This window comes from Cornus florida, unplaced genomic scaffold (genome assembly GCF_030987335.1).
Source record: "Cornus florida cultivar Cherokee Brave unplaced genomic scaffold, ASM3098733v1 CherokeeBrave_3.0.0_Hap2_Chr04, whole genome shotgun sequence".
Lineage (NCBI taxonomy): Eukaryota > Viridiplantae > Streptophyta > Magnoliopsida > Cornales > Cornaceae > Cornus > Cornus florida.
Genome location: NW_026775574.1, coordinates 106,211,520 through 106,355,698, shown reverse-complemented (window position 1 = coordinate 106,355,698; position 144,179 = coordinate 106,211,520). Strand labels below are relative to the sequence as shown.

At 35.1% G+C, this 144,179-nt stretch overlaps 10 protein-coding genes across 13 annotated transcripts; 2 read left to right on the top strand and 8 right to left on the bottom strand.

Moving 5' to 3' along the window:
* Nucleotides 1–23,262: 23,262 nt before the first annotated feature.
* On the bottom strand, nt 23,263–24,989 carry LOC132305522 (premnaspirodiene oxygenase-like). The gene is made up of 2 exons (XM_059803156.1): nt 24,096–24,989; nt 23,263–23,883 (listed from the first exon to the last, which is right to left on the bottom strand). Exons 1-2 carry the CDS (start codon nt 24,987–24,989, stop codon nt 23,263–23,265), a joined length of 1,515 nt encoding a protein of 504 aa, XP_059659139.1.
* A 29,963-nt stretch (nt 24,990–54,952) lies between these two features.
* Nucleotides 54,953–70,276, bottom strand: LOC132304542 (small ribosomal subunit protein mS47). The gene is made up of 14 exons (XM_059802272.1): nt 69,891–70,276; nt 69,623–69,703; nt 69,442–69,510; nt 69,289–69,352; nt 67,851–67,930; nt 63,971–64,054; nt 62,225–62,309; nt 60,851–60,936; nt 60,640–60,761; nt 59,435–59,495; nt 55,736–55,825; nt 55,548–55,649; nt 55,422–55,463; nt 54,953–55,327 (listed from the first exon to the last, which is right to left on the bottom strand). Exons 1-14 carry the CDS (start codon nt 70,011–70,013, stop codon nt 55,208–55,210), a joined length of 1,209 nt encoding a protein of 402 aa, XP_059658255.1. The 5' UTR covers nt 70,014–70,276; the 3' UTR covers nt 54,953–55,207.
* A 1,281-nt stretch (nt 70,277–71,557) lies between these two features.
* LOC132304541 (uncharacterized) lies at nt 71,558–83,614 on the bottom strand. Its single transcript, XM_059802271.1, has 7 exons — nt 83,388–83,614; nt 82,075–82,279; nt 81,381–81,582; nt 78,991–79,184; nt 76,930–77,083; nt 76,191–76,355; nt 71,558–72,187 (listed from the first exon to the last, which is right to left on the bottom strand). The coding sequence occupies exons 1-7, from the start codon at nt 83,551–83,553 to the stop codon at nt 71,729–71,731; spliced, it is 1,545 nt and encodes a 514-aa protein (XP_059658254.1). The 5' UTR covers nt 83,554–83,614; the 3' UTR covers nt 71,558–71,728.
* A 3,124-nt stretch (nt 83,615–86,738) lies between these two features.
* Nucleotides 86,739–94,297, bottom strand: LOC132304540 (BTB/POZ domain-containing protein NPY1). The gene is made up of 4 exons (XM_059802270.1): nt 93,425–94,297; nt 90,172–90,241; nt 88,126–89,301; nt 86,739–87,695 (listed from the first exon to the last, which is right to left on the bottom strand). The coding sequence occupies exons 1-4, from the start codon at nt 93,484–93,486 to the stop codon at nt 87,150–87,152; spliced, it is 1,854 nt and encodes a 617-aa protein (XP_059658253.1). The 5' UTR covers nt 93,487–94,297; the 3' UTR covers nt 86,739–87,149.
* A 10,704-nt stretch (nt 94,298–105,001) lies between these two features.
* On the bottom strand, nt 105,002–105,553 carry LOC132302397 (uncharacterized). Its single transcript, XM_059799228.1, has one exon. The coding sequence runs from the start codon at nt 105,391–105,393 to the stop codon at nt 105,133–105,135; it is 261 nt and encodes an 86-aa protein (XP_059655211.1). The 5' UTR covers nt 105,394–105,553; the 3' UTR covers nt 105,002–105,132.
* A 1,375-nt stretch (nt 105,554–106,928) lies between these two features.
* On the top strand, nt 106,929–107,863 carry LOC132304538 (early nodulin-like protein 15). The gene is made up of 2 exons (XM_059802269.1): nt 106,929–107,193; nt 107,341–107,863. The coding sequence occupies exons 1-2, from the start codon at nt 107,007–107,009 to the stop codon at nt 107,703–107,705; spliced, it is 552 nt and encodes a 183-aa protein (XP_059658252.1). The 5' UTR covers nt 106,929–107,006; the 3' UTR covers nt 107,706–107,863.
* A 730-nt stretch (nt 107,864–108,593) lies between these two features.
* On the bottom strand, nt 108,594–116,117 carry LOC132304537 (uncharacterized). Its single transcript, XM_059802268.1, has 6 exons — nt 115,768–116,117; nt 115,629–115,684; nt 115,303–115,357; nt 114,792–114,872; nt 114,463–114,705; nt 108,594–108,871 (listed from the first exon to the last, which is right to left on the bottom strand). Exons 1-5 carry the CDS (start codon nt 115,976–115,978, stop codon nt 114,470–114,472), a joined length of 639 nt encoding a protein of 212 aa, XP_059658251.1. The 5' UTR covers nt 115,979–116,117; the 3' UTR covers nt 108,594–108,871; nt 114,463–114,469.
* A 1,547-nt stretch (nt 116,118–117,664) lies between these two features.
* On the top strand, nt 117,665–120,004 carry LOC132304536 (uncharacterized). Of its 2 annotated transcripts, none has more exons than XM_059802267.1 (4): nt 117,665–118,414; nt 118,709–118,779; nt 118,916–119,027; nt 119,584–120,004. In XM_059802267.1, the coding sequence occupies exons 1-4, from the start codon at nt 118,301–118,303 to the stop codon at nt 119,737–119,739; spliced, it is 453 nt and encodes a 150-aa protein (XP_059658250.1). In that variant the 5' UTR covers nt 117,665–118,300; the 3' UTR covers nt 119,740–120,004. The 2 variants fall into 2 exon arrangements, with proteins under 2 accessions (XP_059658250.1, XP_059658249.1); XM_059802266.1 differs by having other exon boundaries at nt 117,666–118,414; nt 118,916–119,099.
* An 8,670-nt stretch (nt 120,005–128,674) lies between these two features.
* On the bottom strand, nt 128,675–135,271 carry LOC132304535 (probable WRKY transcription factor 32). Of its 2 annotated transcripts, none has more exons than XM_059802264.1 (5): nt 134,817–135,271; nt 132,827–133,515; nt 132,623–132,748; nt 132,375–132,536; nt 128,675–129,369 (listed from the first exon to the last, which is right to left on the bottom strand). In XM_059802264.1, exons 1-5 carry the CDS (start codon nt 135,102–135,104, stop codon nt 129,012–129,014), a joined length of 1,623 nt encoding a protein of 540 aa, XP_059658247.1. In that variant the 5' UTR covers nt 135,105–135,271; the 3' UTR covers nt 128,675–129,011. The 2 variants fall into 2 exon arrangements, with proteins under 2 accessions (XP_059658247.1, XP_059658248.1); XM_059802265.1 differs by having other exon boundaries at nt 132,375–132,533.
* Nucleotides 135,272–137,274: 2,003 nt separating this feature from the next.
* Nucleotides 137,275–143,225, bottom strand: LOC132304534 (chorismate mutase 2). Of its 2 annotated transcripts, none has more exons than XM_059802263.1 (5): nt 142,807–143,225; nt 138,959–139,045; nt 138,721–138,864; nt 138,412–138,504; nt 137,275–137,652 (listed from the first exon to the last, which is right to left on the bottom strand). In XM_059802263.1, the coding sequence occupies exons 1-5, from the start codon at nt 143,044–143,046 to the stop codon at nt 137,410–137,412; spliced, it is 807 nt and encodes a 268-aa protein (XP_059658246.1). In that variant the 5' UTR covers nt 143,047–143,225; the 3' UTR covers nt 137,275–137,409. The 2 variants fall into 2 exon arrangements, with proteins under 2 accessions (XP_059658246.1, XP_059658245.1); XM_059802262.1 differs by lacking the exon at nt 142,807–143,225 and adding an exon at nt 140,977–141,403.
* Nucleotides 143,226–144,179: the final 954 nt, after the last annotated feature.

The following is a 144,179-nucleotide window of genomic DNA, read 5'->3' as shown; positions in this document are numbered from 1 at the left end:
ATTCTGAAACTTAGAGACAGCGGTGAAGGTTTCAAACCGGAATCTTAAGGCAAGTTTCAGTCTATTCCTCTCCTGTAAACTTGTGTTCTGTGCATCTTATATAGACTCCAGGAACTTAAATAAACTTTAAAAAAAACAGACTTTATTCATGCTTGATGTTTTCTGAAATCTGTTCTGCGTTTTAAAGTTTAAACTTATTCTTGCATAAACTGTGTGTGTAGTTTAAGTTTTGTTTGTCAATTGGTTCACATTGGGATAGGAGGAGTCTCTAGGGATTTAAAAGCATTAATGGAACCTTAAAAATCTTAAAAAGGTCTGGAATAGAACATTGGACTTCGCCGGAAGCATAGACGGCAACCGGACGAAGCAGAGACGAAGCAATGGAGCAGAGACGGCTCTCAGGGGAAGAGAGCCGGCTCCCTAAATGAGGGAGCCGGCTCCCAAGAAGGTACAGCCGGCTCTCCATGAGGGAGAGCCGGCTCTGGAAGATGAAAAGCCGGCTCCCATGGGGGGGAGCCGGCTCCTTTGAACAGAAACCCCTCCGGTGGTATTTCTGGTGATTTTTGATACTTCAGGGGCAAAAGGGTAATTTTAGAGTTTCATGGGGGTTCTTAAATGGTGTACAGAGGATGTTTAAGACCTAAGATGTATTGATTCAGGTTATGGGAATGGACAACATAAATTTTAAAATAAGAATGTTCAATACTGTCAAGAAGGAAGGAGAACTGGAATCGTTGGTTGGCTAGCAAATTAAATGAACTGCTATAAAGGTAAGTGTTAGGAATTTATACCAATGATATAAATGACATGTTTCAGTTCCAAAAGGGTTGTTTATGCTATAGTTAGGGTCGTCATGTAATTTTAATTGATAGGTTGCATGCCGACAGAAGTTGTAGGAGTTTTAGTTGCTAGCTTTATTTTAGCGAACTAAATGGACTTGTATGGGAATACTTTTGGGGTTTCATAAGATGTACTCCGGGTAGTTTTCTGAGTGTCGTTATATCAGACCCATGATCTATAGTGAGGATTAAAGAGACATCATGTAATTTAAGCATTACTTGGCATGCTGTCAAGGGTGATGTAGGTTGTGATTACTAGTTTTGTTTTAGCAAACGAACTGGACTAGTATGGAGGTATTTTTCGCAGTCTAGTATAATGTGCACAGTAATAACTCATTTGTCATTATATTGTGCTATGGATGTTAATTGATGAACTGTTAAAATTTATGTTCGATCAATTGTATGGAATTGGATAATTTAAGTTGTTCATCATTACTTTAACAATTTAAAGGAAGGATTTATGGTTTAATCATATACTGGATGCATGATAGGATCTTAATAATATCTGATTTCTATTATGCTAGTTTCTGGATATGTTTGATGTTCTAATGAATGTGCATCATTTGTGGATCATTTGCATTATATGTACCGGTATGGGACGGTGACATATCAGGGATGGATTAGATCAAAAAGCTAAGTCCTACCCCTTCATACATACAGAATGGATTAACTAAAATAGTTAACTCCTACATGGATACATGTCCTGTCAACTAAAACAGTTGAACGACATAACGGATGTTTGTTTTATCTTTCTGCATTATGAAGGAATTTATATATATATTTATGGTACCGTGATACGAGCTTGAGTCTCCTAATTACGGTTAGGGTGCGTATATTGCAAAGGTTGAGTAGCTAGATATAGCTAATGTTCCCTGGTAGGTCTAGGTACTTGGCCGCTGAAAAGCGTGTTTTATATGTCACCTTCTACCCAAGCTGAACTATGTTATAGGCTAGTGAGCATCCTATAGTGTGTGTGTGTATATATATATATATGGACTATTGTAGATATTGCCCAGCTATCTAGGATGTATCTACGTATCGGGTTTATGTACGGATTGTAGTAGATTGGAACTTGCATGTAGGCCTGACCCACTCCTATTTTTCAGGTATTCGCTAGTACCAAGCTTAGAGTTTGATCGTGTTGATGCAGATACAGACACTCACTCTTCCGATTACATAAGATTTCCTTTCTATTTTGGTTTTGGATTTTAATTCTGTAAATTTATTTAAAGTTTTGGAATTAGGGGTCCACTAGGTGGATTCCCGGGTTGTACAGATTTAAATTATATTAATTTATTATTTAAGGTTCGAGGATTTTCATTTTAGTTTTCTTTCAGTGCATTATTATCTTATTCTTAATTCAGTTTTATTCTTGCTTGTTTACATATTGATTGTTTGGTATCCCTCGGATCTGTGCTTGGACTTGATCACCCGTGGCTCTAGAAATGAGGGGTATCACAATTAGCGGTGTGGGGTGTAATGCCATTTTCAATTGCAAAAATAAGTCCCTTTTGCGGGGTACCACTTTTTTTCTAAAGGTACCACGCTTTTGAACTGAATGTACCACTTTTTGGAATAAAGGTACCACGTTATCTCTAAACACTTATTCATGGCGCTAATGGAGCTGTTTATGGATGTAATATGCAACTTAATTAGCGATGTGGGTTGTAATACCATTTTCAATTGCAAAAATAAGTCCCTTTTGCCAAGATACCACTTTTTTTCCAAAGGTACCACGTTTTTTAACTGAAGGTACTACTTTTTGGCATCAAGGTACCACGTTTTCTCTAAACACTTATTCATGGCGCTAATGGAGCTGTTTATGGATGTAATGTGCAACTTAATTAGCGATGTGGGGTGTAATACCATTTTCAATTGCAAAAATAAGTCCCTTTTGTAAAGGTACCACTTTTTTCAACAATGGCACCACGTTTTTGAACTGAAGGTACTTCTTTTTGGCGTCAAGGTACCACATTTTCTCTAAACACTTATTCATGGTGTTAATAGAGCTGTTTATGGATGTAATGTGCAACTTAATTAGCGGTGTGGGGTGTAATACCATTTTCAATTGCAAAAATAAGTCCCTTTTGCAAAGGTACCACTTTGTTTCCAAAGGTACCACGTTTTTGAACTGAAGGTACTAGTTTTTGGCATCAAGGTACCACGTTTTCTCTAAACACTTATTCATGGCGCTAATGGAGCTGTTTATGGATGTAATGTGCAACTTAATTAGTGGTGTGGGGTGTAATACCATTTTCAATTGTAAAAATAAGTCCCTTTTGCGGAGGTACCACTTTTTTTCCAAAGGTACCATGTTTTTGAACTTAAGGTACCACTTTTTGGAATAAAGGTACCACGTTTTCTCTAAACACTTATTCATGGCGCTAATGGAGCTGTTTATGGATGTAATGTGCAACTTAATTAGCGATGTGGGGTGTAATACCATTTTCAATTGCAAAAATAAGGCCCTTTTGTAAAGGTACCACTTTTTTCCCAAAGGGATCACGTTTTTGAACTAAAGGTACTTCTTTTTGGCGTCAAGGTACCATGTTTTTTCTAAACACTTATTCATGGCGCTAATGGAGCTGTTTATGGATGTAATGTGCAACTTAATTAGCGGTGTGGGGTGTAATATCATTTTCAATTGCAAAAATAAGTCCCTTTTGCAAAGGAAATAGTATTGAGATTAAATTATTAAGATAGTGTGCTATTTCTTTGACAACTATTGAGATTAAATTATCCATTTATCGACACCGTGGAACCAAGGAAGGTCCAAACCAATTTTTCATTCATTAAACTGCTTCAATTTTAAACTCCATCAAATTTGAAATTAGTACATTAATATAATAGTGAAAGAAAATTCATAAACACCCTAATATAATAAGCCATACAATATTAATTCCTGAAAACCCAAAAAAGCAACTTCATTTGATTTCATGTAAGGTAGATACCAGTATAATAAGCCATACAATAGTTGCAAAAACATACCAACCTAATCCACAATCAAAAGTTGCAAAGCTACTATTCTTTAAAACTTTAAAAATAGCTAACACTAACAAAGTGCAAAATACATGCAAAAAAAAAATGACACTATTCAACATTACAAATGTCCCATATCCCACATCATTTCAGGTACCACTTTTTAGAAAATTCAGCGATCCTCTTATCCCACTTCCTCTAGCTTCCAATTAGGCAAATACTGGTATGTATTTCCTTGTTATGTGGTAAACCAATTTGTTGCCCTTATCCTTTGTGTGGTCCTAGTGAGAGTCCTCTTGTTTGTGTATTTGATGGACATGCATTCTTTCTGTCTCTGTGTAGTTGGAACAAAATAACAACTCTGTCTCTGTGACTGTCACATGCAATAAAAATTAAAGTATTAAGGCATTGTATAATAATAATATGGAACAAAAGCAATATAAAAACAGACAATTCGAGACTTTGAATAATAATAATAATTTTAAAAAGAATCATCAAAATTAAAAAAGAATTTATAATTTGCCCAACACCTTGCAATTGACCTCATTATCCAACCAACTTAGCAGTACTGCTATTTAAAACATGTTTGAACAATTACATAATAATTTTGAGTTTACTTAAGAGGTTGAATATTTCCATTGGAGCTCTTGACAAATATATCACATGGAAAAGTGCAAATGAACATTGAGCTATAGTACTAACAACTAATTTATACTAATAAATTATTATACAGTAAAAAATTATATTAGAAGTCGAGGAAATTACATCTTATACGCCTTGATGGATTAAGATGGAGATAGTGAGGTTCCTTGAGGTAAATAGTACCTTGTTGGCTGATGGAGGTGATGTTAGAATCATAAAAATAAAAAAAAAATAAAAAAATTACTAACCACAAGTAAGCTAATGGAAGCTTACTTGAAATCAACATGTTTGACCAAATGGATAAAGTGCTTTGTTCTTTACAAAATTCTTCATTTTGTTATTGTCATCTGAAAGCAAATTTGAAGCAATAATTGCACGTAATTTGTCAACGTCCACCTGCACATTAAACCAGGTAAAGACAAATCATGAATATAGGATAGGGAAATGGACTTCATGCGTGAATACATATAAGTGTAAATAGATAGGAATCTAGTGTTGCAGAAACTATATATTTGATAAAGAAAACTTTTTCACCACTGTTGAATTTGAAATTAGACAAAATCTCGATGATACTAAACTTTTATATGTGAAATATTGCATAAACAGGTAGCTTCATCCTTGGGAAATATGTTAGCAATTTGGTCAGATCAGTACAGAGACAGAACATAAACAAAACCACAACAAATTTAATAATACGAAAGATCTCCCTGTCCCAAAATAGTTGTCCCTTTTTACTGATTCCAAACACTCAATGGCACTCACCTTTTTTCTGACATTCCAAAAGTAATCTTAAAGTCATTTATTATTTTAAAATTTTTTAATCATTCATTTCAATATGTCGTAGTTTCAGTATCTTTTGTGTTCGATTCTTTTTTAATGAGCACCACTAGGTACAGTCAAGTGACCATAAAACCTGTAATATGTTCATTTAAAATGATAGGAGTCCAGTATTTGCCTATCTAATTGGTTAGGTGATGTAGGAAAAACAAGGTTGACTGCTGATTTAAGCTACTGATCTTAATCAAATTCTTTGACAATGAAAAACTGTCTGAAAATATTTAAGAGTATGCTATTCATTTTAACCTCATCTAGCAAAGCTGGTTTCTGACACATTCATCTACTCGATCGGACCCATTATACAGTGGATGTCAAACATTTTCTATATCATTCGTTACATGGTTCATTTTATTGCTTACTTCATGTTAGATCTGTACTCACTAGAGCTGGATGCTTTCTCTTTCCTAAAAATGGCACACATTAAGGGTATACTGCATTAGGGGGTTCTAAGGTTGAAAATTTTGTTGGCTAAGGGGGGTGCTTACCGCTCTCTTTGTTTCAACATGTGCCATAGTCCCCTGGTCTTCCCGCTACTGAGACTACGACATTGCAGCCTAGCGGAAAGAGATCGGAATGCGAAGTACTTGCACATAAACATGGGTTCAAAAGTTGCAAAAAGAAAAAATAAAGGTATAAGCTGGAAAACGTGTAAAAATAGAATGGGGAGTGCAGTGAAGAGGAAGGAAAACGTTATAGTGGATGCATTTTGTGGTTACATTAATTTTTAAAATTATGTTTGCATGTATTGGAATTGAAAACCCTCCAGTTTCAACCCTTGAACAAAAGTGTGTAGGAATGTGGATCAGTTTTACAAATATATTTCTTGAAACCTTTAAAGGTAAGACCCATTTCTTCCTTTGAAGACTAATCATCAGTGATTGCTCAGATTAACATTGCACCAATGGTTTAGAAGAAAGCAGAGAATTAAATGATTAACGAAGAGTATCGGGGAGATTGTGTGATTTAGTAATTCGGTATTTTCTTCATTCGGGAAAAAAATAAATAAGACCCATGTAAAAAATAGAATTGGGCTTCACCTTCTCTTTTGGGTGACTAAGTGAACCATCCCATTTCTCCATGAAGTCCAACATGAAAGCACCACAACTATCACTAAATAAAAGATTGTTTAGGTATCTGTCAATTAGAATTGTGAACATAATCAGTACACCAAACTAGGAACATTAAGTGATAAAATTACCTATCGGGCTGTTGAGGTACGTTGGGCACATTGTATATGAAGTTTTGTAGATCTCTTCCGGTGAATATCTCAACCAACATTACCTACAAATGCACAATATATAAATGATTAGAGTAAAAAATTCAGTACCACGTTCTTCAACTTGTATACTTTACCATCCTAATTTAACAGTAAATGAATACATAATCAAAAAAATGAGCTCATATGTAATAAGCGTTTACCAAATCTTTTGACATCTTGTCTGGAGTACGCTTATCATGCAAACATTGCTTCATTGAATCCAACACATCCATACGACTATCGCAAATGTTAAAGACATACAAGCACCAATGTTTCTCATTTACAAATGTGGGAAAGAAAAGCTGCATATTTAACAATGTAAAAATTTAATTACTTTTAGAATCATATTTTTTTGATAAAAAGATAACAATTATTTATGTTTCCAAGCGATAAATATTACCATATTGAATTGACGAACTTTGTTATCATTGACATTCCTTATCCTTTTATACTTGTTCCAAACTGCTTGTATTTTACCCTTCCTATCAACCACTTTTGAAGGTATCTTGGAAAGTTCAATCTGAAAATGCACACAATTGATAACCTAATATGTGTCAAACAAACACTCATTATAGATAGAAGAATTTGTTACCGCAATCGAAGGCGGAAAGAAAAATTTGGTTCCTCTACGCTTTTGTTTTAGTTGGAGCATTTGGCAATAGACTTCAACTACCTACAATGATCACATTTAAACCATTAATGCATACGTGTGATTGGTTTGAAAAATCAATGAACTTTATGTGAACATACCATATTTGATATCCAATGATTGTAAGAGATTGTTCTCATCTCTTTTCTTGTGAGGAAAATATCATTTATGTTCATCAGCATTTCACTATAATTAAACAATAACATATTAAGTGTTTGAGCATAGAAAGTAAGTAAATATAGAGCAAATAAAAAATTATTTATATAATTTCTCACTCATCATTTTTGCTCTCATCCATGGCATATGAGATGACTGCCTTTGAGTCTGGACGAAGGACACGCAATCGGTTGACCTTTATTTCAACCCAAGGTGATCCCTTATGGCGCCCAGGCTTTATAACACGTAATAAGGGGATCACTGCTTCCTGCACATCACCCTCCTCTTCCATTGCTGTGGAGGTTCCCACTTCCTCCTCCATTGGTGCGGGGATTTCTCCTTCCTCCTCCATGGGATCGTGTTTTGTAAGAGATTGCCAAGGTGAGTTTGCTTGTCTTGTGGAGGTTTCGAATTCCTCCTCCACTGGTATGTGGGATTCATCTTCCTCCTCCATCGGATGGTGTTGTGCAAACAATTGCGAAGGTGGGTTAGGTTGTCGTGTGGATGAACTGGGTTCTGAGGATCTCGACCCCTTGCCTTGGCCTACATTGTGCCGTTGCTTCCATTTCTTAACAACTGTAATAATTTCATATGCCAACTCCTAACAATTTTAAACAAGTTTAATAAATATATATATATCAGTTAATATATAAATGTAACCGTAGAGTTCCAAGTAATTATGAATATGCAAATATAACCGTATATTTAGAACCAATTATAAAAAGCCATAATTGACGTGATTACCTTATCGGCATCTTCAGATGTATCAGTTGTAAACTTTACCTCATCGAAGCCGAAACCATTATATTTACGTTTTTCCAAATTCAACCTCTCGCCTATTAATTTGTTGGTCCATCCACGTAGGCATGACATCTCAGGCTTCGGTTTTGGTCCATTGACATCCACACGGTGTAGGTAGAAAAGCTACAATATATAAGCCATTATGATAATGACATTATAGCTATTTAAAATAAAATGATAGACACATTACAAATATTATATCTTAGAACATACCATGAGAAAGGACAAGCATCCATGTATGTATCTATAACATTCTCTTCCTTCCTTTCCTTTATAGGACGCAATTCCTTTTTTCAACCAATCTAAAACAAACTTCCCCCAATTGTACGATTTAATAGCATCCACATTGTCAACCGCTGCCAATAACCTTTTGCTTGTCTCATTTTTCGATATGGGTGCTAGAAGTGATCCGCAAGCGAAAAGGACAAAAGCCCTCTTGAAGTCATCCCCAACAAGAAGAACGTCTAATTGATGCACTAAGTTTGGCACTTCTATTGCACCGTCCTTTAAAAAAATGCCATTTTCTAACCAATGCACATTTTGTACAATATAATTTGGCACATCTTCTCCTCTTCCCGAGGGTAGGCCAAGTACCTCTTCAACGTCACTTGGCATAACATGGATCCGAGCACCAGATTCAAGGGTGAGATAGGATGTTCTAGGGTTAAAGTGTTCTACCAACCATAAGCACAGGTTGCACTTCAAAATGGTACACTCGATGTCTAAAAGGGACCCAAACCCAATCTCTTATACGGCAACCTTTTTGTCTTCACTTAAATTGCAAACCGTTTCCTTGAATTTATTTGGAGAACACCAGGTATTCAACATCTACAAATAAATTACCAACACAGGCACATTAGATACAAAAAGGAAGGATAGAGCACATATATTGACATAATTCAAGTAAATAGAACAAGGTTACATTGCCTTTTATATTGCTAGTGATGAAACAAGCTCAAATATCACGAGCGTAGGGTGACTCCTTCTGGTGAATTCAACATTAAGAAAAAAGGAGTCAAACAGAGAGTCTTCAAAATCAATTAAGTTAATCCATCACATAACAGTCCAACTTAAATTTACCAATTTGCACTTCTACACATTACATGTTGAAAAGATTCAATCTCAAATCTGCTAGCATACAAAGGCACTTGGGAGTACTCATATATTCCTAATTCATTAATTCAATACACATTCTTCAGAATTAATCCAACTAAGCACGTTAATGATAGGTAAAACACACTATAAGAAGCATATATAAAGCATCACTTAACCCAATCGAACAGATAAAAGGAAAAAAAAAAAACACTTACAGTTTTTATTTTTATTTCTTTTATTGAAATTGTTCTAAAGTTCTTTTCCTTGGATGTTAATGGTCGTAGGGTTTACCTAATAAGGGAAGGAGGAAGGATCCAATGTCCTCATACCATTTGTTATGGGAATGAAGGTTCTACCTCGTATTTTGAATTAGAGAATAACTCTAGGGGGTTTCGATTACCATTGGAAATGCTCAGCTCAGAGGATAAGTAATGGACCTTTTTGTTGATGATCTTATGTTAATCGCAGCTGGGATGTTGAATCTATTAAAATACTGACAGAATCAATAGCTCAATTTAGTTTTAACTTCTATTTCTAGTTTGATTCCAAATAATGTAAAGAGGTGTCATATTCTGATCTGGTATAGAAACTGCTACTCAAAACCTAATTCTCAGAAAGCTTAATTTCTCTATTAGGACCCTCCCAATTAGATATTTGGGAGTTTCATTATTGTCTAATAGACTGAATAAGCAGCACTGTGATCCTTTAATTGAGGAGTTTTGGACTACCAACTACTCATTTTATGCTGGAAGGTTACAACTTATAAAGTATATGCCATTCTCAGTGCAAGTTTATTTGGCTTCCACCTTTGAATCTAGGACATTCAAAATTCAAACACACAATCAATTACCAATTAAGTGCCCAAATTGGCCCACAAATATTAATAACAATAGTTTCTCGAGTCAAATAAATAAGTTAAGAATTATCCTTTTTCAAATAAAGTTTTATGACAACACCATGATAATGATGATTTTTATTTTTGGGAAGCACTAGAAGTGTTTTTGTTGCTTCTACAACTAAATAACTACACAAATCTTCCAACCTTCAAACACAAAAACACACACACAAAAGAAAATAAAAAATAAAAAAATGAAAATTTTGTTGTTTATATATTAATAAATTTTGTTACTTTATATTGTACTTTGTTTCATATACAATTGGGTGCCTGTCTTAATTGACAGATTTATGCTTCATGCGGTTAACATCCAATTTATTATTAGCATGAAAAAAACTAGAATAAAAAATATATATATATTTAAATAATTGAAGATATGACTTACCAGTATGAAGTGATGAAAGCACTCTAAAATATGGTAAGACCGTAAGGTGCTGTAATTGTAAAAATTATAATCCACAATAAGGGCCTTCAGCTTGTTCAAGACTAAAGTTCAACCCAAATTTACCAATTAGTCTTTCAAATCCTGCAAAGGGAGATCCTGTTTCAGTCATTATCTTCACAAATATTTATAAACAAAATTCATAAAAAAAAAATAATAATAACAAGTATATAAAAAAGATCATAAAAATTTTCACCAATTAGGATTTAGTTTGTAAAACAAGAATTACAGGTACAAATCCCAGAACAAGATAACCATAAACATGAGAAGCTAGAATGAACACGAACAGTCGTCTTAAGACATATACACCAACTTATTAACTATAAATAGAAAATCGAACATGACACAGATATTCAAATTTATATGTCCAGTCTTCATTTAACCTGAGTCTTATGCAGTAGTTATGCTACAAAATAGGAACTACATGCTTTAGCTATTATGTTACTATAATTATAAATTAAGGAAAGCTATTCTAAGTGTAAAGAAATAAGAAAGTGTGCATCAGAAACAAAGAAATAAAGAAAGAATTAAAGAAAGAAAATAGAGTTAGCATGCTTAGGAATGTAAGGCTCTCTTCAAACTGGCAACTGTATACTAAACTAAAAATTACTTCAACCCTTGTTTTCTTTGGATATACTCTTGTTGAAACTCAGAATTTGTAATTTGGTGGTTTGACAAATCTCACACATACATGTTACTTTCACAAAAATAAGTGTACATGAGTCCAGTTAACTGATGGGAGATATTCTGATGACATTTTGTTGAGTCTCCGTTCAAGTTTCAAGCTTAAATAATTTATCCTATCATGAATTTATAAATAAGGTCACATCAAATCTAACTTCTAAATATTAATTTTTTTTGTCTTTCTTAATGGGCAATAAGAAAATTGAAGACCCAATCAGGGTCATATCTGCTTTCTGCATTTCGATCAGCAAAAGGAGAAAAGGTTCTGGAAGTGGAAGGGACAATCACCAGCCAGCCGGTTCTTCAACACGTGGGAATTTCTACATGGCCTGGTATATTTTTGTGATAGTTCAACTCTTTAGTATTCAAAATGCTACTTTATATATATATATATATATATAATTTGATGAAAAAAAGGGGTCAGGTGACATGGTGAAAGCTTAAACTGGCCACTATAAGGAGACATTTTTAAGTATGAGATCAGCCATTTCGTAGGCTGTAAACAAGCTGAGTCAAGCCAACTTTATAGAGCTTATGCTCAGCTTGGCTGGTTAGAAGCAGTGTCTGAGCTTAGTTTGAGCTTGGTTAATTTTTGAACAGTTGTGATCAGACTTGACTCACTCAAATAAACCAATTACTCAGCTCGGTTCGCATAAATCAATTGAGTTCTTAAGAAGTTCTGGAGGATGGGAAATTTCGAGCCTTGTTATCATAATTGTTGATCAAAATAAAATACACGCGTCATGCTTTGCAACTTCTCACTTTTGGAGCAAAAGATAGAGAAAGTGTGTATATGTGACTGTAGATTCTTAGTTTTAATTGTTGATTAAATTTGGACGATTGACTTCTTTTTCTGTAAACAAATGAATATCAAATCTAAAAGATAGGTGAAACGCATGAAAAACTTAAATTAATAGGATAATCTGCCAAGGAATGCTCTATGATGTCTCTAAATGCTAGTTCAAAGTTTCAAATTATGTATCCACATAAGGTATGAAGGAAAAAAAAATCATGAGACTTGCTACATCAACAATATTCAAACATATATACAATAATAACAACGAAATAGTAAAAAAGGTTCAATAATTGCTGTACTACTTTCACAAGTGATTGAAATTTGCAATAAACTGTACATTATGCATAAAAAGGCTTCCTAATAGCTGTTGAAAAATCTGAAAATTTGGATACAAGTCCATTCAACCAATCTTTTCCTAAGTCCTTATACTTTATCCTATGTTTGGTTGCCAAGAAATTGGGAAAACAAGAAGAAATTAGGAAACATGGAATCTTGTAACAATTCTACTCCTTTATAGAAACAAAAACCTTGAAGTTTTTCTTCTTTCCTTATTTTCTCTGCTACCAAATAATGGACAGGTCAAAATTGTTGTGTTCTAGCCTAATTTAAGCTACATCTTAACTTAAAAAGTCTCTGCAATGACTTAAACTTTTATAAAAGATTGGGATGATCAATACCAAAGTCCATGCCTTCTAGCAAACAAATTTAATGACATAGCTAGCCATTTGTCCTACATTGTTAATTCTCAACATACACAAAGAAACATCATCCACATATGCTACAAAATGAAATTTTGCATATATACCATTATTAGTAAGATAAATCCAACAAAATGAGATTAATTAATGAACAATAATCTACTTATTCTAAATTATTTTTTCAGTCAACTTGTTCATTCTATAGAGAAAAGAGTATCACCCAGTGGCCTAATTGATAGAGTGGCCAGCTTCCTATGTTCAAGTCCTTTCGTCTTCTAGTTTGCCAAGGAAAAAAAAATAGAGAAAAAATACCATTTTCATGGCTGGGAATAACATGCACTTTTACTATTACGTTATTAGAAATAATTGTACTTTAGCTTGATGGAATGTCTGGAACAAAATTTTAGCAACTTGGGGTATAAAATCTACAAAAGAAGTACATTATTCGCTTGGAATTCAACATTTTACTAGAAAGAAATCTTTAGTATGCATATGTTTCTGGTAAAGGGAGAAAATTGTGACATTTGAGTAATCAAATAGGCATAATAGGGAATCTAATCCCTAATAATTGAGAAGTAAAGTCATAAGATCAAAGATGCAAAACTAAAACAAATATGAAATAATTAACACATTTATTGTATAAGATAACTGCAATTGTTGGTAGAATATATCAACTACTTATTCCTATATAAGAGATTATACCTAGTTGATACTTCCAAAATCATTATCTTCACCTTCTCACCAAAATTAAAGCACATATGTAAAAAGCATGCTATTAACCACCATTAAACTTAACTAGAAAACTTAAAAATAATATTTTTTGAGTAATTATCTAAAAAACAAAAGTGACTAAACAAGATTCTTGAAATTGTACCAAATAATTGAAGAAATATAATGTTAGTATCATTATTGGAGGTAGTGCATACTATGTCCCAGGAGGTAGTTAGTAGCCAATACATATATACTCCATATCTTGTAGTCCTTATTTTGTAGCCGTGTTCCTTATTTTGTAGCAGATTAAGGTGCTACTTCTTTCCGATATTCCCTATGGCAACCACTTAGTTGTCGCATATGTGTCTAACTTCTGGCTATAAAATAGCACTTTTAACTACACAGTCAGACATAGCATAGGTTCGTAGTCTTTTCTATACATACCAATATTGAAGAGCTTCTTCCTTACATAACTACTAGTATATTAGGAACTACTTGACTGCCTTACCCATTATACATGGATTTGTGCTCTATGGTAGATTGAGTTTATAAATTTGTATATAACCTCTCATCACATGGTACTAGTCACAGTTGTGTAGTCCTTGGAGAGAGTTCAGGCTTATGCGTTTTTGGTGAAGTAGCTCTGATTGTCTTTTTGGGTTAATATAATTTATAGTGATTTCGATTACATTCTTAAGAGGATTATAGAAACTAACCTTCTAAAGTTCACAAGAACAGGAATGACATCAGTTTAAAAAATCTTAATAACAACTTCCACTTTATCTTCACTAGCTGAGAACTTATCCTATCGTTATCTACAAAAAATTGAAGTCAGTGAAGGTTTCCTGTCTCGAAACAACAAAAATTTGAGATTTACCACAACTTTACGAAATTCTGCAAGATTAGTTGCAAGTGTTTCCCAATGAGAACTCATTACCATCACAGTTCTTTTTCCCTTAACTTTTGGATTTGACTTATTTACTTCCTTGCATAATATATAACCAATAATTGTATTGCCATCATACCTACCATGAACAGACCTACCATGAATAGAGGAGTTATCAATAGTAATCATAGTCATATTTACAATGAGACTACAAAGAAATTACCAGTATTACTGGTATGCAGTTATTTTGAAAAATCCTCTAATCTTTTTTTTTTTTTTTTTTTTTTTTTTATAAGTAAAAAAAATCCTCTAATCTTATCTTTGGAGAAACAAGAAAGTTTAGTTCCACTTTTTATTGCAAATTAGTATGCACCCAATTAGAGCAGTAGCACAACCAAAACCAAAAAGGATAAAACTGAATCATTCTTCTATAAAAAAAAAATAAATAAATAAAAGAAAATAAAAAAAACCAGCAACTTCATAAGACAGAAAAACACAGCTTACAGCATATGAGTCCTCAAATCTAGTGAATATGTAAACAACGCATGAATTGAAATCATGTCACCAGAAAGTAACAACAACTTAATTGATTGAAATTATCACCACATAGTAACATTTACAGAGAGACTCTACAACTTTCTAGGGGAAGGCAAAGATGAAAGAGGAAATTGGAAAATAGTACCCGGGTTAGAGAGGGTTAGGGCTTATCCCTATGCTTGAAGAAATAACTTCTGCGATTGAAGAAAAAATTAGAAAATTGATGAGAGTTCAGAGAAGGAAGAAAGTAGAATAATAAAGATCAATGAAAGTTTAGAAAAGGAAGAAAGGAGAACATGGCCGGTACCTGGGCGATTTTCCTCTGAAGGTGAAACTTGCTGATAAGTGCTTAAATGTTGCACATTTCAGCACCTAAGTTAGGGTATTTCAGTCTTTGCATCTATCTTAAGTTTATGTTTTAGTCCTAATTTATGTTTATGTGTATTTCAGGGTAATAAAGTTAAAATGAGCTAAGAACGGTCCAATTAAGCCTTTTTGGAGTTAAGCAAAGATTTTCAGAAAATGGCACAAAGCGGTCAATCTCGGGCCTTTGATGATGTTCCCAAAGATGGAGAAGCAAACCAAATAGCCCAGGGCAAAAATGGAGCTGAATAAGGCTTAAAGGAATTTTCCAACTCTGGGGGATCGATCCCCCAGGGTGGGGGATCAATCCCCCAGGACTTGGCAACATTGCATATTTTTATTTTAATGTTTGGGCTTATTTTGTAACCTAGTGGGCTTTAATAGGTTTATTACTTAAGCCCAGTGAGGCCCATTGTTTTTAGGGTTAGTATTTATTAGTTTAGTGATTTATTATTTGGGGAATAAAGTTTTGATTATTTTTTTAACAACAATTCAGAGAGAACCCTCGCTTTTTTTTCTTCCTTTCGTTTTCTTCCAGAGAGAACGATATCACGATACAGATTCAAAAAAAAAATAATCAAAACTTTATTCCCCAAATAATAAATCACTAAACTAATAAATACTAACCCTAAAAATAATGGGCCTCACTGGGCTTAAGTAATAAACCTATTAAAGCCCACTAGGTTACAAAATAAGCCCAAACATTAAAATAAAAATATGCAATGTTGCCAAGTCCTGGGGGATTGATCCCCCACCCTGGGGGATCGATCCCCCAGAGTTGGAAAATTCCTTTAAGCCTTATTCAGCTCCATTTTTGCCCTGGGCTATTTGGTTTGCTTCTCCATCTTTGGGAACATCATCAAAGGCCCGAGATTGACCGCTTTGTGCCATTTTCTGAAAATCTTTGCTTAACTCCAAAAAGGCTTAATTGGACCGTTCTTAGCTCATTTTAACTTTATTACCCTGAAATACACATAAACATAAATTAGGACTAAAACATAAACTTAAAATAGATGCAAAGACTGAAATACCCTAACTTAGGTGCTGAAATGTGCAACATTTAAGCACTTATCACTTGCGAAAGACAAAGCTTCAAACAATCATCCTTTGTGATTGAGGCAAAGTTATGTTTGTGCTTAGAAAGGGTTAGGGTTTCATTGATAGATTCAATAGAGTGAGGGCTAGGTCTCATTTGAGAATGGGAGAGAGAGGGGTCTGCACAAATAGAAATATGAAAGAGCATTAGGGCTCTAATTAGGTCAAAGTATTAAAATATGGAGAAAGGGTATTTTAGGGAATACAGAAAATAGGGAGAAGGGCATTTTAGTCAACAGAAACTTTAAACAGTAAAAATTCATGTGCCACCTCAGCAATTTAGTCAAACACATTTTTTTGAAACTATGGTGCTTTGACTCAATGGATCTGCAAATATGGGCCACTAAATATTACATAAAATTACTGAATAAAATTAGTACAGGTTCATACATTTCATAAAAATACTGCATAAAATGAAACTCAACTACTGAGTTTTTTTAAGTTTTTTTGAGCAATAACGGGGAGGTGGAATTACAAAGTCATTATCCCCTGACCACAAGCCGACTCCAGATTTGTAATTTTCCCCTTTTTGCAATTTCAAAACCCTACAACATATATTTGCATAAAAAAAACTAGGGTGAGGATCATTAAACCGAAGTGGGTTATATGAATTCAAATCGAAGATGGGGGTTCTCTGAAAATCGAAGAAAGAGGCATAATCCCTAAAATTTTGAAAAAATAAAAAAATTATTGTACCTGAAGAGTAAGAGTCAATGTTGGAACGATTGGATCAATTAGCCTGTGCTGCTGGAAGAGAGTGGAAGAGCCTCAATATTCTTGTTGAGTTTGCTGAAATCCATGTGCCACCTCAGCTTTTGGGTCAAACTCATTTTTGGCAAACTATGGGACTTTGACTCAGTCTCTTAGTAAATATGGTGCCCTAACCCCATTTATATGTAATAATCCATATCATATTTTACTTTAGAGATTCCAAAGACTTTTGCTTTCCCTTCCTAAAAAGCCTGTCAATTCAGTTTTCGAAACATATGTTTTTTTTTTAGTTTAGGATTTTGATTGCTTTTGATGAATTTGCATCAAGTATTCTTGTACTTGATCTTTCCCTTTTTATCTTTTTTGGTATATCAGGAAATGGATATATATTGTTTCTTGTTTCTGTTTGTTGCTTCTATAATGGAAATTTACTCTTTTGGTTTGGTTCTTAAGAGACGTTTGGACTCGTAAACAAAAAAAATCTGCTAAAGTGTATCTGGTCTTAAACTAAGGAGATGACATTTGTGTAAATGACTTGAGTAGTTATATGGAACTCACTTTTCCAGTTGGTAAAATTGACAAGAACATTTTTCAGAATTATAAAAATAAATTTCCTATACTTTTTTGACATCCATAACAAAGAATATATCTTGGTTGATTTATTCAAGTGTTTATTACGATTTATGTTTTACAATTGAAGTAGTAAATCATACTTGTACTGCTCATAGATGTTCATTGGGAATGGAGCAAAAATTGTTCGTGATGCTTTTCAGCTTGCGAAGGAGAAATCTCCTTGTATTATTTTTATAGATGAAATTGATGCTATAGGCACAAAGCGGTTTGCCAGGTATGCCATATCTCTATTTTATGTGTAATTTTCTAATCTGCCTTCGCAATTTTCTGAATCTTGGTGTAATGGATTTTAGATTGAATACTTAAGAAGTTATGTCATAATGTGACTAATTGATTGTAAATTCTTTCTTTCAATGCAGTGAAATCAGTAGGGATAAACTAACTTGGTTCTATGGTGGATTAAATGGATAACAATTTGTATTTTTAACAAACAAAAATTTATAACAATTTTGTGATGTTTAAATGTTAAGTATTGAATTGTATTCTATGAATTTCTCAAACAATCAGATCAATTAGGAGAGAGATTCTCTTGGCAACATTTGAAGTCTATCAAAAGGATGTTAGTGGTGTCTTTTATGAATTTTAACAAGTTCATGTCTTCCAATACTTTCTGTGAACTTGATGAGTTTTGATGAGCTTCATAGAAAATACTTTGTTTCAAAATGGCTATTTAGGTTTCCTTTCATATAATAAAACCTAATACTATTTGAAAATATTGAAAGAAGGGTTTTAACTATCGTAACGTTGATTATTAGAAAATATATATTTTGTAGGAATTTTTAAATTTTGGGTTAGATTTAGCTTATGACCTCGAGCCTTTTATCTCTTATATTAGAAAGCTTGCATCACACTTTTCTCATATTTAATTGGGTTGCCACTTCAAGTACTTAAGTCATTTATAATTAGTATATTATTCAGAAATTTGCTACCAATTAAAGTTGGATTACACTTATGAATTTTGAAGAAAATATATGAGAGAATGATGGAGTAAATCTTAAGAAACAGGAAGTTAAGAAGGATGGCTTGGAACTATAATAGTAATGCTTACTCGTTTTTTTTTCTTTTTCTTTTTTTACTTGAAACTATCTTTAAATTTAATGGGAGGGGGGAAATCCTTGCACGTTTTATATATACTTAAAGATATGACAATTCATATTCGGTTGTGGCATTTTGGAAGATCATTAAATTATTGGAAAGTACCATAACATGTGATTGTTCAGCAAAAGTGTTTCTGATTAAGCTTTGTGTCAATATCCTACATGTTCAAGAAAAATATTGTATACCATATGTTAATTGACATGTGCTTATGTGTAAAGTACTGTTGATGGATGAAATTTAGGGAGAGAATGTGAAATATTAATGTGGCGGAGTGCACTGTAATCGAAAGGATTCTAAATAAGTTGGACGAAAAGCAAAAAAAGTGATCAATGGTTATGGAAGTGATAGCCCTTGAAGGAAGAGGACAGGACTCAAGTCATACCTTAGGGTGACCAGTTATGGAATCTGTGCCTGACCTTCCTTATAGGGGACAATGTATTAAAACGCTCAACAAGTTATAGATTGGTGGTTAGACTTGAAATTCCCCTAGTAATTGTTGTGTGATACACTCCAAACAAACATGTGGGTGATAATGCCTACCATGACAAAAGCTCTATAAATTTTGAGAAAAGATCAAATCATTGCCAAGCCCAAATAGAAATCTACAAAATAATCTATGGTGTAAGAACATGGGGTATTCCGATTACAAATCTTCAGATGGGTCTAAGAAACTAGATATCAATTGCATTCTTGCTCAAGTTTAAATATTTAAGAGCAATCATCTAACCTCAAATATAACTTGAGTCTACTTCTATATTGATTTTTAAATTCCAGATATATCTTTTACAAATTTTGTGTAATGTTATAAATATTGCACTTATTAAGTTTTAATTTTTCCAATCTCCTAAAGGTGAGGTCCCTGAGATGCCCTTTGCTGCCACTCTTGCAAGTGCCTATGTCTATATATTATAAACAGATGCTTGATTATACTTGTTTTGTGAATGTATATCTGGAGACTCCAGCCTCTAATTGTAAGGTCACTTGGATGCTGTCTCGATGCTATCAAAGTAGTAGTTTAAAAATATTTGTGTACGTAATTTAGACCAATTTTGTTCAAGTTTGGTCATAGAAATCTAATTTTTTCCCCCAAAAAAAAAAATTGTTAGTCACTTCCAGACATTATGCAGGCCATCATCTTATCATTATATGGATTTAAGAATTGTAATGGCATCCAGATTCATTATTGCTTTATACTTCTGGGTTTGATCTAGCTTGTTCTTATTTGCTTTCCCTGCACTATTTTCTAAAGAAAGAAGTGCACAAAATTTCTATAATTGTGAGTCCGGGTACGATATACCCTTGTATAATTGAAAAAAAAAAAAAGATTTTTATTGTGTGTCCTACATCCATGACTGAAAAACACCACCTAAAATAAAAAGTGAAATAAGATGTAAAGAATCACTTGACCAACAACTCTAATCATAGTTCGAAGCTCTCCTCCCAATGTTTGATAATTTAATAAACAATATGATAATTCATACTATAATATATCTAATGAGAGTTGGCAATGTCAATTGCTAGCTCAAGGTGTTAAATTATTAGTAAAGTACCACCTAGATTGAAATATTAGTTAACAAACAAAGGTAAACATAAGAAGTAAATAAACATAAACTAAACACAATCAAAAAGTAAAAAAAACTTGTGTAAAGTATATATTCGTGTAGATATATATAATTATACATATACACACAAGTATATACAAGTAAGTACTCTATATTTTACAGTAGCAGAGGCGGTGGTTAATCATCAAGCGCTCTAGTTTTGATGTAGGCGTGGGTATAAATGCAGTACCTTTGTCATTACTCTATATTTTTATTTATTTTTTGGAAGTTAATTACTCTTCCTTTTTTCACTTCCTTCAAATGCCGATTTCCTTTCCTCTCTCTCTAGAATACTGTCCTGTTTCTCTCTCTACCGTGCTCCTGATCTGCTACTGTTTCTCTCTCTCTAAAGGTCTGTTTTAAAGAGGGTTTCTCTGGGAGCATGAAACATTGCACACTGTAAATGTCAGTTTGGCTGATGAACTAAAAGCCAGGAGGGTTGTAACAGAGAGCCACCAAATTCAGTTAATACCCTTTGAGTGGAAATTTTCAAAATGCAGGTCAGAGTACCAAAAGTAGCCCATAATTTGAAATCAATTTTTTTCTCCTCCCACTTTTAGTTGGTTCTCTCCTCTCTCTCTCTCTCTCTCTCTCTCCAACTGAGAATTACTGTGTCAAACACTAGCTGAATCTATACTGGATTTCACCCATACTATATAATGCAAAATAAGAAGTGAGTGACACTTTTTTTTATTATTATTTTATACTTTCTTCACTACTTAAGTCTCTACAACAAGGATAGGATATTTAGATATAACAAGATTCACCTTCTATGTGTATGGTGCTGTGTGTTTAGCACCTTGTGTTCATGTCAACTATAATATATATCTGGTCTACAAAAATAAATATGTTAAACTAGTAACAAAATTGATCCCAAAAAAATAAAATAATTAACTTACAAAATAGCACAAAACATAGAATAGTTATTTTTCAAACCAAATATCATGAAAAAAAAAAAAAAAAAAAATTTGAGATTACCGTATAAATTTAATCTTGCATCAATATTTCAAATTTTAATTGAGATTAACAATAAAAATAAATAAAAAACACAACCACAAAAGAACCAAAACATAACTCAATAATGTTAAATACGAACTTAAATAGCATACATAAAACATTAACAGTGACCAGATTCAATTGCACAAATTATCGAGGGAGATCCACCCAAAACGGGTGTGTGTGTGTGTGTGTGTGTGTGTGTGAGAGAGAGAGAGAGAGAGAGAAATTACCTCAAACCCTAGATTCGTCCTTGAATTAAATTGTGAAGGAGAGAGAGATATAACCTAGGTTTGGCTTCACTTCACACCAAATAGAATCGGTCATCAGAGAGAAACAAAGTGGAGAAGACCTCCATGTTCGCTGATGTTGTGTGCCGAGATGTGTGGCCTGCCTTGACCTGTTACAGAGAGGGGGAGAGAGAGAGAGCGCACTTGAGCTTCATGAAGTGAGGGTTAGGGCAGAGAGAGAGAACACTTGAGCTTCACGAGGCCGGCATGAATGGAATGTAAAAAGAGGCGTTAGGGCTTGAAAATAGATAGAGGGGTTTGTTGATCGCTGCTGTTTACAGAGAAGGGGGGAGAGATAGGCCGGCATGAATGGAATGTGACGAGGAATTAGGGCTTGAAAATAGGCAAGTGTACAAAAGGGTATTTTAGGCAACACATAAAATAGGAAGAAGGGTATATTAGGCTACAGAAATATGAAACAGTATTTTTCCATGTGCCATCTCAGCTTTTGGGTCAAACACATTTTAGAGAAACTTTGGAACTTTGACTCAGCCTCTAAATAAATATGGTGCTCTAACCCCATTTATATATAATAATCCTAATTTATAAGTTGCTAGAGTAACAAAAATACTGATGACATTAATTGTGAAGAGTCAACCATGTGGAATAGTCTCCGATAAAAAGATATATATATATACACACACACATATACATATAATTGGTGTTGTGATATCTTTAAGAAATCATAATGGAATATATCTATCTATATATATATATATATATTAACCTATGTAAATTCCTTTGTACCAAATTATATTAAATATTGTGTTTGTGTGTGATTGTTTGATTGACTACGTCAGTTGATTCATCTTCTTCCATTAATTATTGATGTAGAACACTGTACATGAACCCACCTCAACGAATGAAAGAAACAAAAGAAGAAAAAAATAAATAAAACAGAGCAATAGAAAGAGAAAAGTCAATAAGAAAACGGTTAGTATAATATTACCTCGGCTCGGTTGTTGTGACTCACAACAAAAACAAGGACGGAAGGAGTAATGGGAAAGATTTGTTTGTTTGGCAAACTGTCGTAAGTCAACCTCAGCTTATCAATCGGTGTCCGGTTTGAAAATCAGGAGGGAGAAAATTTTTTGGGGGTTGCAACTCATGACTGTAAAAATGTTAAGTCTGATTGAAGAGTAAGAACACAATGAGTTGAAATAAGAAAAATAATAACTTACTCCCTACTTTTCTTAGTTTGAAGCTTTGGCTTAACCATTGTAAATTTTTTTAAGCTTTTGCTCAACCTTTCGTCAATTATCCAATATTCAAAGCCAGAACCAGCTCTCATTAGAAAGAAAAAAAGGCAAATTGCAATGCATTAATAGAAGGAAGTTATCTGAAATGGCAGTACGTAGATCAGCTATATGTTATACAATCTTTAAAAGGCCAACATCATCGATCAACTGAATTACATTCCAGATGTTCTGTTGAAATTAAAATCCTTGCTTTAATTTCTATACTTAATTATTTTCTTCATATATATGGACTGCCACTTACATTCTTGTCTCCAACAACATGCACTAGTGATATTTAATTCATACATAATACTAGTAATAATGTTTTCTGATCAAGCAATGGAGGACATGGGATTAATGGCAATCAACTCCAAATCATATTTCCTCCTTGAACTTATTCCAAATGTCTCAGTCATGTCGAGTTCTTCTGGCTTGCTTCCATTTGGGACTTTCCAGTCGAAATGATAGAGAAGGTGAGCAAGTGCAAGTTCAATGACTGCACTAGCAAATGAAATGCCTGGACATATCCTCCTACCTGCTCCAAATGGCAGAAATTCAAAATTAGTTCCCTTAAAACTCGCGGATGAATCAACAAACCTCTCTGGTCTAAAGCAATCTCCGTCACCCCAGTATTTTGGATCTGTGCTCATTTCCCACACGTTGATCAACATTTTGGTTTTTGCCGGTATCTCATATCCGTTAATTTCACATCTTTCGATTGATTCTCTTGGTAACAAAGGGCCCGGAGGATGTAATCTCAGAGTTTCTTTGACGATAGATTTCAAGTAATTTAGTTCATGAACTACTTTCTCATCAATATTCTTGCTCCTTCCTTTGAGTGCCTCCCGAACTTCAGCTTGTGCCTTCTTCATTATTCTCGGGTTCTTTACTATCTCTGACATTGCCCATACCATGGTTGCTGCAGAGGTCTCACTCCCTGCTCCAAAAATGTCCTGAAATTTTTTTTAAAAAAAAGATGTCATCAGGGGCGGAGCCAAAAATTAAGTTCAGGTGAGGCACAGTGGTAAAAAAATCAATAATCACGACAATAAATATAGATTCTATAAATCAAGATAATTTAAGAAAGATAAATAGTTCACATTATATATATATATAGTACGAGTAAAAACTAATTAAATTCTAAATGAATTGTGTAGAACTTTACCAAAATGACACCTTTTATGTTGTCAGTGGTAAGGGAGAAGTTATCACCACCGGTACCCTCCTCCATGTTGAGGAGCACATCAACCAAATGTTCCTCCTCCACAACTACTACGTCATTTATGTGTTTCTTTTTGGCTCTGCGCTCATTCATAATGGTGTTTAGAATTTTGTCCATTTTCCTTTGCAACCTCTTCATGACAGGCTTCGTTCCGGAAATGTAATGAAGGATTTTAACTGAAGGGAACAGATCATGCAAACCAAAACCTCCTCCCAAGCTTATAATTTCGTCAAGCGTTTCTATGAACAAGCCTTGATCTGCACATGCCTTGCCAAACGCGGCGCGTGAAATTATGCTGTTTGACAGTGAGAATATCTTCTGACTCATATTGATGGGAAGGCCCCGGGAAGATGAAATACATTGTATGAGATTCTGCACTTCTTCTTCTCTGACGGATTTGAATGAGTCTACGCGTTTAGCGCTTAGGAGCTCAGTGACACATATCTTCCGCACATGTCTCCAATAGTCATTATAGGGCGCGAAGACAATGCTTGAGCCATTATAAGACATGACCTCCGCAACAAGAACTCGAGGCCTTTGCGCGTACTTGAGTTCGTGCTGCTTCAACACCTCTTGGGCTATTTCCGGTGAGGAAATGACTACAGCCGAGATCTCACCGAGTTGGAGATGCATTAAGGGTCCATGTTTCTTGGCTAAGGCCTTCAAGGCATGTTGTGGAAGAGAGCCTGCGCTGCCTACCAATTGGTGCAAGTTACCAATAATGGGTAGCTTCCATGGCCCTGGTGGTAGCTTCTTTGAGCTTTTAGATGTCTTCTTCCAATGTTTCACAGTCAATAACAAACAAAGAAGAAAAGTTAGGAAAAGCTGGAGCATCATACTTGGTTGCTCAACTGCAAAAGCTAGTTGTTTAGGGTTTAGGTTTAGGCCTTGTTTGGGTTTAGGGTTTAGGCCTTGTTTGACAACTTTAAGCAAACAAAACTGGTCTATGCCTTGTTTGGGTTGAGTGCTTATAAAACTTCGTCAGATATGCATGCTTTTATAGTAGGAGTGAATTAAGATGAGTGGTGCCTGATATTCAAGGGAAACACAAAATAAAATCAAACCTTGATTTCCATTTGTCTATAAAAATTAAGAAGTAAAACAAATCCGTTTACTTTACGTATAATATATGATAAATTCCATGTGGAATTAAAATGTACATGTTAAATTCCATGTGGAATGCCAGATGTCTGGAATGGACGTCGACATTAAGAGCACAACTAGCTTTTTTAAATTTTACTTATTGGACAAAGGATCAAATAAAAATTAATGTTTGGAATGATTTGTCATATCTTATTACATTATTGACCGTTCAAAATCATTTAACAATTAACTTTCGAAAAAAAAAAATCATTTAACAATTTCTTCATTTTTCACGCCTCAACTGTAAAATCACATCACTTTCAAAGTGGTTCAAAATTATCTTTACAAAGTCAATGATCGATTTTCTTTGCATTAAAGTAGTCACGTTAAACATGATTCAATTAAATTATGAGTTTTTAAAAATATATTTTTATTATTATATATATATATATATATATATATATATATATATACTTTGAATTTGCCACATTTCTTACGGTGGGGAAAGTCTACACTAACAACAAAATGAGATCGTAGGATTAAGAAAGAAAAAAATTGGGCTCTTTTTTTTTTTTTTTGTGAAAAGTAAGATGAGAATATATTAATTGGAGAAGTGATACAAGATTGACAAGTTAGCCCAGTGTCACGCCCCGCCTATGGAGGTTGTGCCATGCAGGCGACACGCAGACGCTGAAAAGGACGCTGCATGGCAACTGCATGGCAAGTGGAGTTTCTAGAGTCTTCCGGAATAGTCTAGAGTTATGTGGAAGATTCTAGATATATGTAGAAATGTGTAGAAGTGTGTGGAAGGTTCTAGAGTTCTCCAGAGTTGTGTGGAGTAGTATGGAGAATTCTAGAATGTTGTAGATACTAGTAGATAAGTATGGAAGTGTGAAGAAGGTGGGAGAAGATTCTAGATAATCAATCTCCACCGTTGGTTAGAATGCATCCTAGCCGTCCATTAGGGATGGGGATGCCTATAAATAGAGGTAGGACTTCATTTTGTAGGAAACAAGTCCTAGAGTAAGTCTTGAGAGCCTTGTAGAGAGCTTGAGTGCTAGCCTTGTACAAAGCATTCTTTGAAGTAATAGAAGTGTTCTTTCCTTGCCAACTTAAGTGCCTTAGTGTGTGTGAGTGTGCAAGCCAAGTAAGGAGAGGGCGAGGGCAACTACAACACTAGTAAGCGCACGAGGGGAGTGTGTTGGCTAAGGTGTGCACGGGAGTTAGGCTGACCAAGTACTTGCGAGAGTGAAAGCAACGTCTTGGTGCCGCACGGGAGCAGCTAGAGTGGTGCTGAAACTCTAAGCCCGTGACACCAGGCTAACCCAAAGCAAATACAAGGCCCAAGGGAATAAGCCACAAGGCCCAAAGCAAAACTACAAGGACCAACCCAGCCTAAAGGCAACAAAGTATCCATTGTAATCAAACACATTCATACAAAGATGATAGCAATGGAGAAACTTCTCCTTGTCAAAGGTCTCAATCTGGAGGCTCTGGTGGTGGTCTTAGAACGCATAATGGTAGGTCCTAATCCACAATAAGTCGTCTGGTGTGGATTGATTCAAAGAATGTTAAGGACATGAGTTTCAATCGAACATGTTATAATGTCATATGAAGTAGGGAGTTAGCTGATAATCTTTTCTTCTTGAAAAGCCTCCTATTTCGTTCATTCCACACATTATAAACCAGAGAAGAAAGAGCTAATTTGGATATAGAATTACACTGAGCTTGATTGTTGCCTCGCCAGTGATGAGCAGTCCAATGTATCAATTCAGACCAATTTAAGGGCAGTATGTAGAACCCACAACGTGCTTGCAGAATGTTCCATAAGGGTTTAACATAGGGACAGCTGAAGAAAAGATGGTTGTGTGATTCCAAGTCATTGTTGCATAGGAGGCAAGTGGTGGTGTTGAGGTAAGCTGCACATCTTCTATTGAGGGTTGGCAAACGATTCTGTATTGCAACCCAAAGTGTGAATGAATGCTTTGGAATTGAGAGCTTGGACCAAATCAGATAAGACCAGGGCTGAGAAGGTATATCCTGATTGATGAGTTTAAGTGTAGACGCAATTGTGAATGTTCCATTTGATGGAGGAATCCAAATGAATCTGTCTTTCCTTTGTGGGACTGGTGTGGGAAGTAATGCTGAAGGTAGTAGTTGAGGTAGGATATCAGTGATGGAGGAAGAAAATGACCAATTGGAGCCAGAAATGAATGAACGCAGCTTAGTTTTTGTATCAAAGCTTGATTGTTTGAGCTGCTGTTGAGTAATAAGTAAATGTAAAGGACCAAAGGAACTCCAATTGTCAAACCAGAAATTGGACAAGCTTCTATCTCTAATTTCCACCTTGACAAAAGATAGACAGAAGACCTAAGTTAAAGAAGCTTCCTCCAGCTCCAGGAACACTGCCCTATGATTTTTACATCCCAAACACTTCTACCTTTGAGCAGGTAAGTGCTGATCCATTGAACCCATAACATTTCCTTGGAATTGATAACATGCCAAAGGTGCTTCATCATAGCAACTCTATTCCAATGATAGAGATTAGGAAGACCAAGGCCTCTAGCCCTTTTAGGAAGGCAGCAAGCTTCCCAATTCACCTTAGAACCAGCTTTTTTAAGTGATGGACTAAACCAAAGAAAAGATCTGAATGTTGCATCAAACTCAGAAATAATACTCATTGGGAGGATGAATTTAGAGCTCCAATACATCTGAGTAGAGAAAAGGATTGCTCTTATGAGTTGAAGTCTGCCAGCAAAGAAAAGTGATCTACTTGTCCAATGAACAATTCTTGAAGTTATCTTGTTAATGAGCCCCCTGCAGTCAGTAGCCTTAAGCATTATAGTGACAAGTGGTACACCAAGATACTTCACAGGGAAGGATCCTTTCTCAAATCCAAGAGTGGATAAAATAGTAGTTACAAATTATCACCAGAGAGGAAGACTTAACTTTTGCTATGATTTATCCTGAGGCCAGAGAGATATGAGAAAGTCTCCAATGCTGGTTTGAGAGTTTGGACTGAAGCAATGCTGCCATGGGAGAAAAGCATAAGATCATCAGCAAAAATTAAATGGGTAAGGGACATAGCTTTACATCTCCAGTGGTGCTTAAATGGCTTCTCCAATGTGAATTTGTTGACAATTGAGGAGAATACCTGCATAATTATAACAAACAAGAAAGGTGACAAGGGATCTCCTTGTCTCAGACCTTTGATACTCCTGAAATGACCATTAAATTCACCATTAATAAGAATGGTGAATGAAGGAGAAGTGACACATGCTTGGATCCAGGCAATGAATAGAGCAGGAAAGCCATAGAGCTGAAGAGAATCAAACAAGAATTCCAAAGATACAGAATCAAATGCCTGCTGTAAGTCCACTTTAATTGTACACCTTGGTGAGTGACCCTGCCTATGATAACCATTGAGGAGCTTCTGTGCAAGCAAAATGCTGTCATCAATCAGTCTTCCTTGAACAGAGGTAGATTGTGAGGGCCCAATGATGTGAGGAAGTATGTGCTTGAGTTTATTGGCTAACAATTTAGAGACGCATTTGTAGATAGTTGAGCAACAGAAGATTGGCCTAAAGTCATTGAGTGATGAAGGATTAGATAATTTAGGCACCAAAGATATGTAGGTTGAGTTAACCGCCTTGAGCAGCCTCCCAGCGAGGAAAAAATCCTTAATTACTATTGTAACATCATGCCCAATTATAAACCAAGTATTCTTGAAAAAGAATGCATTGTATCCATCAGGTCCTGCTGCTTTGTCACTATTTAGTGAGAACATGCACTCTTTGATCTCTGCTTCAGTAGGTATGGCACACAGCATTGTAAAAAATTGTGAGGGAATTGTTGGTTGGATGAAGGGTTCAAATGATGCTGATCCAGGATAAGGATGGAGGTTCATTCCTAGAGCATTCTGGAAATGTGAGACAACTTCCTGCTTGATAACTTTTTCATCATCAAAGACCTCACCATTGGCAGTGGTAATAGAGGAAATTTTGTTTCTGTTAAATCTGGAGGCAATTAAGTTATAGAAAAATGAAGTGTTTGAGTCTGTGATGACCCGAATTTTTAAGATTTTAATTTAATTATTTTATGATTTCTAGATTGTCTAAATTAATTAATTATTTATTAAAGTTAGTGGATTTTAAAATTTTGATTTAGTTTTGTTATATAATATATATATATTTATATATGTATTGTATTTGCAATGGAGGTTAGAAATGGAATGAAGCAGGTGGTCTAGCCGAGTTTAGTGGGAAGAGAGGCAAGAAAATTGGAAATGGTGATATGTAACTCGCGGGTCTCATTTTGTTTAGTTACTTTATATATATATGTGTGTGTGTATTTATTTGTGTCCTGTATGCTTAAGAGTGAAGGAGTGGGTGGCTAAAATTTGAAAATAAAGGAAAAGTTGGTGGGTGGCAGGTCTCACAAGGATTTTTGTTTGACAAAATCTCTGTTGATTTGATTTTCTTCACGTGGGCTATTGTTTACTTGGGTATATTTTGTATTGAAATGATGGATGTAAAGATGAGATAAGAAATGGGTTTGAATTGATTTGCCTTTATATATGATATATACATATATGAAAAAAAAAAAAAAAAAAAAAAAAAAAAAAAAAGGAAGTTGGTGTGATGTAGTCGCGGGGCCACAGAAGATTTGTTGAACCAAATTTCTTGGCTTTGAATTGTTCATGTGGTCCTGGTTTTTTTTGTGGCTGATGTAGTTGTTAGGTGTTATGTTTGGAAAATGAAGGTAAGAGATGAGAAGATAAGGAAGAAGAAAAGGTGGGTAGCGGGGGCCACTGAAGTAATGATTATGTTTTGATATTTTGATTTTTGCAATGGTGAGTTGTCGTAAGTTGGAAGATGGTGGAGGTCATTATAAATTGTAGGAGTTGTACACTGAGTGAATACAAAGAACAGAGAGAAATATAGAGTGAGCAAAGTGAGAGACAGAGAGAGTTTTGAGGAAAGACAGAGAGAGTTGAGAGCCGAGGTTGCAGGGGAGGCCGGGAGCTTAAGGCCTTGAATTTTTTTTCAGTGTAGGGTTCTCAATACCTTGAATGGCTTGGAGTGGTTTTGTTTGCAATAGTTTTAATTAAATGTTTTGATTAAATTTTTTAATTAAATGCATATCTATTTTGCTTATATACTCACATGACTATGGATATTTTGTGAAGCTGTTTTGTTAAACCTCCATGAAATTCTTGTTATGGTTTTTCCTACTGGGACTTTCAGTCTCACCACGCTCCAGTTTCAGGTACCAGAGATGAACGGGGATTGCTAGATTCGGACTTAGGCTAAAGAGTCGGCATTGCAGGATTTATTTTATTTATTTATTTAGAGAGTTTTATGTATTTTTGAGGAAATTAACTTTGTATAAAAGAGGGCATTTATTTGTGATCCTGAGTGTATTTTGATGTATTTTGAGTAGAATAAATTGAGGATTTTATTGGAATTTTTGTGTCGTGACAGAGTCCCCCTCCTTGAGCCACACCACCCTTGATTTCTGTTTGCAGGTAAGTTCTTCTGAAGATCTAAGGCTGGTATATGTGGAAATAAGAGCCTTTTCCTGTGCTCTAAGAGAGTTGTCATCAGGATTAGCATCAAGTGCTAGCTGACATTCAGAGAGGGAGTCCTTTGTAGCCTGAACCTCACCTTTGATTACATTGAAGTTCTTTAAAAATTCCTTCTTAAGAGGGTGCTTGAGCTTCTTGAGTTTGGTTATGACTTGAAACATGGGGTAGCCTTCAACATGAGATCTCCAAATAAATTCAACCAGTAATAAGAATGAGTCATTCTTACTCCAGCAATTAAAGAACCTGAATGGAATTTTCCTCTCTGGTCTAGGATTACCAAGGCTGATAACCATTGGGCTGTGGTTAGAAATTCCAAGTGGAAGAAACTAACAATGGGATAGTGGGAATGAATGGTTCCAATGCTCATTAATAAGAACTCTATCCAGTTTTTTTTAGATGTTGGAGACACCTGGGCTTTTATTGGACCAAAAATGAAAAATACCTGAGTAATTGAGGTCCTCAAGGTTGGAATTGTGAAGGCAATTATGAAAATCCAGCATAGCTTTAGTAGTTTTCACAGTGCCTCTGTGGTTCTCTTCAACTGATTTGATGATGTTAAAGTCTCCTCCAAGGATCCAAGGTGTTAAGATAGTAGATGAGTGTGATTGAATATCAGCCCAGAGAGTCTCTCTCTCAATGTATTCATTTGCAGCATAAATGAAAGAAATATGAAAGGTTGTTCTGCAGCTTAGAAGAGTAACTAGGCAATGCATGGCTTGTCTAATACTCTGAAGAACTTAGAGGTCAATTGTGATTGGATTCCAAAGTACCCAAATTCTTCCCAAGTCTAAGTATTGGTAGTTGTAAGCAAGTTTCCAATTTTTGGCAATGACCTGATGAACCATGTTAACATTACAGGCTTTGATTTCGGTCTCAATGATAGAAGCAATTTCTATCTTATGTTCTCTGAGAAGTTGCTTACTTCAACTTGTTTTAAGGGGAAATTAAGACCCCTTATATTCCAAATGGTTATTGATACCATTTAATGGTATTGATGAAGGTTCCACCTGGGATAATTGTAATGTTTGTAATTTATGTGCATGTGTATTTGTTTGTGGTGGAGAAGAAAGTTTTAGGTAAAAAGAGGTGGGACCCACCACTTTACATATAAGTGGCAAGGAGGCCACATTTGGGCCTCACCATTCTCTCTCTCCCGTAGCTCACTGCCTTCCCCTCTTATTCTTCTTCTTTTTTTTCTTTTCTTTTTTTTTTTCTTTTTTTTTTACAAGATTCAATCCTAGATTTCTCCCTTAATTTTTGGTATTTTCAGGAGCCGTTTGCGGCAAAACGAAGAGCAAGTCGAGATCTACGATTTGATCAGAGCAATTCTTCATTTGGTACACTTTGGACTTTCGAAATCTAGGGCACAAAATTGGGGGTTTTTGCAATTCTTGAGGTAGGGGTTTCTAATCCATAACCTCTTGGATTTTGTGAGTTAATTCCTTATCATTTGTATTATTACATGATTAAATTGTGTATATTTCATGCAAACTTTGCTATGTGTTGTATATGAGATGTATTTACATGCTAAGTTGATATGTGATGAAGAAATATGTTTAAACGATGATGCTTTCATGCCTATTGTGTTATAAGTGATGAATTTTGTGATTAGAAAGCATGAGATATATTTCTAAAAATTTTCTTTTGAATTAAAGAATGTAATTTATGTGAATTAACTGATGTTGTATGAGAAAGCATGTTTAAGTGGTGAATTTCTGTGCCTATTATGTTGGAATTGCTAAATTTTCAAATATAGAGAGTTATTATTAGAAATTTCCTACAAAGCTTGCTATATTGTGAACACATGACTTGTATGGAATTGTGTAATAGCATGCTTATGTGAAATGAATTATGCTTTGTATGCTCGGTATACTAAAATAATGTTGAAGGGAAACATGAATTACCTATTTTAGAGATTTAATTTGCAAAGCATGTGTGAAATTCTATGGTTGAATTGCATGAAGCATTCATGCATCCATTGGGAAAGGAAAATAGGAAAAATGTTTTGAAAGCAAATGAAATGATTTTGGGAAAATGTTTTGAAAAGTGTTTGCGAAAACCGAACGCCTAGGAGACGCCTAGTGGTCCGTGGTGTTAGTGTAGTCTAGATAGGAGTATGGTTGAGCTAGTTAGGCCGGATGCGACACCTTGGAGGTGTCTTGTTGTCGTGGATAGTTTGTCAATCCTCCTCTCGTGATACCATAGAGGTGCCTTGGGTCGGATTACACTAACGATTTGGAAGTTGAAACGGAAATGTTTCAAAAATGGGGAGCGACATGAGCATGGCATTGCACTTCATTGGCATACATGGTGTATTTGCAACTTGGATGACATTTGTGTTTATAATGGATGTTGTGGTTATGGTTTACATCCCCGGTATAGTATGATCCCATTCTCTTGTTTCCTATTCTATATGTGGATTCACGGGGTCATAAGAGGTATGTCTTAGACACTTCCTACTGAGCTTAGCTCACTCCATCATTTTAACATTTTTCAGGTCACAAGAAGGAGGTAACGGACGACGTTCCTCCACAGGTTTTGATGGGTTAGTGGACTATTTGACATATTTTGTAGCCATGATCTCATTTTATTATTATTATTATTATTAATTATAAAGCATGGGATGACACGTATATTATGTATTGATATAAGAAAGGGTGATAGTACTCTTAGTTGACCTCGGGTTCGGGTAAGGACCTGGTTAGCGATTCGGACCCTCGGGTTCGGGTCGTTACAAATTTGGTATCAGGGCGATGGTTCGAATACCATTAGGACGACGGGTAGAAGCCTACCTAGGGTTGTGTGGGAAATTATTTGCATTATTTATGTGACTATTTGCTAAAGTGTTTTGTTATTTGAAAAGCATGTTTAACTATCTACTTGTTTACATGTTTATGTACTTACGGTTTTGAAAGACATGTTTCATTGCTATGTGTTTACACATTTATTGTTTATATGTTAAAGTTTATGTTACATGGCCATGTACAAGAAATAGTTAGATGATCTAACCATATAAATGAAATATGAAAGAAAAGGAAAGCATATTGATTGTGTGTATGAGGAGTATGGTGAAAAATGGTAGGCACGGTGTGTGCAGTTCTAAATTAAATGTTAATGTGACAAGTAATGAACATGGTATATGCAAACATGTTTTGTGTAGTATTATGGGTTTTATTCATTTTGTATATATATATGTCTATATTCATATATGCTTATGCGATTAAACATTGGGGTGGTTGCTAGTACTTGTCACGGCATTGATGGTTATATGAGTTTTGACTTGAGTAGGCGAGGAGCTCAATTGCTCTAGGGTTGTTTGGGTACCAGTTCTTATCGAATGAATTGCTTGGTTTTCAGCTAGTGGATTGAGCTATTTGGTGTGTAGTCATTTTGATTTTCTTGTTTCATTTGTGCGGTGCTTAGAGCACGACTTCATAATGGGTTTGTATTTCATGGCACGGTGGCTGTGTTGTGTGTGAGTTTTCATGCATCGGTGTATAGGTTCTTGTGACCGTGGGGGTCAGGTGTGCGAGTGAAGGTTTTGTGGGAGAAAAGTGTTACCTTAGGGGGTTAGTGTTTGTGACTTGAGTCACGGTTTGGTGCAGAGGTTCTTTTCAAACCGGTTTGAGGTGGGTGTGGCAGAGGTTGGTTGAGTCACGGGTGTAGTCTATGGGTTGTAGACGTATATTTCGGGTATTTTAGTATGGTCTAAAGAAATATGTTGGTTTTGATTGTTAAGGGGACTTGTTGGACTCTGTAGGTCTAGGGTGACGTAGAACCGGTTGCGGGATGTGGATCATTTCGTGGTCATGTAAGAGTATGTCTTAAAGACTGGTTAGTCGAGGGTGATTCTCATTTCGGGAAGTTACATGAGTGTGCTATGGGTAATCGACTCTCGGTGAGTCGGTTGCATGGCTTGGTTAATGAGCGGGGTTCTAGGTTGACGCGGCAGTCTAGAGAGTCTTGAGGTGGTGTATAGTGGTTAGTTTTAGTTGTGTAGTGCAGGATTGCATAATAAGGCAAGTAGTATGGGGTCATTGGAGTGTTTGGTTGTTTGTGGATAAAGTGACAGTTGGTAAGTATTGTATTGTCAAATGAATTGTGTTTTAGAATTTGAAAGTTGTGGATTAGGGTTGTATTTCAGATTGCGTCTAGAGTATCAAAAAATAGTGCTTACTGTTTGAGGATTCGACGAGATAGACTAATGATTGGAGTGATTGGGACGAGTTGATTTTATAAGTTAGTTGGTAGTCCCATTTGATTTTTGCGGGGGCCAAGGATGTTTTAAGGAATGGGAATGAGGAAAAGTAATGATGTTGAACTTAGGGTATGAAGTTTTCTTGTTTGGATGCTTAGATTGCTTATAAAGAGTGGTTTGGTGTTGTCGGTTAAGCGTTAATGATTGATGGCATCGTTGATGGTATTGAGGTGACAATTGGGTGTTGAGCATTTTAAGATTTGTATTCATTTTGTTTTGAGGGTTTGTCGGCATGACATTGCCGTATGGAGGATCTTTTCTAATGGTATGCGTTGATCATTATAGGGAGTATCGAAAGTAATGCTTGTTTTTTTTTTTGTTACGATACTATTGTCTTAAGGATATTCTAGGAAAGATCCTTTAGTAGTGGCTTGATGGTCTAGTGGGATGATAGGATAGAAGTGTGGTTGGAATGAGTGGTAGTGAAGGTGTTATGGTGTTGTAGTGTGATGTTTAATGTTGAGGAGCAGAACGGTTTAAGGTGTGATCCAAATATAACTTAGGGATTGAGGGTTGTTTGTTGTGTGCTGTCAGGAATATGATGGGATTGTACACCAGTTGAGGCGATGGTGGACGTCTTAGTCTTTAGAACCAGTAAGGATGATATTGCCAGATAGACACCTTTTTCTTTTAACGAGCCAGTAAGTTACTGTGACTGAGGTCACGAGTCTTGTGTGCACGGTGTTTGAGGGAGTGTCGCCTTAAAGGGTAAAAGTGGAATAGGTGGTAAAAGTGTCGTTTTATAGTATGAAGGTTGTCATTTGGGGGTGACGATTTTCAAATAAAACGGGATGCGGTGTCTGATGGGTAGAGATTGTTTCTAATGTTGGTGTGTCGTAAGTGTTGGTGCTTTTATCTTATTGGTTCTGGTTAGCATGGGTATCACGATGTAGAATGTGCAAGGTTTCGATGTTCATAGTGTATGATGGTCCGTTTGTGGCGAGGTCGCTAGATTTGAGGTCGTAGTCCTGTATGTGTTTCCAGTTGGTTCTTCTCCTTGATTCTTTTCATCTCAGGTGAGATTGGGTGTCCACGGTTGGACGATCGATGTGTAGCATGTGACAGGTTTTTGAGTGCATTGAGGTGCGAGTCGTCAGTCTCTTGTCAGTCTAGTTCAGGCAAGGGCGTCGTTTGTTGTGAGACTTGTACTCCATCTAGGAGTTGTGCGCATCCGTGGGCAGACGGATTTGTGAGCGGCTTGTTACGCTGTTGGAGTTCATCGATAGAGGTCCTAATTGAAGGGGTCAATTCATTCCCACGGAGGGAGGTGAAGTCTTCAGTTTTTATAGTGTTTGTTTTGAGAGTGGTTTTGACTGGTAGGATGTGAGGCAGGAATTGCTGAATAGGTGTCGTGTTTCCGATGTTTTGTACTAGTGGTGATGGCTAGGAAATGTGTCGTGAATCACAACTTGAGGATAATTAGGTGATATGATGTGACTCATGTATTTGGATGTTTTTAGAGGTGATTGATTCTAGTAGTGTCTTGAGGACAAGTGTTGGTATTGTTTGAATGTTTTGCAGCTAAAGCGTGATTATAGGATTCTGTTGAAGAACTGTAGGAATGATTGACCTTGGTTTTGAGGTTTCAGGCATGAGATAGTCACATTGTATGTTTTGACGAGGTAGGAATTGAATAGAGAAATGTTATGAGTTGTTTACCTAGTGTGGATGTTATGAGGAAATTAGGGATCTTTAGTGCTAGTCAACGATTGTGATGTTTGGTGTCGTGTTGCTTTTAGCTTGTTATGATTGTGTGATCAAGGAATGATTGTCGTGTTGCTTTTGGCATGCATGTTGATATGTGACTATATAGTTGTTGAAGTTATGTGGAATGATAGGCGGATAGTGAGTGGATCTCTTGGTTATTTTGTGGACTGTGTGGGGATGTGTTTTAGGTTTAGACCTAAGGACAGGGATGACATCTGTGTTGAGACCGGATCAAGGATGAAAATGGCCTGGCCAACCATTTCTCCTGAATCAATCCCTCTTTAACACAATGTCGGGTCAAAAGTCTATGATTGTTTTGGTTTGCCAAGAATAGTGAGAGTACGGTATCGCTGGTTGAGTCAGTGAGACAGTGTGGATTCAGGTGGTTGTCTCAGGTAACAAGGTGTGCTAGGTAAGACCAAGTGTCCGACAAAGGGGTTTGTGTTACAATCACTGATTATTGAAGATCTTGTTTTGAGGATTTAAGTCCTAGGTACAGGATAGTACGCTTTATTGATTGGTGACTTATGATTGTACAGTTCTTGGGAAATTCGTTATTTAGCTATCTTGAGGTTGTTAAGTGTAATGATTACCGAATGGTGCGGTTGGTGGTTATTTGTACCGATATGTACTGGTGTAACTGTGTGTTAAGTGGCGAGTGCTTGGTCTGATAAGGACGTGTAGATTGAGTTTGAGCTTGATTATGTAATGAATGGGGTTCCTTGTTTAGGATTTTGTGTGTCCTTTAAAGGATGGGCTGAGATAGGATATTGTCATGTGTTTTGTGACCATTTTTCTTTCGACTCCGAAGCCTTGTGTCAGTGTTGGTTTTAAGTTGAGTGCATAATCCAGCAGGTTTTGTGTATGATGTTGTGAGTACCCTCATAGGGTGGTGAGCATTGGGTTTTTCTGACGATAGGGTGTGATTGTCTATTGGCATCGGGTGTCAAAGGCAACAAGGTTATTGGGTTCTTAGCTCTACGGTTTGGTAAGGTGTTTCTCGGGAAGGTGAATGGTTATGGGTCTCCTTCTTTAAAGAGGGTAGATTTCAAAGACGAAATCTTTTAAGGAGGGTAGATTGTAATGTTTGTAATTTATATGCATGTGTATTTGTGTGTGGTGGAAAAGAAAAGTTTAAAGTAAAAGTGGTGGGACCCACCACATTACATGTAAGTGGCAAGAAAGCCACATTTGGGCCTCACCATTCTCTCTCTCCCGTAGCTCATTGCCTTCCCCTCTTTTTTTCTTTTTCTTTTTTGTTTTTTTTTTTTTCTTTTTTTACAAGATTCAATCCTAGATTTCTCGCTCAATTTTTGGTATTTTCAGGAGCCATTTGAGGCAAAACGAAAAGCACGTCGAGATCTACGATTTGATCAGAGCAATTCTTCATTTGGTACACTTTGGAATTTCGAAATCTAGGGCACAAAATTGGGGGTTTTTGCAATTCTTGAGGTAGGGGTTTCTAATCCATAACCTCTTGGATTTTGTGAGTTAATTCCTTATAATTTGTATTATTACATAATTAAATTGGGTATATTTCATGCAAACTTTGCTATATGTTGTATATGAGACGTATTTACATGCTAAGTTAATATGTGATGAAGAAATATGTTTAAACGATGATGTTTTCATGCTTATTGTGTTATAAGTGATGAATTTTGTGCTTAGAAAGCATGAGATATATTTCTAAAATTTTTCTTTTGAATTAAAGCATGTAATTTATGTGAATTAATTGATGTTGTATGAGAAAGCATGTTTAAGTGGTGAATTTTATGCCTATTGTGTTGGAATTGCTAAATTTTCAAATATAGAGAGTTATTATTAGAAATTTCCTGCAAAGCTTGCTATATTGTTATGGAATTGTGTAATAGCATGCTTATGTGAAATGAATTATGTTTTGTATGTTCGGTATGCTAAAATAATGTTGAAGGGAAACATGAATTACCTATTTTAGAGATTTAATTTGCAAAGCATGTGTGAAATTTTATGGTTGAATTCATGATTAGGAGCATGAAGCATTCATGCATCCATTGGGAACGAAAAATGGGAAAAATGTTTTGAAAGCAAATAAAATGATTTTGGGAAAATGTTTTGAAAAGTGTTTGCGAAAATCGGACGCCTAGGAGGCGCCTAGTGGTCCGTGGTGTTAGTGTAGTCTAGAGGGGAGTATGGTTGAGCTAGCTAGGCCGGATGTGACACCTTGGAAGTGCCTTATGGTCGTGGATAGTTAGTCAATCCTTCTCTCGTGATGCCATAGAGGTGCCTTGGGTCGAATTACACTAACGATTTGGAAGTTGAAACAAAAATGTTTCGAAAATGGGGAGCGACATGAGCATGGCATTGCACTTCATTAACATACATGGTGTATTTGCGACTTGGATGACATTTGTGTTTATAATAGATGTTGTGGTTATGGTTTACATCCCCGGTATAGTATGATCTCGTTCTCTTGTTTTTTATTCTATATGTGGATTCACGGGGTCATAAGAGGTGTGTCTTAGACACTTCCTACTGAGCTTAGCTCATCCCATCATTTTAACATTTTTCAGGTCATGAGAAGGAGGTAGCGGACGACGTTCCTCCACAGGTTTTGATGGGTTAGTGGACTATTTGACATATTTTGTAGCCATGATCTCATTTTATTATTATTATTATCATATTATTACAATTATAAATTATAAAGCCTGGGATGACACGTATATTATGTATTGATATAAGAAAGGACGGTAGTGTTCTTAGTTGACCTCAGGTTCGGGTAAGGACCCGATTAGCGATTCGGACCCTCGGGTTCGGGTCGTTACAATAATTTTCCCCTTCTGAGGTCCTGAGGGCCTTCTATTTGTTGCCTTCTTCTTGCTTCTGTAATCTTTAGTAGCTTTGCCTTTGCTCAAAATAGGAAGACTAACTGTAGAGTTAGTATCTGAAAAACTGGAGCAATCATCCTCAACAGGAGGGAGATAGGATGTAGAAATGAGGTAATTCATCTTGGAAGGACTTGGGTCAACACTTATAACTGATGTGTTCCTTGGGATGTGGATAGGTTTGTAGGGGCTAAGGTCAGTAATAAGTTTCTTATTAGGTTGAAAGTAATGAGTAATGATATTCTGGCCTTGATGGAGCACTGTGATGGGTTGAGAGTCAGGCACTATTTCTTCTTGGTCATCTTGAATGCTGGGGGAAAGTTGAGAAGCTGAATTTAGTTCAGCAACACAAGGGGAGTGGTTATTTGGATCTCTATGGGGAATGGTCTGCCATTCAGAAGATGGGGCTACAACTTTGCTCTTGAGGGTTCTAAAGTAGTAAGTTTTGCTCGACTGTCCAAAGCATTTGCAAACACCACAGATTGCAGGACAATTGATATATTCAATTATGACATTAACAATTTTCCCTGATTTGAGGTAGAGCTTAAGAACATTGAGGAAGTCAGAGGTGGCTTTAACCTCAACACAAACCTTGGCAAATCTGGTTTTGTGTTTCTTCTTAGTGTAATGATCAGCAAATAGTGGTTGGCCAATGCTACTTGTGGTGTAGCTTAAGCCAGGTTCTATCCAAAGGTGGAGGGGGAGGCCAAACAACTTGATCCAAATGGGAATGGAGGGGTGTACCTTCCTCTTAAAACATAGCTCCCAGTGGTAGAGGAATAAGTGCTTATTTGCAAAGAACCATGGTCCACCTGAGAGAATGTCATTGCATTGGACTTTGGTTAAGAAATGAAATTCAAAGATGCCCTTCTCTGCACTTGTGACTCGTAAGAGACCTTTATCAGACCAAAGGTCAAAGGAGATAGATTTAACCATACCAAAAGGCAGTGGTTTGTGCACAAAATAGCCTAAGAGGCTACATTTCAAATGATCCAGACCAGCATCTTCCACCTCTGGTGGTGGTTTCATGATATTGTCCACTGGATTTATGTATTCCATATAGGTTAAAGGTAACCTAACAACGTCAGCGCAAGATGGATGAGTGTGACTAGTGGTAGCACATGGTAAAGTCGTAGTAGTAGCACATGGTATGTGAAGTTGGTCAGTGGTTGGGTGTGGTAGGGTGTGATACCCCTCGAATCTAAGATATGGGTTGATCAGGCCCAGGCCCAAACCCGAGGGAATATCAAACAATTAAAGTATTTTAAAGCAAACACAGATGACAAAATGAAATAATAAAGATGGAATAAAACTGGAAGAAACATTAATTATAAAACCCTCCATGCATAACTAAAATAATAAAACTCCAATCCTCTAAAACTTTAAGGTTACAACTTGGGAATCCACTGGTGGACCCCTAATCAAAAGTTCAACTGAAACTGAAACTGAAAATAGATAATGCTAGAAACATCGAGAGAAAATCCTACGTAATCAGATGAATGTGAGATTGTCCTCGACAAGCATGATCAAGCTCTAAGGCTGGAACCGTCCTGTACCTGAAAAGAATAGTAAAGGAGTGGGTCAAACCTACGAGCAAGTTCTAATCTAACTGCAATCTATACAGTGACCCGATACGCAGATACACCGTAGACACCTCACAATATCTATCTAGTCCATACGTATAAAAACATCCACACTAAGGGAGATTCACTAGTCTATAATAGGGGTCTCAACCTGAATAGAAGGCAACATGCGAATACGCACCCAAAGGTGGGCATGAGTACCTAGACCTAACAGGGTACACCTCAACCTATTATAACCAGCTACGCATCCACTGCATATACGCACCCTAACCAACGAGTCTGAGACTCAAGCTCAGCTCGTGGTATCATAAACATATATATAAAATCCATCCAAATCTAGGGTATGTAGTTCAAATATTTAATAAACTGACATACAACAAACCAACTAGTTAGTCCCTCAACTTATTCAGTTGTTGTGACTTAACCTCCGTCCATTAATCCAGGAAGCCACTCAACTTAGTGCAGTTGACATGTCTTAACCAAAATTAGGATTCAATATTTATAAATCCATTCCTTAAATCCGTTAGGTTAAGTTTAAGTGTTTGGAGCTAAACCGTCACCAGTATGTCACCGTCCCATACCGCTGCATATAATCCTCCATATCCAGGTAAATTACAATGTATACATAATGAACAAGTAATTTACAGTTCAAAACCACCATCCAAATATTTACAGAAAAGTATTTAAGATTTCAGCAATTTAAATCCCAGAATTAAACCATGTAATTGCAGAAAACAGTTTAATAGTTTACACAACTAGCATCCAAAGCATGCATAAACCTAATCCAATATATCAATGACTCTATCATGCATTTAGAACAAATTCTATAATCCTACTATAGTCCAACAAATTGCTAAGTTAACCTAAACAATTTATTTCGTCCCATCCGATAACAGTGTACTAAGTCATACATTTTTATACTATTTTATCCTTTATCTTAGAGACTTAAACCATGCATCAACTAGTTTAATCACACTTAGAATCAAGTAATTAGATCCTCTGAAAAGTCCCCACAATCCATTAGAAACATCCCAAGGCTCAAATAGTGTCCAGAATACCAAACAGTGCCTTAAAAACTAAAAAAATAAATAAAATTAATCATATATTGAAGAGGGAGCCTGCTCCAAATTTTGGGAGCAGGCTCTTTCAGCCTAGAGCCGTCTCTAGGAGTCCTTAGAGCCAGCTCTACTTGTTGTGGGAGCCGGCTCCCACATCCATGGAGACGGCTCTCACCTCCTTTAAGAGCCTCTGTCCCCGTTGCTTCGTTTCAGTCCGTCTGCTCCCTCTCTGATCAATTTCTACCACTCTGTTGGTTTCTAAAATAGATCTTAAGCATCTTATTAACACCCAGGAGCATCCCAAAGGTTTGATAACAACCATTAGAATCAATTACAGAGATTTAATTTGATACCAAACTAACATGCGTTAGAAACGAATCTGAAACTATTTTACCATAACAGTTCTAGTCCAACCCCTCTATTCCTCTTCACTACTGATCTTAAGAGTCCTATAACACCCCATAATCATCCCCATGATTTATTTACAGAGGTTAAAAACAATTATAGAAACTAAAATTACTAACAACAAAACATGCTTAAAACAGAGAACTGAAACAAGACTTGCAAGCATTAAACAGAATTGATTTTAACACGCAAAGATCATCAATATAATATATGGTAAGCATTTAAGTTCTGATTTAATAATTATTAAACCCTAGAGATTATCTAGGTGCACAGAACATAAGCCAGATGGAAGGAGGAAAAGAAGAACTTGCCTGTAGTTTTAGACTCAAAACTTATCGCCGTCATCCTAACTTCCGGCAACCACTGCAACACTGTCTAGCCTCCTATTACTTCTATTCTTCCCTTTTCCTAAGCCAAATCTTGAAGCCTCGTTGGAAACCTCACAAACTTGCTCTGCTCTCTCTCAAAGCCTCACTCTGTAACTCTCTGTCTCTATGTTACGTGAGTAGGGGTTTTCCAACCCTTAATACAGATACAACTATGTATAAATAGGCGTAAAAATCCTAAACCCTAAGCCTTGTTTAAATAAAGCCAGAGCCCTAATGTAAAACTCTAGTCAGTCGGCCCATATAGCAATCTAGGTTATAAGATACTCGGCTACATACGCGTAACCTCTTAGGGAACCCTACTGTTTAAAATAGATCAATTATTAATTTATTTTAATACAGTAACTAATACTAATTTAATCTATAATTTAATCTAATTATAACATTTAAAAAACCAATTTACACATTAGAATGACCAAACTAATCCAATTACAGAAAACAAGAAACAATTAATGAAAATAAAATTCATAATTAAGCAATTAAAACACTTAAATAATAAATGCCAATTAAATACATGTCACATAGGTAAAAAATTAAATAAAAATAATTAAACCAAAAAAAATCACGCAAAAATACAATAAAAATAATAAATAAATGCCGAGACTATCCTTTTAAAATTAGGGGTATTACATAAGGACTCGGTAGGTGGAGATGCAGTCTTGTCTTGGTTAACCAAAGTAGGAAAAAGTACACTGTGTGTGGGTGAAAGGTGAGGTAGGATTGTACCTGTTGTGGGTTGGTCTAACTTTGAATTTGAATTCAAATTAGAACCTGGTTCCTCAGACCGTTGACTGATGTGATGGCTGGTAGTGTGGTTGTCGGAGTTGGAGCATTGTCGTGTAGCTTGAAGTACTTGGCAGCATTGACCTTTCTTAGTGGCTACAGTAAGGTAAAGTGGTAGATGTGGATGAGATACCTACCTTGGGCTGCAATGGCCATCTTCAGCTAGCGGTTGTGGACGAGTCTCCTGCCTTGGGCTACATTCACTTTCATCAGTGTCCTCTTCCGGATCAACAAGGGGAGGGAGGTCATGGTTGAGAGCATTGATAAAGTCACTGAGCTTGCTATTTCTTGACATTTGAGGCCATTTCCAATAATCTCTCTGAGCCACTCAACCTCTTCAAGAAGATAGGAGTATTTGAAATTGCTTTTGTACTCAGCAAGTTCAACTCTCAGCCTAAAGATTTCATCAATCATAGCTTGTTTGTTGTTCGCGTCAATATCAGCAAGAATATTGTTGTGATCATCAATGAAACGTGAGAAACCAGGCTGGTGTATGGGAGTAGAAAATGTGACTTTCTTTGGATTAGGAGGCCGTGGTGGTTTACGCTAGTTATGCATTGTGGATTGAACAGGTTTTGATGAAACATTGGTAAAGGTTGATTGTTTTGATTGCTTTTTGAGAATGGATAAGGGAGACTAATCATTCGTGGCATGGGACTTGATTGGTCGAAATGGTGGTTTTAGATGATTTGGGAGTGGGTTTTGGCGAGATGGACGTGGAGATGGATTGGGAGGGGAGTGGAGAGAGGGTGGAGGAGACATGGTTTTTTTTTTTTTTGTTTGGTAGACTTGATAATAGGAAGGACGAGAAGATGGACACTTGGCTTCCGTAAGGAGAAGGGGTTTTAAATTGGGCTTTCTTTCTATAAAATGTACAGAACATCTTGTGTTTTCTTCTAAAAAATTTGAATAATTATTCATATTTTTAATGCTTAAAGATCATCTTGGAGGGAGTGGTTGACAATTGACAAACAACTTCAATTTTATAGTTGTGGAGGGAAAATTTCCTCCCAATCAATAGCTGACACGCGCATAAAAAATGGTCCTTTGACATTAAGAGCACAACTAAGAGTAGGGATGGCAACGGGACGAGTTTGGAGCGGGTTTACCTAAATCTATCATCTCCCCATTTAATTATAGGCAAGTCCATGCCCGCCCCGTGCCCCGCGACGGGTTGGATTTTTATATCCATCCCCGCCCCGTTGGGGAATGTTGTACCTCGTGCTCGCCCCGCTAATAAAAATTTTCACTAACTTTATGATTTTTTTAATGAATAAATCTACTAAATAAAACATGAAATTTCAAGATTTACAGATTTATAATTTTTTTTAAAGAAAATGATAGACAAAGTTTGTTTAAATTTGATATTTAATGCAAGCAGAAAAATTAGGGAAAACAATATATACATAATGTTATGTATCACAAGAAAAGATCTTCATCTATGAAATTAATGAACCAAAAATGCATAATTTACATTACAAATTAATGAACAGTTTGAAAATTGCAACTTGGAAAGCCAAAAAGATATATAATTAGGGCTTAGCGTTGGAAGATGAAGAAAAATTACTAAACAGTACTGTCAAATGATATGTTAAGGTGAGAGCAACCACAAAGATTGCGTGACCAATTATAATATCAGAACTACTAGTCATGAGAGTGAGTGTGTGTGAGAGAGAAAGAAAGGACAGATTACCTTGATGCGCCGCTCACTGTAGTATAAGTATCACTTCAGTTAGGGTTGTAACTTATAACTTTTATATATATATATATATATATATATATATATATATATAATCTGTATACATAAGTTATTAATATTATATATAATATATATATTAAATAGAATTATATGTTAGCGGGGCGGGGCGGATATGTATTAGAGCCCGTCCTCGCCTCGTGACCTGTGACGGGTTCAAAATTTGTATATATCCATACCCGCCCCAACGGTATAAAAGTTGTTTTCATATCTGTTATTAACGGGGCGGGATGGGTCGGAGCCCCGGCGGGGCGGTAAAAATTGCCACCCCTAACTAAGAGCACAACTAACTTGACCCAATAATCATGGTCCAACGGGCTCCAGCAAACTCATACGCACTCCTTGACCCGATTGATTTGTGTGATAAGGAAATAAAGTTTGCAATGGAAATGACTTATGTAATAAGAATAGGAGTCCTATGGAAACTAAATCCCCCTTCATCCCACACAACAGAAACATTATCATCACATCAATCAACAAATAAAAATGGAGATAACAATCATATATATCCACACACGACACAATTCCAGGACACTAAAATCAGGAATTACATATACTATATCCTCTCCTCACGACACTCACATTTTAGTCCCTTAAATATTTATCCTCTCTATCTCTTTACTCAAACTCGTTTTTATTTATAGAGTTTTCAAATTTTAATTTCTTGTTGGACAAAAATTTCACAACTCTTTTACAACTTACCTACTAAGAAGTTACCATATTAGTCACAACCCTAAAATAGAAGTATTCAAATGGAAAAGAAAACTAATTTATACACACGAATTTCCAAACACAAATCCAACACTACCTAGTTTCCCTTTTTGTCTTTATTTTTGGTAACTGACATGGGACTACTCTTAACTTCAAAAAAAAAAAAAAAAAACATAGGACTACTCTAATCAGTATGGCCAAAAACTGTGTGTTTTGTTTCCACTGGTATTGAGCCTTTAATGTATTTTGTTTCACCACACAAACTCTAGCAAGCTTATTCTCTGTTTTAAGGCTGTGATCATTGAATGGATTTTCCCAGTGCACTAGCTAGATAGCTTAGACCTCTATTGCTCCAATATTACCTAGATACGTTATAGACTTCACCTAAATTGGCAATTTGTTCAATTTCTCCTTATTCAAAACCGTTCCTTCGTGACATTTTCCAAGAATTAGATGTCTAGCTATCAGCAAAAGTGCCACGATCCTACTTCCATAACCAGTAACCACATCTCTGTCATTCCCATTTGCAAATTTGAATGTAAAAGAAATCATTTTCCATTCCCATTACCTCCATTAATCCCATCTTGTCCCCTAATCGTCCCGTAATCGATGAGCTATGGGAATCTTTTGTCCCACGAAATGTCAATTATTCTGTGGGAGGATTGATGCAATTTACCAATGTGGTAGTAGCCTAATCGGATACCTGACCAGAGTAACAAAAAAAAAATGATTCTGTTGCAACGGCTAGCAAATTTAAAATTCAGTTACCTTGATCGGCTCCTACACTGGGTCTCTCTTTGGACGAGGTTAATTTGGAAATGGGCTTCAATGTTAAGCCAGCTAGGCCCATATGGACTTCCTTGTAAAACTAATTAGGCCATCAGTCCCAACCCTGTTACAATTGTTTAACCATTCTGGGGAAAAAAATAAAAATAAAAAATTAGTCGGTATCAGATATTCTGTAAAATTAAAATTCTTGCTTTCTATGCTAATCTTTTCCTTCAAAATAAAGCCCTTGAAGAAGCTGTAAGGTTTAATATATTTTGCAGATCTATGGGAAATTGGAACATCTCAGAAGCTTCGATCCTTGATGATGTACGTTAATTCTAATCTACTCTGCCAATATAGACTTACTAGAATTCTTGTCAAATAGGTTCCAATTGGCCTCAACAATGCTTTCAAACTGGAGAAATTAGAAAGATAGGTTTGTATATATTGAATCTACTTGCCTCTTGCTCCCCTTTTTCATTTCTTTCCATGTGTTTTTTTTTTTTTTTTTTTCTCCTATTTGTTTCTTTCCATTTTTAAGCTGTCATCCTTTCATTTTACTTTTCATTTCATGCTTTGTGTTGAAATTTTAATTCCATGCTTTACTTATCACTTGATAAAAAAAATTGTTTAAGATTACTAGTATTTGTTGTGGTTTAGTGGTAAGTTGTGGTTGAAATGTAATTACGTATAAAATTTGAGTTTGGTTCCATCAAATGAAAATGCTTTATATAATAATTTCATGTTTAATATCTTGGGTGACAAGAATCACTAATAAAGGTTTTAGTTCTCAATATAAAACGAAAGGGAAGAAGCTAAACTGTTTAGATCTTTGAACTGCGACTCAAAGATCAAGTAACAAATCTTCATGGTTATGCTATGATCACTAGGGAAACATAGCATTTTAGTAGCATGTCAGTGATGGGCTTGGTGTGTGATAATTACCAGTTGAGGAGACTAGCATTTGAATAAATTAGATAAACAATTCAATTCAGTAGACTGATTGAATATGTTAACTTTTTTGAAGGATTAAAAAATTTAGTGTAAGATATTGCCATGCAATGACCAGAAATGGAAAAGATTTCTTCACCATCAGTTCATGAAATTTGAATGGGTTTGAACAGCAAATTTCTAGATATCCTCACAAGTTTTTTTTTTTTTTCCCCCCCCCCCCCCCCCCCCCCCCCCCCCCCCCTCTCTTAACCGGTTAAGAGTGCTAGCTGCTTAATACCTAAACCCTAATTCAGTTGAAAATACAAGACAAGAACAATAATGGGAAAACTGTTATACGACCTTTTGTGGCAGACATCTAAATTTTATTTACTGGAAAAAGAAAGAGAAAAAGAAAGAAAGAAGAAGTAAATTTCAATCAAAATTCTGTCCAAGACTGATGCTTTGGAAGTTATTCAGTTTCTAACTAGATGGAAAGGAGAGAATATAAAGCAGTAGGTAGTTATCTAAACACCAGTTGATTAGCTATGTGCTTGTTACTTGATACGTAAATCATTTAAAAGGCCAACATGAAATGAATTATGTCGATTTTAGATGTTCTGTCGAAACTAAAATCCTTTCTTTCTATACTTAACTATTCTTTTCCTATTGTTTACAAACAGCATCTCAACACACTCAAATATATTGTTTCTGCTTCATGACTACTACTTTATTCTCATTCTTAACTGTATCCAACAGCACTACTGACATTATTCTCATTCTTAACTGTATCTAACAACACTACTGACATTCTTAAGCCGTATTCATAAATAATAATGTCTTTCATCAAGCTAAGGAGGACATGGGAATGACAATCAAATGCAAATCATTCTTTCTCCTTGCACTAAATCCATATGTCTCTGTCATGTCGAGTTCTTCTTGTTTGATTCCATTTCACATCTTTGCCTCGATTCTCTTGGTAACAAGGGAGTAGGAGGGTGTAACCTTTTCTTTGATAATCAATTTCATATAATTTAGTTCTTGAATGACAGTCTCATCAATTTTACTATTTACTTTAAAGGCCTCTCGGACCTCAGCTTGTGCCTTCTCCAATCTCTATTACTCTTGGGTTCTTTAGTAGTTCTGACATTGCCCATTCTATGGTTGTTGCAGAAGTCTCACTCCCTGCCGCAAAAATGTCCTGAAATTAAAAAATGATTGAGCTACCATGAAATAAAAAAGACCATGAATGTCAGTTAATTTGTTAGCATGACTGAATTTCCATATTATGCCAAGTCTATTTAAACTAAATCAGTACTACTTCTAATTAATTTGTAGTCCAAATTAATGGTATTACATGAAATGAATATTGCCAGTTATGCTAGCAGTATAATACTTTCAGATGCTGGTCAATTCATGTTCAGCTCATGAGTCCTGACTTCCGTTCTCTCTCATGATCCTCGTGTAACATGAACACACGAGAGCAATCTTCGTGAGTGCTTTTTCAGTTCAGATGAGTCTCATCCAGTGCTATGTACCACTTTCCTTCACCTTGCTCTTAGATATGCTAAACCAGTCGTTAGCGTACAAACTGGAACAAAGAGCTACCCTTAAAAACTAAATTTCGACTACGCTAAACTAGTAGTTAGCATACAAACTGCAACAAAGAGCTAGCCTCAAATACTAGCAGTATAATACTTTTAGCTTTTATGTCATCAGTTGTGACGGAGAAGTTATCACCACTCTTCTCTATGTTCAGAAGCACATCAACCAAATCTTCCTCCACAGGTACATTCTTTATATTGGTTGTGGACAAGTCTTTCCTTTTGGCTCTATGCTCATTCACAATGGTGTCGAGAATTTTGTCCATTTTCAGATGCAACCTCTGAAAGGCAGGCTTCATTCCAGTAATGTAACGAAGGATTTTAACCGAAGGGAACAGATCAGGCAACCCAAAGCCTCCTCCCAAGCTTACCATTTCGTTGAACCAACTTATGAACAAGCCTTGATCTCCACATGTCTTACCAAATGCAGCACGTGCAATTATGTTATTTGACAGTGAGAATATCTTGTGACTGAGATTGATGGGAAGGTCCCGGGAAGATGAAATAAATTGTAAAAGATTCTGTACTTCTTCTTCTCTAACGGATTTGAATGACTGCACGCGTTTAGCACTTAAGAGTTTAGTGACACAGATCTTTCGCATTTGTCTCCAGTAATCATTATAGGGAGAGAAGATAATGCTTGAGCCATCATAGGACATGACCTCTGTAGTAAGAATTTGAGGCCTTTGTGCGTAGTTGAGTTCGTGCTGGTTCGGCACCTCTTGGGCCAACTGTGGTGAGGAAATGACTACAGCCGAGACCTCACCGAGCCGGACATGCATCAAGGGTCCATGTTTCCTGGCTAGGGCCTTCAAGGCATGGTGTGGAAGAGAGCTGCCTACCAACTGGTGCAAGTTACCAATAAGGGGTAGCTTCCATGGCCATCTTCCAATTCTTTAGAATCAAGAACAAAGAGAGGAGGAAAGTTAGGAAAAGCAGGAGAATCATGAGTGCTGAACAGAAAAAATGGTCTATGTATCATATAAACCTTGTTTGAGTCGAGTGCTTAAAACTTCACGAGGCATAAGATCCTTTTATAGGAGTGAAGCAGAGTAGTGCCTGACATCTAAGGGAAAGGCAAAATAAAAATTAAATGAATAAATCCTCTTAAGATGGTATATGAAAATTATTGAAAATGCAATGATTCATTTTCAGTAACACCACATTTTGTAAAATTCGAGGACATGAACGTATTATGTCTCTATATATATCCCGAAAATGGTATACAAATTGATGGGGCGTTGTATCACATAGGACTCTATAGGAGTAGTAATTTTCATGCTAAAGATAATAGAAAAGACTTGTCACACATTTGTGAAAGTTGAGTCCTGGACGCATCTTATTCCATTAGTACGACGTGATAAAATTAGATTCAACTTGAATCAAATTGATTTATCACCATCACTTGGACAAATGGTGTAATGGTGTAGTCATCACCTTCACCATCACTATCACACTATCATTAACACTATCACTTGGCTCTTTAATAGCTACTTTTCAAGTTGGGGTTTGAGTGTGTCTTAATTATTGTAGAGGCGTGATTTTGTATTATGAGAGACAGATAGTATGGACCATGCAGATAATTTGCTACTTCTTAGGCTTGAAAAGTTATATGCTCTGAAGGACAAAATATATATTTTTTATTTATAAAAAATGTCCGCTACTTCTTAGATAATTTGACACAAATGTGAAACTTCTAGACATATTTTTTTAATTCTTTTGCATTAAAAATATAAAATTTTCACATAATAGAGCACAATTGGCAAAAAGTTTAGAATTTCTCTAGAAACAAGTATTAGGATAATTATTATGCAGTCTCAACTCACAATTTATTGGCCATAATTAAAAAAGCAATAGACCCTCTTTTTTTAGATCACCACAATGAACTGTGAGCAATTTTGTAGCATACGTGCCTCTGTTTAGTTGCCATCAGCAAATAAATGCGTCATGCAAAAATCTTGTTGAAAGCCTTTTCTACAAGAAAAGATAAGTGATGGACGGCGTGGTGCTGCCTGATGCACTCTGACTTCTCATTTTATAGGAGAGTTAATGGTAGTATCCACTTAAGGAAATTGTTCGCTTTCCTTGCCCATTTCGAATTGGAAGAGTTATCCAAGAGGGTGGTAGACTTTATCCTTGAGCTTATCCTACCCCTTAGGCTTTCGTCTCTCTTTGAGATTCTTTGTCGGTTCAAATATTATGTATCAGTTGCCCTATTCCCTAGCTTGTCTGTCACGCACATAAAACTTAAGAGTGGCTTCAAATTCCACATGATTAACAAATTAGCAAAACAACAACTATTATATTTCATTTAACCTATGATTTTTTAAACCGAGCCCTCTTTGACCGAGAGCTCTTTTTTTGCATAAGCCTTTTGTCCAAGAGCTCCTGGGCACTTATTGTCCAAGAGCTCTGTTATGCCAAGTTCTCTTTTTGACTGGTCAGATTTTTGCAAAAACCTGATTTTTACTTTAAAACCCTAATTTGCAATCCTATCCAACCTAGCATAAATGTACAAACTGTCTTTACTCAAACATACTTGTTCTAAAATGATGTTCTTATATAATTGCACATAGTTGCACTTGAAGTTCCGCATCCGACATTGAGACTCAAAAATAAAGAAAAATTAACTCGATCGAAGTCGTTTTAACAATGAAATTTGCCAATACAAAAACATGCATCTTACAAAGAGCTATTAAGAAACATGGTTAATACTTCAAAATCCAATCTCAAAATGTTGAAAATGGTTTTATTTCTCAATCTTTCCGGTGCTACATAATACATTTGTGTGTGCATATAATACATTTAATAAGACCATCTCAATTCATTCAAATGGAGTTTATTGCTCCTACTTCACGACTACCATTTAATACACAAAACTAGTGACACATTATAGTAACACCTGCATAATGAGTACACCTTATTCATACATTATAAAGTCTTTCATCATGCTAATGAGGATGCCGGAATGGCAATTAATTGCAAATCATTCTTTCTCCTTACACTTATTAATCCAAATATTTCTGTCATGTCCAGTTCTTCTGGCTTGATTCCATTTGGGACACTCCAGTCGAAATGATACAGCAGCTGAGCAAGTGCCAGTTCAATGCTTGCCATACCAAATGAAATCCCAGGACATATCCTCCGACCTGCCCAAAATGGGAGATATTCAAAATTTGTCCCCTTATAAGGAGAGAGAAAAACTGATTTACTGCTTTGCAGAGAAGATAAGGAGAGAGAAAAACAGAAGAGAGAGAATTTAGAGTAACTATTTTGACTTCTGACGTGGATATCCATCTAAACAGACACATAGATTCGGTGAGACAAATCGGTGTAACTATCATTTTCCAAAAATGTATCCATAAGAGACATACGTTTTTTTCCTGACATGTGAATATTATTATTTTTTGTATGGAAAATCTTATATTTTCTCTTAAACAATTGGAATGTCTCTTTTGAAAAAAGTGTGACTCATATTATTTATGTTTTCGGTAGTGCTATTGCGAGAGCTTATAAGCCAATAATTCTTATTTTTAGAAATTTGGGAAAGAGAATTAATTAAGAAAGAATCACTTGCAAGTAAGGAAACAAATCAAGCTTTTTTTCTCTCTTCTCTCCATGTTCTCTCTCTCTTGGTTAACCCTCAACCAATATGATGCCTATTTCTCTCTTAGTTTGAACACACAAACATGATAGATGAAGTTTAACTTACTAGAACGTAGTATGTCAGGAGCGAGGAAGGATGGAATGTAGGTGGAGAGACTCTTTGATTGAAAGACAAAGGGTTAAGTATGAGAAAGAAAGAGACAAATTCTTTGAGGTTAACCAAGAAAGAAAAAGACACACATTAGTTGAGGGTATTAACCAAAAACGAAAAAGAGAGAACTTGCACTTTGCACGTGGGGTAAAAGTCTACGCAACCAACAAATTGAGATTGCATATTCATTTGGTGATAAAATCTTTTTGAGATCCGATATTTGATCGAAAGAACTCCATCGTTTTAAGAAAGAGAAAAAAAAAAAAAAAAAAAAAAAAAATTGGAATTTCATTCAAAAAATGTGTAGAATATCTTGAGTCTTCTCAACAATTTGAATGTTATTCATGTTTTCATTGCTTAAAATGATCTTAGACGCAGTGATGACAAAGAAGTTTAATTTTAATTTATCACCCCATGGCACATAGTCAGAGTTGTGTGTATATTATTATATTGGAAGAATTTTTTTTATTATTATTATTTTTTCTTCAAAAATCAAATGGTTATCTTCCCCATCTTAGAGGAGGGATTCAAGTCCTGGTGTAACAATTAAAGTACTATTATTCATTTTTTATATATATTGTCCAATCATATATATATATATATAAAAATGATATGATTGCATCACAAGTTTTGAAATCTTTGACAACTTCACAAGTTTTAAAGTATCTCATTTTATGATATCAGATATCCATAAAATACGTATATGGCAATTAACCTTTAAAAAAAAAAAAATGATTGAAACAAATTTTGGAAATGTTTCATGATACATATTATTTTTTCTCGTGCTTGTAATTGTGAAAAAAAAAAAAAAAAACACTTTTGTTACCAACTCGGCTTATAGCCAGCAAGATCGCCTTTTGAATTCGACTATTAAGAAATAGAAAGAAAATTGGACATACGTTTTCTCCTAAACAATTTAAATATTATTATTATTCATGCATGGAAAATCTTATGTTTTTTCTTAAACAATTTGAATATTATTCATGTTTTTAATGCTTCAAGACCACCTGAGACGCAGTGGTTGACAAACAATCAGTCACCTCAGAGTTATGCGTGTACTATATTTGGTCATTGAAAAATCTACCAAAATGCCCTCAGAGTTATGTGTGTACTATATTTGGTCATTGAAAAATCTACCAAAATGCCCCCTGGAGGGGATGCTTTAAAAGTTATGACTTCTCATTCTCCAAGAGATCGTCTTCATGGTTCCCAGTCGTTTGTCTCTCGAAAAGCGGCGTACGAAATTTTTTAAAGGGAGATCAAGAGTTCAAGTCTCAAAAGAGACAGTGTGGGTGAGTCTCAACTAGGAAAAAAAAAAATTTTATTTTTCACTCAACGAGTACATCTATGGTCACAGCAGGATAACTAGCTTTCAAGAAGGTTCAAAATCATATAAATGCAAGTCCCTGCAACCTTTCTAACACAGTCCTATTTATGTATATGCTTAGTCCATTTTCATCTGCCATTTTTATTGATTTTTATTTTATTTTTTAGTAAACAAGTTGTGATGAAAATTTCAAACTAAATCATTTAAAAATCAATCCAAAAACAATTGCTAAAGTCTTGAGAATGATACTAAATGCAATTCAAAAAACTTTCAAAGAATCAAGATTAAATGGAATACATGGGTTGCTAATTCATCATCACCAGAGACATAACACCAAGAATTCTATTTGCTCATAACTGGACCACATGTGCCGATACGGAAGAGAACCCTCAACTAACAAGCTATTGTAACAGATGTTTTCCCTCTACTCAAAACTTGATATGCCACAATTTACACATTCACTGTCCCCTCTTTGAATATATCAGTATCCGTCAAACAGAAGGTTCTCGCACTGCCACAGGCAAGTCTAGTTCAGGTTCGAATTCAGAAAGGGGGGCAAAAAAGCAGTCAACCATGTCTTTAGTTACTTCTCCTAAACTTGGAGGATCCCACTGCAAATTTAAATTTAGATACCCATTTTAACTTTTCTGGAAAATCAATACACAAAATTCGAAAACAGTGAACTGAATAGAATTCTAAGGATACCTTTGGTGCAAAGTCCTTGTCAACTAATCTTGCCCGAACACCCTATAGAAATTGATGAAAACAAGAGTAAGCGCAAGGGAGTTATTTTAAAAAATGTTTCAAAATAGGACATCAGAAAACCAATACCTCGCAGAAGTCATTAGAAACGTTTTTGGAGATCCAATTCAGAGACATACGATATTCACGAGCAAGACACTGATCAAGAGGCTGAAATCTACCTTCTCGTATCTAGAGTCAGGAAATGAAGTTGAAGTACTGGGTATACAATGAATCTAAAGGGAAGTAATTAGATATGCGAGGGAATTGTAACTCACAGATTGCAGAGTGACCTTTAAACTCAATGGGGAGGCTTCTTTTAGTTTCTTGAGAGCTGAGGTGCACCATTCATTATAAGACTCCGCTTCCTGAGAATATCAACATCAGAATTCAGGCAGGAACAACTCTGTGTTTTATCTCATGTCAGACAAAAGGCAGAATTTAGGCAACAAAGACAATCAGTAAAATGTAGAAATGTGACAAAGACTAGCCTTTCAAGCAGAAGTATCTGCACCTATTTCTCAATTATTTTCTCAGAAGGTACTTGATGGAGATATATTTGCGACTTGCAATTATATAGGTCTTGGAAGTAACAGCTGTATTCTCTTACTCTTGTGCACCAACTAGGCCCCAAGCCCACAAATGAGCAGGTAATCATAACCCAAGTTTTTGACCAACTCCTGAACCAAAATACAATCAGACTATGATATAGGGTATGGGTGTCATACTAGCGGTGACGAATATTGCAAAGGCCATTGTCATATCCGTGGACCATTTGACCAGTAGTGGTCTAACTTGGTGGTGCAGGATAGCACTTAGTCTGCCATCAACTAATTTCTGAAGTTTTAGGAAAGCTTGGTATGGATTCGACTTTGTGAAAGTAGAATTATAGATCCAACATAAGTAGAAGGGACGTAGATTAGTTTCTAGACAAAATATGTCGAAATAGTTGACATTTTAGTGTAATATATAGTGGATTTCAAGAGTGTCACCTGCTCAAATTTGTGGAAAGCAATTAACATGGTGATATTTGGGTATATTCTAATTATGTAAGAAGATCTTTACATTTGTAAAAGAAGCGTTTTGCTCAACAAATTAAGGAAATGACATTTGATTATTTAAAATTTATATATATATATATATATACACTTCAACAAAGCCTTTTTCCGAACTACTTGAGGATGACTACATAAATCCTATATTTTCATTCTGCTCTAAGGTCGTGGCCTCCGTCAAACCACATGTTATCATATCCTCCCTTACTAACTCTATCCACATTAACTTTGGTCTTCCATTTCTCCTAGTGCTACCCTCAATACGGACTATGTCACACTTCCTAGTGCACTTAGAGCCCGTTTGGGATCACTATTGAACCACTTAAAAGCACTTTTATTTTGAAAATTTGCTTTTAAATGTTTTTGGTAACCAAAAAAGCACTTTTGAATGGTGGAGATTTTAGGCCACTAGAGCTTTGAATGAAGTTCCAATTTCTAGCTTTTAGAGGTTTTATATTTTAGGCAAATGTTTTCCCTTTAAGACAATTTTATCCCTTTTTATTTTTTATAAAGACAATTTTATCCCTTCAACCATACCATTACCAAATATAAGAACACTCTATTAAAAGAAATTATTGTAAAATTAGTAATAGAAGTGCTTCTAACAATATTATTACCAAACAAATTAAGTATTTTATAAAATGCATCACTAAACAACTACCATGCTTTTTACTGACAGCAATTTTATGTCAGCTCTACTTATAAAAGTGCTTTACTCATCATAACAACCATGCCAAATGGGCCCTTAAAGGCCTTTAGTACACATGTCCAAACCATCTTAATCGATTTCTCTCATTTTATCTCTGATTGGTGCTACTCCAACCATCTCACGAATGTGATTATTTCTATCCTTTCAAGTCTTTCCACACATCCATCTCAACATTTGCATTTCCACAAACTTTATGCATATGTTGTTTCTTAGTTGCCCAATATTCTGTCTCGTGTTAAAAAAATAACTACAACCCTAAATAGAAGAGAAAAAAGAAGCATGTAGGAGAGGAAATAGACAAAACCATCTTAACATTTAATCAATTAAAATCTTCAAATTCAAAAATATCAATCAAGACAAATTTGCTTACATTGTGACCTTGACAATATCAAAAACTTTCAAAAACAAGCCAGTTTGAATTGTGCATATTTAACCAAGAGTGCCTTATTGAAAGCCTTTCCAACAGTAGGATCAACTTTTACAGTTGCATAATGGGCAGTTTTACTTTTTTTGGAGGATTAAATAAATATATATATATATATATATATATATATATATATATTTTGTGAAGATCTGGAGAAAGATTCCACTATGCTAAAAATAGGAAATTACAAGTTTCAGCCCCTAAACCGTAGCGCGCTCTCTCTCTCTCTCTCTCTCTCTCTCTCTCTCTCTCACCCTCTTTCCTGCGATTTTCAGTGTTCTCTTGTTACACACCCCAAACCCTAAACAACCTTATATACTGGGCTACAAAAGAATTATAGAACCGGGTCCACAAGCCGCAAGAGAAAAAAGGGTCAAAAAAAAATCTTGAGCATTTTTTGGGTCAAAATCAAGTCGAAACGTGACCCAAGCCCAAACAAAATCCGGGTCACAACATCATATATATATATATATATAATTGATAATAATTGTATAAATAATATAATATATCATCTGTATCTCTATTACAACATGACGAATTTAAATGGTTCGAAATGAAGAAAAAAAATTTAAGAATTTTTAGGTTGTATGCCAAATTTTCCTGAAATTGTAGTTCAATCAATCAGAGCACCTCCCTATCAAGGCAGAAGGCAGAAGCTGTAGTTTCAAGCCCTGTCAGTCCCGACATATTTAATAAATACATCAATTCATCTCTCTTTTTGGGAGCCACAAAACCTAGTTTTGCACTTCGAAGGCCTATTATATTTGTCTAGATAGTCAATTGTTGCAACATCCTTTGGGATTTTTAAGTTCTTGCCGATACTTGTGTAGATTAACATAACACCTGTCAGTTTCCTTTTCTAAGATTCTCCAGACGACCAATCAAATCAGAGAATTAAGTTCCTGAAATGGAAGGAAAACTCCTCGAATGTCTGGAAAAATACTTGTTCAATGAAATGGTTTAAATTCATCAAATCAAGGGCATGACAAAACTTGATATACTGAATTGGCCCACAAGAATGCAGGTCACTTTCTACCCTCTTATACTAGCACGAGGATTTCAGGATTGAACAGGAAGAGTTGCATGCACTGCTTTTAAGATCCCTTTTGTTTTAGAAAAGTTCAAATTAGAATATAGTATATGGGAAATATGAAACTTGTATATATGTAATGCAAATATCTCAATTTCTAGAGGAATTGACTCACTATGACGCTAAAGGTGGTTCTGTTTAATTAGCAAAAGTGTGTTAATTCCATTCTTCAGTTTCGTTTCTAAAACTACTAGCATGCTAGATGTTTGTCATCATAGATCTTGTACGCCTCTAACTAAATAAATCTTCCTTATTTATCAAAAAATAATAATAATTCTTCCTTAGGAAGATCGATCATTTGATATGTGAGCACCCTATTTAATTATTTTATGTACTAACCCAACATTTGAAATCAACGTTGTTTTAATCACAGAACAATAGTAATATGTTGGAGCCAAAGACATCAAAATCTGCAAGCTAGAGTGATCATTGTTTGGCAGCGGCCCAAAAAATGATCGTGGAAATTTTAATCAAACTTTATCCTTTAGGGGGCTCAGCATTTAACCTTCACTTGGTAAAAATTTTACAACAGGTAGATGGACAACAAGCTTTATCTGGAGGCACTTTTCCCACCCTTTTTAAATCATTTCCGTTGACTATCATCCAAGCAAAACACATGACAAAGAGAATAAATATACAACAACAAAGCCTTTTCCGAACAATATCAAGTTAATGAATGTAATATGATAACAAGCTTACCAGAGCATCAATAATTTCCTCAACAGTGTCCTGGCTAAAACATTTATCAATTACTCCAATCCTGAAACACAGTAGAAAGCAAAGAAGAAAAAAGTTAAGCAGCAAGAATAGATTGCAATGTATGGAAAAATTTCAGTAGAAGTATCCTATATTTTTATAATTTTATAAAGATAATTTAAAACTTAATAAGTGTGATTATTGCAGGAATACATAAATACAATTATAGATATGAGTGTGCATAAAATGTAAACATTGCCAAACAAGAAAATTCATTTAATAAGAAAGCCCGCAGTGAAGTGCGGCAATGCTGATAAAAATGAAGGGTTCAATTTTGATACACCAGCAGCGTGAAAACTATTGCACAAAGCACATGGCAACCTAGCAATTAGAGAATGGAGATCAACATAGTAATTGTCACGATTCGCAATTCATTCCAAGTATAGTACTAACTCGTCAAATTGTATTTTAGTGGAATAAAAGCAACCTATGAATTCAAGGTGGTCTAATAGTTGAGGTTTCTCATATTATGTGCCATGAGACACAGTGACATGTGATCTTGAAAATCTAGATGACCCAGATAAATGAATTTTGGTGGTTTTTTTATGATATGGCCGCATACAAAGACAGTTGTGTAAAGCACTAAAGCATTTGTTACAGTACCAGCATAACATATATTGCATACAAAATAAGTCATGTCTTATCATGTACAGTAATTCCCTAAGTGCTAAGGTTTCATGGCCACCAGACACTAAACAATCCATAAACAGTTACTGTTTCTGAGTGCTAAGGTTTCATGACCACCAGAGATTAAACAATCCTCTTGGTGCTAATAATGCAGCCAAGGAAGTGAAGTCCTAAAAGGGTCACTAACAAAACTAAAGTCAGTGTCACTAAATAAAAGTAGCGGAAACCTTTTTTTTGTCCTTTTGCAGGGAATTGGTCTTGGGCTTTATTTTTCTTCATGTATACTGCCTTGTATCAAAGATTCATTTCTTTGAAGTATATATCATCATGAAACAAAAAGGAATCTATATTAATGATATTAAAGGAAAGGTCGATGCAATATGAACATAGAAAGAATAAGACAGCCTTTTATTTAATTTGTGATCCAAAAACAGAAAACCTAATAGCTTCCCCCATAAAGATGATACATAGACTTTCTAACAAAAGGTTGTAGAACTAGAAGCCATGAAATAGAATATTACTTATGAATAATACTCCTCTTATCTGGGTAGACAAGGTCACCGTATTGTGAAAGAGAATTCTCTACGACAGTATGATCATCTGTGGTCAATTTACCAAGACGTTCTTCAATCATCGCAAGTCTCTGTTACCAATAGTAAATTTTTCAATCCATTGATGAAGAAGAATGAAACAAAAATGCACGAACTGAAGATTAAGGCACAAAGAACAAACTGCATTTAGTGAAAAGTGAGTAGCAAGGTCACAGGCAATCATTTCTACACCATTAAGCTTTTCTCCTGTTAGAGCCAGGTATTCCCCTGCACACGCACACGCACACACACACACACATTCTCAATATTGTTTTTTGGAATGCATGGGTAATAATTGAAATTCAAAAAATTACAGATATGGATCCTAATACAAAAAAACATCTTTTAGAACAAATATAAAAATAGTATGAGAAAATTTCAGTAATCTTTCTAGCTTTTTCTTGAGGAAATGACAAGTTTATTAAAAATAACCAAATACGCACATAGGTGCACAGGGCATCCTACCACAATGGAGGAAACTTGTCTCTAAAGTTCATTGCCAAATGTAATCATTATTGGCACCAGGATATTAAAGTGAAATATAATGGTCTAATTTACGGGAGAACGATGTGTGCCCTCATTTTATGATTTGAGTTTGTGGAAGATCATAATGTCTATCAAAGTAGAGTTTAATCAGCATTTTCAAGTTAAAACCTGCAAGAGTTGAGTGCAAATTGAAGGAGTGGTGGAGTGGAGACGGCCTTTGATGATCAGTTTCTTTTTTGCCATAGCTATTAACAAGGATGCAACGGTTGCCCAGAATATCAAGGTCAAGTATCTTTCAATTAGGCACCCGTACAAATATGAATAGCAAGAAAATTCAGAACTCGGAGGATTTTCTAGGTTAGCTTAAATTTTAATGTCTGTATAAAAATAGAAAAAGTTGACACCCAAATTAACAAAGGATCATTTTAAACTGTTAGTGCCAACATCAATATCTAATTTTTCTTGATAAGTGATTTTCCAAGATTTTAGTATTCACACCTTAATAAAAAAAGGCTTAGGTTGTTCAACCAATAAACATGTGATATTGAGAGTAGGAACCACTTTATCATCTCTCAATATGATGTATGTAGACTCTTTTAGGGGTTGTATTTTCATGCTTCGAAGTATTAACAGGCACCATAATCCAATAGCATCAATATCACATCCTATCCTTAGTTTTCTTATTTTCTAAGCCAGAACTTTATGTATAAAACTTTAAATACTGTTTGATAATTCAAAATCTGGATATCACATGCGAACTTAAAAGATTCCCATTACAAGATGCTTTCACAAAAAGCTTCATCAAAGTTTGGGTGAATGACCTAAACTCCATCTATATCTCCAAAGGATAGGCAAAAATGTCATACCAAGGGAGGCATTCTTCAATTTTGCTTGTGACTACTAATGCCGGTAGAAAAGGATATCATAGGTTCCATATACCAAGGAACTGAGCTATGCATGAAAAATTACTACAAATTGCAAACTTTTGAATTTATTTATTTATTTGGCTTGATGGGCATCTAAATTTTACCTAAAAAACCAGGTAGACGAGAAAGATAAAAGGAAGCCCCTGCATCAGGATGAAAACCCATTTGAGTCTCTGGAGTACCAAAAACCTGCAATTCATTTGAATAGAAACATTTACATTATTAAGCGCACACAACCACATGAGTCACATGAATAGTGCATATTAGAAGAGTTTGATGCTAAACATGCTTTATAGACTGAACACTTTGCACCTAATTTTTTTATCACATTTATTCCAAAATATCAGATTACTTAAATGACTATTATACCCCTCATTATTACTCCTACTTACCACCACCAACCCCACTCCCGCCAATACACACCTCTCTTTCTCTCTCCTCTATCTCTTTCTCTCTCCTCACACAACTAGGTGCATGAGAAGAAGCAGCAACCACAGACTAGGTGGTCATTGCTATCGACATTCTGGTGTCGAGAGAAGAGACCAAAGCAGTGGCCATCCATGCAGATCAAACCAGGTTGCTGCCGGCAACCTTGTAGGCTGGTACAAGGAGGAAGGGCAGCAACCAGAACACCAAGAAGAAGAGAACCAGGTACCATGGTGGTCGCTGCTATCGACGTACCAGACACGTTGACTCCCATAAACTAAGCAGTGGATGAATGCATGGGATGGTGGTTAAGATTTGTGGTTTTTGGGTCAATATAAGCTAGGTGGTGGTGCTGGGAGGTGTCTGAAAACAATGAAGAGAGACCAAATCCAATTTTTTCAGAAAAAGGGTAATGTTCAAAAAGGGACGATGATGAACTGTGAAAGTATAGACAACATAATACTACAAACTGTATTATTTATATATATTTTTATATCTTATATAATTGTATATATATACAGAGAGATAAGTGGATGATTGATGTTGGGAAGAGATTGAAGTGGGTGTATACTGTGTGTGTGTGTGTGTGTATATATATTGGTCAATGTCGTATATGCATAGGTTAATTATCCAAAAATTTATTTAAGATGATTCTAGGGAGAGTTGTATGGTCATAGGTGGCCAACTGAGCAAGGGAGGAGCTTTTGCTTGTTGACGTAGCAGATTCTTCAACTTTAGCATAACACAATAATGTAAGTTACTTTCTCTCTCTAGGGAGAAGTTTGTATGAATAAGAAATGTGAGTACATAGTATAACCTGGTGTAGGAATTGGGTCACAAATTTTGGTGGTGGTGGTGGTATTGGTCATCAGAAATATATATATATATACACATGTATGTATAGAATAATTTTATATTTATATAATTAAGGTCAAAGGGTATTCAAGTCATTTCAACCAAGTCAACATAAAGTCAAAAGGGTAGCAATGTCATTTTATAAGCAAACATTTGGGGTGTGAGTGAAAACGGATCAAAAATTTGTAATGTGAGTGATAGTAATTTTCGAAAGTTGTTTCAATGTGATATTTAGCTAAACGTGAGGGGGTGCCAGTGAAATTAACCCTAACCTTTATAGCTATACTTGTAATGCTACTCTAGATCCTACATCAGCGGAGGTATCCAAGCATGGAAGAGGGTGTTTCTTTGCACTTGTACTTCATGAGATCAAATTAAACATGCCCTCAGCAGAGTCTACCATGAGGCCCTTTTGAGGTGAGATCATGCCCTCAGCCGTCGGAGCAAGAGTGTGACCTCGTCATTCTCCTAATCTAAAGGCGGAGGGTGCAAGCTCACAATGAGAGTGCCCTCGTGATAGCTTCCTAAAATTTAATTGCAAATGGTAATGTATAGCAGCAGTTACATACAGTTTTATCAGTGACCAAACGGAACATTCCAGGGAGTGAAATACCCGCCCCACATCCCATTGTGATACCATCCATGATAGCCACCTGTACAAATGACAGTTATATGATATGATCAATCATTCCACTTAAACTGCAACACAGAAACTTTTAGATACCCTGAGGAAAACAAAGTTTTCCATTCAAAGGAAAAAGATCAGGCAAAAACACTTAAAACATAATTATGATTAAAATAAAATGACAAGTCAAAGAACCGGTATTAAATTATAGATAAAGCTGGGATATTGGTCCAAAGACAACATAGACAGTTCCTTAATTGAGCTTAAAATTTTCACTGAACCCAATATTTATGACCCTCCCACTTAGGAATCTGATGGTTCAGTTCTATTGCAAATGGAAGAACAAACCCTGACATGTTTCTTTAATGTCTCCTTCCAAGGAGGTATCTTAAGTCAGAGATGTGTTAAGCATAAGGATTAACTATGTGTTGCCACTATTCCATCTCTTCTCCTTTCCTCTATCTTTATTAAGTACATGTTTTAACTATAAACATCAACCTATGTCTGTCGTGCTTGGAGATGAGGATTATTTTCTAGTTACAAACCCCCTTGTACTATGTTTTTTTGTCATGCTTAGAGATGAGGAGCATTTTTCAGTTACTAATCCCCTTGTAATCATAGCTTCTTTCTGATATCCTCCGTACCACTCAACTTTTATCCCTTCCAATATTATTCCTGCTTTTGTTTTGTGTTTCTAGCACAAGATAAATTCACAACATTCTGAACTAATGTCATTGAACCTCAATTTCAAGTTATTCAAGAAAAATCCTATTACCATTCAACATATTGCACACAAATTTCTATTCATACCATCAAATCCAATAAATTTCATAGGATCCCAAACTACTTCTTGACTTTGAGAAAAACTGGATTTATTTATTTAATTTACTATCCATATTGCTTACCTTGGGAGCTCTATGATTTGTAACCCTAGCTAAATCAGCAATATCTAATCAACAAAGGCAGACACATGGGCATTCCTAGGCATCTTGTTTACAATTTTCAGCAGGCTAGTGATTGTCATAGATGCATACAGCCAAGCTTGCCTTTAGCAAACCAGTGTCTCTATGTCGTCATCACCATCCTTGCCCTGGTCAAATTCGAATAGGATCTCCCACCTGATTCTCTTCTTCCCTTTTTATATTATAAGTTACACAATTTCTTAAGGTCTTTTAGTACTCTGTCCCATGGTAGTTTTGGTCTACCTCTTTGCCTCTTATTATTTATTTTAACTGATGAATCTTATTTTATTATTGCATCTTCCGTTCTATGTTGTATATGTTCATAGTTTATACTATCTAAGCCTATTTTTTCTTATTTTATCACTAATAAGTGTCATTATTTATCTTTCTCTAACATGTTGATTACTAATCATGCCTCTTCTAGCTACTCTCATCATCCATCTTAACATTCTCATTTCGACAACATGAATGTGTTGTTTCTAGTTCAACGCCCAACACTCTACTACATAAAAGATATTTTTTCTTATTTTATCACTAATAAGTGTCATTATTTATCTTTCTCTAACATGTTGATTACTAATCATGCCTCTTCTAGTTACTCTCATCATCCATCTTAACATTCTCATTTCGACAACATGAATGTGTTGTTTCTAGTTCAACGCCCAACACTCTACTACATAAAAGATATTTAGTCTAATAACTGTCTTGTAAAATTTTACTTTTAACCTATTTGATATTCATCTTATCACATGGGATACCTCTAACTTGTATGCCAATTTCAAATAGGATAAAATGCTAACAAAAACTAAATCAATTGATTTTTTTTTTCCTAGTTGGTACTCACATTCCCCCCTCCCCAACAAGGAATTGTTTGCACCCAAGAGGATTCGAAAACATCAAAAACTAAATCAATTGATTTTCTTTCTTCTTCTCCTCTTTTTGATCAATAAGTAAAACTTAATGCTCTCATTTCTTATTACCTTTTCCATTTTATTTTATGTTTGCACACATTGATTTGCGAACTGCTACCAAAAGCATCTGCAATTTATGAAAATATTCTAGGTGTTCCTCAATTTACATAGCAAATCACTTACTAAAGATGTATATAACAATGACTCAACTCAGTAACAACGATGCAAAAAATACTTTGCATGAATTATCTTGTGTCTTTAAAAAAATAAAAGATAAATAAAGAAAAGGCATGTCTATGATATAAATTTGGTAATTGCCAATGCAGCCAACAATACAAATGCCTAAAGTCACCTACGTGCTATGCAGTAGACACAAGATACAGACACGATATGACTTGAATACTCTAAGACTACAAAAACCAAAAAAATAATATGGACATGGTGAGAACAGTACAGTATATCAGTCTATTTAAACATTAAATATGTAAGACAAATATATAATTTTAATGAAATATTAAAGCTACTACTCATAGTTATCAACTGACTGTGAAAAGGAGGTGGGTTAGTATTAGGTTGGCAACCGACTGTAAAACCTATGTCAAAGCTTTGAGGAATTCTTACTTAAACTAAAATTTTGTTGGTGCCTACAACAAAAACAAATTCCCTTACAAATCATAAAAAGTTTCCAAGATATGTATATAAATACAAAAACTAAAGTTCAAACCACGTGTGGTGACACTTGTGAGGTGTCCATATGCATACGATTGCACCAAGGATCAGTGCTAAGCCCATATCTATTTACAATAATCTTAGATGAAATAACGAAAGGCCTTCAAAATGAGATTTCATGGTGCATGATGTTTGCCGACGATATTGTGCTCATGGATATCTCTAAAGAGAACTTAGCAATGAAACTAGAAATGCGGAGATATACTTTAGAACCGAAAGGACTGAGAATTAGTCGAACTAAAACTGAGTATATGGAGTGTAAATTTGATAAGGATTCAGACATTGATAATCCAATTGATAACACTCCAAAGCCAAAAGATTACTCAAAACAATCATGCATAATTTAGATAAGAAAGCATCTATAAACCAAACCATCTCTTCTTATGAACCAAATAGATAGTAGTCACTATAACCCCGCTTCCAAAACTATTGCACCTATGCCAAGATAACGGTTTTTACTTGTCAACTAGTTCTAAAAATATTTCATTTAAGTTCTTCTAGCCTCTTTCCCTTATACACAAATATTGCCACAAACATTAATCCATCATTCAAATTATGTTTTACTTATCAAAAAAAAAAAAATTACGTTTCAATAAAGTAAGAGAAAGTTTGTCTAACAAACTGAATTTGATTCCATAGTTTTGTAGAGCAAACTTCAACTGCTCAAGTTAGGTAACCAAATAGATAGTAGTCACTATAACCCCGCTTCCAAAACTATTGCACCTATGCCAAAATAACGGTTTTTACTTGTCAACTAGTTCTAAAAATATTTCATTTAAGTTCTTCTAGCCTCTTTCCCTTATACACAAATATTGCCACAAACATTAATCCATCATTCAAATTATGTTTTACTTATCAAAAAAAAAAAAAATTACGTTTCAATAAAGTAAGAGAAAGTTTGTCTAACAAACTGAATTTGATTCCATAGTTTTGTAGAGCAAACTTCAACTGCTCAAGTTAGGTTCTAAACTAATTAATAGGTTATGAAGATCACTCATCTCCCATATTTTGAAGCAGATAATGGTATATTCAAAACAAGTATTGGGATCACACATGCAACACTTATAAATTTTCACACATGAGCTTTGTAAGAAAGAAAAAAGCCGCATTATACACGACTATCTACAAATGCAAAGAACAAAAATCTTAGATAAGAAGGCTCAAGTTCAAAATATATGTCAAAAATATTCCATATAAAACTTGAGAATGGTTCAATACTTACATGTGGCTTCAGATATGTTCCTAGAAGGTATATAAAATTGTACAGTGTCTTGAAAAAAAATTTACACTCTTCAATCTTTCCTGCACATAATAAACGTAATTGACAAAATTTCAGAAACACAAGTAATTAGTAAGTACAAGTGTAAAATCATAATTTATTACCACTAGTAATAACATCATAATCTATAAATCAAGAAAGTAAGACTGCTTCTCAACTAGAGGCAGATCATATTAACTATTAAGGATTTAAAAGGCAACAGAGTTAAATATTGAGCTGTTTTAGTCTTCTTTGCCTTTGGAAAAAAAACTAAAAATACATTGAGCAGATCATATTAAGGAGTATAAAAGCATAATCGATAAATCGACAAAGTGAGACTTCTTCTCAACTACAAGCAGGTCATATTAAGGAGTTAAAAAGTAAAAGAGTCAAATATTGAGCTGTTTTAGTCTTCTTTGCCTTTGGAGAAACATACATATATACATATAACAGCTCAATATATATATATATATATATATATTGAGCTGTTATATAACACGCAGTACAACTCATCGCCAGTGACACGGAAGTGTTGCTATTTTGTTATTAAATCCACCATAAGCCCAATTTTTTGCAGTATATTGATGGCTACAATCACCGTCCAACCATGGAAACCACATAATCTCCCAGAAATCTGATCAATCATCAATACAATAAAATTTCAATATTTTTATCTTCCTGTCCAATTCAACAACATCTGGACACTCATGTTGGAAAAGGAGAAGGTCCAGGGACAGAAGATCCCGTGGAGGTGACCCACTAGATGTGGAAACGAAGAGGGTACACAGCCAGAAAATCCAAGGGTGCGCCATGGTTGTATCCAGAACTGCAAATAACCATAATTTTGTTCCCTATTTTCTCCAACCCTTGTAACAAATTCATGGAAGATTTTAAAATTTTGGAGGGGAAAGGGGGTGCCAAAAATCGAAGGCCATTTCAAGTTTTACACATTAATATTCAAGAAATTGCAATAATAGCAATCAAATAAAATCCAAAGTTAATTAATCATCAAATCTATCACTAGTTCTATTTATTAATATCCTCTCCAGCAAGGTATGCAGTGGATTCCATAACAGTACAATTTTAAATAGTCCCACACTCTACCACAAATATTAGTCAAGTATGTACATTAGAACTAGTCGTTTTACTCAGTGAGCAAGAACTATGTAAAATTATTCCTAGTCAAATGATCTGATATATGCTAGTAATGAAATCAATCGAGTTTTTATACTAATATTTCTCAAGTTGTTTCCAAAGAAAATAAAAGGAAGCACATAAATCTATTGCAATAGAAAATGTACCCAAAATCAACCTTAGTTAAGTTGATACCTTAATCCGAAAGAATTCAAATGCTGGACTCCGAAAACACACACACACACACACACAAAAGAGGGCGACCCACCTTCATTAAGCAACTGATAGAGGGCAACAACATCAGCACCAGAACAGAATGCCTTGCCGCTACCCTTCAAAGATGAAATCAAAAGTAACTTACGATTCCTAAAAAACCTGGACTTCCAACAGTTGGGGAAAAAGATGCACAAAAATATATTACCTTCATAATGACAAACCCAATATCTATGTTTTCTTCCCATGATTCATACAGTCTTTTCAACCGACCAATCTGGAATGGAAAACAAAGTTTTACAAAATTTAGATATGGCTACGAACTAAAGGACATTACTGGAAAAACCCACAAAATAGAAATGGAGAAAATTGGAGGACAGAGGACACACCATGGGATTAGTGAGAGCATTTAGTGTAGATGGTCTGTTGAGTATAGCTGCTCTTGATTTAACTCTTCCCTCAACTAAAACCTGAATTTACAGACATAGAATAATAAAGAACATTTCTTGGACATAGAAAGACGATATGGCTTTCTTCAAAGACCAACATGGATACAAACAAATTTGAGAGAAAGATAAATGGGTTTCAAAATATTGACCAATTCAAATGCACACACGCATATACATATAGAGAGAGTGTGTGTTAAGATAAACTTGCCTGGTCTTGAAGATCATCGTGTTGGGCGTAGTTGGGTAGAGAAGATAAGGTTCTGTGATGAGAGAGAAATTCATATATATGCAACGAACGCTTCAATGGTAACAATACTTTCAATCTCTGCATTCTCGCTCTCTCTCTCTAAGCCCACACTTGGCTGCGGCTCACAGTCTTCTTTGCTCTGCCAAACGAACTGGTGCTACAGAGAAAGTATAGCTACCCGAGCTGTCATGAGTTCCTAAACTTTATGAATCAATCGCCTGAACTCAAAAACGGAGTGGCTCAGAGCTAACAGAGACAAGGCTTGGTATGTGATCTACTGGAGCAAGCGATACGAGCAGCTCGGGGGGTGAACGGCGGTTAAGAGGACCCTGGCCATACCCTAGCCTCTTTCCAGTTGCAACTATTGCGAGGCTTTTTTGTAATTACCCTTTCACCCCAATTTTTGTCATAATTAACACTTCCCCCATTAATAAAAATTATATGGGCACTTGGGCCAAACAAAAGGATGATCAATCCAAATCTAGGCAAGCCCAATAATTGAGGCCAACAAACCTGTTACAGGCAAATAACTTAGCCCAGTATAAACATCATCCGAACCCTAAAAGCCCTATGGTTAATATATGGTTTTCTTAGGCTGAATAAATAACCCAATACGTTATTTGGAGCGAAAGCAACAATCGATTATACAGGAACTCATCTTCATCAAAACAGAAAGTCATACATCTTGTTGCTAACTCCATAGCTAACACCCTCAGGTCATCATCCAGGGACTCCACCGCTGCCCTCGCCCTCCACCGCAGATTACACCGGATTGTCCATACCCATAAAATTTGCTACACCGGCAGTTATTGCAGGGTATCTCGCTCACCGTTTTCATGTTGGGTTGAAGCTTACCTTGTTGGGTTCCTATGCTGGGCCGGTTCTCTTGGGCTAAGTGCTAGTTGCTTTGGGTTGTAATTGTTTTGGGTTTCTCTTTGGGCTTCCTGGCTGTTGGGATGTCCTGAAAAATTGGCCTTGTAAATTTTCCATATATATATATATATATATGTATATATATTGCTTAAGCATTCGAAAATAAATAAATAAATAACCCAATACAGAATAATGCCCATTAGAAGAGATGTCCCTTTTCTCAAACAGGACTTCACACTCCGGCCATGACACCATGGTCGCCTGCCAAATAACTTCCACTTCCACATCCAATATATACGTATCTATATATATATATATATATGTATACTAATTGATTGCTTATATGTGAAACTGAATGAACCAAATTTAAAGAATTCATTCTTGTACTAATAATAATTGTTGAAACATGCAGAGAAGAACTCCTAATATAAAACAAAGAAAAGGATGTCCAGTCCAGTCCAGTTGGAGAAGGAAATTCTGAAAGTAATCAATGGACAGTAGATAGTGTTAAGAGGGAATCTACGACCGAATCTTTCTCTTTTTACCACTAAAAAGCTGCTCAATTACTTTCAAGTCTAAAATTTAAGAAACCTTGCATTAGGATACTAAAAGGCTACTTTCAAGTCTAGCTAAAATTTTGAAAAGTGAGAAACCTTGCCCTTCTGTGCAAGAAACATGCATTAGGATATGGTGAACCGGTTTTTCCCTTTTTTTAGAAGGGGTTGTTTGGCTCACATTTGTTATTCTGAAACAGGTTCTCACATAAAATGAGTTATTATATGAAAAATAAGCAATTAAAAAGCAAACGACCTGCTCCTTAATGTACATTTACAATCACGAATCTTCAAAGCTTTTATATATGGTTCTTCTAGGCTTCCTATTTCACTCATTTTCAATTTGCCAACCAAAACAAATTCATGTTGCTATCAAGTTGAGTAAGCATGACTCTCCACTAATGGTTCAACTGGAATCGCGTACGGAGAATTCCAATCAGCATCGAAGATTTCTTGAAGTTGAGAAACAATGGCAGGGTTATAGGTGCCAAAGCTAACACCGGCTGTGGTATAGAAGTAATCCCATACCAAATTGCTCGTTCCAATGTGGGCACGCACATCACTAACTGCATACTTTCCGTGGTTGACCCTGGAATAGCCCGGGTAGACATTTCCTGTGCTAGTCCCATTCTGAATAGCAGGTCCAGTCAAATTGCAACCCGGTACAACATAATACTTGATCTCCACATTGCCGGAACAATGGTTATACTTTGAAGATAAGCACAGGGTATTAGAGTACAGAAGAGACTTCAGATACTGATCTGTGTTGTTGATGAAATGTGCCCAGTATGCAACTAGTATCTTCACCTTTGCATTCTTGGAGAAGACAACCTACCATACAGGGACTTTGTTAGGAAAAAGAAAAAGAAAAAACATATAAAAGTGCAAATATAGGACAGAATCAGCAAGGTCAATTTATTTCAGCAAAACAAGCTAGAGACAGCCCGCAAACAAAATTGAATAATATGATCACACAAGATATTATATAGCATTTGAAGACATTCAATTTAGGTAATCATAGTGGTTGAAGTAAACCTAAATTTTGAGAATTTTAGAGAATGGATTTAAACTGAAAATTTATATTTGATGACACCATCTTTATGTATATATGTAACATTCGTCTGCTTTCAAAAGCCCAGACTGGAAGATTGTACATGTTTTTTCTCATTTGGTCTCAAAAATTGCTGAAGGAAATTTCCCCAACCAAGCAACATAATTTCAGTATACTATCAATAACAACTAGGGGAAAAAAAAATTATATATATATATACTATCAACAACCATCTGAGACGATGCATGAGTTATCAATTTAGTAACTACATGTGATACGAGGTTTTAGGGTTCCAAGAGTCAACAGAAAGATAAAAAGAAAATGTGAACAACGGCTTGAAAAAGTATGACAGTGGAACATCCTGTATTCCTCCTCTTTTCCGTTTTGTCTTCCTATTGGGCTCCTGTCCTAATAAACCTACCGGATCAAAGATAGCTGCACCGAGTAATATACTTCCCCAAATACACTTGCTTTAGAACTTGATTTTTACTATGTGATTTATGGCCCTAGACAAGATAGCTAGATTAGCAAAATTAGGAACTGTAAATCAAAAATCAAGTAATGGGTGGAATTGACAAATAATTGCCTCAGAAATTTATAATCACTTTCAAAAAAATTTGTTCCAAAAGCACGAGGCATGGCACTAAAACCTTTATCATACTCAAAATAGAATGAACAAATGCCTAATTCACAATGTATTGGGTCAATCTATTTCAGCCTGATGCATAACATTCAATCCAAGAAGGCAAGAGCCAAGAGGTTAGAAGCTCGAAAAGCCCAAGTAGCTATATTAGTTGGATTCTCAAGTAACTCAGCCAACCAACATAACAAAAGTGATCCACATAAGATTGATCCAGTAAGAGGGTTGGCATGTGTTAGTGTCTCAAGCTTTGCAATGTAGAGGAGCATATGATTCATCATGGAGGCCCACTTGTTCTTGGGAGCCCATAGATCCTCCCTCCATGGGACGGTCTTGTCTCCTAATTAGAGGCACGGCAACTTATCCTTCACTAAGTCAGTAGATGACTAGCAGGAATGTTTCCCTGGCCTATCAGGATGTGAGAGTTCATCACAAAGTACATCCTGGTGTTTTCCTAGTTGCTTCTAGGGATGTAAGATTTTTTCTTTAGCTTGAACATGTTTTAAAGTTCATTCTAATTTTCTAAATGCTGAACTTTTTTGGTAATAAAACTTACCTTAGCAAAAAGAAATAAACAGGATATTGAGTCATGTGATTTGGCAATTTCCTACTCAAAACTAGGGTTGTAATTTATGCAAAATGCTTTGAGTCATTTTCTCACAACCGAAAAGAGATGATGAAGATAAAGAATAGTGAAAAACATGTAGAAAATCTCTCAAACTCAATCGCATATCTAGGTTACGGTGAGACAAGACCTTAGTGACCATCCACAACCTAGGTTTACTCTTAGAAAGGCACAAAGAATGTTCTTTTTCAAATAGGATTATTGAACTTCCAAAATTTTAAAGATCAATTGACATTTTGAACAAAATATTATTGGAAAAACAGCAAGCTTTGCTTGAAGCTTCAATAGATCAAAATTGACTTCAGAATAACAATAAGCTTTGATCGACGATCAATCGAAATGGATAAATAAAATTAGTGACGAAGTCCAGAATACTTTGATTGATAACTGGATCGGTTGAAATAGGACAAAGTGTTTCGATCTATCTGTTGGCACAAAACCTCTCCGGAAACAGAATTTTAAAAGGATTTATTTTCCTATTTCATATGGGATTCGTGGATCGGTTACAAATAGGGGGTCATAGTTAGTCTAGGGTAATGCTTATGACATCTTTTTACACAGCCAAGAATATTTGATTGATAACTAGATCCGTTGAAAACTGAATAAAGCATCAACCAGGTGATATAGTGAAGATCAAGGACTTGAACAACCATCGTCTGGTGTGAGTCTAGGTGTCTGTAACAAGGGGAAGCTTGTCCCACATTGGATCCGGATGGAAAAGTGAATGGATATATATGGGTTGGGGGTTAGTCCCACCTAATAGCTTAAGTTTTTAGGTCAGATCGTGAAGCACCCATCCGTTACAGTTGGTATCAAAACCAAATTCAGTCCTTAATCCGGTGTCAAGTCAAACGTCCGGGTCTTCACCCCAAGTAAGCAGGGTGGCCCGAGCTGCAAAAAGGGCATTGTAAGTTCGGGTGGGGGAGCTTGTCCCACATCGGATCCGGATGAGAAAGTTAATGGGTATATATGGGTTAGGTGTTAACCCCACCTAATAGCTTAAGCTTTTGGGTCGGATCACGAAGCACCCACCCGTCCCTATACTGGATTATTGTAATAAGGCGCTTTCCTCCTAACCCAAAAACTTAAGTTGTTAGGTAGTGTTGCATACCCAACTATATATACCAATTAACTTTCTCCTCCAGATCCGATGTGGGATGAGGCCCTCGAACTTTCTCCCCTACCCTAACTCGCAACACTCTCGATGCGGTCAGACCACCCTGCCAAATCTGGGTGGGGCCCGGACTCCTTTCGGCTAGTACTTGGCATGAAACCGAATCAAGGATTGGGTCTGGCTCTAATACCAACTGTAACGGATCAGGTGCTTGCCCTCTAACTCAAAAGTTTAAGTTGTTGGGTATACCCACCCATATATACCGGATGTGATGTGGGATGAGACCCTCTAACAATTATCTACACCTGTACCATGGGTTTTCCGTTTAATAGATTTTGTATCTCCATTTTATTTTATTTAATGATTTACGTGTTTGAATTTTTGTGTGTGGATAATGAAACTAGCTGAAAATTGAACAAGGATTAACTAAAATTTGAAAGTTAGTTATTCGCAAAAACTATCCTCTAGATTTAATTGAACAGTGTGTACTCTGATGTATAAGACCCTTGGTTAACGATTCTATATCCTTCATACTCATTATCTTAAGACTGATTATCTTTTAATAGGAATATAAAAATTGAAAATGGGATTATCTAAAAAATGGTTAAGAATATAATTGTTATTAATCTAAAGATAACAAAACAAAGATGAAAAAACTCAAAAATCAAAGGCCATTACCAAGTTTTTGTCCCGCTTAGCGAGGTCATAGAGGGGTTGATGGGATATTTATCTAGTCTTTAGCACTATTATGTACAAGTGACTGCTCTTATTGATGCAGGATGGGGTAGAGGTGCTTCAATATCAAAATTCAAGGAGAACATGAAAGAGAATGAGAGAGAAGAGAAGACGAATGCGGGAAAAGAAATCACTGTAATATTTGTATATTCAATATTGGATCATAAAAACATGCCTTAATGGTGTTATCAACCCCTGTATAAATAATCATCAAGTAAAAAACCTCAATCAAATCCTATTACTATAAATAAAACCCTGAAATACTAAGTTACTAAAACATCCCTAAAATAAAAAAATACTAATATAATGGTAATATTATTATTAAATGAAAATCAACCCTAATTATCTATCTTTGCCACGTCTCCAATAGTAGAGACGACACATGCACTTCAAGATTTCGAGCCAAGTCCGATTCTTGCAATTTGGCAACCCAAACTTTTTACGAACCAAGCAATGGTTAAAACTTGGCAATCATTATTGGGAATTTCTTACGAGTTGCAAAGAAGTAAAAAGCTATGTTGCACCCGCATTGCACCAATTCATTTCAATGATAACCATAAACACATCATGTACACGCATAATATGCACAGCAGGCCTCTAGTGTTGGGATTGTACAAGAAGTAAAATAAGTTCAAAAGAAATATCGAAGAAATCACAAATCATATTTACCTCTGATACTGCCGAGGAAAGGGATGACCAATAAACCGTTTGCTTCATGTATTGGGATTGTCCAAGCCAATCCATAGTACTAATTCTGACAGTTGCTCCAGTTCCTACAGATTTAATTGTGTCCACCCATGCCTGTTCATCTGCCTGGTACTTACCAAATGACAGCTGCAGTTCAAAATTATATCAGACAAATGAAGCAAAAATCAGACTAGATGTTGAACATCCAAGACATTATCTATCAAAATTCCAGAATTATTTTTCTATCTTCAAAAGAAAAGGCTGCTTTGATTTTCCTCCAAAAGCAAGAATTAAAAATAAAAAAATACTTCCAAAAATATATATATATATATAAATATCACGACTACCCACAAGATAGACATTTAAATTTATGCCACCTATCACTTGAACTTTAAATAAACAAACCAAAAGATTCTATTTCATCTAAAAATAATTAAAATAGACAAAAGTCTGTGTATCAAATTTTGATTGGTAGACAACTGAATACTGCTGGATAACAGAATTTTGTTTTGCACAAAACGAATCCATTTTGGTGTTTCTAATTCAGAATTTAAATGAATTGTTCATCTACAATTATTTGTAACAAATCAATTATAAAAAACGAGTTTTCCATAATACTCTTAATTAGAAAAAGAACAAGCGATTTCCAGAAGACCCTTTAGTCAGTACAGTAAAATCAGAACTTAGTGAGATAAACAATTTTTGGCATTGACCCACTGACCTCTGGAGGAGCAAATGAGAGATAGCTGGGTTGAGGCTGCAAGGTTGAATGGTTGTATCCTGGAGTTTGAATTGGCATTTGAAACATGTAAGGGTCTGATAGTACTGGATAGCCTGCTATGTGGTGAACCTCTACATAATGAGGAAGAGGTGATCTGCCACAAAATTACACTTTACGTTAACAATATAAACAAAGCTGCAAAACATTTTCAGTTTGTGCCTAATTTGCTTGTCAAGAAGACAAGGATGGAAGTATCAAACTATGTTTACATGGACTCTGGTGGTGCATGTGTAAAGTACGGGCATGTATTCACATGTCAGACTTATCGAATTCCACACAGAAGGATATATGGGACACTGCTAAATATTCATACAATTTTAAATTTAATTTAGTTTACTAGAGTAAAAATCATATCTTTATGAAACATAGTGTTCAATATAAGCATTTCACTTGTTTTGAAGTAATAATATAATAAAATATAATTGTTGGATATGCTTTTCAAATGCACGTGTCGGACAAATGTGCTTTTCAAATGCACGTGTCAGCATAAACATTTCACTTGTTTTGAAGCAACATATAATTCTAGAGCCTTAAATGCCCTCTTCACTACCATGGAACCTACTGAATTTGCTAGAATCACAAATTGCACTACTACTAAAGAAGCATGGAAATTTTTTAGAAAGTACATAAATGTACTACACCAGTTTAATCTTCAGACTAACAAATTGAACTTTTCTCCTACTAAGAAGAATGAAGGTATAACACTAAAGGCAGCCAAGGAAGAAACTGCAGATAGTTCAAGTAATGAGACCAAATATGAGATAGCTCTACTTACTAAAAAGTTTAAGAATTTTTTTAAAGAAATCTGAGTACAACACTAAGTCTACTAAGAGAATTTTCTCAAAAGAAAAAAGAAAAACCTAGGGAAGAGAAGAAAACGTCATATACTGTCACATGTTGGAATTATGGTGAAAAAAAGGCATGTGGCGAGTGTCCTAGGAAGGTTAAAAAGAATTAGATACTGAAACAGAAGATGATGCAGAAACTTTTACTGGTAGTGAACCCAAAAAGGAAGATGAAGCCATAAGTAAGCTTCAACTTGCCTTTAATAATTTGTTTGGTAGTGTTTCTCTTTAAAATGATTATAAGAGAATGTACAAATGCAAATGAGTTCTCAGCTCCCCACTCTTTACTGCTCATGTTGTGACAGATAAGGTCACACTAGATTTTATTGTAATCAACGTAGGAGAGATGCTGAAGACAGAGTCTACTAAAATAACGTAACTTTCATAATAATAAATCCAATAAACAAAGAAGGGGTATTAATAGGAAATTCAACAATTAAAAGAAGAAGAATGTCAATAAAAATGTTAATTCGCCTAAGAAACCTCAGAATACTCAAACAGACAGCTCGTCATATACTTTGATGAAGATTAGTATTGTATGGATTTTATAGATAAAAAAAATAAAAAATAAAAAAAAGACTTAATAGAACATGTCAAGATTCTTTGGATTCCTTGGGGCATAAAAATCCTAAGAAATCTGTTGGAAAATGAATTCCAATAAAAGACCAGATAGTCTAAGGGAAAGTTGAAAGATCACCTTCATCCTATGACTATATATTATATGTAATTTTAGTTTGCAGATTTACTTATCATTAGTTTGAACATGAGTTAATTTTTTCCAAGAAAATCGAAGGAATATTCATATTGAAGTTGATCCATGAAGGACTTAGGACACATAATTTCTAAGTTTGAAAGCTAGACATTAATATGAAGTCAACAAATTTTAACAACGATGTCCAGGTTTAGTAAGAACCAAGATTACGGACCATTAACAGTCAGAAGACCTGCCACGACCATTAAGCAGCTGCTGTGGCAAGATAATAACAGGCACTTTTTAAAATCATAGGAACGACCCTTATACGCAAGACAGGAGGTAGATTCTACGTGGCAAAGTATCCTGATGTTGTAAAACAATTTTAAACATCACAGAGCGTTGTTTACATACTGGTAAAAAGTTCAACTTTACTTGGTCTAAAGCAAGTTCCTTCTAACATACCTGCACCTTTCTTTAGAATGGACAAAGTATGACCAACAAGGAACTTTCCTACTGATCTGCCACTGCTCATCCCATACTGTTTTTGTGTATGCTGAATCATCTAGAGAAGCAAGTTTCCAAAGGTTGTCATAGTAGACCACAACCTTTTCTGCTATTCCTGGACATCCAACAAGATAAATTCCAACTTCCTTCACCTAAAAATGTTGGACAACCATGACACCGTTAATTGATCAGTCCACTAACAAATAATTGAATATACATATATATGCAATGGTAAATTTCTTTGAAATCATGAATGCATAACTGTTAACAGGATATTACATATAATGCCTGACTACCCTAATCTCATTCATTTGAAGGTTAACAACAAGGGTAAGGAATGAGCAACCAAAGAAAAAACTGATTACTCTCTTTAGGATTGGAAAAACTAGTCAAAATTCCTTTCACATATGGAAGCATGGACTAAGCAAGGTAGAAGAAACAGTAATTCAACTTAAGATACCCAAAACACTTAACCTTACAACCAAAAGGCACTTTAACTTCCTTGGTGATGCATGGTGAGTTCTTCATTCCTTTTTTTCTTTTTCTTTTTCTTTTTCTTTTTTCTTTTTTCTTTCTTTTTTCTTTCAAGAACGTGAACATCCTCAAAACAAGAAGGTTTTTTTTGGAGGGCAATCTATTATCATCTTGTGGTGCCTTTCATGTGTTTTGATTTGCTTATTTGTCATAAATGTTGTTTTTCATATACTATTAATGTTTTCTTTCTTCATTACTAATTTTAAGTGCAAATTACTGGTAGTTTGTCATTAATAGTTCAATTTTATAAATCATGTGATTTCAAGTGAGGCATATAACCTTTCAAATGGTACATTGGTAAATTTAATTTATGTTCTTTCTGGTGGACAGATTAGTGATGCTTGCGCTACATTTAAGTAGTGATTGAACTGTTGTAGAGCAACCAGAGGATCTTCTGAAGAGGCATTCTAGCTTATAAGCACCAGCTTTCTGGAGCCATCAGTAGTAGAATAATAAGAATATATGATAGATGTTAAATATTGCTACTCCTTCTGTCCCATATTAGATGTCCCTTATAGGGAGTATAAGACATGTAATTATTGCATTGTCCCCCTCAAAAATTACAAAGCTACCCTTTCAAGTTTAAATATATATATAATCAAGTTTGAAATTTTTTATAATTTTGAGGGTCTTTTATGAAAAGATGTGAAATATATTGTTTAAACGTAGTAAGTGGACAAGTATTTTGGGACAACCCAAAAAGGAAAGATGGACAACTATTATGGGATGGAGGGAGTACTTATTAGCATTTTTTGAAGGATTTCAGTTAAAGAAGATATTATGCCTTCTCTATTAGATTGAAACTGCAATGTATTAGCTTACAAGAGTGAGAGGTTTCCAGTTAATCCAGCATAAACATCTTGATGGTCTGATATCCAAATTTTTGTGTGCACTATGCCTGATCCCCGCCACTTGCTAATCAGTAATGTGACCTTCTCTACTTTTGGCCTTCTTGGCCTTCCTTAAGCAAGGTCGGATGGTTCTTTTGTGTAATCATGATATACTCCAGAGTGACCATTGAAGCATATTGATCACTTTAATTTATGTTTGTTGACAACCATCTACCCTAAAAGCTTAAGCTATTAGTATAACTTAAATATTTAAATTCTGCAACACGCCCCCTCATGTGTGGCCTTCTTTCGGTCCAGTGTTATCAAAGGCCCAAGGCACACTATGGCGCTAGAGGTCCTTTGAAGCCTAGGCACAAGGTGAGGCGTGCACCTGAGTGAAGCAAGGCGCACAATCGAAAAATTAAATTACTATCAAAGCATATTCATATTCCATATTAAAGGCACAAATGTTGTCAAAAGCTCAACTGAGCACACAACAGGGGTAAGTGTTGCGCCTGTATGAGCCTGGAGCCTAGGTGCGCCTTTGATAACACTGCTTTGGTCCAACACGTGTTTCAATTTTAATTATCAGGGTGACGCCGAGGTTTGAATACATGACATTGTTTGCTCTGATACAACGTTAACAACCATCTACTCTAAAAGCTTAAACAATTAGAGAGGATGTAACTTAACTATTTAAATCCGTTAACAATGTTCTTTTTGGTGGACAAATTAGTGATGCTTACATTATATTTTTAAGTAAAGGGCTAGGACTGAACTGTTGTAGAGCAACCTAGGATCTTATAAAGGAACATTCTGGCTTATTAGCAGCAGCTTTTCTGAGCAATCAACAGTATCAATATTACGAATACAAGATATATGTTAAATATTGTTAATTACAAGAATTTTTGAAGGATTTCAGATAAAGAAGATAAAATAATTATGCCTTCTCTATTAGATTAAAACTGCAACGCATTAGAATACCTGAGTGAGAGATTTCCAGTCATTGTTCGCAGAGCCAATATAAACATCTCGATTATCTGATATCCAAACTTTTGCATGGACTATGCCTGATCCCCACCATTTGCTAAGCAGTAATGTCACGCTCTTTACATTTGGCCTTCCTAAAGCAAGGTCAGATGGTTCTTTTGTGTAATCAGGATAGACTCCAGAGTGCTGTAGAAGCCTGAAAATAAATCCAGTTTCATAAGCAAAGAAAAATGGCTAGTTTGACATGTAAACAAGAGAAATATTATTAATGTTATATGGTTAACCAATACAAAGATTACGATTTATGAGTTATAACATTCAAAAGCAAGTGACTATTAGCTATTCCAATCAATTTAAGTAAAGCAAATTTGAATGTAACTTGTGCATTCACATGTAACTTTTAGAAATTAGCATCACAAAAACTACATAATTTTCATTTACAGAAAAAAATTATCAAAAAAACTACATAATGTGCAAATTAGCGAGCTTTATATTAGACTGTCACATCATAACTGTAATTTTCCGCATATAGTTTTGCAAGGAATTTTAAATTTTTGAAATTACATGCAACTTGTCAACAAAGACCTTCAGGCGATTGTCATTCACAACTACCAATTTTCTAAATTTGATACAAAGACTGCCATGTCAAATTTAAATTTAAAGTATGTATATATGCACAGATATATACCTGATAGTCACATTGCGATCAGCAGCATTTTCGATGTCTTTATAGACACCAAAACCTTCATTAGCACCGAATTTCTGCATATCAGCTTTTGAGTATCCATAATCCCCAGAACGAGGATCATCAGGATGGGCTATTAATTGCCAGTACTGTGCTATTATGTCCAGATTCTGGGAAGAATTCCCGGCCAACCACCGAAAAACATCCGCTTAATCATTCACATGTGAAAAATAAATTCACAAAATATATTTCAAAATTTTGAATTGAAAGAAAAACAAAACAACCACTCAATTGATTGTCAAAAAGAAAAAATAACATTAGGAAAATACAACAAACAAGTACATAAATAAATTTTGGATCCCGTCTTCATGCTCTTTTTGGCTGCGAAGAACTTTAAAACTCTTCCATTACTAGGCCAAATAATTGTAAGCTTAGGTCAGTTGAGTAGAGACCTATATAAATAAAAACTCTTGACAAGTGTAAGAACCAGACCCGATACTCTGATGGAATGTTGCGCAAGGTCTGTGATCTAGACTTTGAGGGGGAATGAATAGGTCTTATTAGATGAATTACCAATTTTAACTACTTTTTAAAATTAAACTAACTCAACAGAAATATAAGACATAGTAAATAATAAAAATCATCAATCCACCAACTATTTAATAAGTGGTATTGGTAGAATTGGGATAAGGGGCTTTCCTTGTATTTGGAAATGTAAGTTGTCATGTTGTCTCCTTGTAAATTCTCCGATTACACAGTAAAATTTTACTTGACTGTTATCCATGGATGTAGCCCATAGGTAACCAATGTACAAACTTGTGCATTTTTTGTGGCTTATTAATCTTTATTTTTCTCCAATTGCTTTGTTTTACCATGTTCAAGCTCTCCGTTCTGCATGTTACCGGAAACAAGAAACAAATTTTACTTCAGAAACTTGATTTGCAACTGGATTCACAGGACCATCATTTGTTGTTCTGTCATTTTAATTTTTTCAAAAATGAGATGGTCAACTCATGTGAAGAAGTTGTATTAGACTAGTGGGGTCAGTGTGAAGGTTTCGTGCACTTTCTCAAGCCCCAAATCATAAAAAACCTAAGACCATCATCGTCTTTCTATTCCCTAACATTTTCTCAGTAGCCGAGAAGAGCAAAGGCAAAAAACTGAGGTATTATGCCGAAAATGGAATATACCGAAAAAAGGAACTTACAAACTATGATTTTACAAGTGCAGAGAAAATGAAAAGAAAGAGATAAAAGCCCAAAATTTTATGTTTGGTAACTAAGAAAATGAAGGAGATGAAAAATAAAGAAAATTACCGGTAGAGAGAACGCCGGGGACGAGAGAGAGGTGAGGCATGTCGGAAGGAATTGATTGGACCAGCCATGCTTTGCATTCGGATTTAGGTTCAGAGTGAGAAAGCACTGCTAGAGAGAGAGTATTGAGCAGGAGGAGAAGAGAGAGAGTGGTGATGGTTGGTTTCATGCTCTGAATTTTGATCTCTCCCCATGAGTTGCCGCCATCTATATGTGACCAGGATATAATGGTCCATTGAAATGAACGATAGTTTCTGTTGACTATTTGTAGGACGGGTCAATCTAATTTGGGGTTTGGGCGAAAAATAAAAAGTGACTTTTCCAACAATATAAATAAAATTAGTCACAGCTCAAAAATAAAATATACAAATATATATATATATATACATAAATTTATAATAATAAAAATTAATAAAATTAAAAAATAATTAAAAAAAGAACCATTGAATCTGATTTAGAAAACTCAAATCCAATCCTTCTATAAAAATTTTCAATAGAACAAAAATGCGTTTGTGTAAACTTGCAACGAGAGTGGTAGGAGAAGACTTGTTAAAAAGAATAAAATAAAATATAAATAATATATATATATATATTTGGAAAGTTTTTGCAATTTTTCCAAACTTTAAATAGATATTTAATATTTTACTGTTGATGAGAAAGAAAGATTTTTGGTCTAATATTAAATTTTTTTGTTGGTTAGGATTTATTCTAAAACGTGAATAAGAGTAGAAAAAAAGAAGGAAAAAAAGTCATATAATAAGAATATAAATCTTTGGAGGCCAATATTAAATTTATGTATCAATTAGAATTCGATAGAAGGAGGGAGGAGAGATAAAAGAGAAAAAAAAAAAAGATGTTATTTTAAGATATAAATATTTGAGGCCTGATATAAAATCGGAATGAATGAGGAGAGAGAGAGAGAGAAAAAAAAATTAAAAAATAAAAAGAAGTTATTTTAGAATATAAATATTTGAGGCCTAATATAAAATCAAAATGAGTGGAGAGTGACAGAAAAGTTATTTTAGAATATAAATATTTGAGATTTAATATAAAAATTTTATATTTATTGGAGTTTAACAATATTATGAAATAATTATAATATAACTTAATATAAAAAATTTTAAAATTTTGGAATCTTCCTATTGGCTGGAGCCTTAGACAACCGCCTAAGTCGCCTAAGACTCGAGCCAGCCCTGCTTGACTTCCACGCTTAACTCTTGTTGAATGCCATGGGGTAAGAAAACAAAAAAAATGGATAAAATGATTAAAAAAATTAAGAAAAGAAAATTAATAAAAGTGTAATTCTAAACTCCTAATCATGATTTCATACATGATTATATGAATAAAATAATTAAAAATATTATAGTAGTATTACTTATTAACGAATGGATTTTATATTCGTATCTTATTTTTATTTTTAAAATACTCATTTGCAAAAAAAAATCCTTATAAATATCTTTAGCAATTAACCTTCCTTAACTATCATGAGGGGGTCATTTTAACTAACATATGTTAGAGTGATTGTCTTAGAAAAATTTTCGGACAAAATTACCCTTAACATGAAACATTCGTTTGAGTGATTGTGTGATAAAATTTTCGGACGAAATTACGCTTAAAATCAAAACCATACATTTGTATCACAAAAGTACCCACCACTCACTTTTTTTTTTTCTTTTTTTAATTGCATAAAACATTAAAACTAGGCCTCTGATTTTTGAAACGAAGCCTTTGATTTTTTCTTTGGAAATGTTCTTGCATTTGGGATATATACAGTAATGTGGTAGTTATTTATCAAATGTCAACTTAAATTGATTTTGATGAAAAAAAAAAAAAAAAAACTTTTACCATGTTTTTTTATAAAATAAGATAAAGAAAGAGATATATATGAGAGATCCAAAAATATCATTACTATGATTTTTTATAAAATTTAAAAGTAGAAATTTATCAAATGTGGCAAAATCATCTCATAATTTAGAGGAAGTGGCTTTTTTCCATTTATATATATATATATATATATATATATAGATATTTGTGTGTGTCTGTGTAGCATATCACAATTTAATAGAAAAGTATTGGAATTAAGATTTATGATGTTGAAATACATCAAATTTTATGTCATAATAAACGCTTTTTCTACCGAATAAATAAATAATTAAAGATAGACCAAACAAATATTTGTTAATATTTAAGTGAAATATCTTTTGACTATAAAAAAAATAAAAAATAAAAAACAAGTGTGAAATATGTTTTGGGGGTAGGGGAGGGGGGTTTTATTTTGATATTATGGTGGACACTACTAAATTTTTTTTGGGTGTGCTATATTCATAATTTTTAGAATCTTATAAATTTCTACTTTTAAATTTTATAAAAAATCACGGTACTGATATTTTTGGATCTCTCCTATATATATATATATATATATATATATATATATATATATCTTTCTTTATCTTAGTTTATCGAAATATCTTGGTACTAGTTTTTTTTTTTCACCAAAATCAATTTAAGTTGACATATGATAAATAACTACCATATTACCATATATTTTCCAAATGCAAAAATATTTCGAAAGAAAAAATCAAAGGACTCAGTTCAAAATAAGAGGCCTCATTTTAGTGTTTTATGCATTTAAAAAAAAATAAAAATAAAGTGAGTGGTGGGTATTTTAGTAATACTAATGTGTTGTTTTGATTTTAAGAAAATTTCATCACACAATCACTCTAACAGATGTTAGTTAAAATGACCCCCTCATAATAGTTGAGGGGGTTAATTGTTAAAAATATTCATAAGGGACTTTTTTTGTAAACGGGTGAAAGTCGAGAGGAGTTTTTTTTGCAATTCATCCTAAATATTATTATATCAGTCATGTCCATGACCAAAAATATTATTAACGGGCCAACCTTCAAGGTAAAAGCCGTCAAAAAAAATTATAAGTTTCATCCAACTATTCCAAAACTCATATGAAGTCATTTTATTTTACCCTAAAATTTATGCTTCATCCTGAAATCATGAAGCTACTAATGTTCCACTAATCTCCTGAATAAAAACTGCTAAAACAGTTACTAAATTCTTCTCAGTTAGGCCAAGCTAAGCTTAAAGTGAACACAGTTCATAAGACGAACAGAAAACTGAACCCGTTTCACTCTTTAATCTTCACCCACAAATTCACAATCTTACAAGATTTATTTTCAAGGCTTACATGTCTGTTTATGTGGCAACAAAAACCATTCAAATCCTATACCATTTCTAAACATTCCAAACTGAACTGCAAAAATGTTTGATAGTTACCTTCTCAATCCATTCAGATAACATGTTAGATACACTTCATAAATTACTGTAGAGTGAAATTGAAAATAGTCAACAAAAGCAAAGGCAATTCTCTTGGAGTTTCAACGATCCTCAACAACGATATGGAAAAGGGAAAATGTTGAGACAACTACCCTTTTGAAGGGAATGAAAATAGGGACAATGTCTTGTTGCACAATCAGTAAACAAACAACAATACTTTTATCTACCTAACTACCTGAAATTGATTTACATGGATAGAGGTAATGATACAAGTGGAACCAACAGATACAACAAAATGTAGACACGCTTTAGGAACTGATTACAATTTTTATGCACTAAAACCCTGTCTTGGATCACTTCACAGCTGAAAGGATTAAACCATAATCATCCACTGCAACAAATTTCTCTACCACTTTACATTTCAACTGTCGAATCTTTCTTCATTTGTTGAGTGTACATAAACCCAAAATACTTACTCTACGATATGGAATGTCTCCTGTGCCTTGAAGATGAATTAGAGGACTTGGTTTCCCCTTGAATTATTGAAGTTGGGCTCTGAGAACTACCAGATGTCTCAGAGCTCCTATTCTCCCCATGGACATGGCTTTTACCCACAACCCACAACTTATCGAAAATTCTCCTTGACCGAGATGGCAGCAACTGCACAGCACTTCCTCTGTTTTTGCTAACCTTTTTAATCAGTTTTACGTTTTTCGGAATATCCTCCTCTTTCATCCTCATTTGACTCATCTGTTTCCCAAGGGATTTGCAGTTTTCTGGCACTGTCTTCTCCCAACTTTCTTCAGTGTTAATCGTGTAACGTGGTGTGTCAACGTGGTGGTTGTTGAGGGCTTGAACCCCAGCAGCTGCTCTAACTTGCTCAAAAAAGAGAACCTGTACTACGACTCGGAGTGGAAGCTGCTCATTCTGTGCTGCATGCATGGATGCATCCATTGTCAATTTCTTGACATCCATCAGCCCACATAACTTCTTCCTTTCAGATTTCGTCAGGTTTGGGTGCTCCTGAAAAATAAAAATCTTTCAGTGTTTTGTATAACTAACTAAATTCACATTCAAGTTAGCATTTGTTCATCCCTTGTCATATTCAAAGGAGAAACTTCTACTATTGGATCTTAGCAGAGCTACTTAGTGAAGCTGTGTGTGTGGTAGCTAAAAATCTGAAACAATGTCAATCATGCAACCGGTGCACCTCTCCATATTGTGATGAGTGCACAATTGAATGTGATTGAGAATTAGCAAAGTGGGTTAAAAAATATCTAATGTGGCTTCAACTTGTCACTTGTTCCACAATTATGTTACAGGCATCATAAAGGAAAATCTAACTTACGTATCAGATTTATAACATTTTGAAACAAACACCTATGTGTTTTTTAGGAGTCTTAAAGAATGAAATAGAGAAGATAAAAGAGGCATATGTGGATATAAATCCCACCTTTAGATAGATGTCAATGGCTCTGTACAATGCATCATGAATTGGTCGTGCTGACTCTGGAATTGACAGTGACAAGTCAATGAAACTGGAGAGAACAAGATTAGGATCATGAGCAATTTCTCTAAGATAGCAATCAACCAATTTACCAACATTCAACCAGGATCCATGCCCCAAGACAAAATCACTGGTGTTATTCCCGTTCTTCTCAATGTCCAAATTCCGGCTACATTTTTCACGCATCACAAATCGATTCACAAGGCACTGCACAAGTTCAACATCATAAATAGTAGTTTGGAGAGACTGTGCAGGGATCAACAGATCATTTACAGAAGCTTCATCCAATTTCAAACTGATCCTCTTTATCAAATCTTCTTTTAGCGAATCATCTACTCCAACCAGAATGGCAACTTTCAATAATTTGAGCAAGAAACTACAAGAACAACCCAAGCTCACATCAGAGGGCAATAGGCAAATAATTGTTTCAACCAAAGATTTGTTCCTCCTAATATGAACTTCAGAAACCAAAGCTTCAACGGAATCCGGCAACCATCTGACAGCATAAGTCTTTAATGCCTCCCCAATCACATTCCCATCCATTCTCCCCTTTGATCTCACAGCAATCATAACTCGCTTGTAAAGATCGATATCCAGTTCACATATATCTTCAACCCACCAATCCTTAGGAACAGATTCAATTTTATCCTGGAATTTCACAGCATTCTCAATAATTTTATCTTGCACTGCTAACTTCCGGTTATATGTATAAGACCACTGGACATTCAAGGGATCCACAGAGGTTTTAGATGCAATTGAATCTATGCATCTACCAACTACCTTCAGATCTTCGGACCAGGGTAAAAGAGAATTGGTGGTCTGCAGAACAATAATAGAATCTTTCCAGCTACGGAAAAGACTGGAGTTGAGAAACACCTCAATTTTAAATATTAGGTTGCCTCGGTCTACATCCTCAGTCATCTCAAGATACTCTGCTGCACAACGGGCAGCCACAACATTGTAAGCATTCAGAGTTACAGTCATCCCATAGCAGAATTTGGCACAAATTTCAAAGGCTTTTGGCCCACCAGGAAAGTCAAACAAATGCATTTCGTCAGAATTCTCCTCGTTGGCCTTCAGTACTAATTTTTGTAAGCGATTGCTCTTCGACAAGAGAGGGAACTGCAAGGACAGATTAAAACAATAAACCATCAATCAGATTAGGACAGCCAGAAAGAGGTAAGAAAGAAAAGACAAATCTATTTTTTCTGGCAAGCTAAGCATTTGTTTCTTTTAACCAATGGAACATTGAACTATTTGGACCATTTGGTTTAACTAATCAAGACAGTATCCCTTCTCTGATTGTTTAATGAACATCAGAGTAAAATGACAAAAAATTGTGCATATTACAAATTAGTCAAAATCTAAACTGCGTATGCTTGGTACTCTTTGCAATTGAATATTAATCAAATTCGGCCTTCACTGTTCTTATTTTGAAGATTAACTTTGTAGTCCACAGTCTGGTGGTCCTTCCTCAGTCTTGAGCATCAACTCAGAAAACTGAGTGAGCCCAACCTTGGCTGGAGCCTGGAACTTTGTAAAAGCTGAGCTTGAAGAGGCTTAGCCAGACATGGTCTGATCTTGAGCTGAGCCTAAACAAGAGACTTAGATTTGGCACGCATGACAACAAATCCCAGGGTGCTTACACTGACAGATGCAAGTACATATAAAATGATGTGATACATGACTTCTCTGGAAACAATTGGTGTCTTAGCCACCATGAGAATCTCAAGAGAGTGGAGAAGTTCACAGTTAAATATGAATACAAGACCACCAAGCCAGCCTTTGGCTCAAGCGGTATCTCCTTTGCAATAGGGGCATTCGCTAGTGTGTGCATGTGTATGAGTATCGTACCAAACAAAATATTATATGTTTGTGTGTGTGTGTAAATATGAATATGAGAATTTATGGGGGAAAAAAATGAATATAAGATATCTAAACCATTAGAAATTAGACAGTTAAATTTGCTTCATAAAAGAATTAAGTCCATACCTTGTGAAGGTAAAACTTCACTTCGCTAACATTGATGATAACATCTGTCGCCAATTCAGATGACACATACCTACATGAGCAAACATATCATGCTAAGTACCCAGGAAGAGTAAAAAATAAAAATGTCATGCTAAGCCTATAAGGCGACAACTGAAAAACATGACCACTGGAATTTAACACGCGATCAGCACAATAAATATAGTAAAGAACAGATGACAGCTATATCATGAAAGATCAGGAGCAAAAGGGATAAAAGTTGTTGTGGTCATCCAATAGTATGATAATAAATTTGTACTTTGTGTATAGTACTAAATACACAGAAATCATAAAGGAATTGCATCCAATCAAGAGACCCAAATCTGGAAAGTTTGTCCAATTTTTAGAAACCATTTGTTAATTATCTTTCAACAAATGAACTTCAAAAATGATGTTCTACCATTAATAACTGTTCTTTACCAAAAAAAAAAAAATTAATTCCTTCTTAATTAAATTCACTTTTTCACAGATTACTGTCACACAGTCTGCAAGTTCTATGGATCACAAGGAAACTCAAAACAAACCCACCAAATAACTAGTAGCAAGTAGTTTTACAAAGGAATCAAACTTGTGATATAGCTGCTAGATCTTTATTATCTTACCTTACAACATAAATGACATTCAGATGATTAAATGCCCTCACAGATCATACGATTGTTTAATGAATCTAAAATCTGCTGCAGCCCACCAACCTATCTTAGATGGACACCTCACCACGTATGAAACACAATTGTGACAGGTCAAACAAGATATAGCTATGGGCATCTCAGACATTCCCACTTAAATACTGTCAAACATGTAGCCAACAGGCATGTCCGACTAAGGAGGAGAATAACATGTTCAAAATGCTTATCTCAAACCAGGGAAGCTACCATATAAGAACACACATTGCCATTCACGGGTATAAAAGCAGAATCAGACCATGCTTCAACCAAAAAATGGAATCCCATATCCCAAGATGCAGAGTAATCATCAGATAAATGCAGAAACAACCTTGAAATGAACGAAACATACACAAGTCCATCTAACATAACCATCAACCATTAAATATTTCAGTTCTTATGATGTGGTGCTGATAGAGGTGCTCATCAAAACCCTGTGAATGTTGATAGAACCAACCCAAGCAGGTGATCATTGAAATGCTCTATTCTACAAGATCACTTATCTGCAAATTTTTTATCACACAATCAGCCATTATTTAGAGGCAGCTCATGTGCGAGAACCTATTGGTAGGTGGAGTATAGTTACTTATAAAGGAAAATTTTGTTTACTGCGACAATTAAAGAACTTGCCTATGCCACATGACATTAATACGAGGACCATAATATATGGACAGTTTGGGACCAAACGCCAGTGGCCTAAAACTGCTAGATCACTCCTACCTAGAATGGCCTCAGACATCCTGCCAATTGATTATGCTGCTATTGAAGGGTTTTGATAGGGGAAAGTTACAGCACAAGAATACAGAAGAACTTGTCTTTACATGCTTACGCGATGCAACAGGTCAATTATTTGTTTACTATATACGGAGTATATTTTACAAGGCGCATACTTCAATCCAACCGCCAGAGCTTGGCAATACAAAGCAAGAACGACCCTTTATTAGGTAATGCAACATAGAAACCACACTTTCTGATGTGAAGAGCAATAGAGTTCATATAAACAACTTCAACTCCCTATCCAACAAAGAACAGGAGTACAGGACTAATGAATTAATAAGTTGCTTTATCTAAACTCCTAACAGCAAACGCACAATATCAGGCCTATCACGGGGATTTAATTCATTTACCTTGTGTTACAAACCAATAGAAGTCAGGTGCATTTGCTAGTTGAAGTCATCGGCATACACGTTTAAGATTTACAATCTTTATCCATTGTAAATGTGTAACATTATATGAGATATCTCATCCAGTGACGAACTTACATGTCTAAAACCTAAACTTATAATCTAGCACAAACAGATAGTTAATAAATTAATTTCCCTAATAAGTATGGAAATCCAACAATTTAATGTCTAAAGACAATATTTTAGTGACTTCGCCAATATCAAATAATTGTAAATCAAGGTTAAAGTAATTTTTGTGGTGGAAAATCAAAAATTGCAGCCACAAGTAGATTAAAAACATCATTAAATGTCAGGAAGTGACACATAGGATATGAGACGACATGATGGGGTCCAAAACATCGTCCCAATGGAGCTTGGACGTCCTAAAATTCTAAAAAAAATTCAGCCAACTTCACCTAGCCAAGATCTATCATTGTCAGGTCATCAAAACATTCTCGTTAATCAACATTCTCTCTTGTCAATCCATAGACCAAAATACAATCCAACTTAGTATTTTCATCATAAATGTGATGACCCAACAATAGAAGGGGACCACATAGCACTTAATTATCAAAATTATTTGTCCTATTTCACTTCCTTTTCCAGTTTAACAGGTGAATATATAACGCTATATATCCATATGTATGTGTACATTTCTCAATTGGAATGTGGTGAAAGGAATGTTTACAGAAAAACTTTTACTTCTCTGATAATTAAAAACCTTGGAAATATATATCAGGCCTATACTTATATGACTTTTTCTGCATTTGGACCACTAACCCATCAAAATCAGGACAGTCCAACAGCTGGACCACCTCCTCCCATGTGGTCTCCTCATGCAATCCAAACCCAAACATTCCGTGAAAAACAATGGTAAAAATAGTTCAAACATCATACATCCACTTAGTTATTGTAACATTTTCAACCCTTTTTGAGCTTTGCATCCACCTAACAACATTTCACCACTAAATTATAAACGCCTATATATCTTTCTTTACATTTTTAGCATCAACAAAAAAAATAAATAAATAAATAAACAAGACATTGATATAGATAACATGCGTTTGAAATATTAACAAATTGATCTTATGAATAACATAGTAGAACCAATAGCCTGAAAGCTTCTTAAATCCATAACAACAGTGCTAAATAAATATATATATATATATATATATATATATATATATATAAGCAAACCTACAGAGAGGAAGGTAATAAAACAAGTATAAGAACTCAATGAAGGAGCAAAGCAGAACAAAATGGAGTCAAAGAGCAAAACAGAGAAGTAGGTAGAGAAAAAACAAACAGAGACTGCGTTTGTTTGTTGAAAAACAAAACAAAAAAACAAAAAACAGATAGAAATAAATAAATAAATAAATGAAACCCACTAACCTGATGGAATTTCCTTGACCTTGAAATACATCAGGCTTGGAACCCAACTTCATAAACTTCATTTTCTTCCCAAAATACCCACTGCAATCCCACAAAATTACCTCTATAAACTCACCAAACTCTTCACAGAACTTGAAGAAGCAGACTATATATTAAGACCTTCAAAACAACCACGGTACTACAACCCTCATCTCCAAAATCCAAATCCAACACTACTTAATGAATGCCCACAACTTTCTCTCTCTAAAAATCTCAAGACTTAAATTTGCAGAACAGAGGAGAGACAAAAGCAGCTAGCTAACTCAGAAGCACAAACATTGGAGACCCATACAAACACAAAGAAACAAGCATGGAAGACGAAGCAAGTATAAGCTCTGCCTTCCACCAGCACAACAACAACCTCGAGTCTCGAGCCAATTCATTTCCCATTGATTTCAAGCCTTTATGATGACATTGATGATGCAATTATATTCATAATACAATTACACCCCAACCCAATCCTAGAGAGAGAAAGACACACACAAAAGAAGAAAATTCTCTCAATTTTCTCTCCCCAAAGAAAATGTCTTAATTCTCGCCGCCTTTGCCTTTAATCCCCTGATCCGCGAAGATCTCTTTGCTGTACAAATCTCGAGATCTCTCTCTCTAAATATATGGAGTACCAAATGGTGTATATATATATATATATATATATATATTATATATATTTCCCTATCTCTCTATATGTATAGTATTATGATGAATGATGATCCCTGCATCCTCCTGCTGCAGTTGTCTCTCTATCTCTGAAATTTGCAGCAAATGAGGAGAGAGAAAATATAGAGAGAGAAAGAGTGTGTGAGAGTGTACAGAGTAGGGGTACTGTATATGTATTACAGCTTGGCTTCAGACTTTTAAGGAGCTTTATGCCGCTAAAGCAAGCCACCCTCTCAATTGACCATTATGCCCCTTTGATTCTCTTTATTCTCGATATCACACCCTTCCTTTACAGGTCCGGGTGTGTCCGTGTAACCGCGATGGTGTACTCCCACGCTCGGTATTACCGCGTGTAATCACTTTCACGGTTAATGTGTGTTAATTTAGTTCCCATTTTGCGGTTGACAACTTGACGCGTAGCTTTTCGTCTTTTGACTTTTTCACGTAAGGTTAGGGGCTTTGACGAGACATCATTTGCTAACTTCACTTTTTAATTTTTAAAACAATTAAATTAGAATATTAGAAAGCATTTTAAAATTTTCATAAATACTTTTAAAATTGAAAAAAAAAATACTCAATTTCATATAACAATGAAATTTTTAGAACTTTTATTTTTATTTTCAAAGTAATTAAAAATTATTTTTGACAACTAAATCAAACAGGCTTAAGCATCTATTTGGTTCAGGTTTCTATCAAATAATTAGAAATTAAAAAATAATACCAAAATTTGTGATAGATTTCTAAAACTAATTTTTGAAAAATAAATTAAAAAAAATTTCTAACTTTTTGTAATTATCTTTTATAATTTTTTTAATTATTATTGTTTTTTTTTTTTTTACTTTTACAAATTTTATAATAACTCTTCTCATAATAAAAAAACACACATGAAAGTTTCAATAACCTGTCTAACACTATTATATGTCTAGGGATGACAATGTGCCTCGCGAGAACGAGACTGAAATCCCACGAAACGGGTATCCATCCCACCCTGCCCCGTTTATAAGGATCGTTTAGCTTATTTGGCCATGGATGATTTTTATTAATGAAAACCCGTGCAGGTCAGGAGCGGGGCAGGTAAATTACTAAATTATCCTTATTTATTAGTATATATAATTAGCTCTGAAAATCTTAAGTCACATTCACTTACTTTTTCAGCCGTCCTAAAGAGCGACAGAGCCTTATGAACTAAAAATGTTCATATCCTTGAATTTTATGTTAAATTATTGATTGTCATTTTTTATCAATTTTTTCAATAGTTATATAACTGTATTTGAGGAAAAGAATTTAATGAGAAAGAGAAAATTTGGAACTAAACAGGACGGGACAGATATTTGCAAGGATAAACAAATTAAACAGGTGTGAGAATGAGGTTAAAAGACCCACCATTTAAGCGGTTTTGGGCGTCCAATTTATACAATTTTCAAGCCTATAATTAATTGGTAACAATTTGTTGCACATTTACTGTGTGGTCTAAGCCAGTTAAAATCGAAACAAATAGCCAAGTAATGGATTTGGTCCACAGTTGAACCAGTGGTCAACCCTACACATGAATCAGATTGGATCTACTTATTTAAAAATAAAGCAAGCATCCACTATAGTTATGAGTTAGTAATACTAAAATATATATATAAACATTGATAATATATATATATTAGTATAACTGGTATGATAAAATTAAGCAATATCCTTGCATATAAAAAAGTGGTGAACATTACTTAAAAATTTGATGTTTGTAGATGATATGGTCAAAAAATCAATGTTTATAGTTATGAGTTAGTAATACTAAAATATATATATAAACATCGACTTTTTGACCATATCATCTACAAACATCAAATTTTTAAGTAATGTTCACCACTTTTTTATACGCAAGGATATTGCTTAATTTTATCATACCAGTTATACTAATATATATATATTTTGATGGTTTAAGATTTACATGGCATTACAGTGGGTCAAAATTTTAAGACTCTTTTTTTTGGACGATAGTAATGTCGAGTCTCTTAAAATACTTATAATTCACCATCAAACAAATGTAATGTTCCTGTTTCACATGTAATATCATATGCATTGAGTAATTATCCAAAAAAAAATCTCTAAAAATGGTTGCAACTCTAACCCTTCAAGTAAGCTCTTCCCTTAAATTATTTAGTTCATGATGAAGCATTACAGTGAGTCAAGGTTCCAAGTTTAAAAAGCATACTTTTGAAAGTGGGAACTTAATGACTCAGACGGAAGCAATTGTGGAACTTGTACTGCTATTCCATATGTTTTAAATGCAAATCTAGCTCTGCCACATTTGTGCAATTATTTCTAGACCTCCCTTTTGAGTCCAAAGAATCCATGCCGACCTTAATTTTTAAAGTTAATCATCCCCAAAAAAATTTTAAAAAAAATAAAAAATAAAAACAAAGTAATTAAAAAAAAAAAGCCGTTAAAATCAAATATTTTGAAAGATATTTAGAATCGTTTTCAAATAATAAATATATTTGAGTAAATTATTTGATTCAGATAACAAGGCATCTCTATCTCTCTACAAAATGTTCCAAGAACCGGAAGCATTTAATAAGACTAAAATTGCAAAAATCTAATTATGAAATGGAAACAACATTTACACTTTGTTTATTAAACAACTTTCATATATGTGTCTAATAAGACTATTTTTTTTTAACAAGTTCGATAATATTGTTTGAATTGCACCATTTACTTACCGGACCAAGACAAACTAAGATTTTGTTACGTTAAACACTACTTATACATAAAGGGCTTGATTCATTTTTTTGGTTTAAAGAGCGGAATGCAAATATATAAAAATGGAGTGTAAATATTGCATCCCATTTCAAATTAACATTAATAATTTGCTTACCAACCGGATCAAAACTTTTCCTTGCTTCTTAAAATATATATATATATATTTTAATTTCTGGCTCTTCTAATTAGATTTTATATATCTCTCTTCCCCTTCTTTGTTCTTGCTCGTTACAATTTGTAGTAAGGCATCACAGGACAACAAAACAGACAAACAAAATGTGGAACATGTGTAAAAAGCATACTAGCTATGAGATGAATGACAAGTGACAAAAAAACAAATCTGATTGTGCTTCAAATCAATCACACACATGGGTGCCTCTCGTTGTGTATAATTATATATGCACACATATATATATATCTCTATATATATATATATATAAGCTGTTCTAAGATCCAAAAATAAATAAAACTAACAAAAATGAGAGACCATGGTGGTCAGATAAAGAGAGGGATGGGAGGAAGAAAGAGCGAAATGACAGCTACCAAGGAAGAACTGAAATACAGTAAAATGTAGGATTTTTTTGTAGAAATAGGATTAAAAGTAATTAATTAGGATATCAAATCAAAATATTAACTTCAAGGGTTGGCCTAAGTGGTAGATTATTAAGGAGTATGTATTCAGTGCATGTGTCTGATCACGGATGGTTTTGATTAGTTTGATTCACCGAGCATATTAAATCAAGTTTAAGATTTTATTTTTTTAAAATACAAATAATATTGCAAGGTCAGGCCTACAAATGAAAGTTCAAAATTTATCCAACACATATAAAGAAGAAACTTTAGTTAGTGTTTCGAAAATTTAGTTTGCTAAACAATACTATCATATATTATCTCCGTCTTATTATAATTATCCATCTCGTAAATTGTAACTCACAATAAATCGCATTATAATATATTGTGAGTCACAATTTATTACATAAACAACTATAATGGAACTTATTGTTAGTTATAATTGAGGAAATGGGCAACTATAATGAAATGGAGGGAGTAATCTACACATTAGGAGAAGTAGTGATTTGGCATCCAATCAAGTCTAATGGACTTTGCATGCCATTGTTCTTGGACATGTTGGTAAAACACTAGCTTACATCATGTAATCATAAGTTTCAAATGGTAAAGCAACATTTTTCCATAGATTCATTCTTGAAAAGGTGACTTGGTCTTGCTTAAATGGGAAAAGTTGCTCTGACCCCACCACTGAAATTACATAATCTGCTGATTAGTGGGAACACGTATTGGAAGAGTTGACCCTTTAAAAAAAAAGAAAAAAGAAAGAAAAAGAAAATGAAAAAGAAAAAAGAAAAAAGAAAAAAGAAAGAAGAAAGAAAAAAGGAAAGAAAGAAAGAAGAAGAAGATTCTTGCACCGAATTATTATAAATTATTAGATTTATTTTCTTAATTAATGAATTATGTAATAAATAAGGAAGTGGAACTTCTACTTAATTGTATTTAGTATAAATAATTAATTAAAATTTATTCGGTTAGAGAATTCAATGTAAGTATTTGGTGTAAGTATCACTATTAAAAAAAAATTAAAAAAATATTATAAATATTGCCTACTTTATTTAATATATATTCTAAAATTGGTGATTTTAGGTTTAAATGTTAGTGGACCATATAAGATTTAATTTGATTTGGAGGGACAAGATCATTACTAATGTTAGGAAGGTTAGATAAGTGTATCATCATATCCTAATGGTCATGATTGTGATCTTGGTGGTGTGAGAAGGAAGAAATAAAAGGAAGGTGTAGCATCTAAGAAAACGAGTGAAATAAATAACGGTACCAAAAAAACATGTTGATTCAATCATAAAATCTTCTCACTAATAATAATTACTTGGTCCATTTAGATTTAGGTAGATGTACGTTAAAACAATTCAATTAGGTCAAGTTTAACATTTTTGACGACAAAACTTTGTTGATAAACTTAAAAAAAATCACATTGAGCATCACATCACATTGTCACATTATATAGAATTTAGATGGTTACATTAATGATGAGAACTCTTCTTATTCCAATTAGAGGCTATAATATATTCTTATCTTAGTCCCACATGGTCCATTTATGTCAAGTTTTTGCTTTCAAAACAGCCTAGGATATTTATCCTATCCAATTGAAAGACAAGAAAAGGAAAAAGTATAGTCTAATTAATTACTTTAATTAGCAACACAAATTTAGATAAATGAGAAAAATTAATTAAATATAGTTTTATTTAAAAAAAAAAAAAGGTTTTTTTTTTTTTTTTTTTTTTTTTTAACAGTGTGAAAGTAACCAAAAATATCATTTTTATGCCTTTTGATTTTGGCCTATCTTTTTGAAACGATACTATTCAAAGGAAAGCAAACATTACCAAACATGTTTCGTGTTTTTGCTTTGCTACAGTATATTAGCAAAAGCAAAAGAACAAGAAGTAAGAACATTGTCAAACGAGCCCAAAGTAATTATTCTTATATATAAAACTAAGTGTTTTTTTTTTTTTTATCATTGCACCAAACAATTGCTCTTATAATAAATCACTATATGAGATATGACAATCATTTATAGTCCGAAAGTGAGATAATTCTGAATAAAATGATGTGAGCGAAGGGTGTGAAGTTTTAACATCGGGAATTTTGGGTCATATATTGCTCAAATATTTTTTTAAAAAAGGCCCTTTTATTAGGCCCTGTTTAGCATGCGTTTTGTTTCTACTATTTTTGTTTTTGGATTGCTATAGTGTCGATTTTGGAAAAAAAAAAAAAAAATGTTTGGTGCGGCCTTATTTTATTTTACACAGTGCTAAAACACTTCGTGAAGAGTGATCCAAAACTAAAACACCAAAAAGATATATTTTCTTGTTTTGACAACTCTTTATGACCAAAACTATAACTGTGCATGTTTTTGTTTTCGACATTTTCACGTCAAAATATCGTTTTCAAACGTGTTTTTAATTTTTTTTTCAAAATATTCCTACAACAAAAATATTATTTTTTTTTTAAACAAAAACAAAACATAAAAACTAAAGCGCATGTTAAAGGAACCCTTAACATTGTGTGTGTGTGTTCACTATAAATAAATAAAAAAAGAAAAGCAAGAGAGGGAGTTTGGTGGCAAACTAAAATCAGTACATGTATCACATTCCATTGCTGTTAACTTTATTGGTGTCCCCACCCTAAAATGAAATCTCAATGCTATATGTCCCCCATATGCTTTACATGGTCCAAACTCACATGTACTAGTAGGGGACCAAGATTTATATGGAGTATTAATTTGGGGGTTAAATTAAACACCACCTTTATTATTTGGTTGAATAAGATATTTTTGTACCACCACACACCTCAAAGCCAGCCAATTTCTTATCTTCCTCTCTTAGTCACTCTTAATCGTCATGGTGGACCAGTCTTTTCTTTCTATACGTACTATTCAATTTTTAACTCATCCCCACTTATTTTAATTCTTCCACCCACTCCACTTCATTAACTTATTCCTACAGTTAATTAATCTCTACTTTTCTTTTTATTTGTTAAATAATTAAAACTTATCAAATCTTCATATCCAATATTTATGTTGGCTACTTGGCTGTTTAGTAGCCGCCAAATCTATTGATTTTTCATTTTTAAAAATTAACCAACTAAATTTCCCCTCCTCCTCCTTCTTCTTCATCTTCTTAATATTAATAAAAGGGTGAACTCGTAAAGAAAAAAGAAATATTGACATCAGCATTTGATAAGTTTTATGTGAATGAAAAATAAAAAGGATGAACCCAAAAAGAAAAACAAAAAGGAGAATATTCTCCAGGTCTTTGCAACTGTTAAAAGAATTATATTATTCACATATATGTATGTATAATGACTGTCCTGGCAATGCTGAGGACAGACGAGATAGATTTCACAGATATATATATATATATATATATATATTAATCTAACATTATTTACATAAAGGCTTTGTATTTATATATTGCATCAAACAATTAATAACTCTTTTATGTGTTATATATACTCCTATTTGTTTTGGTATTCATGCATGGCATATGTGATAGGCCGCATAATGGGGAGGGATAGAATGGTACCAAGTTTAAATTTATCAAAAACGACTGCTACCCACCTCCCCGAGGGCCCGTAATTAGTTCTTGAATCAGGTTGGACCTATCACACTTGGATCCTCTCTTGTGAAATATGAGTGTCAATAATAATAATAATAATAATAAATATGAGAAAAAATTTATTGCGTTGGTTGCATCGACGTATTTGAACCGTTCATGTAATATATATATTCACGCGTATATTATATATATAATGTATGAAAGGTTGGATGCGTCTGTTACACGGTGCATATGTACATACGGTTGAACATGATTGACAATAAAGATTAGTATAATAAGGGACACAATTACTACAATATTACAAATTTTTTAAAAAAATAAGATACGAGCATGACATGTAAATGTCAAAAAATAATATATATAATATTTAGTTTGCTCATTTATCCATATAATTATGAATAAAATCAATAATTTGAAATTTAGAACTAGATATTTGTTTGTTTTTTTTTTACTTAAATTTTATATTATTTTTTTAATTAACCCAAAATATATATTAAATTGTATGGAATCTCATTCTTCTAAAAATAAAATTACAAAACCACCCCAATCTATTCTAAAAATGTCCAAAAGGTACTGTTGTTGTATTCCAACCTTGTTCAACTGAAAAAATAAAATTTCCAATTTATATTTGACTGTGTCCGAGACATGTCCAACATTGGCCGTATCCACAAATCCAACAAATTAATAAACTAAAAAAACATAGATTGAACCTGTGTGCGCCGCACAGCACATGGATAGTAATAGTGGGTAAAATAAAATGAAAGTAAGTAAGAGGCACTTATTAATAAAATGGAGTAAAAAGTGTGGGTCTAAAGAGGCAATTATTGGTGAAAAATAGGCGTGGGCATGAACCATCATAAATTAATGATGGTAAATTGGGGTCCCAAATTGATGATGGTTGGGAGGTGAGACCTTGATTCATAGGTGGGGCGCCAATTTATATGGTTGGTTGGTTACCTTTATCTATCTCATCCTCGTTGTGTATTCCCAAATATTAAGTCCACATTTCAGTGATTCCCAATACAAATACAGATTCTCTCCAGGTTTTATGTTCTTAAAGTTTCACATCATTGTACCTACTACTTGCCCCATCTTTGTTTTAAACCTTTGCCCCTAAAGCCCTATATCTATATCTATATTTATATACACTTACATACATGTGTGTGTATATATATATATATATATATATAAAGAGAGAGATGCATATCCTTGTTGCATGTGGTCTGATTCATTTCCCTTTCATTCCTTGAATATTAAAGTTACATTAATTAGGGGCAAAAAAGAGTAGATAATTGACCATAAGAGTTAGTCAATAATAATTAACCTAGCTCTAGTGATACATGACCGGTAAACATTACGTTCGGTGTCTTATAAAGCATCAAGTTTAAAATTTAAAATTTAATTCCAAACAATCTTTTGGGTCCACGCACATTGGTGAAAAGCCCAAACTAAAAAATGCAAACAATTCTTTCGACGCGAATGGGAGAACTAAACCCGGTATCTGGGAATTTGGTTGGGGCAAAAGATACCCGGTTACTTACGAAAAAAAAAAAAAAAAACGAAGAGTAAATAATTTGGGCTTGGGCTTAATGCCTGTTGTTATGTGATGACCTCCCTCCCTTGGGCCTTGTACAGTTGTTCTCTTACAAATACTAGTAGGTCTAAGCTGGACGGGACTCACCCAAACACTAGTTATGAGCGGAGCTGGAGCTGATAAGGCTGGACTGAGCTTGTAAAATTGGGTTCACATTATAGCCCCACAAAATTTAATTATGGGCTGAACCTGTACGTTTACTTTTACTAAAACGCCAAGAAAATCTTTTTAATTTTTTTATTAGGAACCAGGTACGTATTTACTACACACTGCTCACACATAACACAATCCACGCTGAGCTCGAACCCCTCCCAACCCCAAACTGTAGTGAGGTTACACCATTTGATTTTTATTAAGAATTCTGTGACTAATAAATACTAAGTATATCATAGAACAAAAACATAGGATTGACTCATGTAAGCAATCACAAGTAGTTGGTTGTTGGTAGAGCCCCCAGCAACACACATATGTACGTGATATGTGCAACAATTGTTTAAAAATCCCCAAGTCATTGAATACATGAAAAAAACAATACTACTTATTAATTTAACTGCATATATAAAAAAACAACCATACCACTAATTTTTATATATATATATATATAGAGCTACTTGCGGGGACGGGTGTCTTCGGATTGGGTAGTGGGTTTGGCGGCAGCATCTCGGGCAGAGGATTGGGGCTTTTTCTTAGCATAAAAAGTGTAGTAACCGATGGTGGCGGCGGCGATGAGAAGGCCACCGACAGCCATGGTGTAAGGGCTGAAAGGCAAGTTGCGCCGCTGGATGCCTGACCTCTTCGATGCCTCCTCTCCTGCCTTCTTCGCGTCCTCTGGACTCATCTTGTGTTGTTTACGTCTGTCAAACACTAACACCTCTCTACCCCGTACGTGTGTGTGTGTGTGTGTGTGAAGAAATATAAGAATGAATAAGAAGGATAATTGCCACGGGTTGGATACGTGGTAGCTGCATGTTATGTATTGGTGACAAGTAGTGTCGTAGAACTCCTTCGAAACACTCATCAACACCTTTGTCCGTATACTTTCATTACTTCTTGATCAATGTCACGGACCAAGGCTTCAAATTTAAAGCAGTAGATTTTTGGAGTAATTATTTTCTTATATATCTTCATTGTGCACACTTATTGAGGTATATTTTCTTTATTTTGACTTCTAATGAAACTATTATTTTATTTCTATGTTTTGAACTTATTTTTCACATCGACCATATTACTTTAATATTGACTACTTGATAATGTAATTTATGTACTATTACTTTTTGAACACTACACAATAAGTGAGTTTGACAGGGCTTAAGTGAGTTTGACAGGGCTTCAACACGAACTACATGATAAGTGAGTTTGTTTTTCAATTATAACTCGGGAAAAGGAAGGATAATAATAAATTATATTTATGTTTAAATAAATTATGAAGGAAAGACAAAAAAAATAGTATTCTTGTTTGAAAAAAAGAAAAATAACACTAACATGTTTATTTTTTAATTGTTGATGGTAATTTTGAAATTATAAAAGTATTAATTATCCATCATCCTCTCTCTCCAAATCTTCACTCCAAATCTTCACATTGTTTAAAGAAATTTAAAGAGAAAACCATCCCTACAAATCTCTTCCAATTCATATTATTTATTTATTTTTTCTCTCCCAATCATTCAATCTAAATGGACATAAACGTGTCCTACCAAGGTGGGGGTTAGTGATAATTTCTCACCATCCAAAATTATAAAACTTGGGCTGATGCCCTCCTCCTTTTGGGCCTGAGAAAACTGGCCCTTCTAAGTTGACTCTTATATAGACAATTACCTTTTTACCTGTCAAACAAAAGAGTAGTACATATATTTTTTGGGGGGTTGAATTGTGTGCTGGAGTGGACTGGACTCACTACTTCAACTAGTTCAATATAGACAAAGCAGAGTCCTAGCTGTGGTCTGAGCTTGTTGGGTTCACATTCTAGGCCCGCAAAATTTATTCATGGCTTTGAAAAACTGGTCCACGTCCCACTTCTATATTTCCCTAAAAACAAATAATCATATTTCAACTTCACTTGCTTGCATTTTACATAAAAAATAGGGATAATTAAATTTTAGTGACCAAAATTAAAAAAGAAAAAAATAAATAAAAGTTCTACACCAAATTTCTCATCCCCATTCATTAAAACTCATCTTTGATACTTCCACACTGTCTAATGCTTATTCTCAAACAGAAATGTCAATGGGTCCAAGCTAGGTTGGATTGGCAATCACACTATTTACCTTTTCTAATTTTAATCTCACAATCCGTATATACGTATATATACCAATACATATTACTATATATAACTCCTTCGATCGTTAGGACAAAAAATAAAATAAAATAAAATAAAAAGGGCTTTTAAAAGTGTTACTGATTAACCAAATAAACCACATAAATATAAAACGTCAAAGAACATAGTTAGTGCTTGAACGATAGATATTGCTCAAAGAGCAGCAGCTGCTGCAGCACATTTTTGGAAAATGGAAAGAGATATGCATCTACTTGCTGGGACGGGTGTCTTCGGGTTGAGCAGTGCCGGTGGCGACTTTGGCTACGTCTACGGCAGAGGCTTCGGGCTTTTTCTTGGCATAGAGGGTCAAGTAACCGATGGTGGCGGCGAAGAGAAAGCCGCCTAGAGCCATCGTGTAAGGGCTGATGGGTAAGTTGCGGCGCTGGTGGAGTACCTCACCTGGGCTATGCCCCGGTGGTGGCCTCTTGGATGCCTCCACTCCTGCCTTCTTCACTTCTTCCGTCCTCATTCTCTCTGTTTTTTTTTTTTTTTTTTTTTTTTTTTTCCTAAAAATTCTCTCAATCAACTTCTTTCTGTCTCTCTCTCTCTCTCTCTCAAGAAAAATAATAAGAATGGAAGATGAGATGGGTAACAGACTAACAGCCACGTTTCGAGTTATGTAGGTAACGTGGGTTGGATACGTGGCAGCTGCATGTCCTGTGTGGGCAACAAGTGTCTTCTGCTTGGAAACTCTAACCTCCCACCAACACCTTTTTCCATGACTTCGGTGATAAATGGTGATCATGGTTTACATTATCAGTTACGTTGGATAGAGTCATTGTAAATTAATTTATATGTGGCATATTAGATGATACAGTGAATCATGAATTGATGATATAAACTTAAATTTTTACTATTAAAATTGAGTTAATTATAATGATACTTCTAAAATTTGTCATATCGATAGTTATATACAATTTAGCAATTTGTTTAAGTTTTATTTGTATTTTTATTATATTTTGTTAAAATAACTATTTTTTAAAATTCATTTTTAGAGTGACATCAATTTAATATTCACTAAATCTAATTTCTAAAAGAGCTCCGAACAATGGTCTAAAAGTGTCGGCAATGTGAATGACTCGACGCCCATACCTGTCACACAATTGGCGTTACAACAATACATGGATTTATCACATTATCAGTCCCCAGTTTTTATACATAAATTCTCATCTCAAAAAATAAACTTATAGCAGACAAAAGTTGATAGTATATTTTGCTCAAATGAATTAAAAAAATAGAATAAAATAGTGTGTATAAATAAATTTTGGTATGAAATTTTGATTAAGTAATCTTCGTACAATTATCTTTCAAATAGTTAGATGTCACCACAAAGAGCTCATAACAACTGTCACTAGGTTGACCTCATGATTAGGAATGCCAACGTGACGGGTTCGAGAGAATTCCTTTCCCAATCCCGTCCCACTAATGAATATATATATATATATATGTAGATTTTCCAAACTCGGTTTTGGATACCCTACATCAAAGTCGAGGCAAACTCAGAACCTTGTGAATTTTTAACGTTTTTTTTTTCTTTCTTAAACTCATCCATAACCCCGATTAGTGTGTTATATGTTGTATTCGCGATAATCTCATTTCTTTCGATGGAGACCTCACACCCTTGGGGGCCTTACCCATATAGATGAGACACGCTAAATTGGCAACGGTAGCATTTTAATACCATTTATTATTATTATTATTATTATTTTGGGTTAACTTAGAAGTATTTTTTTTTTATAAGCATAAAACAAAAAAATAGGGAGATGGACATTTACAAAGTTCTTTTATTTATTTATTTCCTTTTCTGTATAAAAGGGTCGTTTCCGAAGTTACCGTTGCGGTAACAGACAAAACCAGGGCAAGTCTCGAACACCAAAAACATTCATTGCCTGGCCCACCAACAGTTACCTCTCACAGCCTTTTCCCAACGGCTAGTTCATCATCCTGTCCCTGCCCCTCTATATATATGGATGGAAACACTCCCAACTCCATCACTACCCCTTCTTGAAAATCATCTCTCTCTCCCTCTCTGTAGATTTGCTTAAGAACTCTGTTTTTTAAGCTCAAACAGTCTGTCCATCGATGGCTTCTTCTTCAAGAGCTCTAGTATCCACACTGGTTCTCTCACTTCTTCTCTTCATCAGCTTCTCAGAAGCTAGAGACCACTTGGTTGGAGGCAAAACTGAGGCATGGAAGGTCCCATCTTCTCAATCCGATTCCCTCAACAAATGGGCTGAAAATTCTCGCTTCCTCGTCGGAGATTCTCTTGGTAAGCTCAAATCCCATCCCTCTTTTTCCTGCATATATATATATATATATATATAGTCGTGTGTATTCATCCATATATGGTATTGGGTTTCTGTCAAATTCCTCTCTCTCTAACTAAAGCTTTTTCATGTTTTGCTGGATGAACCAGTGTGGAAGTATGACAGTGAGAAAGACTCAGTGTTGCAAGTAACAAAGAGAGGTTATGCTACCTGCAATACTTCAAGCCCCATTGAAGAGTACAAGGATGGGAACACCAAGGTGACGCTCGACCAATCCGGGCCTTACTATTTCATCAGTGGAGCAGCAGGAAACTGCGAGAAAGGCCAGAAGCTGATAGTGGTGGTCATGTCTGCAACGCACAAGAGGCTCTTCACTGCTATTTCTCCGGCACCATCTCCGGTGGAGTTTGACGGACCGGCAGTCGCCCCCACAAGCGGTGCTTCAAGTTTACAGGGCAGTTTGATGATGGTCTTGGTGGGATGGCTTGTTTTAATGAGGGTTTTTGGGTTTTGAAGGGGTGGGGTTTGGTTAATTTGATTGATTCATTTGATTATACTGATGGTGAGGGTTGATTATACTTTGGTTTAGGGTCTACTTTTGGGGGAATTATTTGATTTTCTATGTATGTGGATTGTCACTACAGATATTAATATATTCCATTAATTTATTTATTTATTTACATCTCAACTCTCATTAGAACTTCAATGTTTTACCCTTTATATTGGCATCGGTCTTTGCTTTTCCAGAACAAAACAACCTATGAATCCCGACTTACCATAAGATTTTAGGAGCCTGGTTAGTGGTTACACAAACATATAAACATAAATATATACATATATATGTGTGTGGTCTCTTTTATTTTCAATACAAACAAAAATATCTTCTTTTTCAATACAAACAAAATCTAAAATTAAAGTAAAAAAAACACTTATCTGAATCCAAATTTTGCAAAACATTCGCGGGGGTAGGAGGAGACAATAATTTTTCATAAATAATCAACAAACTTATTTTTCATACATGTAACACATGTATATATATGTGGTCTCTTTTTTTTTTTTAATACAAACAAAAATATCTTCTTCTTTTTCATACAAACAAAATCTTAAAATTAAAGTAAAAAAACACTTATATGAATCCAAATTTTGCAAAACATTCCCAGGGCTATGAGACACAATAATTTTTCATAACTTATTTTTTTATAAATAATCAACACACTGTTTCAGGTCTTTTAAACGTTAATTTTCAAAATTATGAAAGTGCCCTTTTTTTTTTCTTTTTTTTTTTTTTTACAAACACCGACATTTTTTGGCTCAACTAATAATTTTTGAAGCTTTTGATCTGCAAAATAACATTTTATAAAAATCAAAACATGAATTCAACAAGTGAATTCGATTTCAAAAATGAATCAACAAAAAAATATCATAAATGAAATTGCCTGAAAACGCCTTACAAAACAAACATCTATTTCAAAAAGGTACTGCAGCAAACACGCGCATATTACACCATTTCTCCGAGGGGAAAACAAAAGAAGAATCCATATAGCAGAAAGTAGAAAATCAATAAAAGCCTTTTGTGAACCACAGGGAAAAGGCAAACCGCAATATAAGAAAACAAAATAGGTGCATACCATTCCATAAAAAAATTGGCTAACACCACCATATATGCCTGCCCTGTGTGACCTGCGGGAACACACAGAAAAATGTCAGAAAGCATAAGGTAATAATTAGAAGCTTCTTAAATAGAAGGACTCGGCGCAACACAAAATCAATTGATATAATTTTCAAGGTTAATGGAAACTGGAAGGACTGATTATGCATCGTTAGTGTCATTAACACACCCAGGTCTCAACTTGTATATATTAGTAAAACACTCAGGTCTCAAATTATAGAAAAGACAGTTCTGCTAAAGTTTTCAGCAACAACATGACATTGGATTGCCTAGAATGTCATTTATCACCGTACTTGGTCATTTCCATCTTCAGCTGTAGTGACCATCAAAGAGGCTAACTAATATAAATGTTAATTAACTGAAACCAAAAAACATCTAAAATCACCAAACATCAACAGAGCACGGAATCAAGCGAGCCAGGGTATTTCAGTCATCCACTTGTCTTCTGGCATTGCGACCAGCAGTAGCAATTTACTTGTTTTTTATTTATTCTTTCGGTTATATTAACTATTAAGAACATTCACATATCATTATATTGAAAAATGACAGGGTTTGAATCCCCCATCTTTTGCCTAGAAAGGTCATCTAAATACTACCGGTCTACAAACAGAAGGTGCTAACAATTTACATTCAATTATAAATACACGAGGAGCTAAAAGTCTAAAATATAGGACTTAAAAATTGAAAAATCTAGAAAACATACATTCAGGTTGAATATCCATTATTTAAAAAAAAAATATAAATAAAGTAGGTTGGGTTTAAAAACATAATATTTTGTATAAAATTAATATTCATAGGACGCATCATCATAGCAATAACGTGCATGCTTCCATATCATTCACTCCCAAAAAAACCATTTATGTGGCATTTTTAGAAAAGTTTCAGTGCAAGTATCTACATCGTTAGGTAAGATCACTCAATTGTTCTAGGAAGGAAAATATTAGATTAGACATGGAGGCATAGGTAGTTATTTTGAAGTTACAACAAGAAATGTAGGTCTAGCAAAATTTAGGAGTACTCATAAAGATACTCACACCTAAGCTTGTATTCTTAGTCATTTGTATTTAATCATTTGAACAGGAGTGTGACATCAAAGAACCACGATAGTTTTCTCAAATTCAAAATATGACATGTAGACCCAGTTCAACCATTCAGCTTTTTGTACATAGTCTTAGAGAATTACAATTAGCTTATTGAAACAATAATGTACTAATAACCAAATATGATAGCTACAGTATGCATAAGTTATGCGAATGTAAACACAATTAGGATTGCCTCTGCCTTTTAGATAACTAAGGCGGTCAAAGACCCACATGAACAAAAAAAAGTAAATAAATAAATAAATAAAATCTGCCATTGAATTCCCTAGAATGCCAATCATTGCCATACTTGGTCATTTTCCATCCCCAGTTATAGTGACCATAACACAGACTAATATATGCATGTTCATTTACGAAAACCAGAAACCATCTTAGCAACGCGTTCCCCTTAAAAGAAACGTTGCATCAGCTTCCGGATGCTTCGAAAAATGGGCAATGGGCGCCACATCGGTGCCAAGGTGCGGTAAAAAGTAGGAAAGGGTTCCCACATTTTTGTGGACGAGATCAGGTAAAGAAGTTAGCCCAGGATAGTAGGCTTAAAATAGCGACTTGGAACGTAGGAACCTTGACGGATAAAGGAATTAATTTAATAGACTCTATGATTAGATTTAAGATTAATATTTTATGCTTACAAGAAACTAAGTGGGTAGATGCAAAAGCTAGAGAGATTGAAGGATATAAATTATGTTATACTGGAAAGAATAAACATAAATATGGAGTAGGGATAATCATTGATAAGAATTTAAAAGAAGATATGATAACCGTTATTAGAAAAGAAGATAAGACAATATTTGTAAAACTCGTATTAGGAGGAAATATAGTTAATATAGTCAGCACGTGTGCACCCCAAGTAAGACTAGCTGACAATATTAAAATTATAATTTTGGGAACATATGGACAAATTGATGCAAGGAATAGACAGAAGGAGAAAAAGTGCATATAGGAGGATATTTTAATGGTCATGTAGGAAAAGAGTGTGGACTGTGGAGGATATGAGATGGTACACGGTGGACATGGATTTGGAGATAGAAATGGTGTCGAGGAGACTATCTTAGATTTTGCAGTAGCATATAATCTTATATAATTAGGAATACCTATTCTACAAAGAGAGATGAAAACTTAATGACCTTTAAAAATGGATCAAACATGAGTCAAATTGATTACTTTTTTTAATTAGAAAGGTAGATAGATTAAAAATTAAAGATTGTAAGGTTATTCCCGAAGATCTAGCATCACTAAATAAGCTTCTTGTTTTAGTTGTATGAATAAAAGGACAACCTAAAAGGAGAAAGAGAACCATAAACCCAAGGACTAGCCGGTGGAATTTAAGAGGGTAGAAAGTAGAATTATTTAAAAATAAGATGTTAAAAGAAGCAACAGGGAATGTAGAAGATGAAAAAACTTAATGTGGAATAAGATGACTATATATATTAAAAAGGAGTAGCAAAAGAAGTCCTAGGAGAATCAAAAGGGTCGGGACCATTATTTAAAGAAACTTGGTGAGTCCAAAAATTCATAAAAACAAAACGGGAATGCTATAAAGTTTGGCAAAAAAAACTAAAAAGAGTGAAATCTTTGACAAATATAAAAAATAAATAAAGAAGTTAAGAAAGTAGCTAGTGAGGCAAAACATAGACCATATGACGATTTCTATTCTAAACTAGGCCAAAAGATGGGGAAAAGAATATTTATAAACTTACTAAGCTAAGGGAGAGAAACAATAGAGATTTTAGCCATATTAAATGTATTTAGAGTGAACATTCACAAGTTTTAGTAAAAGATGATAACATTAAAGACAAATGGAAAAGTTATTTTGAGAAATTGCTAAATGAAAACCATATAGGAAGTCTAAGCTTAGAAGAATATGTTAGAGATAACATATTTTTCTATAAGGTCAAGGAGTGGAAGGTTAGGAATGCCTTAAGAAAAATGAAAATGGGAAGCACTTTAGGGCCCGATGGCATTCCAATTGAGGTGTGGAAGTGTCTAGGAGAAGTTGGCTTGTCTTGGTTAACAAAACTGTTTAATAAGATAATAACAACTAAGAGGATGTCGGATGAGTGGCGCCAAAGTATTCGAGTACCTATATATAAAAATAAAAAGGATGTACAAAGTTGTAATAATTAGCGTGATATTAAATTAATGAGATACTATGAAACATCCGCGAGAGAGTGATTGAACAACGCCTAAGATGAGAGACCGAAGTGTCAGGGAATCAATGGATTCATGTAAAATAGGTTAGCAATGGATACTATTTACTTATTCAGGAGACTAGTGGAAAGATATATAGGGAAGTAGAGAGATCTCCATATGGTATTTATTAATTTGGAGAAATCCTATAATAGGGTACCTACAGATCTAATATGGAAGGTTTTAGAAAAGAAAGGAGTCACAAAGGGATACATATACACAATAAAGAGCATGCATGATGGTTGTGTGACTATAGTTCGATCGCCTGTAAGGGTAACAAAAGAATTCTAAATTACTGTAGCCTTGCACCAAGGGTTAGCATTAAGTCCATAATTTTTTGCCTTGGTTATGGATGAGCTGACAAGGCACATACAATATGAGATTTCGTGGTGTATGTTATTTGTCGCTGATATTGTTTTAATTGATGAGACTAGAGGAGTTAATGCCAAATGGCAGGTTTGGAGAAAAGCTTTGAACTAAAAGGATTTAAGATAAGTCGAAATAAAACTGAATATATGGAGTGTAGCTTTAGTAAATCTAGAAAGACAAATGAGGATGTAGTGAAGATTGGGAATCAAAAGGTACAAAAAAAGTGAACATTTTCATTATTTAGGCTCAATGAGGGAGAAATTGGAGATTACGTTAATCATAGAATCAACTCATCAAGGCAAGATCGGTTAAATGGAGGAGTGCATTAGATCGGCCATACCGAATGTTGGGCAGTTAGGAAACAACATTTGCATAAAGTGTGGCAGAAATGCGAATGTTGAGATGGATGTGCGGTAAGACTAGAAATGATAGAATTAGAAATGATTATATTTGGGAGATGGTGTAGCACCAATTGGAAATAAAATTAGAGAAATTTGGTTAAGATGGTTTGGACATAATGCAAAGAAGACCTCTTTAAGTGCGTTGGTTAGGAGAAGTGACAGTCCACACTGAGAGTAATACTAGGGAAAGAGGAAGACCAAAGTTAAAGTAAAAAAAGATATGATAGCATCTGAATTGAGTCAATTGACCAAGGCTATGGCCTTAAATAGAATGAAATTAAAACATAGGATTCATATAGCCGACCTCAAGTAATTGGGAAAAGGCTTAATTGTTATTGTTGTTGTTGTTGTTGTTTTGGTGATATTAAGAACATTCATACATCATTATATTAAAAATAAACATATTTACAGGGTTTGGACCCCCACTTTCCATCGAGAAAGGTCCTCAAAATACCATTGGCCTACAAGCACAAGGTGCTTAAAATATACATTCGATTAGAGATACAACAGAAACTGAAACTTAGAATTGAAAATTTGTGAAATTCTAGAAAACAATCAGAACATACATTCAAATTGAGTATCCATTCTTCAAAAAGAGGTCTAAATTCTATAAAATCCATATCATCTCCATTAAACTACAACAAAATACAATATTTTACACCCTCTCCGTCCCATATTAGTAGTCACTCTTACCTTTTTGGGATGGCCCAAATTAGTTGTCTCATTTGAAAAGTCAAAACAAAATAAATATTATATTTCCATAATTACCTTTTAAATTTTCAAAAAACTTCCAACTTGGTAATACATATGTTTAAACTTAAAAGGACAACTTAGTAATTTTAAAAAGGGACAATGCATTAGTTGCATGTCATAAAAGAGAGACAAATGAACAACTAATATGGGACAGGGGGAGTATAAGAAAATGAATTAAGTACAAATATACATTTTGGCAATTATCTTACATGCGGTACCTCCCTAATAGAACCAACTCCTAAATCTAATAATAGAATAATGCATGCTAGATGATATGGTTTCCAATTCTATGCAATGTAACTATATTGTATTACATGTCCAACTGAGGTAAGTTTTTCAAAAAGTTTAACGTACTAACCTAACAAGACAGGATCCTTCCATTTCCATGTATAAAGGAATATGATTATGGAATATCATGGTTATGCCCATCATATCCCTCATTATCTACATCAAGCCTCCATAAGTACTTACACCTCGTAGCATGTTACAATGTCACTTGACGTATTATGGTCTTTCCCCAACAAATAAAAAAGAAAGTTAAACTTCAACATTTAGAACACCTAATGAGTATGAGTGTGAAACACTGTTGCTCCATCTAGTATATGGACATAGCAACAACATTGACAATAAGAATACAAAAGGTACACATATGATAAAACAAGAAAAAATTTATCCAAACATGATGCTTCACTGAACACCAAGGCATGAGCAACTAGATAATATTTTTTAAACCTTTAAAGACATTGGTGGTAGAAAATCATCGCGATGTCAATGTGGCTGTGAACTTACCAGAGAATCAGACAATGGGCATGTCATCTTCATCTGAATCCTGAGGCTGTAGAGGTCCCTTAAAACGACCATTCTTATCACCAAGAAGCTCGCGTGCTGCTTTCTCAAGAAATTCCTGAGCAGCAGTTCGAACTGATTGTTTCTCAGATGACTGATATTTCCTCTTCTTGTGGACACTTCTCTCTGAATACTTAATCTTTACTCCCTCTCTTCTACTGACATTCCTCATATTTTGCTTCTGCTCTGCAGATTTTTAGCTTATTTTTAACAAAACAAGATCAAATGGAAGAGAAAGTCATATTCACAAGAAAGAAGTGATTGCTTCTTACCCAGGGTAAGATCTGGCAAAGAATGCTCAATAAAACGGGTTGCTGCCTGGCGATTTAAGGTAGTCGAAGGTCGCAGCGGAGCTTCAAGGACATTTAAGAAATTTTGTAATCAACAATGGGAAATCAATTACCACTAAGTCATTTAGTACATGATAAATGCAAATAATAATAACCTAAAAGAAGGGAAAATGTTTGTTCCATCAATTTCGAAAGTGCCATCACCGCGTCGTTGGAAATGAGCACTCAAAATGAGGACTATATTGCTGAGAAATTGTTGGAACTTGGAAGTGATAAGAAATTAAATTTTGCATATTTGATATTCCATCAATTGGGATTAGAAAAACGAATAAGAAGAAATCCATTAAAATAAGCTTAATGCAGAAATAATATGTTTGCTTAGTTGAGGCCAGTTTACAGAAACCAAAACAACATCCAATGTAAGATTTGAAATTTGATTCTATTTTCAGTTCCACAGTATACAAATCAAATAAATCGACGGAATCACAATTACCTTTACTCAAATCAATGAACCGCTCCAATTTGTCTCGGTACAAGCTTAATCTCTCCTACGCGTACAACAAACATTAAAATTAAGCAATGCCCTAATTGAAAGCTTGAACATGAAATACCCAATTGAAGGAATACCCAAAAGCAAAATTAATCAAAAACCAGAATAAAAAACCTCAAAATAAAAGAATTAAAGCAGGACCCATTAATCAAAACACCAAAATAAATGAATTAAAGAAGGACCCATTAATTAAAACCTCAAAAAAGAGGCTGTCACATGATTAAAATCCGAAAAGCTAAAGGAAAAAAATGGAGTGCAAGGCAACATACAAGCTCTGTTTTGACAGGATGGTCATCTGGGTGAACGCCGTTACATCTCAACCTCACTGGAAAAATCAAATCAATTGAAGTCGAATGAAATACAAATTGAGAATGATATAATAGAGTGTTGAGGGAGGGCTTTACGTACGTGTGAAGAGGGCTGTAGTGGCTTTGGCGAGCAAGAGAAGAGATTCAGCCCGTTGTAGAGGAGGCATTTCGGCGAGTACTTGGACGTTGCATAGTGATAAAAACTGGAGAAACTGAGCTCTGACTTCTTCAACGTTGTTTGATGTTCTCTTCACTGCCTCCATTACCGATTCTGCTACTACGCTCCTCTCTTTCCCGGTTCCACTTTCCATTATACTATTCTCCTGCACACTTAAAATCACGATCAATCAAAACACTCTCTCTCTCTCTCTCCCTCTCTTTGAGGGGTTACTTTAAACCTGATAGCATGAGCCGCTGTTGGGGTTAGTTTTAGGGCTTTTGGGTTCTGGCGGCAATTGGGTGATTTACAGCCTTTGCCACATCAATTTCGTAGGGACAGGGACTGGTGGACTAGCACAAGGTTCCCTATTTCCTACAGCTAATTACTAATTAGGACAGACAAGCCCAGCCCGAGTTCGAGTTCGAGTTTAGCAAACGAGTCAATCCTTGTTTATATTAGATTGGCTGTTTATACAACCATGAAAATGTACATAAACATAAATTTGTAGATGTTGATGAATGTAAGATTATGAACTTGTTAATGAATATAGATTTATTTAGATTCATATAAGATCACCAAGAAGTCAAAAGACTCCATACAAACTGACCTTGATTTGAATTTAAATAAACTTTTATTATTAAATGAGTTGAGTTTAAATTTTTCAAAATAATGAAGAGTTAAGTCCGGACTCAATTTTTGAACTCGTCAACATCACATGTGAATGAACCGAACTCAAATAAATTCAAACTTAGCTCGACTTGTTCATTTGCAATCCTAAATATACTATAAAATTATAAAAAATTGTTAATAAACAAAGACTGAAGAATGAAATCACATTGTTAGAAATTTAATTTCAATTTATGCCCAAGAGATCTACAATGGACCCCATTTGTTTACTTCAAACATTAATAGAAAAACTTTAGAAGTAAACAAAATAATTTGTATTCAATTTTGATAGGTTTAAAGAAGGCATATGCGAAAAAGTGTGAGGATATAACGTGGGTCTTGCAAAGAGGAGTTTTTCAAAAGGGTTAAAGATTTATTCATGATATCTATACTAGTAAAACACTAAAGTATGTACCATATATGGAGAAACTAAATATTTTTCCAAAAAAAGTCAAAACTAAATAAATAATCTAAATCAGGTATTCCTCATTCACCTATGCAGTAATTTTAGGTGAAATAATAAAAGATGTATAGTAAGGAATTCGATATAGTTTGTGATGCATAATTTAGTTAAAATTAAAAAAAAAAAAAAAATATGCAAAATGCATTAGAACAAAAGTGAAAAGGAAAAAAAAAATTTTTTTGAAGAACAAGAAATACCAAAAAGTATTTAATTGAATAATTTAGAAAATAAAAAACTGTTGTCCATGAACAATTTTTTATAATTATCTGAAATTAAATATTTTTATAACTAAGTTTTCAGAAAATTGAATCAAGTAGATTTTTTTTTTTTTTTTTGTATAATTTTTTATTTTTAATTTTTTGAGAATTTTAATAATTACAAACCAAACCGACCTATAACTTCTCTATTGAAATTTTTTTTTTAAATAATGGTGTGTGTATTTAGTATTTACTATCTACTTTGCCATTCTTAAAAAAAAATAATAATAAAAAAAAATTAAAAAAAAAAAATAAATGCCGAAGAATTAGGTTTGAAACTTTGACAATCAGATAACCAAAAAAAAATGCATTATGAATAAAACAAAACCATTAATTGAGCCTGGTGTTGACCTGTTCAATTATGTTTGGGTAATTTTGACAAAATTGAAGCCTAAAATTGTAAAAGGATAGAGATCCCTAACCCATATAAAACCACCATGCCAAGTCAATGTTTTAAGGTTTCACAGCTACAAATGAAAGGAAACCCATGAGCAAACAGTAGCCATTTATCTCCTGCTTTTCTGCACCATCTAACCTCTCTCTCTCTCTCTAGCAAAAAAATCCAAACCTTCCAAGAATGAAATACAAGAAACAAAGGAGTCCTTGCCCTTGCTTTCTCTCTCTATATGTAACTATTATCTCCTTCTCTCTCTAAAACTCTTTATCTATCTCTAATGGCCCAGCTGGACCAAAATTTATGTAGTAGTAGTAGTAGGAGAAAAACAAAAAAAAGAAAGATGGAAGATAGATGGGAAAGATGTCTTCTAATGTCCTCCAACCATATACTTCCCACAAATACCCCTCTCTCATTCTCTCTCTCTCCCCCTTTGCCACCCCCTTACCTATATTCCATTACACATACATACTCCCAATCTATTGTGGTTATTTCGGTTTCTCATATTCAAGCCTTCAAGAGAGAGAAACACACAGGATTCCCGAACACCCCTTCTCTTTCTCTCTCTACAATTACTACTTCCATATATATATATATATATATATATATATGTGCTCATCTCTCTCTAATCATTCTCTCTATAATTGATTCCGATCTGGAAGTTCTGGTGTTGAATAATATGAGATATTAAAGATGAAACGGGCTCCTGTAAATTCGATTCCTCAATCTCATCGGGCGGTTGATGTTGAAGATAGGGCTAAACTAAAATATCAAACCCTGTTGCAAGAGTATCTGGAATTGCAAAAGGTTAGTTCTTTTTTTCTCTAAGTTAATTGCTCTCGTCTTATCAGAAATCTAGGGTTTATAGATTTTATATCTTTTATGTATTATTGGGATTGCTTTCCATCTTTTTCGATTGAATAGATAGATATATATGGTTTAAAGTTCTAGAATTTCTTTGATTTTTGAGTTTTAATTGGGTTTACCAAATTGGATTATATACTGTAATTGCTTGTAACCCAACAAAATGAGAGTTTTGAGATTCAATTAAGGTTTACCGAACCCATTCTCTACTGATGGTTGTAAATAAATCTAAAATAGGAATTTGTTTCAAAGAAGAGGAAATTTCAGGCAACAAAGCAAAAGAAAGACACCCTTTTGGGGGAAATCCGGTACAAATTCTTGTCTTTTTAATTTAAATGATATATATATATATATATATATATATATATATATATATATATATATATAAACTATAAAATTAAGAGAAGATTGATATTGGGGAATTTGTTTTTGGCTGAATTTCAGATTCTTGAGACGAAGGCGTAAATATTTATTAAGGATCAGGTCTTCGAAACTTGGAGTGGAAAAGAATGTTCAACCACAAGAATCAGACATGGAGAGAAAAATGCTTGAAAGGGTAAGGAATTACAGTGTCAATGAAGCTGCACTGGGAAATCCACATCCAATTTTGGTTTCAAATCCAAATTCAGTAAGTATATTAAACTGAAATATATATATATATATATATGCACATACATTTAGAAAGAGGACTTTGGATTTCAGCAAATATGTCCTTTGGTTTGGTGCATGTTTTGGTTTGTCAGTTCTGGAGTGGTTTCAATTTGAAACTTTTACATAATGTGTGTGGTATAAACAATCCAGGGATGAATGTTAACAAAAAGAGTTTAATTCCCAAGTAGTTGGACCCTATGTTACATGAAACGTTCAAAGTAGTGAAGTACCCGTGTCAAACACATATTGCTTGGACATACATATGCATCTGAAGTATGGTATATCAAATTATCAAATTTTTTATTTATAAGCAAGTTAAATGCCTATATTGAACACTATGCTATAATAAAACGTTACTTTATTCTACAAATAAAATAAAAGAAATATTTTGCGTGTCCTTCAGATTACCTGTACTCATACTGGGTTATATATCTGTATTAATTTCTTTATTTGTATTTCAGAGAGGTCCTCCCTCCAGAAGAACAAGAACAGTTACAGAGCCCGTTACAGAGCCATTGCGGGTGGAGAAAAAACATAAAAACTCATTGATTGATGACAAAAGAAGATTGGACAAGAAGGAAATGTCATGGCAAGATCAGATGAGTTTGAGGGTCTGAATTTCACACATCACACATTATAAATATACTCATTTGTTTTTATATGAAGAAAAGGCTGCAATAGATTTTTTTTTTTTTTTCATTCTTTCATTGTTTTGTTGTTTTTTTTTTGTTTTTTGGTTCCCTAATTTTTTTTAGAGTAAATTGTATAGAGAGAATTTGAACTTTTGATAAGCTGCTTCTTATACATGAAATTTGTGAAAACTCCAACAGGCATGATTTTACCCTCATTAATTCGAGGATATAATTCTTATGTTTTTTATCAGTCTACTTATCAAATGATAAATGTGTGTATGACTGTGTATGCTAAGCATTAAGAAGTTTTTAGTCAATTGGTGGGATCGAGTCTGTAACTTGTTTTTGATTTCTTAAATCACTAGTGTCTATATGAATTATAATGTTCCCCTTTTCCTTAGCCATTGAACTAATGGCCTTTATTTATTTATTGAAAAATTTCAAAACAGATATATTTACATGTAAAACGGAAGTTGAGAATTTGAGCTTTGTTAAGAGCAATGATGTGGGTTTGTATTTGCTTGAACTTGTTTTTGTTGTTTTTGTTGTGGAAACAAGTATTATTTGACTAGGATGCAATCAATGCAATTTTTTACTGTAAACTAAATTTTCTTTTCAGATGGTTACGATTGTTGAGTTTTGGATTATATGGTCTATGGAGTGTTATTAGCTTTATTATGCATTTTATTTTTTTTAGAACCTATTCACACACACATATATATTTAATTATTTATTGGGTCATCGTCTTTGGCAGCCGTGGGTATAGATTCATATACCTAGAATGGTCCTTATAAATATAAATTTAATTATCTTTGGCAGCAGTGGGTATACCCATTCATATACCTAGAATGGTCCTTATAAATTAACGCTCATGAAATGTTTTTTGTCAAGTTCATGAGAGAATCAAGTTTGAGCAAAGCAAGTCACAGAGAAAAGTTAAGAGGGAGCGCGCGCGCGCACACACAAAATACATGTGGAAGGAGAATGCATGGGAGGAATTGAATTATTAATGAAATTCAAATTCAAATGCAAATTAGTTTTCTAAGGAGGAAAATTAAATATTTTCCTTCTCTTTTTTCAATTTCAAAGAAGGAAAATGTCTCCTTCTCTCGCTAAATCCGTGTCTTGAACAGACTTTAAGGGACAACAAAACCCTTCAACCTTCAACTTACAAGCTCCAAGAAACACCTCCCACATTACACTACCATGGTGTGTTACAGGGCTAAATTACACCACGAATTTTTGCCTCTGTAATGGCACTTAGGGCCACCAAGTCTCAGCCAACACAACAACACAATACACACAGTATAAAAATGTAAAGAATGCACACACAGTTTACAGGGACAAGCCCAAACCTTTGCTCATATTAAACATATTACAAAGGAACATGAGTTCGTACAAGGAACCAAAGCTCACACCCTCCTCTCTATTCCCTCTACAAAGCCCACCTTAGCATTATATAGGCCACTCTCAAAACCGCCTATAACTACCCACTAAGATGATGGATGACACCCCCATCCACCTAGGGTCATGCTGGTACCCTCCAAATGTGCCAGCACTATAATGCAGTTGACAAGCCCAACTGCTAGACTTGTTGGCATGTTCTGCTCATGCCACATAACCACAAGAAGTTACATTCTGCATAGTGGAAGAAACCACCCTTAACCGCCTGTGTGTTGGTCCTCTCAGAATTGTGCCACATGCTTGGGAGGTTATTCAGCACTCCCCCACTTCCCATGATGAGTGGGAAGTGCTAGTAACTTCTCCCAACCGACCGAGCCCACTTAGCCACCACCTCTTGTAACCGCAAGCCATGACTTTGTGTTGTCTATGCTCTAGTCACATCTGAGTCAACCTTGTGAACCTAGCCCAAGCCAAGTCCACCAATCTGCACCCACATATATATGTCTCTGAGTGCACGGCGTGCCAAGCCATGCACGCCCGTGCGCACGCTCGGGTGCACACCAAAGTGCACGCCGGCGCACACACTAGTGCCCTTCTTCGCGCGCCATGTTTGAACCCTCATGCGCCCGTGGCTGTACGCCCACCTGGACGCCCGTGCGCACGCCGAGCTAGACGCTTGCGCACACTAGGTTGGACGCCTGCCCGCGCGCCCACCCGCACGCCCGCACGCGCGCCTCTGCACACCAGCGCGTGTGTCGGTGCCCACTTGTTTGCCCTTCAATATCTTGGATGCTCCCTATTTGTGCAACCATCTTGGAGTGGTACAACACGTGCCCATGCAAGTTGGCTAAGCCCTCTAAGCAAGCCATGCCATAGCCCAACCGATGTGCTTAACAGACCCCTCTCTAGTATAATCTTAAGGAAATTCAGCACTCTGACAAGAGTAAACATCACCCATGCTTGAGGAGTCATAATGGCCTTTCAGGCCTTTCTCGACATCCAAATTGAGTGCCGTCTGCGCCAACCAGCTTCTATGGACTCAAGGTACCTCCCATAAAGATCCCGAGTCAAAACTCCAAGTTTCATTTTTCACCATATTTACGAAAGTGCCACGGGCACCCCCAATGCACGCCGAGCATCCTTTTAAGCATCCTGTGTGCACGCTGAGCATCTTGTGCACGCTGACAACCCACTGAGCATCCTCATGGCTGTCTAACCAAAGCCAAAGTATTCCCAAGACATGGCATGTCCTTGAAATGCCCATGTCTTCCTTGGACAACCGTCAAGGGGCTAACAAACCACCCCCACCAGAAGAAGTCGACGCCCTCGTCGACTTGTCCAAGTACTCCCTTACCTGTTTCTCAAACTGCCATAATGTCACATCCCTTTCCCAACTCGTCTCTGCTTCACTGCATCCTTTCCACTGTACCAAGTAATCAGTTCTGTGATTTTTCTTACTCTGACCCTGGGTCCGGTGAGACAAAATCTTCTCCACCTCCTTGTTAAACTGCAACCGAATAACAGGTGGGGCTTTCTTAGCCTGCTGTCTTGATGTATCTACAGTGTCCTCATGAAAAGGCTTAAGGAAACTCACATGAAAAGTAGGATGGACCTTCAGTCTCTCAGGTAACTGTAATCTGTAAGCAACATTCCCACTTTCTTCACAACTTCAAATGGACCATCATACTTCTGAATCAGCCCTCTGTGAACAGTCTTGCTGCTTATCTTCTTCCAAATCTGTGGAGTCAACTTCAACAGAACCTTGTCTCCCACTTGGAACTCTAATGGCCTTCTCCCTTTATCTGCATACTTTTTCATCCTTCTCACAGCCTTGGCAAGGCTGTCCTGTGCCTCTTCCACCATCTCTTGCATGGAACGGGCATATCGGTATGCTGCAGGGCATCTTCCCCCAGTCCTCTGCACTGCCACCTCCTGTGGTGTGCGAGGTTGTTGCCCTGTTGCCAACTCAAAGGGACTCATTCCTGTTGCTGAAGACCTGTGCAAATTATAAGACAATTGTGCAGTGTCTAGCAACTCCAACCAATTTTTCTGACTTGCAGTGACATAGTGCCTCAGATATTCTTCCAATAACTGGTTCATCCTTTCAGTTTGTCCGTCAGTCTGAGGATGGTTTGCTGTGGAGAACTTCAGTTCAGAACCTATCAAGCCAAATAGCACTGTCCAGAACCTTCCCGTAAATCTGGTGTCACGATCACTAACAATATCTTCGGGCAAGCTAAAATATTTCACCACAAACTTATGAAATAAACCAACAGCAACTTCCGCTGGGCATGCATGTGGTGCAGCAATAAAAATTGCATACTTAGAGAATCTATCTACAACCACAAAAATAGATCTCATACCTTCCACCTTAGGAAAACCATAAATGAAGTCCATTGAAACTGACTGCCATGGACGCTCTGGTATAGGCAAGGGTTGCAGTAGCCCTGCTTCCTTCTTCCTCTCATGCTTGTCTTTCTGACAAACCAAGCAAGTCTTGACATATAACTCTATGTCATCCTCCATCTTGGGCCAGTAATATGATCTGGATATCAACGCCAGCATTCTATCCACCCCTGGATGTCCAGCCCACTGAGGATCATGCATTTCCCACATTAGTTCCTATCTCAAACCTCCAACAGGAAGATATAATCTACCTCCTCTGGCGTAGAGTAGATTATCTTCAATCCAGTACTTTCTGACTTCACCATCAGCAACCTGTTGCTTAAGTTTCTGATAGGCATTGTCGGACTGAGATTGCTCTTTGATTTTGTCAAGGAAATTAGTATACACCGTTGTCAACGACGTCACATATTCCTGCACTTCTTTCCTACTCAAGGCATCAGCAACCTGATTCTGCTTTCTAGGTCTGTGAACCCACACAAAATTAAACTCCCCAAGAAACTCTTGCCAACGAGCTTGCTTTGGAGTAAGCTTTTTCTGTGTCTTGAAGTAGGTATTGGCCACATTATCAGTCACCACTGTAAACTTGGTACCCAACAGATAGTGCTTCCATGCGTCAAGACAATGTATCACTGCAGTCATCTCCTTCTCGTGAGTTGTATACCTCTGTTCAGCATCCTTAAGCTTCCTGCTTTCAAAGGCACATGGGTGTCCTTCTTGGACTAGGACCCCACCAATTGCTCTATCAGAGGCATCAGTATGCACTTCAAATGGCAAACCAAAGTCAGGCAGTCTCAAGACCGGTTCTGTAGACACTGCCTGCTTAAGCATCTCAAAAGCATTCTGGCACTCCTCAGACCAAACCCACTGTTTTTCCTTCTTCAACAAGTCTGTTAAAGGACTAACCTTCTTGGAATACCCCTTTGTAAACTTTCTGTAGTAGTTTGCCAACCCTAGAAAAGATCTCAACTCTATCACTTTGGTAGGTGCAGACCAATCAAGGATGGCTTTCACCTTTCTCTCATCTATTCTGACATGGCCCTTACTGATCCAATGCCCCAAAAACATCATTTCTTGGCGACAAAACTCACACTTCTCCTTTTTGACATATAACTGAAACTCCTTCAGTTTTGAGAAAACCAATCTCAAGTGTTTTAAGTGATCTTTCAATGACTCACTATAGACTACAATGTCATCCAAATAAACAACAACAAAGCGATCGATGTAGTCATAAAACACATTATTCATTAAGTTGCAGAAGGTTGCCGGGGCATTAGTTAGCCCAAACGGCATTACAAGAAATTCATTAGACCCATAACGAGTTACACATGCGGTTTTGGGTTCATCTCCTTCTGCTATACGCACCTGCTAGTAACCTGCACGTAAATCCAGCTTAATAAAGTAGGATGCCCTTGACAACATGTCAAATAAATCAGCAGCATTAGGCACTGGATACTTGTTCTTCACAGTCACCTTATTCAGAGCCCTATAGTCCACACACATCCGCATTGAGCCATCCTCCTTCTTCTGGAACAACACTGGCGCGCCATACGGTGCCTTAGATGGTTGAATATAGCCAGACTCCAGCAACTCATCCAACTGTCTATGCAGTTCAGCCAGTTCTGAAGGCGCCATTCGGTATGGGGCCTGAGCAGGAACCCTTGCCCCCGGCTCCAACTCTATCTTGTGATCAACAGCACGTCGAAGGGGCAATTGCTTAGGTAGTTCTGGTGGCATCACTTTTGCAAATTCCTCTAGAATTTCAGCAACAGAATCTGGAACTTCAACAAGCTGGTCCGGTTTGATCTCTATCATAGCTGCAAGAAAGGTAGAGTCTCCCCTCTTCAAACCTGTTTTCACTTGCAATGCAGAGATTATTTCGATGCAGCCATATTTACGATCTTCCTTCTTTTGGTGCCCATAAAGAGCCACTGATGGAATAAAACATGGACAACTCCTGTCCCAAATAAAAACTCCTCCCAAATATGGCACAACTACCACTCTGGCTTTCGTAAGGAACTCAATTCCAAGAATTAGATCAAAATCATCTAAGGGTACAGCCATAAGACTAACTACGCCCTCCTAACAACCAACTTTCATAGAAGTGGTGGCCATGCCTAAGACAGGCTTGGCTTCAAAATTCACAGCTTTCATCTTATTAGCATGTGGAATTAACTTTAAATTAAAGTTACTTACTTCCCTATGCGCAATGAAGTTATGAGTGGCTCCCGTGTCCACCATTGCCAAAACTTCCTTGCCGTTCAGCGTCACCTGAATGAACATGAGCCCTTTCAACTCCATGGACTGTTCTTCAGTAAGAGCATTCAGCATTTGCAGAGGATTGACTCGGGTTGGACCACTTTTCGAGTCTGAGTCTCCTTTTGAATCAGCGACAATAGCACTCAGTTTCTCCCTCTTGGGGCAGTCCCTAACACGATGGGGACTATTGCAGATGAAACAACCGTAGTTGGGCTTAGTCCCACTACTACTCCCTTTGTTATTGTAATCTGCCTTGGCCTTGACAAAGCCATCGCCTTTATCCTTCTTTTGATTCTTGTCCTTCTTCTTGTCCTTGAACCTGAAGGACTGGCCTTTGTCTTTCTTCCCCTCCTTGGATTTCTTCTTGTCTTGTGTAGTAGACCCCGTCATCTTGAAATCTACAAGACAATCTGCCGCTGTCATGGCAATAGGAAGGTCCCTCACACCTTGCTTACGGAGTTCTGCCTGAGCCCATGGTTGCAATCCGACATGAAATTGAACAGCTTGTCCTCCTCTGATATATTTCGAATGTCCAGCATCAAGGAACTAAAGTCCTTCACATAGTCACGAACGGTGCCTGTGTGCTTTAATTTCTTCAGAGATTCCCTTGCAATCCATGCAGTGTTCTGAGGCAAGAACTGGTCCTTCAATTCCTTCTTAAGGGTCTCCCAAACTTCAATCCGAGGCCTACCCGCAAAAGCATCGTCCTCTGTCCGTGTGCGCCACCATAGTTTTGTATCACCAGACAGATACATGCTTGTAATGGTCACCTTCTAGCCATCAGGGATTCGAGCAGCCTTAAAGTACTGCTCCATGTCCCATAGGAAATTCTCCAACTCTTTAGCATTTCGGGTACCACTGAAGACTTGGGATCCGGCACCTTGATCTTCTGTGAAAGAGGATCACCACCGCCTCTGGAACTCCCATGAATGGCCCTCTTCACCAAGGACACTTCATCTTCAAGGTCTTTCAGGTTCTTCTTGAAGACATTAGTCAACGACTCAACATCTTCAGAGATACGGGTCAATTGCTCTTTGGTGGCCTGCATGAAGTCACCAAACCCATCAGGATCAGTCTTCAAGATCTCCACTTCAGAAGCCAAGTTTTCGATTCGAACAACAAGACTCTCCGCACCATCTTGTACCTCTGTTTCTATAGGAAAACCCACAAACTCTTCCAAACGGGAAACTCTGTCACGAGTATTACCTCCAGCCATCGTAGAACGGGGCTCTGATACCAATTGTTACAGGGCTAAATTACACCACGAATTTTTGCCTCTGTAATGGCAGTTGGGGCCACCAAGTCTCAGCCAACACAACAACATAATACACACAGTATAAAAATGTAAAGAAGGCACACACAGTTTACAGGGACAAGCCCCAACCTTTGCTCATATTAAACATATTACAAAGGAACATGAGTTCGTACAAGGAACCAAGGCTCACACCCTCCTCTATGTTCCCTCTACAAAGCCCACCTTAGCATTATATAGGCCACTCTCAAAACCGCCCATAACTGCTCACTAAGATGATGGATGACACCCCCATCCACCTAGGGTCATGCTGGCACCCTCCAAATGTGTCAGCATTATAATGCAGTTGACAAGCCCAACTGCTAGACTTGTTGGCATATTCTGCTCATGCCACATAACCACAAGAAGTTACATTCTGCATAGTGGAAGAAACCACCCTTAACCGCCTGTATGTTGGTCCTCTCAGAATTGTGCCATATGCTTGGGAGGTTACTCAGCACTCCCCCACTTCCCATGATGAGTGGGAAGTGCTAGTAACTTCTCCCAACCAACCGAGCCCACTTAGCCACCATATCTTGTAACCGCAAGCCATGACTTTGTGTTGTCTATGCTCTAGCCACATCTGAGTCAACCTTGTGAACCTAGCTCAAGCCAAGTCCACCAATCTGCACCCACATATATATGTCTCTGAGTGCACGGCCTGCCAAGCCATGCACGCTCGAGTGCACACCAAAGTGCACGCCGGCGCACACACTAGTGCCCTTCTTTGCGCGCCATGTTTAAACCATCATACGCCCGTGGCTGTACGCCCACCTGGACGCCCGTGCACACGCCGAGCTAGACGCTCGCGCACACTAGGTTGGACGCCTGCCCGCACGCCCACCTACACGCCCGCACGCGCGCCGCTGCACACCAGCGCGCGTGTCGGTGCCCACTTGTTTGCCCTTCAATATCTTGGATGCTCCCCATTTGTGCAACCATCTTGAAGTGGTGCAACACGTGCCCATGCACGTTGGCTAAGCCCTCTAAGCAAGCCATGCCATAGCCCAACCGATGTGCTCAACAGACCCCTCCCTAGTATAGTCTTAAGGAAATCCAGCACTCTGACAGAAGTAAACATCACCCATGCTTGAGAAGTCATAATGGCCTTTCAGGCCTTTCCCGACATCCAAATTGAGTGCCGCCTGCGCCAACCAGCTTTTATGGACTCAAGGTACCTCCCATAAAGATCCCGAGTCAAAACTCCAAGTTTCATTTTTCACCATATTTACGAAAGTGCCACTGGGCACCCCCAGTGCACGCCGAGCATCCTTTTAAGCATCCTGTGTGCACGCTGAGCATCTTGTGCACGCTGACAACCCACTGAGCATCCTCATGGCTGTCTAACAAAAGTCAAAGTATTCCCAAGACATGACATGGCCTTGAAATGCCCATGTCTTCCCTTGGACAACCGTCAAGGGGCTAACAGTGTGCCATTTAGGCAGAAAATTCAGGTTTAAACAATCATCACAATTCATACGCAAATTGAAAACATATTGAAAAGAGACCAGATGACAACTTTATTTCAGATTCACATCTATCTCGTCAAACAACTACTTCACATGAAAATGCTCAAACCAATTAATAATTTGAATGAGCTTCAAGTTCACACAAAACTTGTAATTATGCTAACCTGAATATACAAAACTGCTATTCAGGAAAAAAAAAATAAATAAATAAAAATAAATAAAAAAAGAAAAAAAAAAGAAGAAGAAGAATATACAGAACTGCATCTAGGTATAGAACACATGCAAAAAAAAAAAAAAAAAAAAAAAAAAAAAAAAAAAAAATCCATCAAACCTGTGAATTTAATGATGCATATTGAAAGGGTGCATGATCTATAGAACTAGAAGATATGGTCATGGAGATTATACACTGGGTCAACAACCACATCAGTTTACTAACAAGGCCTGATTTCAATTCCCATACTCAGAAGAGTTCGAGCTGACTCCAGTGCCTTTTCACCTCCAAGTTCCTTGACGTTCTCACCTGCCAGATCAACTTCCATGTCTTCTGCACACTGGCTCAAAGATCTTTGTTTAGATAGTGTTCCAACTTTTTCGGATTGCACATTGTTCACAGCTGTAGCAGAAGTAATAAATAGAGGAGAAATTGGTCGGCCATGTCGCTTCTTGGGTACAGGCATGTCGTGATCATGTTTCCCCTCATATGTTACTATGACTGCCCTTGCATCATCCAAAGCTCTCTCGACATGCTTACGAACAGGGCATCCAGCAGATGTGCACCTGTAGTAGCTCCTATCAAGTAAAGCAAAGAACGATCTGATTAAGAGTGAACACAAAAGGGTCCGTAATATGCTTGAAGAAAGTCATTCCAACAATTAACTCAAGCTCCACAGTCCACAGATCTTTCAAGATTCTATTCCATCCTTCATATATATATGACCTTTACAAATTACATTTCAATCTCCCATTATAGCAAAACCAAATTTTAATACCTAAGTCTTAAGAATAGAAATCTAAATTAGTTATCAAATGCATTTATTAATTATTAGTATGAATAATATAGCCTAGAAATGTCATTGTTCTAATAGCATTCTTAACAACACATTTAAGGCTAAAATGACAAATCTTCGCATAACAGCACATATAACCACTATACATCTCAAAGCAATCATTCCAAAGAGAGAAAAATCACCCTGAAGGATAAATAGGAAGAACCTTTTTGCTATTTTATTTTATTTCATTTTTTTTTATAATTAAAGGACAAATAGGAATAAACTTCGAAATATTGGTCCAAGGTGACTGTCTGCATATAAATTCTACATGAATAGTATCAACTTTGAACAAATACTGTAAAGAGTCTCTAAATGAGAACGGTCAGAACGCCAACCTCTATTATAATTCAACATACAAGTAAAAGAAAGTACTCTATAGGAATCTTCAACAGGCTAGACAGCAAAATTGCCAGCATCTTGAGAGCATTGTCAGTGCTCTGATCAACATGGTAAACATGCTGCCAGCCATTGATCTAAAATTTGAACAAATGGCTCGAATTTTGGGCCATGGCGGGGGGGCAAGGAAAGACATCAGCAAGGCATTCAGTCAATCATCAGCATTAAAATGACGCTGCAGATGATTCAGGTCGAAATTTTGGAGGAGTCATACAAATAAGGGTGCTAAGCCCGAAGATTTCACGCCCAAGCCCGGCCCGCCTGTCACATTGTGAAACTTGATCGGTGGGTCAGGACTGCCTCAAAATTACAAGTCACGACGCATGGCCCAGAGCAAGAGCTGAGCTGGACTCAGGCCAAAATTAAGAAACCTGTTTTTCTCAATTAATTATATACATATGTTAATTGAGGACTAGAGTTCGAACTAGTCGTACATATGCATATATATTAGAGATAGATGAACATAAATACATATACACATATGTATATATATGTATGTAATATCTATAGTGAATTTGTATATATATGTATACATATGTATGTAGTTACTTTTTCTAAAAGTTCAAGCAAATGCACACACCCCCGCAATATTGTCCCTAATAGGGCTCGAACTCTCAACCTCCCCTTTGGGGAAGAGTCTATATGTATGTATGTATACAACTACATATTGTAGTATTTTTCTTATATACACATATATAGTTGTACACAGAGATTTAACAAATCAGACAATGGATCCGAGGCATCACCTAGATATCTTGGTAAAACTGGAAGACAGTGAATTGATAATTCTATAGAGTAAATTTAAGGTTACACGTGATGGCACTATTAAATGCTATGGCAGTTTATCAACGCAAGCCAGTACAACTAGATTCATTTGAAGGGCTGACTCTTAGGGTTTTTCATGCTACTATATCCATGTCTTCTTGTATCCATTCTCATCTCCATATCCATGTGACAAAGGATATACTGATAAACTTCTGACTAACAAACAAGTAGAACGTATAAATGAGTTCCAGACCTCTGCTATCTTAATAATGCATATTTTGTGGAGTGCTTGGCCCTCAAATGAGATGAGTTTAAAATCTGTCTAGTAGGAGTAGCTTGTACATCTTCAAGAAAACAAAAAAAGTCCATAGTATAGTAGCTCAGTCAGATCCTAGAGTTGGACAAAAATGATTTTAGTTGTACAAGATTTGTACTTTAATCAGGCATTCAACAGAATTTCAATCAGCATTCAGCAGTCCATCGTAAACTGTCTCAGAATACAGACCAGCATCACTTTCTATACTAAATTTCTAACCAAAGACAATTTTATTTTATTTATTATATTTTATTGTGAAGATTGGGATTATTAGCAATCCAATAAAAAATCATACTATTTTACTAAATAAACTATCAGAAAGGATTATTAAAACCAACTTGGGCTCAACTTCTAAATTCTATCAGTCGAAAAGTAACTTACAAAATACTACAAAATGTCTAGTCTGGAATTTAAGACAAGAATCCATTAATGTATAATCATCCCATGCGACGGATAGATTAATTTATTTTGCAACAAATGAACTACAAATATCTTAGAATAAGGAAATGGAGTTGCTTTCTAGTAATCAACTATCTCTACCAGTTGCTATGAGAATAGTTCAACGGGCAAAACACATTTGTGAGCTGAATGCTTCACTTTTTATGTTATATCTTTTGAATACTATGTAAAACATCAATGCCTCCTTTTATTCTTTTACCCCCCAAAAATCTTATTATAAACTAAGGCTAGTTGACAGAGAGTTTTTCATTAAAAAAGAAAAATTAAAAATGGTAGACAACTAGACATCCCTTCTCCCAATATTTTGTTTTCTCAAATTTTAATGTATTTTCCATATAGGCTAATAGTAAGCAAGGAGGATTTTTCATTAAAGTTGAGGCTAGAACTTGTCTCTGATAATGATTGCTTCTATTTTTTTATTATTATTTTTTTTGTCTTTCTCCAAAACTTTTTGAGGATATGCATACTGCTAGAAAATCAATATTATATATCACTTTTTTATCTCCCCAAATGAAAGCAAGATTTATTTCAGAAAAATGATTATATTTGAAGAAGAAAATAAATATTATCTACTTGCACTAATTTATGTATAACAAATAAGAATCTGAATAGCTACATAAAATAGGCATAAAGAAAAGAATAAATAACAAAATCAAACATAAAACCATTTGTTACAGCTGAATTAAGACATTAAAATAACGTTTAAGCAGAGAATTTTTTGGGTAACACATATCAAAGAAATCAACTAAAACTAATATACGTACAAAGGCTATTAGTAAAATATACAACTAAGATAATTTGAAATTCACCTAGGGTGAGGATTCCCCTTAACCATTTTCTGCCCATATTTACGCCACCTGTAGCCATCGCTTGATACACCCGCATCCCCAGAAGTATGTACAACAATTTTAGGTTCCTTAACAGTTCTAAGGAGGGCTCCTGAATATGCTATGGTGCTTCCTTTAATCCTGCTTGTTGACAGAAAATGTACAATAAAGGGGTAACTAAAATATTGATACAAAGTCCAGTGGAAAATTAATTTCTTTAAATAGCATACCTCCGTTTCAGCATGGGTTCATCACTGGGTTTTTCCTGAGCATCAATGTTAGCAATCTCATTGTAACCACTTACATTCTGTTTTCTCTGTTCAGATGGCAGCAGTATCGGTTGTTGTAATTCTCTCCTGATTATACGGAGAATGTAAATAACAAAGACAATAGCAACACAAAACCATAGATGAATAAATAACTAAAGAACATGCCTCTGTTTTGGCTCCAAATCATCACCATCTTCCTCCTCTACCTTAATGCTTGCATCTCCATCTGAACTGCTGTGTGTGTGTGCTTCCATTCCAAGTGCCAGCAATGATGCTGGTCTAGGATCTCTTCTAGGCATAGATTGATCTGAATCATCAGTCTTTTGAAGTGGATAATATATGGTATCATTACCTACAACATGTCCGGCAGATGATACAAGCCTTCTTGACCTAGTACATCTAATCTTTGGAGGTGGATCATGATTGTGTAAACCCTCATTAAGAATCTCAATGACACAACCAGAGTGATTATAGCGTTGAACCTTCTTTTTCGCATGGCAACCAGAATTTGCGCATCTGTAATAGCTCCTAGAACTTCCAGTGTTCTTCACTTGCTTTTGGCCATACTTCCTCCAATTATATCCATCACTTGTAAGCGTCTTCGAGGCAGATACGGATTCATAGTTGGAGGAGGTTTGCTGGTTCACTTCTGGTGCACAAATATTGTCATGAGGTGTTGATAATGCTTCTTCTGTTACCAGTATTGAATTTAGTACACTTGACTCAGATGGTATAACAGGTGATAACTCAGTAGAAGGACATGAACACCCGGATTGAACCATCTGTGACTGAGCTTGAGCAGATTTATTTGTCATACTTGCCGAAACCTCCTGATGTGAGATCTCAAATTGCTCCTACAAAATAAATAATGCAATTAATAGACCTACAATCATTGAAAAAACTAAAAACAGAGGTTGGCAATCAAAATTTCACTAAAGTGGTCCTGTAAGACATATTACGAGTAATTCACAGTAGATCAATAGCAAAGGTAATTTCTACAATACACAAATCATGACCACAGACCTATCAAGATTCAAGAATTTCCCTTCTAAAATAAATAAATCATGGACGCACACCTATCAAGAAATTTCTAGTAATCTCCCTTGAATCAAATCCTTGTTATCTTTTTTTCATAATTGAGTAATCTTGTTATCTTAAGTATTCTATTATCTATTTATGATCATTCTAATTGTAACCCTGCCAATTAGGGTAATCAACAATTATTTCTTATACACTCAATCTCTTAAAACGACATTTCCCATAGAATTGTGTATTTAGCTTATTCAGAATGCTTTTAGAGGCATCTCACAAGACCTTGTATCATTCCCCAAATTCCATATTCCCAAATAGTGAAAACAGAAATGGAAGCGGGAAGAAAAGAAATTTGATAATGATCATAATAGATAACTAAAAGGACTCGTGCTATGTAGATAATTAAACTCTATAACTACAAACCCGCTTTTTATTTTTTATATTTGCTAAATCCTTCATACCATTTTATATAATTAGATCTTCATTCTGGGAATCAAGTCAGGAAAACAAACAAAAGTGAGTTTGGATAAATAATTAGCTTGATAAAGGAAGTTTTAAACTAAAATATATATATACATATTTGAAAGAGAAAATAAACAAATAAATAAAGAATAAAACTTTATTGTCTACAAGAAACCCCAATTCCTACTAGAAAATTTTTAACCAACAGAGAAGTGTTGAAATGAAAATGGTCACCCAAGAAAAATTGCAGTAAAATATTGGTCCAAAAGGGTACCTTTTTTTTAATAGATTTAATATTATATTCTAATGAAGTATAAGTAAAGTTCAAACATTTACCTTGATACATTCCACAACTTATTTGTGTTTGGAAAATTTTCCATCAAAACAAACCAAAGGCCAAAACCTGAACTAAAACTAATACCAAAAATTTCTTAATGTGATCACAATTTTCATTACACTGTAATAAAAAATAAAAAATAAACCAATTCTAACAATCATTTCAACAAACGACTAAATTACACAACTTAACTAGTTCATACTTGACCATTCAAACAGAGAGAGACCGTTCACAATAAATAATAATAAATAAATAAAACATCACATGCATTCAAATTATTCACTGAAAGACAAACTGATGATCCAAAAGGAGTCCGCACTCAACTCTAAATCCAACGTCCAGTGGAGGAACCAAACCCATTTTAAGCTCCGGCGCATTTCCAGAAACCCTTGAATTGACGGCCATCACACCTTCGAGCAGTTCGGAGAAAGAGCGGCCATCGAAGTCGCAGTCATTGAATGCTAGGGTTTCAGATTTGTGGCTATGGACTGAGAGTTGTTCATCGAACGAGGGATTGCCGAGCAAAGAGAGGGAAGACAGAGAAGGCTGTTGATGTGTATCATTTCTGTGTTGTTCTGTTGGTGGTTGTTGAGAGCTCTGTGTGTCATCCATGAATAGAGAGAGAAAAAGATATATATATATATATATAGAGAGAGAGAGAGAGAGAGGTGGTGTTTCGGACGGTGTTTTAAGGTGCGCTGTGCATGGAGTTCGGTTTTTGGTTTGTTTGTCTCCGCATTGAGAAGAAGGGTTTAGTGAGAGAGAGAGAAGTAAATAAATGGGGCTGCTTCTTTGACTGATATTGACTAGGTGGTTATATTTGGGGGGTTTGAGCCGCTAACTGACACCGTTAGGGTTAAGTTTTTTGTTCACCTGTTTGGTTGCTCATAATATGCGAGAAAATTGCAACCGGTTGAGTCAGCTAGATAGGCAGCATAGTTATCAATCCAGTGATTATATTACATAGAAGCTTTAAAATGTGGAAAAATAAAAATAAGAACAAAACGATTAGAAATAAACAATTATGGTTTTTGAAGTTTTCATATTTATTTTTTAAGCTAAAAAAATGTACTACTTTCACTTATGAATATTCCTGATTTTTGAATCCTCAAAATTCAAATGAGCTTGCTGACGTATTTTTTTATTTAGTTTTAATTTAAGAAGATTCAATTTGGATTAAAAATTGCCCCACAATTAATAAGAGCAATTTAAATGGGATCTTAAAAATTTGATAATCTAAATTTGTCACCTTAACATTTTTTAAAAGTTATTTAATATTTTTAAAAGTCAAGTTAGATTGTTTTTTTTTTATCGTGCAATTTAAAACCTTTTCGTTATTATCATATTAAAATGTCATTTTAGAGACAGTTTGGTGCCTTAATGGCTCTTAATTTCAGTATTGAAAGGGGTCTTTAGAGGCGTTCGGGCGGGGGGCCCTAATTTTTTGGAATTTTTTTTTTTTAGTATAGATAAAAAAAAAAAAATAATATAGTATATATAGTATAAAATTTATACTTCCCCCCAAGAAAAAAAATTTATTTCTTTAATTAGAATTTAACAAAAGATAGTTTATATAGTGGTTTAATTAACGACTATAGAATCCCGATAAAAATTAATTCACATAAAAATTTAATATGGCTATCTTAAAATTTCAACTCAAATAACGTTTTTTTCCATAATGTGACTACAAATACGATTCTTTCCATAACCTTATTATTCTAAAATTCCACCTCATACGTGATTTTTTCCGTCACTTTTTTTTTTCTTTTTTTTTTTTATTCATTTTTATTGAAATGCTTTTATAAGAATTCTATAAGAAATTAATTTTTACAAAATCAAGAATAAAAATTTCATTTGAAGTTTTGAATATCAACAAAAATCCATGATTTAAGGATCTAAATTTTTATTTTATTAATTTGTTTGTGTTTTTTTTTTATCATTGTTATTGTTTTGTTAAATTTTCAATTGTTATATTTTTTTTAAAGTTATTTTTGTGTTTTTTTTCCTTTTCGGTAAATAGAGAGAGTTATTTAATTGAATTTTTTTATAATTTTGGCATAAATCTTATTTGTGTTTGTTCAGAAAGTTTGATAAAATTTCTTTAAATAACTAGTTTTTTTTTATTTAAATAAATTGAAAAAAGTTTAAATAGATATATTTTTGTATGAATATAATAAATAGTAAAATATTTTTGCCTACGTAATATAAACATATATTTTTTCCAAAGTTCTAGCTAGATAATTTTTGGCTCTGCCCCTGGAGGCGTTGCAACCTAAGTCACACAATCCTTCTTAAAGGGTATCGCGGACGTTTCGCGTGCACTCTCGCTCCCATTTCCATTATTGTAACTTAATTTATTTTACCATTTTTGTGTTTCTGTTTTCGCTCTCATTTTATATGACTTAGGTTGCAACAATGCCCTGAGTTGTTTTTTTTAAGTAAAAAATTTATTTTGCGCCCACTTTTTTCTGACCCAACTATTTTGGTGATCGCGGACTGGGTCACCGGATGGGCAACCCATTCCGAAATAATAATAAAAATTGACACAAAATTGATACTTGGGCTCGAGGAAACCCAATTACACGAGCCCAGTGACACAAAATTGATATTTGGGCTTACTGCCACCACTCTTTGCTAGCTCGTGACTGAGACAGTGAAAAGGGGTTCATAGGAGAGAACAATTATCATCTGTGAATAGATGTTTGACATGCATGTGTGCATACAGAGCATACATCCGTATGGGGATGTAAATGATACCTTAATAAAAGACACAAATACATGGTAGCTTAAAAAAAAATTATTCTAAATTTAAAAATATCAAGAATCACAAGATCTATTGTTGTACATTGCATGAATTTCCATCTGAAGAAACCTCTCAGTACTGTGTCAACTGTCAATACAAACAGCTCAAAAGTTTTCAATCAAGGCGACGGAGAAGATACTCAACTTGAACAAGCTTGGTGAGAGGCATCACCCATTCTTCATAGAGGCGACAAACTACGGATGGATCAACCTTGTACTTCCCATTGTTATTGTTGTCGGTGACATTGTGGTCCAGGGTAACTTCTTGCCCAAACACCATGGCTTTCTTCTTAACTCTCCTCTTCACCATCTCTTCAACATTCGTGAACGTCAACAGTTTCATTAGAGCATCTCTGTCCTACAAAAACCAAAATCAATCACTGTGAGTGTGAACAGAAGTTTGAGTTATAAGAACCGATTAAAAAATGGCATGGCTTGCTATTGATTGAGCCGTACTCTAAAAATACTACACAAATGTGTCCAGAAACTTTGACATTAAGTTGTATGTAATATGACACTTCCAAATAGAAATGCTGTTATTCCTCTGTTCTGTTCAATTATTTACAGACTCCATGTAATTCATATACATCTATACCTATTATAACATTAATTTTTCATAGTTAAAGCATAAGTATCTCATACCGATAAAAGAAAAATTAGTCTTATCATTTTGAATGTCGAGGGTATAAACACAATGATCGACAATAAGTTGGGATTAGAAAGTGAGTCTGTTCACAAATCATGGTTGGGCCAGCAAGAAAGTAAACAAATTGAGGTTCAATCACCGATAATAAAGCAATCGCACAACACCACAAGATTATCGTAGTTTGACCCAACTCATAACACAAGACTATAGAGTCTTGAACCTAGTTCTTTGCTGGACAAGGATTACAATTCCTTGGAGCCCTAAATTTGTGTGACTAAAAATTTCCTACCAATATAAAACTCTAAAATAGAGAAGACTACGAATTTGAGACGCTTTTTTTAATAATTATGTCATTCTGTCTTTTCAGTAAAAGTAAAACACCTTACTTTCATACGCTGTCTTCACATTAGCCTTAGTATGTGTTAGACAAGAAAACAATAGTGATTAATTAGTTATAATGGTTAGCAATACCTGAGCACGAATTGCAGGGCTATAGTCTTGTGGAGCATCCTTGAATTTAACCTCAGCTACAAATTTTCCATAATGAATCCTTCTAGAGAGGGCCTGCAAGGAATTATGGGACATACATCTGCTATTAAATAAGGATTTTTGATACCAAAATACAAACACTTCAGTTCTTATAACAAAACACAAATTAAAGGGTTACTGTTCATTCTTGACTATGAGGCTATTGATTTCAACAAGAGTAGGCGGTGACAAAATAATTGACCATAACATTGTTACATTTTATAACACGAAAGAGTCTACAAACATAAATACCTGCAAACACTGGAGATCAGAAGCTGCAGTGGGCACATAGTTGCCATCATCGCCCTCGGCAGCAAAGAGTGGAAGCAGTTGCTTGAAATACATATCCCATATCGTCTTATTTATGTTAACTGAAGCTCCTGCGGGATGCAAAAACTATAATTTGAATGATCAGTAGAAGAACATAGTCTTGTTAATGAATTTAGGGGGCGCACAGACGAGCGAAAGCCAACATTTGATGAATACTTACATGTGGATAGTTGTGAGGCGGAAGCAGCGAAGGTGGTAAATTATCTGGGAAGAAGGGATTTTCTTCTGGGCTTTCATATCTACCAACCTGTAAGTGACAAACACTTAGTTATATTTTCTATACAGGGTCATATGTAGAGACTATAACTACAAAACCTAGACCTTAAGAGACTGTCTTTTGCTACTCGTTATCATGTTCTCATTGACTCCTTGTTTGGCATATTGAAATAAAAAAAAAATCAGGATATTAAAGCTCCGTCCATACAATGCAAAAACTGGTGCCTATCTCAGCATCTTCAGAACTTCCGACTTTGGAGTTTCCTCATTCACAGTGTACAAGAACATTTTTTATTTAAAGTTTCACTAATAATAGTTATTTCCAAGGTTTAAAAGATTTATCAGGCCTCTCCCACATTTCCCATTGAATCATAATGTTGTAATGTGAATGTATGGTTAGGAAGTCCTAGAATTTTAATTGAAACGTAAAGTTTCTATTATAGATTGCATGGCAGCAAGGCTTAATATTCCAAATTCATTTTTTTTGTTAAAAGCACGAGACAATTATTCAGTCTTATAGTGAACAAGTGTATTGAGTCATTTTGCTTTGAAAATGAGTAATATATATAATGCCAATCATGAACGATGAAAATAGGCTAACACAATTGCAACAAGTACGTGGACAAGTAAGACTGTGGCAATAAGAATTCATTTTGAAGCACTTGAAAATTAAGTTTTAACAGTCTCGAGAAATAAAAAGTCAGAAAAAGAAGGCCAAAAAGTTGCTTTTGTTAGACTAGAAAGCAATTTCTTAGTATCAAATTCGATACTTCATTGCTAAGAAAAAATTGAATCAATTTTTGGGTAAGCAAGCCAAAAACTTAAACCAGCCAGAACAACCTACATCCACCACAAGTCAAGTCAACTATAATTGTGCAAAAAGCAAAGAGACCGCTGAGACAACTTGAGACAACTTGACATTGAAAAATTACGCAAATTCAATGAACAACCCACATCCACCACAAGTAAAGTCAACTATAATTGTCCAAAATGAGGGCCTCCTTTAGGGCTTTCAATGAGCTCTCTTCTTTATACAGCTCAATAATTAACGCAAAGTCATATATATATATATATCATTAGCGAGAGGACACCCAAATGTGGGGCAACCTAAAATTTCCCCAAGTTGAAACGCAGCTCCATCTGCTCAGTCCACATCCACACATGATTCTTTAAAGAAAGGAGAAGGCAGGGAAGTTGAACAAGGGATGAGTAACAGGAAAATGCTATAACAAGTGGGACCTCATGCAGCTACCACGAACTCTCTATGCTTTAGACTCGATCATGCACAAATATTGAAACGTTCACCTAACGATTTGATAGATGATCCTATAAAGATTAAATCAGATCGACATTCATTTAAAATATAAAATAGAACCAAATTTGGTAAAACTGAGATATCAAATTTAATTGGCTTATGATATCATTTTGAGGTACTAAGATGTGATTTTTTTTTGTTCGTTGATATGTTGTACCCTGTGTTTGACAAAGAGTTCATAGTAACAATGGGGAGGTCGACTCATATGGGGTAGTTATTAAAGGTTCTTTTAAGAGATTTCAATAACAAAATAACAAAAGGAGAGAACTCAACCCCCAAACAAAGAATACATAAATACACACATATATACTTTTTAATTAAAATTTTCCAAATAAATTAATTTAAAAAAATCTTGGTGTCCTGTCCACAACAATGGGAAAAAGCATACTACTATATTTTATCCTGACAACCTCAGACAAACAAACATAGCAAAAACAAGATTACAACTAAAATAAAATGTAAAATGCGCTCTATGATCGAGCACAAAATTAAACAATTACTAAAAGACAAAGAATTATTTGTCTTTGAATGTGAAAAGTAGGACTTGGTCGTAATTTTCTGATTAAAGAAATTGAAAACAAGAATATATATATATATATATATATATATATATATATATATATATATATACATATATATTCGCTGACCTTGGCTTGAAGAGCCTCTGTTTGCTTAACAATGTATTCAACCAAAGAACCCGAAATTCCGTCCGAACGTTGGTGGTATGCGGGAGAATTAGTTGGGTATTTAGCTCTCTCTATGAGACTGAAAATGATGGTATCCTCTTGTCGGATCAGACTCTCTCTTACCGATTCAAGCGTCCACATATTCGCCGAATTTGTGGTGACCTTATGATGAGGGGCTGCCTTCTCCGTATATTTGTTTATAGATGAGAGAGAGGGGTCCAGAGAGAGAAAGAAAATGGAAATGTATATATACAATTGAAGCATTTCGAGAGGGAGAGAGAGAGAGAAGAGGAAGATTTGATGAAGCAAAATGGCAAAATGGCAAAATGGAATAATTCACGTGTGAAGTGTTATTAGAAAATTATTAATTTGCAGTGTGAAAGTTGCCGTTGTCGTTGAGAATTACGGAGGGCACTTTAATAGCAACCGAACAAAAAATATAAGTGGAGAAAACTGAGAGAGAGTGCGTGGTGTACATTAAACAAATACAAGACTTGTCAACCCAAGTATTCTCTTTTGAAGATAAATAAATGCCTTCTAGACTCACCCTTAAATACTTTGCGTTGTGTTTGGAATCTTAAGATTTCATGAAAATTGGATTTCAAACGTAATTTAATTTATTTGGAATTATGGAATTTTAAATGAAAATTATAATTGATGGGATTTTAAGGAAAATATTGTAAATTCTTCCAAAGAATTTGGTAACTAACTATTAACTAACCAAAATTGTCCTCCAATAACTGCTACAAAAAATTGTTTTAATGTTTCTTTTATATTTCTTTCACATATTTGACGTATCTTATCCAAAATGGTACATAATTTACTTTTAAAAAAATTCCCATTTACAAATTCCTAATAAAATCCTATTTTAATTAGGTACAATTCTATTCCTTTTTCAATTGTAATTCCAAATCCCAAAAATAATTGGTTCCTAACAAAGCGGGACACAACTTAATTTTGACCCAAAATATATTTAATTGAAATTTATTAAGACACTCTTATCATTATGTGAAAAGCTACAATCAAGACTTGATATAAAAGAGAAGTTAGGGGGTGTAATTGTCCCCCCAAATTTTTTTTTTTTAAATAACATTAATTACTAGTATTTTTTTTAAATTATATATCTATGAAATTTTAATATTATCTTTCTTGAAATTTAAAAAATAAAAAATAAATTACGTTTGCACCTGTCACACAATTTATTGGGTCGTTCATAGCTACGTGTCTCTACGAGGTCCATGAGGGACACCCCAAATGCAGGGTAACCTAAAAAAAAAAATCCCCAAGTACATGGCCCCACACATGTTTCTTGGCCTCGACCATGCAAAAATATTAAAACACTTTGCCTACCCAATGGATAGTGGACCATATGTATAAGAATCGAACAATCAGAATACCATATCGAAATTCATTCCATTTGTTATGTGTGTGTGTGTGTAACAGATGCCCTCATAGCAACAATGGGGGTGAGGTAGACTCAAATTGGGCAAATAATTTAATTTTAAAACTCTTACTGTCTTAACAATGGAATAAAGGAAAATACTACTATACTGTATTCCGACAAGACAAACATATGGAGGAAATTCAAGATTAAACAACTAAAATAAATGAAACGTAAAAAAATTAGCTAGATTTAACTATATGATATGATAGTGAACAAAGTTAAACAAATACTAGTTGTAAAAAGTAAAAAACAATGAATTGAAGAATTAAAAAGTTAAACAAATAGTAAAAAGTAAAAAACAATGAATTGAAGAATTAAAATAAAAGAGGAAAAGAAAGGGCACTGACCGTGGCTTGAAGGGCCTCTGTTTGCTTAACAATGTAATGAACCAAAGAAGCCGAAATTGCTGGACAACATTGTTGGTATGCCGGAGAATTAATTGGGTACTTGGCTCTCTCTATGAGACTGAAAACGATGGTATCCTCCTGTCGGATCAGACTCTCTCTCACCGATTCAAGCGTCCACATGTTCGCCCAATTCGAATCTGTGCTCGCCACCTGCATCTCATCACCACCTGTCTTCTCCATATATATTTGTGTATATATATATAACTGGTAGTAATATAAAGATTGAAAGTTAGAGACTGAGGAAGAGAGAGAATTGATGAAAATGAAAGCTTTCCCGTTTGAAGTGTAATGTGATAAAATAATTTGCGGTGTGAAAGTGGTCCTGTCTGTTGTTGTTATGTGAGAGAGTGTTGGTCGTCGTCCAGTCCTCGTGGTGCGCACGCTAAACAAAAAACAAGTGTAGTGTTCACGTTTTTGCTCTTTCCTTTCTCTAACGTTCAAGTCAATGCTTGCGTGACATTGTCGACATGTACAGCGCACGCGCTTTTCCGGACTTACCAACCCACCCAAGTCTTCTCTTTTTCTTTTTCTTTTTCTTTTTCATTTTCTTTTTTCAATTGGAAGTTGATTCAATTTTTTTTTTTTTTTTTGGGAAGGTAATTATAAAATGCTTGGAACACCAAAAGTGTGACACTTCTAGTGCTTTAGGAACACAATGAACTAGGTGCAGAATGATATATGGTTGAAAAAGATATAATGTAGTAATTTATAACATAATCAAGAACTAAAGTTTCAAATTCTCCTGCTTATAATGTACTTCATTGAGATAATATCTATACCCTTAATAATTCATGCTTCTTTATGGACATCAAAGTTGATTATTAATAAATAAATTTTAAAAATTATTTTCTTCATTAATCTATCATTCTCTAACCTATATTTTGTGATTTAGTGGTCTTATTAAAACTTTATAAGATGATAATATTATTTGTAGCAATAAAGGACAATAACAAAACAAGAAGTTCAGAGAATAAATATAAATGATAAATCATAATCAAGACTTGAAATTATACTTTTTTGGATTTTATTATTTGGTGTTAATTTTGACAAAAAAAAAAATTAAATAAATCATATTCTACTCACCTTATAATGAACCGAAAACAACAACTTCACTTATTATAATTCTATTTTCATACTCTTGCAAAACACTCTCTATTTTTTTTGGTGATGGAAGAATATGGGAGCAACAACCAAAAAATTCGATGTTTGTTACTTTTCACAATCAAATTACTGATACACTGTAGATTCTTAATTTGCTCCAGTACCTCAAATTTTTTTAAAAATATTTATTCATTGAAAAAAAGTTCGATGAT

What these genes read in the sequence shown, in the direction of transcription:
- LOC132304535 (XM_059802264.1), bottom strand. Translation starts at nt 135,104, where the DNA reads ATGGATGACACACAGAGCTCTCAACAACCACCAACAGAACAACACAGA. An exon ending in GAACCCATGCTGAAACGGAG is followed by an intron (nt 132,537 to 132,622) that starts GTATGCTATTTA and finishes TCTGTCAACAAG; the next exon opens with CAGGATTAAAGGAAGCACCA. An exon ending in AAGGGGAATCCTCACCCTAG is followed by an intron (nt 129,370 to 132,374) that starts GTGAATTTCAAA and finishes TTTACTTGATAG; the next exon opens with GAGCTACTACAGGTGCACAT.
- LOC132304534 (XM_059802262.1), bottom strand. Translation starts at nt 141,279, where the DNA reads ATGCTTCAATTGTATATATACATTTCCATTTTCTTTCTCTCTCTGGAC. An exon ending in CTGATCTCCAGTGTTTGCAG is followed by an intron (nt 138,505 to 138,720) that starts GTATTTATGTTT and finishes AATTCCTTGCAG; the next exon opens with GCCCTCTCTAGAAGGATTCA. An exon ending in GCCCTGCAATTCGTGCTCAG is followed by an intron (nt 137,653 to 138,411) that starts GTATTGCTAACC and finishes TGGTTTTTGTAG; the next exon opens with GACAGAGATGCTCTAATGAA.
- LOC132302397 (XM_059799228.1), bottom strand. Translation starts at nt 105,393, where the DNA reads ATGAGGACGGAAGAAGTGAAGAAGGCAGGAGTGGAGGCATCCAAGAGG.
- LOC132304542 (XM_059802272.1), bottom strand. Translation starts at nt 70,013, where the DNA reads ATGCAGAGATTGAAAGTATTGTTACCATTGAAGCGTTCGTTGCATATA. An exon ending in TTGGGTTTGTCATTATGAAG is followed by an intron (nt 69,353 to 69,441) that starts GTAATATATTTT and finishes TCATCTTTGAAG; the next exon opens with GGTAGCGGCAAGGCATTCTG. An exon ending in ACAAGGACTTTGCACCAAAG is followed by an intron (nt 55,328 to 55,421) that starts GTATCCTTAGAA and finishes TTAAATTTGCAG; the next exon opens with TGGGATCCTCCAAGTTTAGG.
- LOC132304536 (XM_059802266.1), top strand. Translation starts at nt 118,301, where the DNA reads ATGAAACGGGCTCCTGTAAATTCGATTCCTCAATCTCATCGGGCGGTT. An exon ending in ACCCTTTTGGGGGAAATCCG is followed by an intron (nt 118,780 to 118,915) that starts GTACAAATTCTT and finishes GCTGAATTTCAG; the next exon opens with ATTCTTGAGACGAAGGCGTA. An exon ending in TGGTTTCAAATCCAAATTCA is followed by an intron (nt 119,100 to 119,583) that starts GTAAGTATATTA and finishes TTTGTATTTCAG; the next exon opens with AGAGGTCCTCCCTCCAGAAG.
- LOC132304541 (XM_059802271.1), bottom strand. Translation starts at nt 83,553, where the DNA reads ATGAAACCAACCATCACCACTCTCTCTCTTCTCCTCCTGCTCAATACT. An exon ending in ACTGGAAATCTCTCACTCAG is followed by an intron (nt 79,185 to 81,380) that starts GTATTCTAATGC and finishes CAACATTTTTAG; the next exon opens with GTGAAGGAAGTTGGAATTTA. An exon ending in CATTCTAAAGAAAGGTGCAG is followed by an intron (nt 77,084 to 78,990) that starts GTATGTTAGAAG and finishes ATTTTGTGGCAG; the next exon opens with ATCACCTCTTCCTCATTATG.
- LOC132304540 (XM_059802270.1), bottom strand. Translation starts at nt 93,486, where the DNA reads ATGAAGTTTATGAAGTTGGGTTCCAAGCCTGATGTATTTCAAGGTCAA. An exon ending in GGTCAAGGAAATTCCATCAG is followed by an intron (nt 90,242 to 93,424) that starts GTTAGTGGGTTT and finishes TTGCTCATGTAG; the next exon opens with GTATGTGTCATCTGAATTGG. An exon ending in TGAAGTTTTACCTTCACAAG is followed by an intron (nt 89,302 to 90,171) that starts GTATGGACTTAA and finishes CTGTCCTTGCAG; the next exon opens with TTCCCTCTCTTGTCGAAGAG.
- LOC132305522 (XM_059803156.1), bottom strand. Translation starts at nt 24,989, where the DNA reads ATGATGCTCCAGCTTTTCCTAACTTTTCTTCTTTGTTTGTTATTGACT. An exon ending in ACATAAAAGGTGTCATTTTG is followed by an intron (nt 23,884 to 24,095) that starts GTAAAGTTCTAC and finishes AAAAAATTTCAG; the next exon opens with GACATTTTTGGAGCAGGGAG.
- LOC132304537 (XM_059802268.1), bottom strand. Translation starts at nt 115,978, where the DNA reads ATGGAAAGTGGAACCGGGAAAGAGAGGAGCGTAGTAGCAGAATCGGTA. An exon ending in ATCCTGTCAAAACAGAGCTT is followed by an intron (nt 115,358 to 115,628) that starts GTATGTTGCCTT and finishes TTGTACGCGTAG; the next exon opens with GAGAGATTAAGCTTGTACCG. An exon ending in GTTCATTGATTTGAGTAAAG is followed by an intron (nt 114,873 to 115,302) that starts GTAATTGTGATT and finishes ATGTCCTTGAAG; the next exon opens with CTCCGCTGCGACCTTCGACT.
- LOC132304538 (XM_059802269.1), top strand. Translation starts at nt 107,007, where the DNA reads ATGGCTTCTTCTTCAAGAGCTCTAGTATCCACACTGGTTCTCTCACTT. An exon ending in CCTCGTCGGAGATTCTCTTG is followed by an intron (nt 107,194 to 107,340) that starts GTAAGCTCAAAT and finishes TGGATGAACCAG; the next exon opens with TGTGGAAGTATGACAGTGAG.